Genomic DNA, 143,428 nt, shown 5'->3' with positions numbered 1-143,428 from the left:
TTGTGTAATTTATATATTTCTACTTTTACAGTATTGAATGTTGAATTAACATCAGTTCTCCATCCATTATCTTTACCGCTTCTCCTCAATAGGGTCGCGGGGGTGCTGGAGCCTATTCCAGCTGTCTTCGGGCAGTAGGCGGGGTACACCCTGAACTGGTTGCCAGCCAATCGCAGGGCAAACAAAGACAAACAACCATCCGCACTCACAATCATACCTAGGGGCATTTAGAGTGTTCAATCAACCTGCCATGCATGTTTTTGGAATGTGGGTGGAAACCGGAGTACCCGGACAAAACCCACGCAGGCATGGGGAGAACATGCAAACTCCACACTGGAAGGCCGGTGCCGGAATCGAACCCATAATCTTTGTGTATACATATTCTACCATGAAAAAAAAGCATCATTTTCAGGCATGTGTAGTTAAAAATCATTGTTGAAATTTAAATCACATAAAAACAATTAATCCAGTCGGCAAACAAAATGAGTATTATATTTTTTTAATTCAAACATTTTTTTTTAAAAATTGGAACATATTTAGGAGGATTTATCAAAAAGTTATAATCTCATCATTCCCATTGAAAACAGTAGAAAAAAAATCATGTACCTCAGTGGTATCGCCAATTCATATATAAAAAAAACAACATCTGCATAGTCGAAGAGAAGACCAACAGAACCCCACAGGAACTGTCCTTGGCTTGTTGACAAATTGCAATATGGCCCTTGTGCATGTATATGTCAACTTTTTTGCTTATAAAAAGCACAATTGAGGCAATGCTAAATAAATTCACAAAATAAGTTCACAGGGCTAAGATGCTGCTTCTCCAGTTCAATCTTTTTGTTGCTACAACAATCGCGCGTACCTCTGACCGACGATCCACCTGCTCATGCATCACCAGAATGATTGCGAAAATAATCGACATGTAAACATGTACGGCTGGTGGAGGGTCAATATAACCGTTTTCTCCCATAACAACCAATAAAGTTTTGACAGATACTGAATACATGCATAAATAATCATACCTGCAAAAAAGTTTTTTTTCATAATAAGCACATCATTAGATGTCATATAATTCAGAAAAGCACAGCAATGATTAAAGTTGAATATGTAGAAAGGAGTATTGGGTGGCCACAGTGAAAAGAAAAACAGAAAAAAAGTACACAGGAGACGCTATAAGAATAGTTGTAATATTACAAGAATAAAATTGTAAATTGAGGAAAAAAGTTGCAATATAACAAGAAAATATAGATCATGTTATGACCGTATCACCATAAAATTCCTTTTCCTCATAACATTTTGATTCCATCGCATATTAAAATGTATTTTGGTAAAAATACATCATTCTTGCAACTACATAATTGTGAATTTGTTCTTTTTACAAAATGACTTTCCTTTCCCGTGAGGCCCAGATTTGCCGCAATTAGGTGATGCTACTGGCAAAAGGTTATTTTTAAATGAAATAAATTATAAAGATTATATATGTATATACAAATTATAAACATTCAGTTCTATTTACATGAGCACATTTTTAAGATACCAAATCATTTGCCATGCATAAAGTGTTTGGGAGGGTTTCCAACAAGACATTCTGAGGCATAAACGTGATGAATGGTGATCTTGGAAATTTCCACTCTTGGAGTGTTAATTAATTCCAGTGTATGGTTGGGCTCGAAATGCACACAAAATGGAAGGGGCCCAAATAATTAGGGAAACATTAATGAAGATACACCTGTTTTTAATTCAAATGCATGAAATTGGTACAGTTTAACCACGTGAAAAGAGTCACTTTAGTACCTTCGCACACAGTTGACGTGGGTAGAAAAATGTCATTGGCACAAACGTTTTTGCGGCAAAATTCTGCTCCTTTCCATCCTGAGATGAACGTTAATTATCAGTAGCCATTTGTTTTGTCACAATTGATTTGAGACAGACCTTGCCTCCAATTGTAGGGTGTCAGCCACACCCAAAAATAAAACATACAGGAAAGCAAAAGGTTTGCAACTGAACTCATCCCGCAGATGGCGATGATCAGGTTAAAAAAAGAAAAAAAAAAAAAGGAAGACGACAAGCCAACTTTCAACATATAATGGAGTAACATATTTTAAAGTGCCACTTTGCAGCAATGTTTATTTTGTGTCAAGGTGGCCAACTTTAAAAAAGAGGGCAAACATCCGGGGTGACACAAAAGAAACTGAAGCGTATGAGATCCCTCTTTGGGAACACTGTGGTCTCCGTGGCAGTCGCTTTGGACAAGACTGGAAGTTGCTGCAGACTGGACCGAAATGTTGCCGCCATTGAGGCCGGTTTTACATTTTTCATGTGCAAATCACCTCACAAGTTTTCCCCGGGCTGGTATTGAGGCTCGGTGGATGTGAAGTAATCCTCCAGGAAACCCTGCAGGTACTCAAAGGTGGGCCTTTCCTCTGGCTCTTTCCTCCAACAGGTCAGCATCAGCTCGTGCATAGATTCCGGGCACTCTGCCGGGCATGGCATCCTGTAACCGCGCTCCACCTGGTCCAGAACCTCCCGATTCACCATACCTGGAAGAGGACAAGAACACTCATGACACATACACGCCATCACCACAGTTTGAAAGACTTGACTGTCCCACTTAAAGGGGGCACATATTTTTTCATATTAGCAGTTCTCTGAGTTCTCCTTTCTCAACAGCACTTTGAAATAGTAATTCATGCCTTTGTCACATTTTGGCTAGACTACTATAATGGACTTCATTTTGGAGTCTGCCAATCCTCCATCAAGCGTCTCCAGTTGGTCCAAAATGCTGCTGCACGCCTCTTGACGGGTACTCGTAAGAGGGAACACATAATTCATAACGTCCCTTCAATGGCTCCCTGTACATTTTAGAGTTCTTTTTAAGGTTCTTAAAAATCTATTATTATTTTATGAACAATATTATTGCAAATAACGTAAAAATTGAATTGATTGACATTTCAATAAATTTCAAAGTAAAGAATATTTCATACAAGGTCAAGTAAATTTTTTTACTCTTTAAGATTAAAAAAAAACACAAAGGTCTTTTTTTAATGTGTTATGAAAGCATCGATTATTAAATTATCTAGATGCCAATCCGTGTAAAAAATCTCGAAAAAAACTGCATAAATTATGATGAATTTATTGGCGCCAAACACAGTTACCTCAATACAAGTGAACGAAAGAGATTGCCGCGGACCTCCTGTTCAAGTTGGCGGTTAAGTCTGCACACCGTCAACCAGCTGAGGCTTCCTCGAGTGGTTATGTTTGTCTATTAGCTTCTTCTAAACCTCCACCGCCACCGTGCACTTTCAGTCAGACTTCTGGCAGCTCAGAACGTCTAAATATGTCACACACCTTCTTGTAATATAGAAGACGGTCTGTTGAATGTCAGCATGTAATAACACATTTATTGGCAATGGAAAGACAAACAGCAATGGCTCTTGAGTGAGTGCTCGCACCAAATGTCTGAGTCTGCAATTAATGTGGGCATGGTCATTAGAGGCATGCACATTGAGCATTCAGTGCCTGCAGCATTTCTTTACTTCTTTCGCAGAAATGTGACCAGGGAATTATTTTAATGATTAAATCATTGATAATTGGATTGGAAAGAAAATCAATGTAAGACATGGACTATGGAACTAAAATAAAACATTTTAAAATAATTATTATATTCTTCGTTTTTCCTTTTTTTTTAGCTCTTCACTTGCAGATAATTACCAGCAGGGGGCGATACTGCCCCAGCAGAAAAACATGACCTAAATAAACATGGCTTGCCTGGATATGGCACTCTTCCCTTGGTGGCCAGTTCGGTCAGCAAGATCCCGAATGACCAGACGTCAGATTTAATGGTGAAGCGTCCGTAGTGAGCCGCCTCGGGAGCTGTCCACTTGATGGGGAACTTGGCTCCTGAACAACAAGTTAGCACACACGGCAAAGCCACACATGAATGAATGCCAGCCTTCCAAATGACGAGATCCAAGCTAGAGGTTGACTCATCGCTGACCTTGTCTGGCTGTGTATTCGTTATCCTCGATGAGGCGAGCCAAGCCAAAATCTGCCACTTTACAAACCAGGTTATCTCCCACTAGGATGTTGGCGGCTCTCAGGTCTCTGTGGACGTAGTTCATCCTCTCCACATAAGCCATCCCTGATGCAATCTGACCAAGAAGCAGAACCATAAACTAAATCAGAACACCCCTTTTCCCCACTAAATTACAAATGTATGGTTGTAGATGACCACAGTGTTTCCTGCCCTGTATGATTTGTTATCCTGCTATTGGCACATTGCCAGTACATTGTCTATCCTTTGAATGATGCAAAAAATGACATGAAAAGGCAAGTCAATGTCTTTTGAGTGAGGAAAAAAAAATGACATAATAGCCAAGTGACAACCATTCTTGGCGCACACACAGTGCCAATTAAATCCGACGAAGGATTAAAAAAAAGGCTATTACTAAATTATTTATGCTGACCTGGGACGCCATGTCAACCAGCTGAGGGAGTCGGAGCATCTTGCCCATTTCACCTTTGAGGAAGTCCAGTAAGCTACCTGTAGACAGGCACACAGAGAGTGGGGTAGCATGAGAACAGTGGTTAAGGTTTCTATGGTGTTAAAGGGGAAGTGAGGTCATAAATTTTAGTTCACAATCATATGTGCTTTGCGGCCCCCCTTCAGTAGTCAAACCACGGTATTCCAATTAATATTGTGTTTGTGGAGGAAAAGATTGTGAACCTAGGATATGCTTTGCTCAGCAAGCTATCTTGCTAGAAGTTATGTTAGCATAATAGCATTTTAGCAACAGTCATTCCAAATTCCAAGACTTTCCATTTAGTTAAATCCAAAGATTAAAATGTTTCGACAAGGCATGTCGAAATTGCATTAAATCCTTCATAAATGTTTGTTATCGGGTTTGAGGCCCATTGAATTTGCAGGAATTGCTTGACAGTTCACCAAGTGTCCAAGTCCATGCGAACCTTTTCCCATGTATTCAGTGACGATGTAGATGGGCTCCTCTGACACCACAGCATAAAGCTGGACTAGTTTCTCGTGCCTCAGCTTCTTCATGACCTGGGCCTCCTGCAGGAAGGCTTCCGGGGACATGGTGCCCGGTTTCAGAGTCTTGATTGCCACTCGGGTTGTACCGTTCCACGTTCCTGATAAAAGACAAGTTGTATCAAATACAACCAGCCAAGTAGTAAAAACCCACGACACACAAACCAAGTGACCTCCTTGTCAAGCCCCTAATTTCCCCAAAACACCTCGCTTGTTTCATAGTCTCTGGTTCTATGGCTACACCAGGCTAGATGAAAGCCATGCTTACCCATCCAAACCTCTCCAAAGCAGCCCTGTCCAAGCTTGAGGTCTAGACGAAGAGACTCTCTGGGGATCTCCCAGGCATCCTTGGCTAAGCCCTGAGTCTGAGGCTTCAGCACTGGACAGATGTCTGTCAGGCTGTGGCAAAGTCCATCGGCGTGTTCTGGAGACGCAAGACAACAAACAGTGTTGCTTTCAGCAGGTCAGTGATGACAAAATCAGTATTGAGCTTGATTTATCGTAATAATTTTTACAAGTTAAGACTGGTAGAACATTTAGACTCTTCAAGACTACCTCCTCGACTACTTCTCCAATTCATGTTGTAAATTACCCAAATTGAGAGAAGGTCGAACTGCTGGAGGACTTGTTTAAAATTGCTACCTGCCTTGATCATTCAAAAGCAAAAGTTTGGTGTTTGGTCAAAAGCTGGCATACTGCTAGTGAGCTTCTGATTATACAAGCACGTCTTTTCTACATCAGTGCTTTCTATCCCTTCCGTCGCTCACTTTTTTGTAATTTTGTAAAAAAAGAGTGTTTCTCCTCAACAAACTATTCACGAAAACATATTGTCTTTTTGTTGTTGCATTATTTCACAGGATGAACTCTTAAACGTTTGGTATTGAACAATATTCAATATGTAATTAACTAATACTTATCTAACACTTATGCTGTGTCCAAATTTGTAGGATGCATCCTTAAAGGCTGAATTTGAAGGCCACATGACATAACTTCGAGTGTGCTTCTACCGCATGCTAATCCCCAAATTTTTGCGGCCTTCAAATCTAGCCTTCATTTCTGGACTCGCCTTGAGTGAAGACTCCTATGGAGCACATTTTCGTAGCCGACATTGCTCTGCTCTACTTCTATGTCGCTCTTCTCCACTTCAACATCTCTTTTACCAGCAGAACACATTGTCGCCATCTTGTGGCAGTACAAAAGACAGCCAATTAAAATTCTCAATAGTCACTGTCCAAATTCTGAACACAGACGATACAAGACTAAGTCATGATGACTCAATGAAGCTAATGAACTCACTGCGATAGTGATTGACAAGCTGCTGGAGAGTGCTAAACTGCGTGCGGGATGTGATGTAAAAGCCGCCGCTGTCCAACTTCCTGATCTTGTAGTGTTTCACATTCAGCCCCTTGGTGTTGTCATAGTCCAGCACAGACAAACAATAGGCACCTGCACAGAGACACATGACACGACAGACATGTAACATAACATTGGTAGTCATCTTAAAAGACACAATATTATAATAATAATATTCGCACACATCTCAATTGTTTGATTGGAAAGCAACCGTAGAACACACCAAAACAAAGTGACACAATACTGTTGGGCCAAGTTAATGTATACAACAGGCAGTCAAAAAGTAGTAGTAATGAATTGGGTTATCTGTTATCTGTTTTTGGTTTTCGCTGAGTGGTGTTGTTTCCGATTTTCCTGAATGCATCACGCGACTCACTGGACCAGAGGTGTGTGCAGGGAAAAAGAGAGCGAGCTAGTGATCTGTTGCGCTGATGTCGGAACAAGTTGCCCGGAGTTGTGATCGGTTTCGGCCAACAGAGACGAATTGTAAGAATAAAAACGAGAATTTAGTGGAGGTCTGACAGGTGTATTTTGAAGACGCTACAGTATCAAGACCAATTTAATTTAACCTAACACGGTGACTAGTTCTTCCTCCTGAAATATCCACGTTTTTTATTTCAAATATATGTTTGAATTTGTTTGAGCCTGTCCTCTTCCTGTCAGCCGTTTTGTAAACTACAATATTGTTGGATGCCAGTCAGAAACAAAGAGCCATATGTAATTGAACTGTAGTGGCATTTAATCAGGTGCGTTTTATAATCCGGAAATGATGTTATATGTTAAGTAGTGTATGTAAGAGTGTTTCTGCGAGAAAGAAATAGGGAAAGAAATAGAAGAAATACAATGTCGGCGAGTATCCACTGCAACTATCACAAGCAATGTGGTCTTAACGCCACCAGAGGGCAATCTCAATCAAGTCAAATCTCTGAATCACAGCACCAGTCCCCAGCCCCTGGCAATGCCCCCACCTTCTTCCCATGTATAAAGTGGGCGATAATGGCCCGTGGTTGTACAAGCCTCATCTCCACACTGACCTAATTCTGTCTGGCTTACCAAGCTAGCCAGGAAGGACCTCTACATTGCTCCTTCTCCAATAGTCATTTTCCCCCTCTGACGTCCCTAAACTGTCCCTGTTTCTCATTTTAAGCAGGCTCTAATAACCAGAAATAGGATACACACATGAATACAGCAGCAGCCAAAGGGAGAATGCGGCCTATCCGAAGCATATTCAAACATGTCCTGCAGGCATCTCATCGGACCCTAACCATCTGCTTATGTTAGGCCCGCACAGCTGAGAAAAAAAAGAAGCTTTATGTTGTACCCTTCTTGTTCGAACATGTTTGCAGAGACGTGTCATGGAATTCAAGTGGATCAGCATGAACTAAAAATGAACAAAAATAAAGCGGCTATTAAGGGCTACATCAATTCAATGGTTTGCGTTTTCTTTTTTGTATTTTTTTGCACACTTTGCTAATGTAAGATGCTGGAGTCGTTTAGAGCTCCAAAAGCTGTCACCCTCGTGCCAAAATTTTAAGGGCTTGCTTAAAGACACAATTGGGGAAATAGGCATCGCACCAAATAAATTACTGGTTGTGTAAATTCACACTTAATGGGTGGGCAGGCATTCCGGATAGCAAAGAATAAAAGCAATTAAAAACAACATTTTCTGGACCTGCTGTCGACCAAAAACTGGTTGCGGGAGAGGTGTCAGTTTACTTCACAACCTCTGCTGAGGTGTCTCCGAGAAAGGCATGCAATTCTATCCGCCTCATTCTTGACTGTTGGCCAATATATGTGTGAAGTGTTTTAAATTACCCTGGAGGCATTGCTTTTTGGGTGGTGGGCAAACTATGGCAGGCGTCAAGTCAGACAGAGTCACTAATTACAGTCGAAAAATAAAAGCTCCTGAATGTTGCAATCTGTACCAGCGTTGTCACAACAACAACATGTTGACTTCAATGACATACCCGTAAAAATGTACGTGGCTTTATAACGGATTTGAAATGACAACATGGCAAAACTTAAAACGTCAGTACAAAACAGTGGAATAATAACTCAGACCTAAACAACTTGAAATTCTTTTTATCTGTATTCATTCAAAGAATTACTATAAGGATACTCATTAGAGTACTATTGACAACGTTAAAAAAATAAATAAATAAAAAATTGGATATTTAAATTTTTGGTTCAGGCCAAAGACAAATTATCCAGTACGGGTATTTGGAAATTATGGTATCGTGTGATTTCTGCATTTTTTACTAGTACCAGTACTTGGTGCAACACTAATCTGTAATTTTGTTATTTATTTATTTATATTTTAAATAGAAAATAACAACAAATGAAGAACAACCAAATGCAGTTGGCATTACATTTAAGACATGTAAAATATAACTTCTAGATGCCCAGTTAAATGTTTTATGATTGTGACATTTTATCATTTAACTACTTCTATTTCTTTTGGAAATATTATTTTGCAAATCCAAATGTCGACAAGCACCCCCCCCCAAACAGACTGTGTTAGACCTGTTCTACTAAATTTTAGTTTGTAGGGCGAGTTACTCTGCGATTCCCACCCATTCCAATTTTTTTTAAATTTTATTTCAAGCTTCAGAGGGGGCGTCAAGCTCACCTTTGGTGGTCTCGCTTTCTCGCACCAGGAATGTTCCTCTTCTATTCTCCAAACTGAGCAGCAGTCTCTCTGAGTCACGGCGGGTTATCTTGCCAAAATACCACCTGATATAGTCAAAGAGGGAAAAGACAGAAGGCACAAAAAGCAGCCGGTTGGTGAAGGCCCAACGAGTTGATCTTACAGACAAGAAGAAGCGAACACGCTTGCACACACAATGCCATGACAACAGCTGCTTACCTGGACTCTGCAGTCAGTGTGAGATGACTGCAGAAGAAGGAAGGCAAAAGGTGAGACAAGGAGCTGTTAAAGAAGGTTAGTTTAGCATATCAAGACTGATCATTGCCTCCAGGTGAAAACGAAAAGGAGGAAGGAAACATATAGTGTACGGACAAATGTATGGGGACACATTCTGTCGGCAAGAAGTATAAAGTGAAGAAATGTTAAGGAAACCTCCTTTTCCAGCAGAAACAGCTTCAACTATTTCTACAAGACATTTTTGTCCAGTTGTGTGCTCACAAGGAGATGATGAAATTGAGAGAGGGCGTACTGGCACTGCTTTAATCTCTCTTCTCCCAAACTCGGCCCACAAAGCTGTTAGAAGAGTAGAGTTGCCCAAAATGTCGGACTAAGGCGACGTGGCCGAACCCAACTGAACTGTTGCGCAGTGTGCAGGCTTCGGAAACTACTTTTTAGGAGTGGGAGACCGTCGGCTACTAGTTAGTAGTTTTGTTTTCTAATCTGAATTATAGAGGACGGCTGTCCTAACATCGCTGATGTCATGACCAATCAAAATATATCATAAAATAATGAATGTAATATATAAGAAAATAAATATAAACAGGCCATATTTTACTAACAATCACTTTTACTGCAATAACTAACTGTCACACACTAACGTTCTTGACATTTCTTTCTTTTAGTTATTTACCTACTTAGTTTCTATATGCTCCCAAATGCAAATTAGCATCCAGTCGGGACTGTTGGTCAATAAAGGTTGGGGACCACTGCAGCAGAGTATATGTATGTGGAGCCGGAAAACTTTGCTTTCCAATTTCAACAGTTATTCAACGACTTGGTGCGTACGAGGGTCACTCGCCAGTTGCGAATCAACGACTGATTTGTTTGCGATTGTCCAGTTCAGTCTTGTTCGGCCGCGTCGCTCGGTGAGTAGTCACGATAAGATGACGAATTAGACTTCAGGGACAACAAAGGACTTGAGTCCAACCTCTGATTGATTGATTAATAAATTAAGATGTGTCTCCGTACCTTTGTCCATATCGTGTATCACTGTTGCAAACAGAAATAGTTTGACATGCAGAAAGCAAGAGATAAGTAGTCACTCATAGATTGCACAGTAATTAAGAAACAGTTTCTCAAGTTCACGTTTATAAATGGTCATAATTGACTGAATATATTTTTTTGTACTTCCGATGACAAGTGACTCCGGTCATGTGGTCCAAGTCCAAGGACTCGCATTTATAAGAAGTAAAGCTAACTAGCCCAGGAGTCAGGCATGCCAAAGACTTTCCATTTTCCAAATTATTAACAAGGATGCTTGGGTGTGAATTAAAACGAGTACAAGGGTGACATGCAAGACAGATAAAAGTGAAGATGAAATCCATCGAAAAATATATACTCTTCTGCTTGGATGGAGTCGGACGGAGCCACGTAATTGCTGGGAATATATCCGCTCTCTCCGGTGGTCAGGGAGCGCGCCAGCCACCAGTCGCCCTCTCTGCAACGACAACACACATCACATGAGGTACAAAAAACACATGACATGGAACAGCAACGGGGCAACAATGATGGGGGCAGTCAAATGAAGAAAATTGTGCACCGGCAGAGATGGGCATGATGAATACCGTTGATTTTTGATTATTAAGGATTTTGTCAATGTGGAATTTTATCACTCTACCATTTCTTTTTAATCAACAGGTTTAAGTTGTGGAATTACTACACTCAAAAGTAAATGGTTTTCAATACCATTAATCAATAGAATAGTGCAATTAATTCAGTCGATATTCGTTTGCTTCCGAACCAGGCTGCTGTAGTGATCGGAAGACAAAGTAAAAAAAAAAAAAAAACGCGGTGGGAATGCAATATCTGTTGCAGGACATCGGATGGACTGACTGGTCAAATGACTACTTTCAAATGTTGACATGCTTATATTTCTCTACACTCGACAGGAATTAGCAACCTGGATTTTATTATTATCATTATTAGTAGCAGTTGTATTACACTTGACTTGTGCATTTGAATACAAAGATTGTTAGCGGGGAGACTCATGCTTTATCAGTCTATCCTGGCTCTTTTCTTTTGTTAAAAAAAAAAGATGCAAATAAAATTGTTGTTGGAAGAAAAAAATAACAGTCTTTATTAAATCACATTCACATTAGTGTAAAATACAATGACAATATTTATATAAAAAAATAAAATAAAATAAAAAACCCTTCCAAGACCAGTATTGTGTGCATGACCAAACCATAGCATCTGTAGCGGTAAATTGGGGAACAACGATGAGAAGATTTACCCAAATAATTTGAGCAAATTTAGCACTTGAGAAGTGTGCAATAAAACTGGTAAATCTATACATGAATCAGTACCCAAGAAGCAGCTCTCACTTATAAAAAGGTTGTTGACCCCTGTGCAAAAATATATAATTAACCATGACTTTTTAAATAAATATAAATAAATAAATAGTCAAATAAATTACAATACATTGATGTCCAATTATTCCTATATTACTGCTTTCTGATTTTCTAAAGCCCAGTAAGCCAATTTATGTATAAAAAGGTGAATTTAGTTAGAAATATTTCATTCGCATTGAGATCTTATTTTAAATGGAAAAAGACTTCATTCAACTTTTTCATGTGTCGATGGCCCGCCTCGTTTATATGAGAGATGGCCTAATATATTTGTTAAACACTGAACATAAAAAAAAAAACATAACATTAAAAATTGATGGAAATTTCTTTTTATGCCCATCCCTAATTTGGACACAATGGGACAGGACATGCAAACGTGGGTAATATGACAATGGGATAGGATTGTGTTTATCATTATTAGGGAGCAGCTGCTGAAGCTTTGCAGCACTGCAATGACCATCGACAGTGCTGAAAAGTCTCAGACAAACGTGCCGTGACTACAGAGGGGTGGGGCCAGTGTGGTTTGGATAACATTATACTGCAAACTTGGGGTAACGCAAGCAAATACGTCGGCAGGCAGTGCATCTAGGGTGCTTTCACATAGACAGTTGTCAATTAGTTGAGTCTGTAAATTTGCTCCGTTTACCCAAAGGGTAAATATTCCAAGTGAACCAAAATACATCATAGCAAACACTCTTGGCTTAACGGTTGCATGAATGTAAACAGGAATAAGGTTAGCTATAGGGACTATGGAGTGAAACAGCGCTAATATACACAACATGTTTATCCCTTGTTGACAACTTTCAAAATGAAATGGACACTCTGGCAAGATACAACACACCAGCAAATAGCCAAGTGCAAGATATAATCGCTGAATCAGCATGGTACACTTTGTTTGGTCTGCACTTTGGTTTGATCACTGCGTTTAGACTTCACACAGAGGGGAAAAATGAACAAGAATTGAATTAAAACAGACTAAACGTCACTAGTGTGAAAGCACCCTTGAATGCAACTCCTTTGCAGCTTCACAAACCTGCAGTTCACTTTCCTCCTAGAAAAATATGATGGATGAAGAAGAGAAATGATGAGGGGGGATTGGGTTTGAGGGCAGAAAGAGAAGCGACAGTTATAAGCAATGGCAGAACAGCATAGCAGTAAATATGCTCAAACCATCAATCAGACATAAGTAAATCTTGTCATAATTCAGGCGGCGCTCGATATCAACCTACGAGTCACTGAGTCCGACAACACTCTAGAGAGGAGAACTAAGAGTTTGTCTCTCTTAACTAGACTGTTATTATACGTCACGCGATACAGATCCAGGTCTTTGTCCAAAGGGGCCAGATGTTGATAATCCACCATTGTATTAATCGCCGCCGTCTAGATCAACAGTTAGTTTGTATGTAAGCAGCACATGGCTCATTGAACATTTACTGAGTCATGAAGCGGCCCCCGTTCCTGTTAAAAACAACCATAAGCCCCAAACAACCTTTGACTGTGAACTTGAGAAGCAATGATGGAAAAGAATCTCTGTTTGTCAAGAACATGGATGATTTTACGTACAGTATTTTGCGTCAATTCACAAAAGAAGTTTTGAAAAGTTTGCAACATTTTCCAATGTCTGACGGCAATCTTGGAAATTAACTTTGTGATGATTTTGATCACATTTTATTTTACAGGACGATATAAGATCGTTGGCAAAAGTATATTATCCATATTCCTTACGTGTTGTTGACTATCTGGAGGCGCTCTCCCTTTCTGAACGATAGATCGGAAGCTGTTCGAGACTCGTAGTCATACAATGCTACGAAGGTCGTTACGCCTCCTGTGTGGAGAGGAAACATTCATGAGTGAGTTACAGACATTCCTGAGGATCCACACTTAAGATTGTCAGCATACCTCAGAACAATTCACTTCAGCAAGCATCCATGAATTAACTAGCATGTTTTGCTTTTACTTGGCCTTTCTGATGAGAGTTATTTCAAAAAGTAGTAGCCCATGCGCATCATAATTTCTCAAAGTCAAGGTACAGTTTATCTTTTTTAGAATTAACCAGAGCTGGGCACTTGTTTGCCGGTCAGTCCCCCGTCCCCGATCTCGGTTCCGTTCTGGCCTCGACCCTCCGGCTATATTCATAATAATTGGCGGCCTCCAACCCCGTTACGCCCCCCCCCCAAAAAAAAAAGCGTCCGTGCATGACACCACCGCGGGAGAGATGCTAAAGGCAGAGGTTTATTTAAAGACATTTTTTTTAAGTTCAACTAACGTCCCAGAATGAACAATAATCGATATTAAACACACAAGAGACCACAAAAAAATAAAAAATAAAATAAAACTGCAGTTTTGTGCAAAAGTGTCTCACCAGCTAGTGTGATTCTACTTGAAGAGGAATTGAGGTTACTGTTGTCCACGCCGCCAAACAGGGCCAGTTCGGCCTTATTACCCATGGAATGGTTGCCACCGAGGTTCCCCTCCACAGTGGTGCTACGACTGGGAGTTAAGGACTGCTGCGCGGAGTTCAGGTGGTGGCCGCCGGCCCCTCCACCGGAGCTGAGGTTGGCATCGAGGCTGATGGTGCGTGGACCCGAATCCTTGGGCTTACTTTTGGATCCCCCCATTGTGAGGCCTAGAGGACATTGAAGGAAACGGGAATGAGGTGACGATTGAAGACTACGCAAGCCTCTCTAAAACATGAGGTTTTAAAATGAGTCGTCTCTGTCACAATTTTTCATGACAGTCATTAAGTGGCAATCCACTTTAACAAAAGTCAACTTAGTTTTCAATTGTCTTTGATTCTTAAACTGAGGGGCAACAAAACAAGCTCATGTGTAAAAATTAATTTAAAAAATTGAACATATTACCATATTTTTATCACCCTGGGTCATACTTTCACCTTTTCCATTTTGACTCCAAAAAGTAGAACCGTAATGGTATCAATTCAAAGACAATCTAATTAATAATACAACAACCCACGCAAAGGGTTTGTGCAACCCACTGATGGTTTGCGACCCACCCGTCATAAAGGAAGCCATCAATGCTTAGAAATATACAATGCCCGAATTACATAAGTCTTACTTGATAACAACAAAACCTTGACTGACAGAATGACTCAAAGTCGGTGGTTTTCGTCTAATCCGGAAAGATTAAATAAATCTGGATGACAATTGTGACTGACAGATATACTAGCCAAGTTATGTCATGTAACAGCCAAAACCAATGGGGTTCTTGCTTTGAAATAACTTGAACCTAAAAGGTTGAAGAAACTTCTGAAATTTGGGATATCAACGAACTTTAATAGTCTTTGCTAGTCTGTATTTCACAGAAAGTTGGTTTTACAATAAGAGCCGTTTTAGGGGTTGTTACAAGAAAAAAACAAAAGCAACAAACTTTTGGAGCCAAAAAAAAACAACAAACCTTGATAGACAGGTCTCAAAATCAAAGTATTTGAAAATGACACCATTATCCTTTGTAAGTCTGAAAGGAATAATTTGTGAAAAGAGTCCTGAGGGTCATTCTTTCACTCATTTTCGCAGGTCTTTGTGAACGGTCTATGAAAAACACAAAGAAAAATAACTTTGCTACTTTTTAACTTCGATGTCTAGAGGTGGTGGACCTCTACATCTGGCATATACTGTATAGTCATGGATGTGGGAAAAAAGAGACAACAAAAACAAAAAAATACTTTCCATAAAAGCTTATAGCCTATTTTATATTCCACTTACTGTATATAAAGAAAAAAAACGTAGAGGTACTGAGGACGTAGGACATTGACTGCATACCAAATATCAGCTGCTGCATCTCACATTCAACACATGCGCGCACACACCCCCACACGCACACACACACACACACACACACACACACACACACACACACCCATCTTGACTGATATATGCAGCAACTTAAATGATCCATCCATTTTCTATCCCACTTATCCCAAGTAAACCGTCACACAATAAGTGACTCCAATTCAAATAATTGATTGTACCTTTTAGACTTTAGGTAAAGCAATAATAAAGAATGCCGCTCTTGAACGCAAAGATCTTCACCAAGACCAAATTTACTTTGTCGATTATAAACTGAATTACAGGCATTCCAATATAAACTTTTTTTTTTTTTTTATGTGTACACTGAAATACCAACAGTGAAATATATATTCTGTTAGTTGCTCAGAACGTAAAGTCAGTTTCATATTTTGAGTGAAGGTCGACAGATGCTGGCTAATAAATGCAGAACTTTAAAGGTTAATCACGACTAAGAGACAGCAGTTTAAAGATCAGTGTATCTTTTTTCTTCCCATTATGCTTTATATAGCGCTCATGAAGGAGCTGTAATCGCAGCTTAGTGTGGGAATATGATTACACTAAGCCAAATCAGCGCTATGGTGGACAGATATAACCACAGGGGGGGCTGCTATGAAAAGCAAATTTTCAGAGAAGGCTGATTTGGGAGCTGTAGTGACAAGCTGGCAGGGGGTCAGAGTGCCCACAGGAAGCGCCAAGATGCTCAGCCTGCCGAGCACTCCATGCATCGCTTCCATTTCATCGCCATGTCTGATTCACTCTAGACCAGCTTGAACTTGATGACCAGAGATCTGTGTCACATGCCGTTTAATATGACACAATATTTGTATAATTGAGAATTTGGACATTCAAATAAGCGTCCAAAGAAATATCCTTGCCTTATAAATTCCTGTATGATTGTTCTCAAATCTTTATTAGTTTCAAGGCAGCCTAGTGTTTGCAAGTCTGCCACACAGTTCTGAGGATTAGCTTGGAATCTCAGCTGTGGCCTTCCTGTGTGGAGTTCGCATGTCGTCCCCACACTTGCGTGGGTACTCCTGCTTTCACCCTCGTTCTAAAAAAATCCATCTTAGACTCATTGAAGACTCTCAGTTGCCTACAGGTTTGAATGTGAGTGTGAATAGTTGTTGGTATACATGTGCCCTGCGATTGGCTGGCAACCAGTCCAGGGCGTACCCATTTTTCAGTCAAATGCAACAGGCTCCAGCTCACCCACGACCCTAATTATGGAAAACAGTGAAGAAAATGGATGGATGCATATTTGAACTACAGGAAAGAACAACTAGTTTTATTCCAGCAAGTCCCAAAAAATGTCTTAATGAATTAAAAAAAAAAAAGAGAAAGCAGAATTGTGGAATGGAAAGGCAATACGAAGTTAATCCAGTTAAATTATTCATTTTATTTTGATTCTACCACAGCTTGTGCGTGGAGCCTGAAATCAGTGGACTCTCCCTGATTTTCTTCAACAACTGGACAACAATGTATTAGACCCTGATTTTTTTCATCCATCCACCCGTTTAGTAAAGCGTTTGTCCTCATTAGGGAACGGCTAAGATGACTTTGGGCAGGTTACACGCTTCGACATGGAAAAAAAAAAATTCATCCTCACAGTCATACCTACGGACAATTTAAAGTCCTCAATTATGGAATGTAGCAGAAAGTTGGAGTACATGGAGAACACGTTGGAAGCACAAGGACAACATCTAAACACCACACAAGCCTGTGTCCAACTATCAAAATCTCAACTGACAGCATACTTTTAACTTAAGACCATGCTAACGCCATAATCACGTCAAATTGAAGAACGAAAACAATCAAACACTGAAAATCTGGGAAAATCTGTTTCTAAATCCACAGACTGCATTCGATGTTAGGGTCTCGTGTAAATTTTACAACCGTCTTTTCTTCATGTTGTTTCCATTAAAGTCATTTCAGTTCACTACAGAAGACACAACAATCCTGTCGCTTGAAGGTTTTCCGCTTAAAAAGCAAACAGGAAAAAAGGAAATAAATGAAGTCAAGCGAGACGGCATTTGGATAGAGCGAAAGCACGTGCGTTATCGTTTGTTAGCTAATAAAGTTAGCCTCATTCTGGTCTAATAGGGCTTGAAGAAGACGCGAGAATAGAGAGAGACTGGGCTGCATGAAAATCCCTGTGGCAAGGAGGCGGGGGGGTGTGGTTGCTTGCTTGGGGAGGGGTTTTCTTAATTATGCATAAGATCTGGCAAAGAGCTCCAAATCCTTCGAGTCTTCAGGGCTTTGGTTGAATACCAACAGCAGTCTTTCAGTAATGCTGCGGGGGCTCCTCCTCTACAAATGCCTTACTTGGACACTTAACCTGGAAAAAAAAAATTGTTCCAACCTTATTCTATCATTGGAATAAAAGCAGTGTTAGGATCCTGGCAGGTTGAAAATTCACAGCAATTAATGTTCATCTATATTTGTATGATCTCTGTGATGAAGAAGACGGGGTTCTTGCCCAATTTGCAAAGATTCTTTTCATCTATCGGGACATCAAAATTGGTCAAACTTGCTTCAGATGATTTTTTTTTTTTGTATGCAGACTTGATGAGAAGATATTCCCCGCTGTGAGGATGAAACAAAGTTAAGTCAGACTGACAGATGGGGAAACTCATGAAGAGGCAAGTTGAGGCTTGTATGCTGAGACCAAAACCACAACAGTTTTCTTCACTTCTACCACTTCACTTCTACTTTGGTTTTGGTTGAATATTGGTCGAGTCGTATCTTTTGTTGTGCGGTTTTAAACGCTTACTGATTATTTGTAAAACAATAATAAAAGGAAATTAAATAATGAAAACTCAGGGTACTGTTCTGTCAAAGGTACACATTTCTACCATTTTGAAAAAAATAAAATAAAATAAAAATCTCGTAGCTTTTATGGCTTATCATTTTTGTGCAATTAATGGGACAGAAAAAAATCAAAATCACAACAAGTCAGTCACAGTTGCCGCCCATTTTATAAGAGTAGGGCACATCGCAAAAAACACACATAAAAAAAAAACTGAGGTTCAGTGATAGATCATGGCCCATAACGCAGCCATTGTGGAAGTCCCATTGTCACAAGTTTAACAAGCAAATGAGCTTCCTCAAATGATGAAATGAAGCGGTTGTTAAAGGGAAGATAACACTCTGGTTTCATCGGGTCCATTTACATAAGTGCGCGGCATAGGTGCACTGGCAGAAGCCTAACCAGCAGACCAGTTTGTTGGCGTGTTCTTGCGATCAAAATGCAAACTTGACGATCTTACGTTTGCCTTTGGATCACACACATCTGGTCCTTTTTAGTATTTATCTGTGCAGCGCACTGAAAAGGGCTGGCCAAGTCATGGAGTTCACAGATTAGGAAGTCTGTGTACATGTCTTTATGTCAGCGCACGGCATGCATTCCTTCATCTTAATACGCTCCATGTAATTACAACACTGGTAGTTCATTCCTGGGTCACCATCAACAATTTCCACGTGATCCAAATGCTGTTGTTCACGTCCTGATTATCGCCATCCATTTCCTTCGCCTAGTGGCTAAACCCTGCAACGACATTGCATCGGGGCCGGCACACACACACACTATCTTTGCAATGACAAGACTGGATAGACCAGTCTTACCACGGTGAGAATTTCTCTTTATCCTGTCTCAACAAATAACGAATCCAAGCACGCAATGGTCCAAGTTAAATGTCACAATGTTCCCTTATTCTCCTCGTTGAACCAACACACGGGAACTGAGATGTGTTTGCACAGCTAACATTTACTGTACACCCACACAGCTTTCACGATCAGCTGCACCGTCACAAATGTTTGGTAGCTCACTACAATGCGTTTCAAATATTATTTTTGGTACACAGCCTCTTTGTTTTGCAGTCAGTCGCTTTATCTGCTTTTCTCAAGAAAACTGAATGATTGGGTTAGTCTGACACATAAACAAGTTACTCTGACTGATTTTATATTCAATTAAAATTTTCAGATGCGGCTTCCTCACTGCACACTTGTGCCGGCACATTTGAGAGACTACTCGCTTCGGCATTTACCCCATCAGCTGGGGGAAAATATGAAAATCAAGCGACACAGAACTCATACCGGGTAACTTGAAACTAGACACGCTAACAAACAAAAACGTTGTAGGAGAACAATGGTCATATAATCCTCAGCCAAAATAAGGAGAAGTATTTTAGTGGCGAGGAGACGCAGGAGAGCTAGAAAACAAACTGGTGCGGCAAAGGGTAGACTGTGGATTATAATTCTGAAGCAGCAAAAAATAAGGCACAACAACAAACAGACGAAGATATCGTTAGCATGCGTGTTGTTGGTATGTCCAGCTGTGTAGCATCAAGTGATACAATGACGAGACAGTGATGCAGATGACTCTGCTGGACTAATGAGTGACCAGCAGTCACCCATACTACATCACCCATACTGCCGGGGCAACCCCCCCCCCCAAATAAAAAAAAAATGTAGTTGCCCAGTTTAATATGCATAAACCTAATCCTGGAAAAAGCAACCTTTAGATGGAAACAGGTTCTAAATTACAATTACACATTAATGTTAAAGTAGATGTATAAAATCCATTTGCATGCTAACGGGAAATCTGTATCGACCTCCAGGGGCGATTCAAGTAACAAATATTCACACACAAACGCTGTAGGAACTCATACATAGATTATATAACATTCAAGGCCTTATATTCTGTGAGAAACTGGTTATTTTAATAGAGCTCAGTCGCGACTTTGTTCGACTTTTCTTATCTGACACCACACTGCTGCTAAGAGGCTAATAAATTCTGACTGCGTTTTTTTTATTGGTATTTATTATATTCTCATTTTACTTTCTTACTCATTTATTTTCTCTTCATGCTTTCTAGTTATTTTTAAAGTTTTGTTTTCAAGGATCCAAGACATTTGACACTGAAGTAAAGCTTATAGTAAATATACAGAGCCACATCCCCATCAACCTCACTAATTTATACATTTTGCAACATACGTAACAGTTATTCCTCATATGGTGACTGGAAGGGGCCATAGCGCCACCTAAGGCAGTGGAGGTAGACGCGTTAGAATAGAAATAGAAATCCCTTTATTGTCATTGTACTCAAGTGTTACGGTTAATAAGCCAATTATCAAAGGGACAAGAAGTCCAAATAAAACGTCCACTTAGAGCTAAAGCGCAAACTCTGAAAAGCGGCTCCATATTTGGTGGGTAAATACACATCTCCGATTGCAGGATTTTGCTGAGTCCTGAGCATAAGTCCCAATCACAAAACTAACACTGCCACCCCACCATCATGGACAGTCACAGGGTTGGGCAGGAGGTGAGGTCAATATTTACAGCTCCAAGCACATATGCACAACTCTGCGGTTGCCATGGAGGCAATTCCGAGCATTCCACAAAATCGACACAGTGCACCGATGAATCATGGCAGCTCAAGTAATGAGGAATGAGTTTCTGGAAAGTGGAAGCAGGTGAGCCCACCTGCGCAGATTACATTCAGTCTGATGCTTTTTTCAACAGTCAAAACACAAAACATTCCTGTGTCACATTCCAGCCTCTCGGGAGCCGCCAGTGTTTGGACACTCCACCAAAGGATCCTGGTCATGTGGGAGGATTTTTTTTTTTTGTTTTACCCTCAAGTGACCTATGTTCAAACCACCTTTTGTTTGCCAAACGTCATCACTAAGCTGCCCTTCAAATCATATGACATCATTGGGCTTGTGGAGCAGCAGCTGTCTTAAAGCTTACTGAAGAATTATATGTCCACTTCCAAACAACAAACATTGCTGGCACCAACTGCAAATTCATGGATTTATTTTGACCCCCCCTTCCCACCCTCCTTAATCTGAGTGTGACATACATGAAATTATTTCGAGTTTCAGGCTCTGTTAGTAGATATCCAGGCCATTTTGCATTCGTTTTTTTTTTTTGCTTTCGTGAGGAGAAGACAAAAAAAATTCAAACAATGAAATCCACATTATTAATTTGTAACATTCCATTAATAAATTACTATGCCCAACTTTTACCACCATTCACACGCACACATGTTCACACGTGATTCTTTGTACCATGACTATGGAGCAATTTGTTGCTTTTGTTCACCATATGGCGCTCATTTGCTCTCCTCCCATTTAAGATGGCTTTACAATACATTGCTTAAGTAACAAAATTCAGATTGAATGGTGCTTGTTGCCAGCGCTAGCAGCGCTGAATTTAACAGATCTAAAGGATTCTGCACACTTTGATGTTGACAGCTTGACACAGTTAACGTTCCTTCTGATCACTTTTTAATATACCAGGCATACTCAAATGTGATGTTTTAGCCCAAAAAAACAAAAATCGCTAGTGCGGTTTTGGTCACTTTGTCTCATAGAAAACTAAAGGAGGGAATTAATCCAAATTCTCACTAATGTTTCTAGAGAGGTAACTAGTGTGCAGTTTAAATTTGAGTATAAAATGTTGATTATCGAAAAATTAAAACCAGTTGCCAGGTAAGTGGAAATTTGTTTTTCTGTCTTCTGTATCTTTAACTAAAAAAAATTAATAAAATAAATAAAATAAAAATAAAAAAAAAAATATATATATATATATATATATATATATGAATACCCAATTATTTGTTAGGTTATCCGAATACAAAAATATTCAGCAGCTAACGCCCTAGTTTTAAATTACAATATCTATAAACTGGGAAGTGGCTAGTGTGGATATTTTTTTAAATGACTTAATTCCCCACTGACTACGCACTCGCATGAAAATGATGTCACATGTGCTCAGGGAACAACCACTCACGGCTTAGCTTGCAAACGTCACATGACCAAACCCAGAAAACAGGTTCAACAAATCATTTTACGGCACCAGGTAGCCCCCAAAGGCCGCAAGAATAGCCAGCGAGCATGTTCTAAAAATACATAGACAGTAATGGAACAGGGTGATATTCTATAAGTGGAATAGAAGTGATCATTTGTGGCATGGACATATGGACATAAAGTGCCGCATATTGATATTCAATTATTTTTTTGATTATGGTGAGAAATCATTAGGATGATCAGTGTCTTCAAAGAACTAATATTATTAATAACAGTAAATTTAAGCAATTTTGTCATTTCATAAGTGTGGATCAAACTAGTCTCCTTTCGCATTAACAAGTAACAAAGAAGTAGCTCTCAGTTACAAAACATTGGCCGACCCCCTGCAATAAATATGTCATGGCATGATCAATTTAACTGTTGCTTACACAACATCCTTCATACAATATTTCCGTATTCACATTTGACTTGCAAGCACCACATTACAAGGTATTATTTGGTTTCGGAGAAATGTCATTTGAACTTTCCTGTGTTCTTTCACTCAGCCCAGGTATGTGTCCTCTATACGCGCAGCGGGCGGGGGTCCAAACATGCTGGCTCCCAGAATACAGCCACAGTCAACCCAACCAGCAGACATGTTCAGATATGTGAGCCAGGTGTGCATGTGCTGTGACATTCCCCGGTATGGTGCAGCAGTGACATGAAGCACAGTCATCATTCAGGAATGCCGAGGCGAGTTTAAACTCAACGCCTGCTCGCACGGCCCACGGCAGGAATGCACGGAAAGCAGGTATGGTGTCTGTCAGCCCACCGTGTGTTGAGAGCCACACAGGTGAGCTGCACACGCATGACAGACGTCGACGAACAACCATTCACATTGACAGCCAGGCCGAGGGACAATATATTGTATTCAATTAACCTACCATACATGTTTTTGGAATGCGGAAGGAAACCAGAGTACCTGGAAAAAACCCACGGAGGCACGGGGAGAAGATGCAAACTCCACACAGGAAGGCCGAAGCCAGAATCGAACCCCGCAGCTCTGAACTGTGAGGTGGACGTGCTAACCAGTCGGCTACCACGCTATTCAAACGTGAAATAAATAAATTCATTAAATAAATACATTTGTGTTTGTTTGTCCACGTGTGTTAACAGGCGACATTCAGGTTCATGGAGGATGATAAACGGGGTGAGGTGGGCGGTGGCGTCTTATTCTGAGGAATGAATCCTGAATTCGGCCCATACTCATTTGCGACACAAAGTTCTACTGAAACTGATTTTGTCATTTTTGTGTTGGAGTGTTACAGCAGCAAAGATATAGGTCACACAGAGACGGCGGCGTAATGAACATTCGGAAAAGCAAACCTATGCAAATATATACAGACATACACAAATCTCGATGTATATACACAGGTACACAGAAAAAATTGTGCCAAGATTTGTGAAAAAGTACAAGTTGGGGCCCGTCGTCCTCAGCGAGAGCATAGACCAATAATGACATTCAATTTTTTTTCAGTGTACTCCTCCTTCATTTCCATAAGGGATTTCACCTTATCTGTCTTTAAACTGACCCTTTGTTTTAGCAGGTCTCCATTTTAATATTTAAACCAGCAAAACCGACAGAATCATAAGCTGAGAGTTGTTGATATTGTATCGAGTAAGTTGGCATGCTCGATTTTAGGAGTAACCAATTATTGATGACCTTGCAGTTACAAGCGACAAATGCTTTATTTATGTTTTGTTTGAGCTTTTTTTTAATATTGTGCTTTATATGCACAAAAAGGTTATGTGCAGATTTTTATTTTAACGTTTTATTGCTAAAAATGTGATGTTACATGCCACATATAATTAGGGTAGGACGGAAACCGCCGATGTGACAATTAGTTTTGTCATATTTTTCCACCAATATATACTAGTTAATGCACACATATTGGTATTCAGTTTTTTTTTTATAAATTATTGTCCGGTCGTAAATGTTGAAGTGGCTTTCTCTCTTTGACGATGCAAAATTAATGTTTGAACGAACATGCTGTTTTTGAGATCTCCCTAAAAGTGAGGATTTTGGAGGCATGAGAATTCTGCCGGACACCAGCGAAATGTTCACACGGCAGCATTAAATATCTTAAAATGGTCCAACCTAAGGAATCAAGGTTGAATTGAATCAAGAGAATCTTAACAATGCCCAGCCCTAGTAAATGGGCTGTCACTTGTATAGCGCTTTTCTACCTTTGGTACTTATATCGATGCTCTGTGATTGACTGGCGACTAGTCTGGGCTATAGTCCAACTTTTGTCCAGTCAGCTGAGATAGGCCATAGCTCCATGTGACCCTGAACCACAAACGGTATGTTACAGAAATTGGATATATGCAAGATTATTCAGACCACAGTGTTTATAAGTGGTTATGGAATGCATAAACCTGCTGACTAAATGAAGAGGTGTAAAAGATGAACTGAGATACATTTCTATTGTAATACACATTTTACAAACATCGGCCAGCATTTAATTCTTGATCAGCATGGACCACATAACACTGCACTGGTAAAGGAGGATGCAAAGCCTCATGCATGAACATGTCATCATCCTGACCTAGCTTGTCCAGCTGCGCCGCCACAAAGCGACACAGAGGCATCTTTCTTCGTGCTAAACACGCCATTTCCTGTCACGAAGCCACGCAGAGCGATGGGAACCAAGGTGATAGCTTTTGCCACAGAGGCCGGATTGAGTGGGGATGAGTGGCCTCTGTCACCCATGGCCCAATCCCAACACTGCGGGACAGGAAGTAGATAGGGCTGCTGGCATGGACACAAGTCCTCCACTGTTTGTCTCCATCAAACATCTATCAGATAGTCCATTCAAATAGATGCCAGAGCCGCTGACTTGACTGCTGTGTGGGATCACACGTCTTCTTTGTGCTGTGGCATTCAGGTAGTGAGGGTGAGACACACAGCCTTGGCAATCAAGGAACGCAACCCGAGAGTTAACGGGTTGACTAGATTTACGGAACATGGTTCAAGTGGTTTTGATATACTCCACCCACCCATGTGTTCCACTTTGCTTAATGTCAACCGCCATCGGAATCACACCTCAATCACAATGGATAGAAATGTCACATGATGAGATGCCCTCCATGATGACAGCGGGTTAAGTAAACAGGTTGGATGCACGCCGTCATTGCGATACGGACGTCATCCAAATGAAGCACTGATGCCATACACGCACGTACGTCTACGGAAAATGAGACCAGAACGACAAAGGATGGAAGGCAGAATCTGAAGATCTGTGTTGTTGCTGTAAATGCTGGTGGTAGACATGGGAATGCAAGAAAAACGCCACAGAGAAGCGACTGTATCAACTACAACAAAATTAGGCCACCAACACATCAACAGAACCAAGCTTGAGTGGACTGGAGTGATGTGAGCAGGTGGTGTTGATGTTCTCATGACCACCCGCTAATTAGCACCAAAAACGGTCCAGAGCGTCATATGTTTAGAATAAAAAATAAAAATTAAGAGCACCACCCCCATTGACTGCTGTATATATTACATCTTTTCAGCAAACGAAAAAGTGCTAAGATAGATACAGTAAAGGTTTATTCTTAGTAGTATTAGATGGATAGCTAGATAGATATACATTACATGAATCATGTACCAAAAACAACAAAATGAATATTGTGTACAGAGCCCAAATCTGTTGAGAGTGGTTTACCTGCTCTCCTCAAACAAACTTCCACCAATTTACAACATCAGAAATAATTCCAATATGTCCTTCGAGCTCAGTGCCAATTAATCCTCATTTGACTGAAAGGAAAGTGGGACACCAGCGGGATCAAATGATGATCTCAGCAAGCCGTCGGCTACAGTATGCTCACTTCAGAACTATTAAATCCACAGGGGGAACGATCACAAAGTAGTCCCGCTTTAAACTGACCTTGACTTGAACACATTTTATGTTTCACATCTGCTCCTTTTCATTTGAACATACTTCGCCATTGCACGACCATGCTACTCTTCCAAAGACAAGTTGACAGTATTTGTCATATAGTTCTTATTCATAACATCAGAATTGTCATACCGCCTACGAACAGGAATTCCTTTACTCACACACATACACAGGCATGGAAATGGCCAAGTAATGTTAAATTAAAAAAAATCAACTAACTTTGTTAGTTTAATTGTCTGTGCTTACTGATTTGCTCACATTCGGAAAGTTGTTGTCAGAGAATATTAGTATAAAGCACCAACAAGGCTGTAATATTTTTAGTGTATATTTTCAATAGTGGAACATTTCTGAGATTGCAACCTTATATTAGTGTATCACCACTAGTGATACATAGTGTATGTTTGTATATTTCTTATTTAAAGACACATCTGTAAGACATTATCATAAATTGTTTCAGTGATGTTCAGAAACATTTGATATTGTTCATTTGTTAGTAGGGCATTTTTTTACATGCTTAACAAATCTCCAGGTGCATCATTAACTTAAGAAGGAAAAAAAACAACAACAATTTGAGTGCTCATGTAAAGAACTCCAGTTGCTAATCAAAACAGCAGCCTATGAGTGGTCTTCTCGGATGAATTCCAGTGTGGTTAATGATTTTACGTGACATATGAAGACAGTGTTTGCAATGTCGTGTGACACGACATCGCGCGACATGAGAACAAGTCTCTGCCTGGCTAACCCAAAATGATCCCGTTTCCGCCTCCCTGAGTCGCTGCACAAAGGCAATTTTGAAAGTGGAAGTGACTTGTCCTGTAGCCGCAGGGCCCGGATGGCTGTGGGTACAAGTGGCACATTGATGCTAGCCAGGCCCAGTGCATCACCCTGACAGGCAGGCCGAGCCACTATAAGGAGGAACAAAAGGCTCCAGTCCAAAGCCATGCAGCCAATTAGCAGGAATTTCAGCCTTGAGAGCCCCTTCTCACCGATCCCCATTCAAGGAGTTTCACTGCATTACATTCATCGAATTCCAGGGAGTATTAGGAAAGACCAACATGTGCACAGTGAAGCATCTCTCAGTACATTGAAAAACACTCAACACAACATTTTAGGGCGTGTGTTTGCCTGTTGCCAAAAATCCCTAATTCTGTCAGAAAATACAAAAATAACTACCAACATAATCTGTGGAGGATTAGTCTAATGCACGACTGAAACGCAGATGGGAGCGTGATTTCATGATGATTGAAAATATATTGACGCTCTGATACGTGTCACTGAGAAAAAGGAATACAATAAATAAACATCACATTTCCGAGAGGATTACTTAGGGAAAAACAAGTCCGAGTTTTCAGGGCGGGTCGACTTCAGAAAGCTTCCGAATGCATGTGACATTCCGAAGTCGCTAAACCAGGTTGGCTCATGGAGGAAGCGCACAACCACTGACGCGGCTGCCCTTCCACAAATTACAGAGCGCACAATTACACAAACGTCGTCCGGGCAAACATCGTTGTTTCCATTAGTGCCACATTAAAAGCAATATTTTGCCCTTGGAGTCACGCTCCGTGGAAGAGACTAATCGTGGCTGCATGACAACCGTGTTTGAACAGTTTGAGGAAGGAAAAACGTGCTTGGAATGATTTAAAACAGTCTCTCCCAAACTAAGGGACATGAAACTAACTGAAAAGAAACGTTGTGGCTCTCCTGCAGATTTTAGTTGGAATGAGAAAATATGTTGGAGTGTGCCTGTGGGATTTTTTTGGGACGTCAGAGACCACCAGTGTTGGAGCTGAGAGGGGAGAATGTGTTTGATGTGCTTGTTCCTCCACTTCAAACTCAAGCAAGCATGCGTTTGTGGACTTTGTTTTGCGAACTGAGAACAAAAAAGGGCCTCCCCCAAGCTGTTCCCACAAAGATGCTTCCAATCGTCCAAAATTTCCCAAAATTAAAAGGCTTGTCCATACTCTTGAAGGTCCTAATTGTGTACTTTGAAATCTAATAATTATCTCTTTGGGTTACATCAGTATATTTTACCTTGAGGAAGTAAAATAGACTAAAATATATCTGAAAGTCATGAATTTGATCCCATTGGCACGATCTTTCTATGCGCAAACTGCAAAGTAAAGAAACTGAATAATAACAGTGGGACCTCTAAAGCTGAACACAGATTTTTTTTTTAATGGGATGCTAGTTGTTAATTTTGTTCGGATTTGGAAACCATTTTTCCCCGATAGAAAAACATAAATAAAAATAATTCTATTACAGGATTAAACTACTGCTTTAATGGACAATTCTTGCGTTGCATCTCATCTGAAAGAACGGAGTAAAACACACAATCGCCTGTATTTAAGATTGGCTTTAATAAGTTTGAGTCCGAAACCGTATTCCATTATCAGGAGGACTTTTAAACACTTAAAAACAGCACACACTTCACATATGAGAGAGTCAAGAAGTAAATACAAGTGTCGTGAGAACTGAAAAATCATATCGGAAGCGTTAACTGTACTGTGGAGCCTTTTAAGTCAAATACCGTGACAAGGTTTATTTTTATTTATTTTATTTTTTTTTTTCTAGAAAAATCTTACTCTAAATTTGGCTGGGAGATAGAAAAAGGAACTATGCACAAGTTTTGCTTTGTCTTCAGCTTTAAATAGATTTTTTTGAGTAGTACTTTTTCCCCTGAGGAGGTACTTTATTTATTTTTAGAAAAAAATGCGTCAAAAATTCGCCAAATTTCTGGGGGCTAGAAAACCTTTTTCTTTGGCTTTTTTGTAGGACTTTAACAGAAGAAACTGATTTTAAGATAAGAATAATATACACAGGCATTTAATTTAAGTGACGTAAGCAGTTTCACGTTAAGTAGGGTGGTGCTTGTCTTGTCCAACACTTACCTAAACTTCTAATTACTGTATATATCTGCATTAAGGTCACGTGGAAAACCAGTCGGTCCAGCGGTAACCGAGCGTGCCATCAAGTGATGCGTGATGACGTATTAGTTACGTAAGATTGAAACGTCGTAGCTCAACCGAGTACCCAATGTGTGAGCATCCAGTGTGTGCCATGAGAATGAAAACGCAACACTTTCGGTATATAAAAAAATGTAGATTTGCTGAACAGAAGTAAGAAGGGCACGATCGATTATTTACTTATTTTTTGACGCAGTGACTGTCTGGCGCCAGTAAGAACACAAGAGCAAGTTTACTCACCCAACCCACTCGTGGAGGTATGTGGTGGTCTCTTCTGGCTCCGGTCACGTCTTCAAGTCAAAACATCAATGTACACGAATGAGAACGAGCAAAAGAGAGATCCAAAACGTCCTAGCTCCCCAAATCGGGCTTCTTTTTAATTTTTGGGGACGGGTTGAGTGGATGGGGGGCGAACAACGACAGCCACACTGCGTCCGTGCCACGATTGAAAGTCGACGAGGGGACGCCGGTGAGCCGAGGTCATATCGCGGGGAAGCTCCTACACGGCACAAACATTTTCACGCAGGAAAGAAACTCCCGAAAAACTCAATTATAAAACACGACTTTCTCAAAAAGTGTTTCCTTTATGCATGGAGAAGCGTCCGTGTGAGCCCAGGAAGAGCCAGTTCGGTTCAAAACACCGGGATGTGTCAGAGCAGGCAGGGGGCGGGGCCTTATCAGACTGGCGAACATTGATTGGTGGAACTTCTCATACATACATTAACCCCTGATTGCGTTTATCGACGGCCCTTGACAGCCCGGGGATCCCGTCCTCCTGCAAAGCCAACATTACGACGAATATAAAAACAAAAATTTTAAACATTTTTCGTTGTTGAATGTATTATTCTCATGGGACAACAGGAGTTTATGATAATGTCTATTCCTCATTTAAATAACAGATTAATAATTAGTTGAAATAAAAACAATGGTTAAAAAGGATAACATGTACTCATTAGTCAATGTACGAGTCTTTTGCCTAGTAATCATACAGTTACTGTAATGTACAGTAATAAAACCTTGTAGAACACTGGCATCTGCTGTTCAGTGGCAGTACACCTAACCAAACTCTCACGAAATGTGCCTGAAATTTTCCATGGATTCATAGTCCATCCATCCATTTATTCTCCATAAATGTGATCATGGAGGTACATGTTTTTTTTCAGCCACACCGTTCTGAAATTTAGCATTCAAATCACAGCTTCGAATTTCCCGTGTGAAGTTTTTATTTTCCGATATGCGTGTGGGTTTTGTTTGGGTACTCCTACACTCGGGCTTCCTCCCACATTCCAAAAACATCCGTTATTTTTTATTTTTTGGAAGACTCGAAAGCAGGGCTCACCAACGTGCAAGGACTACGTGAGTAGTCTTTGGGCCGGTTCTAATATAGCTCAGCAGTGATAGGACCACGGTTGTATTATACTAGTTGTTTTTTTTTTTTTTTTTTAAATTTCAACATATACAGTAAAATCCGTACTGCACAAATTTTGTAGGTCAAATTGTGTAAAACTATTTATAGTGATGATGAAATCATAATGAAAACAAGTTTCGATTAAACACATAAATGTAATATTTTCATTGAAAATATTATATTTGAACTATATTGAACATTTTTCAAGAAAAACTCAAAGTTCCTGCAGTCTTGTAATCTAACCATACATAGATGTACCTTTTGTCTTATACCGGCATACAGAGTTGCGAGGAGCTGGAGCCTTACCCCGCTGACAATGGTCCGAGGCGAGATACATCAGTACTGGTTGCCAGTCAATTGCTGGGCACATACAGAAAAACAACCAGCCATGCTTCCATTCGTATCTATTGGCGATTTGGAGTCCTCAACCAACCAAACGTGTATATTGCGGGAGGAAACCGGAGTACCCACTGAAAACGGTTACAAGCTCAGGGAGAACATACAAACTCCACATAGAAAAGCTAAGATTTAAACATCTGGCTGTCAGGCAGAAGTGCGACTCACACGTTTCATCCTGCCAACTATAGTCTTATTAGCAATGGAAAAATAATCCTAAATTGTATCACCTGGCTGTACACCATCCAAGACACACACATCTAGTGCTGAATGTCTCAATATTGTCAATAACATTCCATCCCATATTATCTGTACCGCTTATCTATTCAAATTTCCAAATGGGCAAAAATGGCCCACCCAAAAATCTGCACCTTTATCTAAAGTCCTCTTTCGAGTCTGACAAGGCCGTAGAAATAAAATGACAGTGCAAAAGAAGTTTAAAATCCACTTTAAGATGACAGACGGAAAGAGAGATGTACAACAATGGCAACAATCATGATAACATTAATGTCATGATTCCCGTTAGCTGGGAAAAATTGCATGCAAATCCTCAGGTAGCAGAGGAACCATTGCTTTTATATTGGTGACCTGCTACAATTATACTCCTGTACCTGCAAGTGTTGTCTTAACAAAAAAAAAAATCACATTTAGTCAAACACTGACTTGTACTCCAACCTCACCCGATCAATCAATGGGTTTGTCGTTGTACTGAATCTCCAATAGAGACCCCAAGCTTCAAGAAAAAAAAAAAAAAAGTTGGTTTCACGAGGCAGCTGCGAATAACTTTATGATATCAGATACTGTCATGAATCATGCACACGCACACACACACACACACGCACGCACACACACCCACACACACACTTTGCAGAACAAACAGGGCATCTGTAAAGCTGAACTTCATGGTAAAGCGAAATGAATAAACGCCTTACCATGCAGTAAATAAATACAGAAATAAATGCCGACTTTTGATATTTTTTTATACCGCTCTTATATTTAATCTCATAGATGGTTGTCCTCACTCGTGAGTTTTTACCATTATTTTCCAAATAATGAGAGTTGCATGGTAATGACACTTGTCCTGTGTTAAGCTTAGAGTGCTAGTTGAAGGTAATTGAATTGAATTTTTTTCTTTTCGCGTTTGTCCACAGGTTCAATGCTACATATGAGGGCTGCATCTCTGGGAAGACCGCTTGTCTTTTGTCCATGTGCGCTAAGAGTTTCAGTCATCCAAGTCCCGGGTGTCGGTTGGCCCCATGGGGAAGAGCATATCGCTCTCCAGGGAGAGGTTGCTTCCCAGGCCGGTCATGTGACCGCGCAACATGAAGTGCGTCCTCCTCTGCAGGATCCTCTGCTGCTCCTGCTTGAGCTCCATGTAGGAGCGTGAGAAGGTATGAAAGATGGAGGTGACGGGGAAGGCCATGAGGAGGATGCCACTTAGGATGCTGCTCAGGGCCACCACCTGACCCGGGATGCTGCGTGGCACCATGTCGCCATAGCCCACCGTCGTCATGGTAATGACCGCCCACCAGTAGGTGGCGGGGATGCTGGTAAACTCCTGAGTAGCGGCCACTTCATTCTCGATCAAGTAGAGCAGCGGCGAGTAGAGGGCGATGGCCACACACAGGAAGAGCAGGAGCAGGCCGAACTCGCGTGTGCAGCGACGGGCAGTCAGCCCCAGAGTCTGCAGACCCAGTGAATGGCGAGCAAGCCGCATCACATAAAGGATGCGCAGAGCTCGTAGCACACGCAGCACCAGGCCCACCTTGTCCAGGTAGCTGCTGCCCGAGCCCGGGCGCCGCTCGCCCTTGGAGGTGGTGTCCACTAACAGTGTAATGTAGTAGGGCAGGATAGCGAACACGTCGATCAGGTTGAGGGGTTGTCGCAGGAAGGTCAACTTGGAGCGGTCCTGGATGAAACGCAGGGAGAACTCCAGGGAGAACCAGGCTACGCACACCGTCTCCACGATAAAGACGTTGTAGCACATCTGGGAACATGTGCCCTGTTTAAAATAGAAGCCGCAACAGTTACTTAGTAACCACCAGGGGGCGATATTGCATTGTGAAAGCTACAACTGTGAGGCTTCAACGCCATATTACAAAACAAAGGGAGGAATACTTTTACTGCGTATTTAACATACAAACTAATATAAAGAGGATATAAAAAGTCTACCCACCCCTCAATGAAGATATAAAAAAAAATGAGATCTATATAAATTAAACACTATTTGCACCATTGAGGTAACCTATAACTGGTAAAAAACATTAAATTTGAAAAAGTATTCTTGACAGGCTAATTGAAAAGAACAAAAAAGTCAAGATATTGTGGTTGCATAACTGTGCACACCCTCTTATGACAGTGCATCTGTTCAGAATTAATCCCTCATGTTAAATGCAATTCAATAAACACGTGCCGCCATTTAGCGTGCCTCTGAATCACACCAAATTGAATTCAGATGTTCCAGTCGGCTTCTCCTGACCTTTGCAGCAGGAGCCTCAACGTGTCATCAGAATTCCACCTCAACTCAGATCCCAGCGCGAGTTGAAGAAAAGCAACCCCAATGCATGATGCTGCCACCACCACGCTTCATAGTAGGTATGATGTTGTTGTGACGATGAGCATTTTTGTGTTTGCAGAAAATGAAATTATGGCAATTACACATTTTGCAAAAGTGTTTGGGAGATTTCAAGCATGTTTGTGTAAAAAGTTGTCAGGCTTGGATGTTTTCTTTTATAACATTGCAAAATGTCAAGAAAAGCCTACTGGAACACCAAAACTTTATTTGAGGTTAAATCTGACCGGGTAATTCTGATTCACATCTAATGGTAATTGTTAATGTTATTCATTCAATTTTTTTTTAGCCGTGGTTTGTCTGGTCCTTCACGAGAACCTGGACGGTGCCACAGGCATAAAGCCCCTTACAACTTACGTGTAGTTGATTCTAGGATGATTTGGATACACAACCCCCCCCCCCCCCCCCCCACCACAATCATGGAAGTGGTATAAGCATACCCTTGAAGTGAATTGTTTGGAGGATACTCACAGCCTCCTCCTCCTGCCTCAGGGCAGGCATGGTGCTAATGGAAAGGTTGACAGCAGTGATGGTGACGAACAACACCGATAAACAAGCGAAGATCTTCCCGGGGAGTCCAGAGTGAGGTCGTTCCACCATGTCCCTCAACTTGGTCATGAAGCAACTCAAGCAGGACTCCGCGGGACGCCGTCCGCTGTCTGAATCAGACGAATCCTGCAGGAGATCTTCCTCCTCTGCAGCTTGCTCCATAGACTCAAACTCTTCCAGACGTTGAAGCAGGCGTCGGCGACAGCACCACTCCAGGCTCTCCTCCGGGACCCCCCAGTACAGTAGCTCCTCTCTGAAGGAGAGGGCACACATCTCCCTGAGGGAGCGAAGCTTGCCAGCCCTCAGGAAGGTCAGGATAGTGCGGAAGGCGGATGGATTGCGGTCAAAAAAGAACTCGTTGTGTGTGACGTCGTAGTCGTCGCAGATGCCCATAATCTCATCAAAGCTGCTGCACAGGTGTAGCTGGCCCAGGCGGGACAACGGAAAGTCCTCCAGAGTGGTCCAAGGCAGCTGGTAGCGCATGCCGCCCACATTGATAATGGCGTGGAGTTTGCGGTTGTTCGAAAGTGACGAGGGGTCACGGCTGGGGCCAAGCTCGGGGGCAGGCCGAGCCCTCTTGTAGAAGGCGCCCTTGCGGGCCTCCTGCTCCTGTAAGGGTGGAGGGCTGAAGGATGTATCGGAGGCGCAGCTAAGGGCACTGTAGTCGTAGTCCGAGCCGTCACCTGCCAGCAGGGTCATGTTTACTGGCCTGCTCTCATGCCTGAGCCTCCCCCTGCCACTTGTATGCTGTTGCCTGCAAAAGAACATCATTTATGTTCAAGTAAGACTCAAGATTGTCTTCATTGTTTACAAAAATACATTTTAGGTTGACTAAAAACTCTTTATCTTAACTCATTCGGTTCAGTAAATGCACAACTAAAGCAAAACCCATGTCCAGAGTTATAATGTTGTCGGTGGAACAGACAAAGAAGAATGTTCAGTGCTGCGTCAAGGACGTTCTGCCCAAGCAAATTAAATCAACTCCAGTAATTTAATTGGATTGTCAGCAATTAAAATGTCAGCGCTTGGATCTGCTTATAGAAACAATTGTGCTGTTTCCGGATGGAGCTGTGAGTTTCTAAGAAAGAAATGTGAGCAAGTGAATGCTTATTAGACACATGCCCTGTCACACTCTGATTACAGTCAGAAAGATGTTCCACCCGCAGAGATCATCTGTCTCAGCCAAAGCGATTTTAAAACCTCTTCAAAGCTATTCATCAGAATTAAAAAAAAATGGGAAAAAAAATTTGATTTTCTAAAGGAATAACCAAGGATTTAAAAAAAAAATGTGTTAACGTTGCAATAGTCCGTTAGCAGTGTCACACAGAAAACCAAAACATTAATTTGAAATGAAAATTAACAAAAGCATTCCGACAAAATATCCGTCTTTGACACACCACTGTATGTAGAAAATTAAACATTAACAAGGTTTATTCATTAAATTTTTTCAAGTTCGGCGGCCCGGATTAAAACGTTTAACGGGCCGCATGTGGCCCCCGGGCCGTAGTTTGCCCACGCCTGCATTAACCCATTTTCTAAAGTGTTTATGTTCATCGGAATTGGGTGTGAGCAGGAACCCATCTCAGCTGACTTTGGACGAAAGGCTGAACACTGCTTGAGACATTCAAATTCCCAACAATAGACGTCAATCCTGCTCGCGTGGAGAAAAATAATCCAAGCACAGGGAGAACATGCAAACTCTACGCAGTATGCTCAGAGCGGAAATTGCAACATCTACATTTAGCAGGAAATCTTCCAAAAACATATTGGGTTCTCAATGATTATCATTATTATTATTTTTATCATATTATGTGGATGCTTGTATTCCATGAGGTGTGTCAGAAAAGTGTCCCGAAGGCATATTTCAAACCCATACAACAAACTACGAGTTTCCCCTTCAGTATAATTGCCTGAGAGTACAGTAAGTGTAATCTTAGCTCTCTGCAGCCATTGAACTTTTTTAAAAAACTTTTACTGTATAAAAATATCCTCTGTCAGGTCATCAAGCAATGATCAGAATGAGTGATGATGAGCCCAATGAGAGCAGACTTGCGAGGGAGACTCATCACCGGTTATTAGTCATGGGTCTTCGAGTACGACCCGGTGACCAAACGTCAGAGCCTTCAGTGGAAGAATCCGATGTCTATACGGTCGGCGAAAGCAAGGCGAGCAAAGTCCAAACTCAAAGTCATGTTGATCATTCTTTGATTTGAAGGGCATCGTCGTTGGCGAAGTCACAGGGCCAGAAAATCAAGCAGCACATCTAAAAAGAGACTCTGTGGCATTTGCTTCATTCGGTGAAGAGGGAGAGGTCAGAGTTGTGGCAAGAGAACTTGTGGCTGCTTCACTTCACCACTGCTTGCATCTGATAGTTCCCGGCACAGAGTCCTGGAGCAAGCTCTCGACTCACGTGACCCGGCTTCGTTTGATTTCGTTTCCTCTTTCCCAAGATCAAGGGGCTCATCATATTTGAAGATGTGATTGTCGTCAAGATGAACTGTTTGTCTTAGAAGACGTTTCACCTTTCATTTGCGTAAGCTTAATCACTTCATGCGTCAAGGCTCAGTTAGCGCTGTAACAGCCTCAAGAGACAATCTGAATGAATGAAAATATACATGAGCACGCATCAACATAAATGTGACATATGGACGATCCCAGAAGAATGCGTCCGGGACTACAAGAGGGTTTTCTATAATGATGGACAAATGAAGCTTCACGAAGCACTTGTGATAATTTCTGACTCCTCTAGGTGGCACTCTTGTTTTATAGAAACAGTGGAATTAAGCTAAGAGTGCCATCTAGAGCAGGCGTGAGCAAACTGCGGCCCGGGGGCCAGACGCGGCCCATAAACGTTTTAATCCGGCCTGCCGAACTTGAAAAAAAATTAAATGAATAAACCTTGTTAATGTTTTGTGGTCGAAGCTTCATTTTCCCGTCACTTGTTTTTTTTTTTTTTTTTTTACTCCACACTTGTATTTTGGATATGAAATTTTTTGTCAACCTTGTAAAGTTATTGTTACTTTGCTTATGGCAAACTTGGACCTTAGAACCGTGACAACACAACTGTTACTCCTCAGCATGAAAAGCCTTCACATCAACAAAAAATAATCACAGCATAAGAGTGTCCACCAGTTTTCTAAGTTGTGTTGATGCAGCAGAGGTTATCAAACCGCCTACGGTGCTTCACCAGTATGGATGTGCGCGGGCCTACGCCACTCTCCTGCTGCATTAAATCATACTTAACCCCCCCAGGCTGTTTGATTCCTCATTGTAACCGACTGTGCTTTTGCCTCTCCACACTCACTGGAGCATTTTTTTTCTGTATTTTGAAAGCCTCCTCTTGCCAAAAGAATACTGAATGTGCTAGCACGGGACGAAAGGCAGCAAGGGCGACGAAGGCTGTTCCCTCCACCAGATCGGCGGCGGTCTGGCCTCTCCGTGTGCCAGCGTGATCACAGGGAGGCTGCGGGGTATGTTCTGCAGATTGCCTGGTGACTCACTGGCTTGTGTTGTGCTTCCCATAGTGCCCTCTACATTACAACTATTGAGGAAGAACATTTTATTCAATACAACTGCAAAACCTGAGCCGTTTCAAACCATGCCGTGTTCCTGCATGAACATATGAGATCATGCTCATTTCTAAACAATCACTTCATTAGCTTGCTGCTTGGTAGGTACAATAGGTTGATTGTTAGGAAAGGTCAGAGCTGGGCAGTTGATCCCCGGGGCGCAGTGGTCCGGCCGGACGCCCATTTTTGGGGCGGGGAGGTGACAAATTTAAAAAAAGTGTTGGATTAACTAAGGCCGGTGGTGGATTTTAGTCCGGCCATTAAGCATGCGATGCACCTACTCGCGAAATGGGCGAACGACAAAAAATGCCACAGAACGCGTCAAAAGCGCCACTACCAACTGTTTGTGTATGAGGAGACGTGAGACAGCAGTGTGTGTTCAAGACCACCTGTATCTAATTATTCTTACATCACGTAACCTGCGCCTCCCATGTGCTACTGGGGCATACCATCTTTTAAATTTTTTTTTTTTGCAGGAAGGTCAATTATCTTGACAGGCTAACTTGATTGATAAGGTCACCAGCAAAAATATTTATTGTATTTTGTTATAGTTTCCCAAGTACTGTAAAGGTAGGTTGCTGTACTTGTTGCTCTTGCAGAAATGCCAATGAAAGTCAAGTATTGAACATCGAAGATTATTTCCAATTTGACATGCATTTCGCTCACTTGTGTGTGGCAACAATGACGCTTAAACGTATTTGTCACGACCTTATTCTTGCAATTTCTGTGCTCGGAACAAGGCTTGTTTTGGTATGTCATCTGAAACGGGCGCATGGTCCGTCCCTCAGGTTAAAGGACCATCCCAACCACACCAACCTCTTTAATCCACTTCCTGCTCCCTTAACAGCCCACTGTCCTCTAATGGACTCTAAAAGGATGCTGCTTCCAGAAACGAGCCCAAAGCTGAGAGCTAACTTCCCCATTTCTGTCTTTCTCCCTCTGAATCCGGTTCAATTCGGAGATAGCGCCATAGGCCAAAAGAAGAGCCTCTCCATTGTGGAATATCTGCAGGAACACCTCACTTCAAGACCAACGCTTACTGTATGTCACTATTGTGTTGTGAAGCCGGAAATAAGTTGACATTGTCTTGAAGGAGCTAAGTGACTCCCTAACACTGTCTGTGGTCCGCCACAATGTGCATCAATGTTTGAGCAGGAACTATGCGATGATGATGATGTGTGTTGGCTACAGTGGTTGCGTTCACCGCACATATAAACTAAACGGGCCCCAACAAGACACACACTCGTACAAAAGAGCAGTGCTTTGAAACTTTTATTCAGCCAAGGCTCAAAGATTTAAATGTGAAAAATCGGACAGTATGCCTCCAAACAAAATGTTGGGAATCATGATGAGATTGTCTCAGATTAATTGTAAATTGACGCCCCAAGCTGCAATGACTCGACCTAATGGCTGCCGGTTGTGTAAACTACCACTTCACGGGGGGCTACCTGTCCTCATAAGTTGAGTCTGCGGGCAGGCAGCACCTCATACTAAAGACCAGACGACCCATCATTGCGGACACAACCTCTGGAGGTATGTGAACCAGTTGCTGTCCCAGTGGGAGTGCTTGACAGGTGGTACTCTGACCCATAAGGCAGAAAGACAAGGGAGACAAAAAAAACAAACACCTCTAGAGCTTTCAGTGGCAAAAGTACACGAGTTGATGATATGCTAAATGGACTAATGGAGACCTTTTGTCTGGACTGCCAGATGTGAAATCAGCCTCCATGAGTTCGTCCATCCATCCAAATTCTCCCGCTTATCCAATTAAGAGTAACATTAAAGTTGGCCGACACCAACTGACTGGGATGGCGTATACACCGTGGGATGGATGCCATTCAAACAACCATTCACACTCATGTTCACACCCATGACACTGAGCAGAAATTGATCCCACAGTGTCTGCACTAAAAGTCAGACGTGAATCTCAGTGACCCAGTGAAGGCTAGTCGAGTCATTATTTGAAGCGGTTGTGACGCAACCGATGTATTTAGCTCAAGCTATAACATCTTTGCAATTTCACTCAATGTTGTATAGCACAACATCAGCATCCAACCATTTATTTTCTACAGTACACTATATACCAATGATGTTAGTCAGCCATATTTGTTGGCCAGCCACCAACATGTGACACAAATAAAATGTGAAATATATTCCATGCTGGCTTATTTAAGATCTGAAATCATTTGATGATGGAGTCTTCAAAGTCTTTTACAAACTGTCCAAATTAAATGTGGTTGATACTCAGTGATACAAGATGGTGCACCACTGGTGCGTTGTCAGTCTTGAACTTCCTCTAATGCAATGGTCTCAAACTTGCGGCCCGGGGGCAATTCCAAGAAATTGTTTTTTTTTTTTTTTTTTGTTGCACACAGGGGGCACACTGACATATCTCGAATGCAAAGAGAAAGTTGCAGTGCTCAACAAACCACACGTCATAACTCAACTAGACATGCTGATGAGTATGCACCGTCCCAGCGAGATGATAGAGAGGACTGAGTTACCAATCTTAGTCACGCTCTGAAGAACCATTCATGTTCAGAACTATTAATAAAGATTGGACTCGTTGTACCTTTTGGACTAATTGATGCAGCCCAGACACACCCAGACTCTGCTGAGGCCCACATAAATTGAATTTGAGACCCCTGCTCTAATGGCATTTGGTGATATCTATGGCGGATACCTGGGAATAGTACTTTTTAATTACTGTGTCATTTTTTTTTTTTTTTTTTTAACCGAGGGGAATCAGACAGTCACTATTAGTTGTTAAAACTGGAACAAGTCATTACTTGGTCTCATTATATCCATAATTACCTGCAGCAGGGAGAGCAAATGATCTATTGCGCGTCATCTATCTTGGCTTCAAACTTTGAGAGGCATGTTTGGGGTGAAGGGCACGTCTCATATTTCGCTCTGGTGTGACAATACAAATTAAACTCCAGAGCGCTTCACAGACGCTCAGCATGCTCTCACTGGGTGGACAAATGCGATCCAAAAGAATACCTAAAGGGACTATATGGCGAGGATGCTTCATATTTCACACGTATCCCAAAAATAAACTCCTGGTATTTCTTTATCAGGAAAATGAAGCTATCTTGCATTTTTAATTGGATCAATTTGTTTTGGAGAAATCTGTAAATAACAAACTAATCTTGAAACATTTTCATCGGCAATTAGAAAAGATGATAACCCTCTCCATAGGTGCTCACTATAAGGCTATGACAAAAAATTTCCTAAATGGGGGCGGGGCTTACTTTTTTTCCTCATGCTGATTGTGTTATCAGTACTCAACAAACTGAAACACCGTGTCATGTTTATATTTTTCTGTCTGCTCGTTTGACGATTGATCGACAATGTTGCATTTTAAGGTGTACAAAAATGAATTTTAGGATTAAGGGCCATTTTAAAGATTTAATGAAGTCCCTCATTTTGAAAAATCAAATCAAATCAAAGACTTTTTCTGACCTACAGACTCATTTTCTCATAGAAAAAAAATACACAAAACTCCCATTAGTGATCCACTATTTACACATGACTGTTTGTTCGCAATAAAGCCTTTCTGACACTGTCAAATCACAGCAATACGCAACCATCTTAAACAACTCACGAAAGAGTACAAACATTTAAAACTTGACTTATTCCGAAAAAGGCTGAACATCACAAGTGAGCGTCGTGAGATGAGATGCGGGTTAACGTGTTACCATGGCGTGTGTGCGCCGTGCATCCAGTATGCAAATGTCTGTCATGTGTATAGGGCATGCCAGATGCCACATCAAAAATCATTCGCACTTTTGTGTCCCAGGGTGACCTCGTTGACCCGAAAGGAGCAGGCGTGTGCCAATAAGTCAAATGCTATCAACTTTTGGCTGCGAGAGCAAACCATGTGACACAAGAATATGAGGCTGAGTAAAGACCAATGAAACCCCCCCCCCCCAAAAAAAATAAAAAACATACTCACTGTGACCTTGATCCCAAGCAGCTGTCTAGTGGCTAAAATATGTGGCGAGATGAAGCAAGAAAGATGTTTGGCAGCAGCTTGGCTGATACCGATAAGCAACAGGCTCTTTTCGTCTCCCTCAAGCGACCACCTTCCCTTCAGCTCCGTACTCGCTCTCGCACTCTCTCTCCCTATCTCAAACACTGACATCAGAAGTGGGATGGGCCGTTCAACCGCAAGCTTTTGGAGAGAAATCCATGGCAACCGCCTTCTCGAGAGCAGAGCTGTTTCCGCTCCACCTTTTAAATAAGAATAATCACACGCTTTTGATTGTAGCTTCACACGAACCAGTTCCAACTCAGCAAGGGGTCCAATTCACATCCCAACTTGTGCTCTCTGGGTTCAGTGATCTCTGTATTGATGGGAAGTAAACACATATGACAAGTTAGTCAGTTGAAAAAAAAAGTGGTGCACATAATTGCTCATCGCATGACAATTACAGCATGTCTAGCAAGCCCGTGTGTGGTCACAGGCTTCATCGATACTTGCTATGTTGGCCAAGTGTAAAAATCAATGAGTTCTAGTTGTGTGACACCATCCATCCATTATCTGGACCGCTTCTCCTCACAAGGGTCACGGACGTGCTGGAGCCTATCCCAGCTGTCTTCGGGTAGTAGGCGCCCTTAACTGGTCGCCCACCACACACACTGGCACACAAAGACATACAACCATTGACACTCACACTCACACCTATGGGCAATTTCGAGTGTTCGATCAACCGAACGTGCATGTTTTTGGAATTTGGGAGGAAACGGGCGTACCCAGAGAAAAAGGGTGTTTGAAAAGGGGTGTTTAGACTTTGTATCAGGTGTGGGCAAACTACGGCCCGGGGGCCACATGCGGCCCGTTAAACGTTTTAATCCGGACCGCCGGACTAAAAAAAAAAAAAAAATGGACAAACCTTGTTAATGTTTTATTTTCTAAATATTGTGGTTTTTCAAAGACATAATGTTGTAATGGTTTTGTTCCCTTTCATTAAAATTATTTTTTTTTTTCTCCGATGAGGTGAGGTTACCAAAACACTCCATCCATCTGCTCCTGGTCCGGCCCCTCTGTCAATTTTTAGAACCCATTGTGGCCCGCCAATCAAAAAGTTGCCCACCCCTACTTTACATCCTGTATACTGATATATAGCGCCTTTTAACAACAACATTTAAAAGCAATTATAAACAAAATAATTAAAAGCATTTCCAGTTTTTCTCTGTTGCTTTGGTCATGGAATTTCTCAAAACTACAATTAAATTTTGTCACCACTTTAATTTCTTTCTTTTACTTGTGAAATCTACCTTAAAAGACAAATTTATTGAACTCTTTTCCCAAACAGACAAAAAAAAACTGTTTCTTGTTAATGCATCATAACATTTATTACTTAGGAAATTTGTATCCATTAATATCCATCCTGAGTTGAAACGTCCCTGTTAGTGAGCATGCAATGTATAATGGAAGGAAAACACAGCGTGTGTGTTCTGCAGGGCCATTATGACAAAGTGCGGGCAAAACTACACTATATTAAATGAGTTAAAAGCGAGGACATGAGTGCTGGCTGGCCCGAGTGATAAGTTGGTTCTGTTGAAACGGCAGAGTAGGAGAACAACATCCATCATATACCGTACAAGCATTAACAGACACGCTTGATGAGCAACAAGGCAAAACAAAACCTACAGAAACCCAAATACAAGTATACTAGCGATGGGAGGGGACTGGAGTCACATGGCTTGACTGGAGTCAGACTTGAGTTTCTATTTTTCGGACTTGTGACTTGCAATCTAAGTAACCTATTAAATAAGTGTCAATGTTAAGATCAATCGTGTCCCTTTAAGCATAGATATCAATATATAGAGTCTCACATAGAGCACAAAATCATTGAATTTGTGCTCCATAGTGTAGACAGTGTGGGCTATAATGTGTATGTTAATATTCATAATTTTGATTATACATGCAAACTACTTTTGTATACTTAATTCACGGTGACCTGGAGTATTGTCCTGGCATCCAATGGGTTATTGTACTTTGTAAAATTGAATAGAGAATGCTATAAAAGATTATCTAAACTGTTGTTTTCTGCAACGACACTGAATTAATCTGTTTGAGAAAGAGCTCCTATTGAGAGGATGTGAACGATTATCCATAATGGAGAGAAGTTTTCTCAGTGATCTCTGGTCCCACACTGATTCAAACATCTCAATCTTCTGTCCTTCTTAATGAGTTTATTGATTCTTTTTGCACACTGATGCTGCAGACAACAGCAAAGTAGATGTTACTTGTTACCACGGACCTGTGGAACATCCCCAACATCTTTCCAAGAAAGGGAAACGGGGACCAACAAACGCCCTCTTGATCCAAACACCGCCCACAGCCCAGCGCACCCCATAACCGCGATCCGCAAACCCCCAGGAGAGCAAGGGGATCCCACCGGCCAACAGGGACCAACCATCGGGGTGTTGAAGGGTGGCGGTGGCGAAAGGGGAGGCGAAAATGTTTTTTATGGCAGAGAAACCCAAACATTTAGTGAATTCTACTTTAACTTATGCTTCGGTTCATGACACTGACAAAACAAAAACATTCCACATTGATTGTTTGCCTTGGTTTTTATTTAAAGGGGAAATCAACCCACCCCAAAAAATCTTTGAAATATTACATTCAACGTGTCTTCACTAGTCTAAACATGCCATTCTGATGAACATTGCATTTGTGGAATATGAGTGAAGCAGAAAAAATCCACCTATTTTTTTAGCCATCTCAGGGGGCGGCCATTTTGTCACGTTCTGTCGACTGAAAATGAAATCAAATTTGCTCAGAGCTCAGGTAATGACCAATCACGGCTCACCTGTTTGCTAAAGCTGAACCATGATTGGTCGCTACCTGACCTCTAAGCAACTCTGATGTCATTTTAAGAAGTGACAAAATGGCCACCCCCATAGATGTAAAAATGTTATTTCTTGACTCACCTTCACCAAACATAATGCTGTGTTTCAACTAGTGAAGCTGCATAGAACATACTTGAGAATTTCTTTAGGTTGACTTCCCCTCTAATGAGTATTATTTAAGAGTTCCGTTTTTCCCCATACCATATCTTAGTTGTGTATAAATGTTGCATCCGGATCTGTGGCACCCAACAATCACCATCAGTCCTAATATGGCTTCCTGAGTGTATTAACAGGCTAATTACACACATTGTTTCTCGGAAATACTCCCACGCGCAAGCTAGCTTTACCCAACTGCATTCTTATTTTGCATCATGAGCATGTTACAAGAACACTGTTAAAAAAAAAAAAAAGACGGGCAGAAGGTTATATTGTTAACTTTGTTTGAATGTGCTCATTATCATGCATTAATGTCATTGCTAGCTTGCGATGGTCCGTTGACATTTTTATTTGTACACTTGGTAGACCACGCAGGGCAACAAAGCAGCTGCCCACTTTGCCTCTACCACTTCTAGTGAGCATGAAGAGGCACGATGAGAATAACACGTGGGAGGCGTTTTTGGAAAGTAAACTTAACACGGAGATGGTAAAAACAACAACACATTTACGATTCCATGAGTTGAACATCTGTTGTGGGCTTATATTGTCCTCGCAGCAGAAGTCTCTTAGGAGTACGTTCAGCATTCGCTGCACTTGTTCGACAAAGGATTTGAACTCTGCGGGCTTTGCTTGTGTAGGAGGATGATGAGATCACTGAATGTTCTTGTTTACTATCCTGTTGTGTATGGAATAAAAACATGTTGGCCTGTTGAGAGAAGCTAAATGACAGCTAAGTAGTAGTTTGGGACAAAAGTTTCCAATTTATAATCCATCCATTTTCTGCTAAAGATCAGATCCCACCTGACTTTAGACGATCAGCAAAGTACAACTTAGATTGTCACCATCGGAGGGCACACCGGGTACATTAACAATCCATTTGATTTAGTTTAGTTTGAATAAAAATGGTTGATTTTGCTTAAGCAGGAGAAACATTCAAAAAATGGTCACTCAAACTCCTCATAAGACTCTCATGTGATCTAGACTCCTATGACAAATTAACCATCTATGATAATAATAACAGCTGTCTTTAAAGCTGCTGGAAAAGTCTCTCTTTTTTTTTTAATATTGTGTCAATACACACAGCCTGACACAAAACAAAGAAGGAGGGAGAAAATACAGTTGGCATGGTAATATCACTTCTGGCAGATCCACAGCTTTGCTATCACACGTTCGCATGTCGCAAGTTCACATGACTCGAAAACCAAAAATAGCTTAAAGGTCTGAGCCCCGCGAGCACTTTGTCAAAATAAAGCATCATGATGGCTCTGTATTTAGAATTAGAATTAGAATTAGAAATTAGAAATCCCTTTATTGTCATTGTACTCAAGTGTGCAACGAGATTAGAGGGCTCCCCTCTCCAGTGCAATACAACAATAATACAGACAAATATATAAATTAGATACCACGCTGATTGTCACGTCCCCAGGAACTAAACACACTTTGGAAACACCTGGCACCAAAGCACTCCTATCAGCTTGCTTACTCATAAGAAAGGCAACTTACACACAATTAATAAAACAGTATCTAGCTTGAAACACATTATTTCTATTTGGGTAAGAATATACATTAATTAATAAATAAATACACACATAAATATAGAAATATAAATATATAAATATATAAATATTAATATATAAATATAAATAAATATATAAATATTAATATATAAATATAAATAAATATATAAATATATAAATATAAACAAATATAAATATATAAATATAAACAAATATAAATAAATATATAAATATATAAATATATAAATATATAAATATATAAATATATAAATATATAAATATATAAATATATAAATATAAATCAATAAATATATAAATATATATATATATATATATATATATATATATATATACACATATAAATTTTTTTCTCCTTGCACTGACATGTCTTTTTGATGAACAATAGCATCAGTTAGAGTGCTCGTTATAGTCCCCATGTGTTTTAATACATATTTGCAAAAGTGTGACTACTTTTTTGACAGCGTTCTTATCTTTTTGAAGCACAACAGATTTAGCGTCAACACTTGTCTCACAGCATTCACACGCACGATCGTCCTCACGCACGATCAATAAAGGAAAGGACCTAGTTCAGTGACAATCTGCAGTCTCGCTTAAAAAAAAAAAAAAAGAAAGAAAGAAAGAAAAAAAGGAAGGTATAAATATCCTTGGACTTAAGTTTAATACCATCTCTATGGTTACTGTGTGGTTGCTAGGTCAGGATGATAGAGGATGAATGTAGCCGATTGATGTACAGGTACAGTATGTTTGCATGCGACAACACTCTGGAATGATTTTTTTACATGCGTTGTGCTGACTTTCAAGTCAATGGAGGGATTAAACACTTAACTTGAGGTGATCACTGCTTGACAGAGGACTTAAATGGATTCAATACCCAATCAGTGTTGCTTCATTCATTCGCTCAGTCGGAGACAAGGTGCCGCTGAAACACTGTAATTAGACACGAAAAACAATAACGGGATTACAGTTCATTTTCTTTGTTTCATTTTGTTCTCTTTGTGACTCATGAACAAAGAAGTCAGCTCATAGCTCAGTAGGCCGGCTAATGGCAAAAAGGGCGACTCGCTTCGCTGCAGTGTGCCTCCCTGTGACTCTTTCGTGATGATTGTTATAATTCAAGATCGGTTACAGGAACAATGTTCTCAGCTGCTACTATTAATGAACCAGCTTCTGTATTTCAAATTCCGGCATTCACACCTCTGACTGCACGGGAAGCATGTCCCGCTTGGTTTATTCAGTGTGGAAACGAGCATCCAGTAGCAGATTATTTTAATATATTATCATTCTCATCTCCATTTTTATCACTGACAGGCATGAGAATACACTTGGGAATAAAAATGTTGAAAAGATGAAAAAAAAAAAAAAGTGCCATTTGTTCACCTATAGCTTACCGACACCAGCTGGCTTATTGTTAATGTGCACAGTTGGCACTGAAACAGGAAGCTCTGGTGACAGATGGATCACACTTTCACACTTCTTTCTCAAAGACAATATGGAGCTTTAGTAAACGCTAATGAGGGCAGTTTGACAGGTCCTTAGTCGCGCTCATGCAAATCCTAATCTGAAATATTTGCGAGCGCACCAATCAAAATCAGTTGAGGTGATGCTCGTTTGCATGCAGTGGTTTGAAAAACTATTGTCTGATGTTAATCGGAACCACCGAAGGAGGACTAAATCCACTTCAGGATTCTGGTCAACTGGAAATAGGAAGAGTGAGTTCGAGGGTCAAATTGCCACATTTTAGTCACATTATTACATATTTAAACTTTATAGATTCTATTTTTGTATCCATGGCACGAGGCGCGGTGTAAATCTGCGCAGGGGTGGGCTGGACTAAGTTTCGGTATTTTCGGATGATATTAAATTGTCTTTAGGAACGATCCCGCTGCCATGCTTTCTTTATGACTTTGACATGATTCTGCTTCCTTACGCACTCGATTTGAACCCAAAACCTCTGGACTATAAAGCAGACATGGCCTCATGCGGTTCAGTATAATGAATCTGGAACTGTAGCTTTCTCTTCCTCCTGAGATGGTAAAAGATATCAAAGAAGTGATGTTTCCCTAAAAACGTGACTTGAACCATCATACGCATGAGTTATATAAATTTTATTTTATTTTTTTTTTTAAATCATTTTAGTCCCCAGCTATGCTGCTAATCTGGCTAACAGGCTTCTTGGAAAATTCGAATGACGGCAAAGAAAAAAGGGTCCATCAGATAAGAAGTGTTCTTGATGCGCAGAATGGATGGGAGCAGTGTTGAAATCTAATTCCGGGCCTGAAACCACTGATGCCACTCATTTTGCTCCTCTGAGACGTCTCAGTTGCTGTCAAATGCAGCCATGTAATTTGGTTTCCATGCGCAGTGAGGCAAAACAGCTCCACCTTTGACCTCACTTGCGTCAAGCCCCCTTGTAAAAATCAACTAAATTGACAACCGCAGCATTTGCGCGCCATCTTGAGTGGGATATGAACTCATCAAGGTGATCTTCTTTAAAAGGCTTTTGCAAGCAATTTGTCCTTTCAGACATTTCATGAGGACTTCTTACAGGGAAGTCATTTGTTCACGTTTTTAAACCTTTGTGTAGCCTCATCACTGAGTACCCAATATTGAAAATAACTTTGAACTCGGGCAATATTACCCAGCCCTAGTTTGAACAGCTGTGTCCGCTCATACAGCAGCTTCACACTGAACAAACAAAAGTGCCTGGAAATGAATCTGTGTATTCACTCCAACAATCACTTGTAAACCTATTCGAGCAGGAACAATGACGTAAACTCAAGAACTTTGACACCAGCGTCGATGGTGGTGGACGGCAGTTGTTTTCCCGACTAAATATTCATCTTTTTTCTGTTTATGAGCTGCCATCACCAACTCACAAATCTTTTTAGATGTTAATCATAGAATCATGTAACTGATTCACCAATTTATTTGCAGAAAACTTTAATAAAGCGGCTATTCTGGTAAATAGTGGGAATTGCGGCGGGCGTCGCAGTCTACAGTATGATCATAATAAGCGATTTTGTGATCATTGTGTTGTTTATTAAATTAAACATGATTAACTCTCCACTCCTCTCTTCAGAAAAACAAAATGAACAAAGTGGAGAATCTGAAATGTAGCATGAGTATCGCGATCCAAACGTGATGAACCCCGGTTGGTTCACGAGTAGCATCGGCTGGGGTCGCTATGGCAACAGTGGAGATCCTTTTCTCAATATGTTCAATTGCAAAGACGGTGGAGCATCAACATGGGTTCCAATTTCCAAACACGCTTTTTACAAAGTTGCTGGTTTCAATTAGAATCGGGGTAGTGGTTAAACTGTCACTGCACGGGAAAATGTAATGTCATGAAAGTTTTTTGTTGTCGTTTTTGTGCTTACACAAAAGGATCAACGGTTCACAGAATAAACTCACAGCCGCAGGAACAAATGCTTCATTTTGCCTCCTGTTTTCTTTCCGAACCAAACCATTAGCTTCATTTTCTTAAGCAACAAACAAATCCACTTTTACAAGTACCACATAGGTCACAAAAGATACATAATATTTTATCTAGCAGACATTTTTGTGTTTCACTGACTTCAATTGTGCATTGCCTGAATTTGCATCGCAGTGGGGAAACGTTTTACCGACCCTGTTTCTTTCTGCCCAATTAAGAGGTCCAGTGATTCTTCCAAAGTCCATTGTCACCCCCTACAGTCAGACTTTACAACAAGCGCTGCTCTTTAATAACTATGCTTTGCCATTTTCTTTACCTCATTAAAGCAACTTGAGCCTGGTTTGGTCCACTAGTCTGCACTGATCACGTCAATCGTTCACACTCGCATTCAAATCTGTGAGTAGTTTAGTCTTTGAATAACCTTTGTCATGCTTTTTGCAGTTTGACATCCAGAGACCAAGACCACACCTGTCAAGTTGTCAAGAGTACCTCGTCACGAGCAGGATGTTCTCCGAGCAAAGTGGGCGGCGAGCGTAGAGTCACAGAGGGTCATCAGCAGGTCGAACCAAAGAGACTGGAAGAGTCACAGAAAGGCATCAACGTGGACATCCTCTGAAAAATATTGGTCAATTCGTGGTTTCATTGACACATTTTTAAAGAGCAAGATTTAATAATTACTTGTGATTTGAGTTCACATTCGATGGATGGGCATGGGCGGGCACTTCAGAGGTCCAACAATTTATATGAAAAGTACAAATTCCATGGAATGTCTTCTTTAATAGAAAGATGAGGGTAAAAAAATGACTTTATATTAATATGTTCGTCGTGGCATTCTGATTAATATTGCATTTGTGGAATATTAATTAAGCAGAAAAATCAAGCTCGGGTCTAGTTTGCCTTGCATGGTTTGGTTGTTAGCTGAGTTACAAAAGTAGCAACAAACTGTTATTATTCATTTCATGAAGCAGCATTTGTTCAATAGGATACGAGACTCGTGGTTCAAACGGACTTTTTTAAGTACATGGAAATGCAAAAACAAGTTAACCACTGACCGTGCACACTGACAGTCAGCTTGATTTGGGATTCTGTCTTCTGTCCGAAATCCGGAGGACTGAAATGCCAAGCTCATTATGTCTTTCATTAATGTGTGTCTTTTCTGCCAGTGAGGCATCGAGCGCTGAAAGGGCACATGAGTCATGCTGGTACGTGTGCGTGTGTGCAAGTAGGCTGGAGACATCTCATGAACCCACGTGCCGTCTTTTCGTGGGCGCTGACATCATACAGCAAAAGACTTCCTGAACACAAGATTCATTCACAAAGAAGGCACCAAACAGGCAGTCTCCATGGCAACCGTTGCCCCTAGCCTCCCCAACACTTCCCCACGACACACCCACCCTTGCTGTCATTTGCAGGGATAAAATGTGTGTCTGAGTGTTAACAAGCGTTCAATCTAAAGAGTAATAGAATGTCCAGCCATCCATCCCGTTTCATGAGCGAGAAAAAAGTCGAATGGAAATGTAGAGAAATACATTATGACAATGTATTCAAACAATTTGCAGGGAAAGACTTTAGCAATGAACTAATACGAAAATGTTGTTGGGTCTGAGACAATTCAAGAGAGACGCATTGTCATCCATTTTGGTCAACATGACAAAATCACCCGATAATGATTTGGACCTAATCATTTGCATGGAGGTGCAAACTCAGTGGGCATCTGATGTCAAATAAACAAAATCATTCAATTGATGTCATCTTGATGGGGAATTGACATCAGATGCTCACCGGGAAAGCATTTGCGATTCGTCCAAAGAAATGAGACTCAAGTGACATAATGATGTGAAATTTGAACGAGAAATTCAATTCTGTTCTGAGAAATGTAAAAAAGCAACTGAGGAAAAAGTGTAACAGCCACTGAACGGGAAGGACATCAACATTAGTGATATTCAAATACAACGATTTCCTCTCAGATTCAATCCTGAGTAAAATTCAAGCTGGTGTTTATGATATCAATATTTTTGCAAATACACATAATGTGCTTGGTAAAACATAAAAAAAAAATACTTTAAATAAATAAAAAATGTAGCGTCATTCAAATCATTCTCATACATTTTCCTGATCAACATATTAGCTTGAGACACTAATGGGGGCGAGGAAAACTAATCACTGATGTTGCCAATTTAACTTTGCCAGGCAGGTTGTTCCAGATGTGTGCAGCACAGACGCAAGAAGCTGCCTCCCCTTGCCTGGCTTGATCGGTGAATTTTGGCGCAGTGTAATTGATGTTAGTATTGCCAACTTGGTGACCACTTTAGCGATTATTAAAAAAAAAGATCAACTAGGAATTGAACTAAGATTATAGCAAAAGTTGTGATGGAAATTAAAAGTCGAGAATAAGAAAATTGTCCAAAACCAAATATGATATTATCCCATCATCTGTAGCCATCTGCCTCCAGGTGAATCCCATGAGATTAAATTCAATTTCCTTATGACATGTTCCAAGCACAAAAGCAATTCAATGGCCAGAAATGTGTAGCAGACGAATGCAATACGGACTAATAAAATGAGTCATTCTCCAACTTGTTCTTCATTTAATCATCGTAGTTGCAGAAGGACAATAGCTGTAACTTTGAATATTGTATAAGCATATAGTTTATTGCTACTTTTAAGAAAACAAAAATAGCAAGACTTAAAGTCGAACAGTAAAGAAGACCTCATTAAAACCTCACTGAAATTAAACAAGTGATCAAAAACACAAGATTCCAGATACTAATGAGGCCTCTATCCCTTCATTTTTTCCTTGTAAAAAAGAAACAAAAAAAAACTAAATGAATGATATGGCGCGTGATATAAAAACTAAAGACATGAGACAATATAACAAGCTAGACAGTTCAGCATAAAATCACACTTTCAGGTTTATATTTACAGTACACTCAAAAATGGGGGAGATTACATTCAAGATAAGGCAACTGCAATTGTGCTGTCCTGGCTCAAGAGCAAACATCATTCATATAAATGCAATATTACAAAATAGAATTTTCTGTTTCATTTAAAAAAAAAAAGTCTGTCTTGCTATATATTTCACTTTTCCTGCATTTGCACCTTTTCATACAAAAGCGATCAATTTACCAACACGTGAGGCAAATAATCAGATTAAGTCGGACCACATACGAAAAAAAGATTTTCCAATCACAGTAAACTATTTTAGGATAGCTGACTGTATGGCCTTACAAGTGTGCACATTAACAAAGCAGGTCGAGTACAAATTGCTGCAAGAATCTTGTGCATAGGCAAGACTTTGGCTTTGAATATACTGTCATTATATATATTTTTAAAAAATCTGCTATATACACAGAGAAAAAGTTTCAGACAAGTACAAATACAATAAATGCACTTATTAGTAATTCCAAAAGGCCACTTATATTATGTCAAAGTGCAGATTGTCACTGAAATTAGAATTTAGATTTAGAACACAAACGACAATCATGAATGGATCACAGGCCCTGTGAGGACATTTCACATGAATATTATGCAATATACACAATACATATAAAATGCCAGTCTGTTTGTATGTATATATATATATATATATATTTTTTTTTTTTAATCCGGTTTTCAAAAAGAGTGCACATTATAGCTCATTTGGTGAAGGCATCAGTTTTAATTACAGACTGCACTTTTGAGATGATCGACCGGTTAAACTTTAGATTTTCTTCATTCACTAGTAAACAAGCATAGGTTAACTACCTTTATTACCAAAATAAGGCACAGTTACCTGCTTTTTTTTGGTGCTGCCTGCATAGGGGGTGTGTACAATGGCGTGTGTGGGGTGGCGTTGGTGCACAAAAGCCAGAATGTCCGATGTTGTTGACAACAGAGGGCCTGAGGCAGCGTGTGATGTCATTTTCGGCTTTGAAGATGTCCTCTAGGATTGCCCTCCAGATTGAACACCAGTCAAGTCCTTGCAGATGATCTCATTCACTGCAAAGCAAAGACAGAAACATTTTAGAACATAAAAAAAAAAACAGTGTCAAATGAGTACAAATTGATAGATGGATATACATAATTCCAATTTGATATAATAAAGTAAAACATTTTAGTTTTAAATTAGCATTTGAACAGTGGCGTGTAAACCTTTTAGATCCACTTCATGTGCGCCTTGTGATTGGCTGGAGTCCACGCAATCAGAAATGGATGAATGGAAGAATTAAGGCGATCGTGTTGAATTTGATCAAGCTTCATGGAAACAAGTTTACAATCTGGAGTGCACTACTCAGCAGTAAACAGAAGAGTGTGCTGTTGATTCAGCTTCATTTAGGTCACAGTCAAAAGAGGCAAGTGAGCTTCAGGCAAACAAGGACAAGTTTAAAAAACGAATAAATATATAAAATGCATAGTTAAGAAAGAGATATACAAAATACGCAATACAACAACCAGTCCAAACTTTAACTTTGGTCTTTCTTTAAAAGACATTTAATGTTAAGATAATTATTGAGTGTGTGTGTGTGTGTGTTGGGGTTCTATAATTAAGTAAACAAATAAACAAAATATAAAAATAATAAACAAATATATTAATAAAATGACATTAACTCAAAACAAACTAGAATATATTAGAATATCACTCTCTAGTTCTTCCATTTTTTTAATTATTTTTTTTTGTTTTTAATTATTGGCATTTTTTTTTCCCCTATAAAGAGCGCTCAGTGATATTTTCTTGAAAAAGTTGCACGGCCTTATATTAAACATCCCACCTCCTTTGTGATAACATACGTTGAACACTTTGTAGATATCAAATGCTCTAGTATATGAATGACAGTTCCCATAAAAAACATTAAATAAACAATAAACACATCCCTTATAAATCAAATACAAGTACATTTGGCAACAGGGATTCAAAGTCAGAGGTGTGCCCCTGTCGAGTTGCACAATATAATCACTTCCTGCTGATGACAGAAACCCTCAAGCATGGGCGTAGAAATGGAAACTTTTTTTGCATCAAGGTTCTAAAAATAGAACCGCAATGCACAGCAGGAGCGAGCAGAAGTGTATTGACAGGGAGCTTGTAAAATTAAACGGTTGCAATCAGGACTAAAGAAGTACACACTTGCACGGCCCACGTAGAGTTTGTGTCTTTGCCCTTCGTACTGAAGCAATGAGGAAGTTCAACTAGCGTCAGCTGGCTTGAACAATGATGAGCAGATAATCGAGATAGTCACGATATCGCTGGACACTCAGGGGTGAAGAGTTTGCATAAGCGAGTGACTAATAAGTCCAACATCAAACATGGCAGAATGGAGAAAATCTGCGGTTTAAAGTTGGAATTCCCCTGCGTGGTTCACGTTACACAATTCCGAATTGACCCAATTTTTTTTCCCTCTCAAGTAGCACAAATGAGATATGTGTCATAGTACGTACAGTAGATTTAACTTTACAGTTGAAATGTGGATAGAAATCCAACACATTTTCCATAACTGCCATTGTGAGTACAGTGTAAACGTACAGGTCAGACATACCTCTTCAATGTGAGTTTGACGTCATCGAAATACCCCGATCAGCCGTTTATACACATTTGCGCCCAAAAAACACATTAAAAAGACTCGTGGTAGGTCTAAACCACAGCAAACGCACAGACTCTTAGAAATGGTCAATGTATTGCATTAGAGGCGTGTCCAACATTAACTCATTCAATCCATAAGACATACACATACCTTTTTAAAAACGTAGTCCCCGCCTCCCAAAGACGTATTTATACGTCTTAGCCTTTTCTTTTTGCGTGATAGCTCCGTGTTTTTATAGCAGTAGAACACAATATTCTGTTGGCTTTGCAAAATCAGTCAAAATCCAGAAAAATGGGGATTGTGGGGTTTCCTCTTGTGAAAATGCCTGGGATTCGATGAGTTCATAAAATAATTAATTGCCAACTGCGACCAATGGAGGATTTTTCAGCATTTTTAGTAAACGCCGGGAAAACAGTAAAACACAGAAACTGCTGTTGGCCACAGCTCTCACATAGACGCTCACATGCGGACTCGCTCACGTCACAGATTACTCTACAAGGCCCTGCCTCAACAAAGAACACAGACACTATACGGTATTTTCAATACACTTTATGCTATTTATTTATTTATTTACAAAATGTGAGCAGTGCTGTTACCTACAAAAGCTTCCAAATATTTCATTCTCAGTTATGCCACCATCACCACACCAAGCAGGTGTCTTAATTGTATACCCACCTTAACGTATGGTCCACAAACACCTGATTCAAACATTATCACAAATTTTAGCACAAATTATACTGCGAATGTAACTGCAGTGGAACATCTAGTGTGGTAACCAAAAAGTCATACAATACTTACAATTTCTGGCAAAAGGCAAACCAAACTTTTATTTGTTGGCTCAAAGTTAGCTTAATGCTAAACTACAAAGTACGAGCATATAGTTGTGTTAGGTCTGAAGTACGGGAGCCCGTCAGGCAAACTGGCTGTCAAAATAAACAGTTAACGTAATCACCGGTCAGGCGTGTGTGCGTGCGTGTGTACATTGGCGCTTAGCGACGTTCCGGGCCGCCACTGCTTCCACTGTGTCACTAGCGACTCATTAGGTCCGATGACTAATGCGAGCGTTTCGAAGTGGGCCAAAAAAGCTCTTTGCTTGCTATTCAGGCCATGACGTCGCGTGTTGTGTCTGCGCCTTTTGTAACCATGGTGATGCACAGCCCCACTCATGTTATCGGAAATTGCTGAAATACAGTACGCATTCCTCGAGTCCTCTCGTCATTCCCAACCTTCACTGAGCTTAGAAAGCTAATTTACATTGGAAACATTTTACAGACAAAAATGCTACAAAAAGTACGACTACTGATATCTTGTCTCAATTTATCAAAAATTTACTGATCCGGTCCTCTTTCATTGAACACAAAGGTGGTATTCGCATGACTTCCTCTGGTGTAAGATATGTTTGTAATGAATAAATAATGACTTTTGGAGAAACCAAAAGAAATTAGGTCGTTTCTTATGGCACACTTGATGAGCTGTCATGAAAAAGTTTGAAGATTTCAAAGATGTTCTTCTTAGAAATGAAACCATCATTATGAAATCTATTTTCATTTACATTTCAAAATTAATGGATACCTATAAGCATTTTTCAAATGTGCCAACGACAAGGGACAACGATGTTCCTCATTTTGAAGGGTAGTGGAGAGGGAATATTGACAATGAAATACTTTTACAACCTAACTGGCTTTCTCAACAAAGTGACATCATTCACTGTTGGGCTCCATTTGAAGCCTTCGGCGACACACTGGTGAGTCAAAGGGTGTAACTAAAAATACAAACAAACACCTCCATAACAGCTCGCTATATAAATAGCAATTGTTTCGTAATGCAAATAAGCGAGTTGTGGAAAATTGACTTTTAAATGGATTGCATACAAATAGGAGGGTCTCTTCAGTGCCTGCCCACCCACCAAGTGTGATATTAAACAACCAAGTCAGTTTTTTGTTACATGCCTATTTCTCAAAGAATCCAGAAAATTCAGTGCCACTTTCAAGCAACAGTCCAAGACAAAACAGTGTTTGCACCGATTAGTTTTACTGGTGACGTTGGTGACGCAGTGGTGTTTTGTTGGTGCACGTTTGGCAGTTCAGGCTCCGACCCACCGTCGTCATGGTAACTAAAGCACGCAACAGCCCTATAAACCGATTTTATCATGACAAGAAACATGGTGTGTTTTATAATACTTGGGATTTTTTTGACAAAGCATGTCACAAACATATTATTAAAACATTCTTTTACAGTGCGCAGCAATAAAAAAAAAATAAGCATAATGTCCGCTTTAATTGATACTGAATTGAAGTATATTGTGTAATAAATTTAAAAGGAAAAAATTAAATTAAAAGAAATAAAGTTGTACACAAATCAAAAGTTGGTTCCTTGCCCTTTAAAGGGCAAACTTAGCAAAATCTAAGCATGTTTTTAAGGTGAGCATTACAAGTAGCCAAACTGGATTCTGTGCTGTCATCACCACATCAGCCGTCAGTGGTGGAATTTACTGGGACACTTATTGCCTTCAGGCCGCTTTCATCTCCTCGCTGTAGCCGCTATGCTCCCCAAACACACACACCCGCACACACCCACACACACACTCGCAGCGTGAAACACGTTTAAAAACGCGGCAACACAGAGTCGCGCTTTAACTCAGTCGAATGAAGGCTTGGCACTCCGGCCGCCCTTCTCAATAGGAGAGTGTCTGGCTCCCGAGACCGGCGCCAGTGGGCGGAGACACGGGCGGCCTGCACAGTAGCCGAGTCAGGATGCAGCGCACGCCTGCTGAGAGCTGGAATTGACGTGTTTGTGCATCCGCATGCGTACACGGCGGAGGTGTGAAGCACCTTAGAAGAGGTGGAATGACAGTTGACTGGATCTGTGTCACAACCTCCGTTATTAGCATTAGTGTGAGATTGATAAAAAAAAAAAAAAAAGATTAAATGTGTAATTATTAACTGAACCATGTGAAAAATTTCCTTTACAGTTATAACATTTCATTAAAATCTTGTTCAATGCATCTTTTGTTGCATTTTTACATTTTAACTCTTTCCTTTAACCATTTTATGCGTTAATTGTGTCCAGATTTAATGTCACTCTTAGAAATTGCAGCAAGGAAGAAACGGACGCCGAGTCGGACCACGGATCGTTCCTATTTTACTTGCCTGATTTTGAGTGAGAGTGAAATGCCAAGGGTCGGACATGGCTTTAACTCAGGGGTGGGCAAACTTTTTGATTGGCGGGCCACAATGGGTTCAAAAATTTGACATAAGTGCCGGACCAGGAGCAGATGGATGGAGTGTTTTGGTCACCTCACCTCATCGGAGAAAAGAAAAAAAATCATTTTAAATGAAAAGCATTACAACAAAATATCTGTCTTTGACAAACCATGACCTCTCGTTTCAAGTTCTGTGCATGGCAGAGCTACCGATCCTTTAAAACAAGCCCTACATGTGTAACAAGGCCTCCCAACACTAATGTGTGTCCAAGCTGTCACTGTGTGCTTTATCTTCCTCAACAGACCCGATCTTCATCTGATGGAACCCTTTCACCTGCTCCACTGCCTCTGACCATTTTTTTCCACACCCACTCGCTACAACTACGGAGGCCGCGCCGCCGCCACGCCTCCTCTCCTTCTTGAAGAAGAAGGCAGGCAATGCTTTGACAAGTTTGAACATGAGCATGCAGCATGAGAATGCGTGTGTGGGCTGGAAACAGAAGCGCTATGTAGGGGGGGGGGCATACCAGGTTTGTCTAGGGCACCCAAGAGGAAAAACCTGACTTTCATTTAATACTGACAGTTGAGTTGACAGTTAACACCACGCAAAATACACTTGCAGCGTACAAGGATGTGGCCTCCCACGACTTCAAAAATGACAACACGTGCGTGAGCGTTGTTAGCAATCTCGTAAATGCGGGGAATGCCCCTCAACGTTTCCTCATATTCATCAGGGCCTCTGCTGCCATCACAAGTAACAATTCTTCTTCTCTAGAATGAACTTTGCCAGTATCAAATATCAATTGTCCACTCGTTATAATGCTAACACACAATGGGAAATAGCAATAAGAAAGTAGCGGGGTTAGAAGCAGACCCGTACTCGGACGTGGGCCAGGTCGTGCCCACCCACCATACCATGTTGCTTGTGCTTACAACTTGAGGTACACTTTTTTTTTTTTTTTGATAATGGCAGCGATTTTTGCATCAAGAAATGTGACCGTCACATTTTTTACAACTCAGATATTAAATGTCATTAAATACATTAAAAAAATACTCAAGAAATATAAAGCCAGTCGGCTTCTGAGGTCAGCAGACTCAGGTCTATTTCAAAGCTGATCTCAAAGTTCAAAGCAAACATGGTGGATCAGCAGTTAAGTGTAATGCTGCAAGCAAATGGAAAGAGATGATAGCAGAACTCAAATTAGCTCCAATTGTAAATGCTTTTAAATCCAGGTTAAAAACTATGATTCCAATCAAAATCAGCTCTTCTTTACTCAACGGGATTTTGCAGTGGAGGGAAAAACATGACGTGCTGGAAAAAAAAAATGAATGAAATTTTGTAATCAACACGACTGTTTTAGTTTTGATCTGCATAAAAATGTAATTTGTACTGTGTAGAAAATGCATATCTAAAACTAAATATCTATCAATGTCTTTCTTTTTTTTTTTTGTCCATCTTTGATTGTGATAATACAAATGATGCTAATCTTGGTTATTATAAACGTGACACGGAACGATTTGGTCGTTCCAACTCTAATCCGACTGCCATTGGCATACAACATCTCATTTTGATGACGGCTCTTTCTAAAGGCTGTTACTTGTTACGGTTCTTCAATGCTATCTTTTCAGCGCAACAGTTGTGCCATCACAGTACCACCAGAAAATATGTCAAAAGGCAAAGCTGAACAAACATGGAGAGGCACGCTTGGCTGTCACCTACTTGTGAGGACAGGAGTCAAACACTATCACTGTTCTCCCAAGTGTTCATTTCACAAGTCGCAAGTCTGTTGCTGTTTACTGCGGAGGGAAATCTGGTGAGGTCCATCCAAAAAACACAGATTCCATCGCTGCTTTAATTTGTTTCCATTGAAACCACACAACCCTTTCCTTTTTTTCTGAAAATGACCCTCCTCCACCCTCAGTTCGATCTCACACACATCATGCTGGAATTCTGGAGCAGAGCAGCTGCAAAGAGGAATTTCTGAAGCCAGATTGGCAGAATCCTGTGGTTGGGGGAAAAAAAAGCGAATCCTCTGGTGGGTTACCCCGCAGGATTTGGAGGGGGCGTGAGGGGGGATATGAGGCCAAGGAGAAGCCCCGGCCAACTACAACAAACAAAGAGGCTTTCCCCGGCTCTCCCAGGCAGGCCGTTCCACTCGTTGACAATGGTTGCCATGGAACTTGTTTTCACATCATAACAGTATCAACATGTCGGTGGTCCGAGGCGACGCTTTTATTCCCCTCTCTTTGAAAATAAAGAACGTCTGCTAGATTAACCAACGCTAACATCTCACTTGACAAGAGGCGAATCGCCACCAAAGTTTGGAGAATCTTTTGCTCCAAAATAAGGAAGTTGCACATCACGCCTGCTGCTGGATGTGGCCTGACATTAATTTTGCAGAGTGGTGGTGGGGGGGGGGGTTAATTGGGTGGACAGGCTGAAGCACAAACATATGAATCATAATCCGTGTTATTTCCACCCGAGCGCAGTGTCATTACACCTCATGTTTGAAAAGAATGAGCTGTTTGATCACGACCATATTGTAAATATCCTCCAATTGTTTGAGAGGGGGTGAAGAAGGCCATCTGTGTCTCGGCTGATAAAAGCGACTGCACGCGCTCAGTAGGAAGGAAAAAAAAAAATGAACTTACACTCACCATCATCTAGGTAGGCCTGGTCCAGGTTCTCTTCCTTCACCGTCACCCTCCTCGCCCTGTCGGCTGGCGTGTCCTCGGGAGGTTCTCTGGCTTTCTGCTGACCTTTGTGAGCGTACGTCTGCTGCTGGATCACCGTTGGGTATTGCTGAGTGGGGTTCCCGGCCACCGGAGGGGGCGGGGACGGGTGGGTCTCCTGCGGGGAGTAGTCTTCGCAGTAAATGACGGGCTGGTTGTCAGGCAGTGATTGGTCTCCAGCCCGGAGCAGGTGATGGTTGGTCGGGGAGAACTGGATGATAGAAGGGTGCGGGCCAGCACTCATTGGTGCGTCAGTTGGCGCCTGAGAGCCCGTGTGGACCAGGACGGAGCGGTGGGGGTCGGGGATCATGGGACCATTCTGCTGATAGGTGCCCGGACTGCCGCACAGGCTTTTGCCTGCTCGAGAGAAGACAATGGCCGGGCTCTGGTTGGGGAAGCGGGATTCCTGGCCGGGGAGGTTGGAGCCAAGACGTTGGCATGAGGCCATGCTGGAAACGAGGCCGTGTTCGGGGTGGAGGACGCCGTGTGGGCTCTGATAGTACGAATGAGGGAAGATGCCCATGATTGGGGGTACGGCAAAGCTCATATGGTCTGAGTCGTATTCGTCGAGGGGCTCGGTCTTGATGGATGGAGCTGAACAAAGACATTTGGCTTTTAGAATAAATGTAACGTAGTTTGACAAAAAAAAAGTCATAAAAACACAACATTTCTAGAAGTGATCTGGCTGCATGGTGTGCTTCGTACTAAACATCCTTCATTTGCTAGTCTTTTAAGCATTCATTACCACGCCATAAAACTCTACCAAACAAGTGAGGCGTAAACGTAAGTTAGCAATTCATAAATCAGATTAAGAGGAAGCGTTATTTTAGCCATCATACACAGGGTGATTTCAAAACACAAACAAATGTGTATAAATTAAAAATAAAAAGGCCGAAGCAAAGATTATGAAATTAAGACCTCCCACAAAACTATTGTACTGTATATGTAACACAGAAATAAACATAGTTATATATTTGAATTTTAGAGTGATTTTAGAGAGAATTTTTTACAATTCAGTTTTATTGATTTTTTTCATCAATCAAGTTTGTATGTTAATATAAATAAAAAAAACATATAATGCTAATTATATTACAACAATGTAAATACATTGGTGGCTTCATAAGCACTGGATCGAGACACCATATAAGCAAATAAACAATTTTTTAAAATTAATTTTCGGGGTGTACATTTGGCCATAAAAGACAATTTGATACAATTCTCGTGGCGTGCAATAGCATGAAAGGATGTAACAATTTCAAAGTATAAAGTGGGATTGCGATCCAATTCGATGTGGATCGCAGTAGCGTTTGTCATGTTTGTCAATATGCAACAACATGTAAAATCCCTCCCAAAGTGCAAACCATCCAAGTTAAATTCAATGAAACAACAAATCATCAGCAACGACCCGATTTATCTTTGGTGCATATCCCGATTTGAAATGTATGTGCGATACAATTCGAGAATGCAACGATTTTAAAATGTAACTATTTTGACCTGAATTGTCAATGCTACCTCATAACCGAGTGTGAACACAGAATAAGTGTTATACACGTGTAATACATGTATGCCGAATGTCATGTCGTGAGCTTGCTTACATTGCAGCGGCGTGTAGGTGAAGTGCTGGGGCTGACTACGTTTCCGCTTCCCGTTAACCACGCAGAAAGTGACTTTGACAGGGTGGCAGATGGACGAGTCACGGTAGGACGGCACCTCCGCAAACAGCATGCTCTTCAAGATAACAGCAACAATTAAAAGACGTCACTCGTTTTGTGCATGAAACTTGGAACGGCACGTCATGAGTGTGATGTCATCTGCTTACCGGCTGGCTCTTATCTTTATCCACAGTCGCTTCCATTTCCCAAATTTGCATCCCATCTGAAAGGTGAGGTCAGCCGTCGGTTACGAGTTGATCCAACATAAATGTCACATTTTTGAGGATCTGAAATCTAAGAGTCTTTTTGAGAAAATCTCAATAGAGTGCTGACCTCTACCAAGGCTAACAAAAGTGGAAACCAAAATAAAAGTCGTCATTATACATAATAGACATCACTCTGTGATGGGGAAAACTTCAAAATGACCATGTGCATTGTACATAGTTAAAAAAAACTTAATAACTAACTAATAAAATAAATTGAAAAAAAATAACAGTTATCCGAACTAATTGTCCCCCAACAACTCATCAAATTTTTGGGGAGCAAACTACGTACTTGCTTGCTTTTCTGTGCTATTGTTGCCATTAATGTCAATAATTAATATTTTGAAATTAGAGATAACAATGGTCAAATGAGAAATAGCAGATGTTTTTCTATACTGGTAGTAATATTTGTAATATTTTTTTTTTTACATAGTTTCTGCTCAATCAAGACAAGTATCTTTTATTTATTTATTAAATTGCTAAATATATGTTTAATACATTAGTAAGTTATCTTTAGAACACTGACAGTTTTACAAGTACGCGAGTACTCAAACAGTGACTTTGTTGAATGAAAATACCTGAAAATTACAATCCAAATAATTTTCAGGCATTTATGTTATTATTTATTTTTTATTATACGGATATAGTCTTGAAGTTCAAATGTGCAAGTCACAAAGTGCATAATAAAATGGACTCATTGATTTTTTTTTTTAACGTTTTACAAACAAGATTCAAAAAGTTGTGCGCCTGGTCGCCGCCCTAGCCATTAAATGTGCAATTACCGTAAAGAAGTCAATCTTTGTTTGTGAAACTGTGTCACGGAGCAAGCCGTTCTGCACAGTCATGTGGGGGCGAATTTACATAATAATCGTCCACACACAAAATTTCTCCACCCACCAATGACATGAGCAGCTCAGCTGGGCAAAAATTGCTGGACTACTACCTAGCATAGATGGGACTCCGTCAGCGGCTCACTGGTAATTACGCTCCGCATCAACAACCATTTCAAGTTTCATTTGAGATGACATTTTGACTGCCACGTGAGCGTCAACAGAGGAAAAACGAGAAAGTAAACGTGCAAGCACGTGACCTGACATGGTTCTCCTAAAATGATCCCGAATGTTCCTGTAGCTGGGAAACCCTTTTGTCAGCAAGCTAATTAAAAGCACACGGCGTAAATGAGTAGGATGGGGGGGGGGGGGGTATGCGGCGGGAGGGAGGGGGATTCCACACATGTAGCCAACTTTCGATCCACTCAAACCCCCCCCCCCCCCCCCTCTATGACTTTCTTGGCACTTGTGTTTGTTTGCACTATGTTGCAACTCCACTCTAAGGGAGACCCCGACATTTGCTCGCCCCTCTGGACATGATTATGAGAGGATGTGGAAATCAGAAGAGGGGTTGGGCTCGGCATCGCACAAGCCGGCAGAGCTCCAGACAAACACAGCTGTCTCCCATTCAGAGGGATTCCGCAGTTGTACCCGTCCGCAATTTGATGTCATATCCAAAATCCTCCAAAACGCCGGCAATCCCTTTCCGAAAGATTTCCTTTTCCATGTCTGCCTCATTGTCCGTTATTACCGCAGGTCGTAACACGGCGGCAGGGAAATCCAATAGTCGGGGGGGATGGGGGAGTTTGAGACAGGATTCATGTGTAAAGCTGTCATTTTAGTTGAAGTAACTTGTGCAGTACAAACACTCAACAATGTTGCCTATTTTTTTGTGTAATCCAGCTAAATGTCCTGCTTGCCGTTTTATGATGCCAATAACTTTCATAAAGAGATGTAAAAATAACAAAAAAATGTTTACCAATGTGTCGATAAAATGCCAAGTGATTGCAAAGACAACATGAAAATCCAGCAATAAAGAAAAGGCCAAGAGGAAGTGAGGGGTGGTGTGTCACGCACATATAGTATGTCGTACGGTGAAAATGTCAGCTTGATAGTGACTTTGTGAGTCAGCAGTCACTTTCTTGTGGTGGTTACGGCAGAACTAGCGAGCCGATGCAGGAAATCACTTGAGAATGTGAAATGAGGCCGCTCACCCTGCGTTTTCTCCATGAAAACCACTTTGGAATCGGAACTGAAGTTCTGCCCGCTCAAGATCATCTGCTGGCCTCCCACAACGGAGCAGCTGTCCGAGTCCTGCTTCTCCACGATGGGAAGTTCGTGTGCTGAACGCTGAGCTGAAAGGAAGGAATTAGGGTAGGAGCGTTCAATACCAAATTTTTTTTCCAGACTGATAGCAAAATGAGTATTCAACCTTGAATAATTGCAAATACCAAGTACTTCAATATAAAATTTCAATCAACACAATGACAAAATTGTGAGCAAAGATGATGATGTATAGCACCAACTACTGGCAAGGAATTACTCAAGTGTCAGATTTTTTTTTTTTTGCCACAAGTATCGGTGGCTGGTCTCTGCATCCTTCATGAGACCTCGATTCATTGCTAAAAGACCAATATCGTAACTTGCCCATTCTTAGCGTGGGTATATTCTAAGAAAAAACTTTAGTCGAATATAAATCCTACCAAAACTTTTGTAATGTGACCTTGAACCAGTACAACTCAACTGAATTCAAAAAATATATATATGTATTTGGGAGAAGAAGCAAAAAAAAAAAAAAGACTATTTTTGAACTGTTTCCAATTCCTTCCTCTCTGACCAAGGCTCCAGATTCCAGATGGCGCAAAAGCACGATGCTGCTAACACCAAGCATCAATGTGGACCAGGCATGTGCACAGATAGACCTCGAGCGGTGCTCAAGCAACAGCCCCTTTGCCTGCCCTGGATGGGAAAAGGTGCCCTTTGCATGAAGTCCATTTTTTTCCATCAACATTTAAAAACACTTTTGCCATCAGACTCGTTTTGTTGTTTAATTTATACCTCCCCACTTGAAATAATTTTTTTCAATTGAGTTCGATAAGGTACGGATCACATTAATGTTGGAAAACATTTTGAAATTATTTATTTTAGTCGGATTTTTTTAAATAGCAAAAACCCCGTCATTTGAACAGGGGCGTGTCAACGTTTTCTAACAACTGTAAGTCATGACAGTCAGTAATTAGTGTACAAATTTACGGACTAATTCGGGCAGGCTACGTCGCTACCATATTAAAAAAAAACTACGTCATAAAGCAAGGACCACCGGTACACTAATGAAGGCATCTATGGCAACAATTAATATGCTCTTTTTCTTACAGGGCTCAAGACTGACACCAATTTGGTTGCCCTGGCAACCAAATTTCTCAATGGTACACCTAAAAAAAAATATGGGGAAGTAAGGCAGTAGTGACGCTTTACACCTTTGTATTAAATATTTCCGATTTTCTTCGGGGCATTTTTGTCAGCAGCACCTGAGTCTGTGATACTTCATATTTTTTGAATTTATCTAAGATATTTTTATTGTTCTACATGCAACCACTGCAAAAAGTTAGTCTCGAGCCCGGCCTTATCGGAAGACATCATATCATACAATAAAGTCGCTTTCAATGTAAAAAAAAAAAAAAAAAAAAAAAAAAAGCAACATTGCAGCTTTATCATCACGCAACTGAAACAACAGCAGCAAACTGCGATGACAACAAACAAACCTTTGAACCCTCGCACCTGGGAGAACAACCGTGACTCCCACCCGACAGATGTCTTGCGTGCAGACAGGTAGAGGTGAGACTTTCCCGACCAGAAATCAGACAGGAAATGACGCCTCATAAAGCTGAATTTTTGTTGTCACAATTTGTCCTAACAGGAATGTGGTGTTCCTAGTAAAGCTTGTTTGAATTTTGATTACAGCCGTCGCTTTAATAAGGCTGTGTAAACATACTTGGATGTGGCCAAGCTGCACTCACACCGTCGAGCAAACACGCCGTAAATCGCGCTGCTGCGTGAGCATAAAGAGATCTTTGATTGCTGGACGCCGCTCCAAACTCATTTGAATGCGGCCGTTGGACGATTAGAAATATACGGCAGCGACAGAAAGCAAAGAGTGTTTTCCATTTTGCTTACAACACTCAACGGGATGCGAGGCCACTTGTAGAGAGACGTGCTGTCCGCCGGGCTGAGGTATGTGCACGCGGAACACGAGGCGGACGCGCGTGTTCTTTCGCCCGACGTCCGTCTCGCCCTTCCTCAGCTCGATGTCGGCATTCCGCAGCTTCAGGATACCGGCGCAGTCGATTCTGAAATGAGATGAATACGGTGTTGACGGGATGCTAATGTTAGAATAGCTCAGTGTTTCTCAAATATTCGAAGGAGCGTGATGCTGAGGGGGGCGCGTGTGACTCTGGGGAACATTTTTTCCGCCGTACTACAATAAAGTGTAATTGCACATCCACTCCAGTAGTTGGCAGTGGCGCTCTCCTTGCCCATTGCGGGTGTTTGTTTTGAAACAATAATGCGATTATTTATAGTTGCGGCGGAGCGTGCATGGTGAGGTGGGGGCGCAAATTGTTTTCTTCATGCTGGGGGGGGCGTAACAGCAAATAATTGAGAAGCACTGAAATAGCTGAAGTCGGCCAGAACTGGATGCACGCCATTCGTTTTTTGGCGGGGGATTCTGGATTCTAATACAACCTTTGGATTTAATTCAGACCGCAGTTTGAGAAATTCCCAACTAGAAACTCTCATGAAGTTCTCACATTGCTCTCATGTTGTTCTTTGGTTCCAGGGGCATCTCCAGAACTTTGGTTCCATTGACAATCTTCTCAAAACTGTTTGTCGTCACGGTCTTGCCAGTGATGCGGTGCACTTGGTAGAAGGCGTGCGGCTTGAGAATGCGCTCGTCCGCCGTGCCGATGAAGATCTGCAGGCCGAGCGCCTCTTTGCCTTTGTAGCCGCGCAACTGCAGAAAAGAATAAAGAAGGTGTTGGAGTTATATCGTAATAAGCAACTAAAAGTGTACGCGACTCGTTAAACCGGTTGTGTGGCTGGCATTGTTTGTTTTTCTAAAAGTGAAACTGGCTTGCAAAACAACAAATTTGACGACGGACCAACAAAGAGCTCACTTGATGCAGCGCATGTATATTCTGATCTCCCTGAACCGAATGGTCTGCAAATAGGACGTAGTGTTCTTTCTTCAAACTGTTAATGTGAAATCACAATAGTCCCTCGGATAACGAATGCCCCGAACATGAACAATTCAGTTTTCGAGCAAAAATATTGCCCGCCTCACTAACACTTTTGGAAAGGACTCGGAAGGCCGAGTTGTGATTGGCTCCAAAGAAGGTGAGAATTGCTATTGATAGTGAAGCTAGTCAATATTCAGAGCTGGGCATCTGACCCTTTTTTGTCGGTCAGTCCCCCACTTCCGGCCTCGACCCTCCGGCTTTAATCATGAAAATTGTCGTCAGCCCCCTGACCCCGTTCCGGAGTTTTCCCATTTCGCGAGTAGGTTCATCACACACATGAGAGCCGATTTGTCGGCCGGGCTAAAATCAACCTCCAGGTTCTGTTCATTGAAGACTTTTTTTAAACTTGGCCACACCCCGCCCCAAAAATGGGTGTCCGGCCGGTCCGGGACGGACTGCACAGCTCTGCTAATATTGTATAAATATTATTATCGAGGAACCTCAAGTTCTAAATTTAATTGGTTCTGTGAGCCGGTTTGTCACCTGAAACGCTAATAAATGGTTTGCTTCCCCTTGAAGTGAATGGAAAAGCAATTACTTTCAAACTTTTGTATTAAAAAAGTATCTGCAATGTCTAATTAAAAGACAGAATGTCGTTTTCCTCCAGGGAGTGACATTGCACATCTTTGTAACATCTTTGACGACGGCCAGTAACCACGGCAACCGTAGGGAGTGGACAGAGGAGAAACCGAGCGCAAACATGAGCAGTCGGGCGGTTGTCACGGCGACGTGCAGGAGCAGTGAGTCATGACCGAGCACAGAGTAGGGAAAGCAAAGCACGAGGAGGAGGGGGGGTGTCACATGGAGGAAAAGGTGCGAGGAAGGAAGGAAGGAAGAAGTGACAACGTGGAGGACTGCAGCCGTGTCCAGCCAGGCAGAACCCACCTGATGCCTTTGGGCAGTGTGGAAAAGATGCAACAGCAACATAAACAGTCGCCACTGTGAAATTGAGAATGTGACTCAGTGGAGTCAAAGGCCCAACAGTCCAAATTTGGACTAAAGGTTGTGAAAAAGGCCATTAAAACAACAGCTGGTGGTGGCCAGCAGCTGCTTCCTGGTCATCAGCCAATCACGGGGCACAAAAACTCACACTTCCATTCAAACATCGGTCAATTTCAAGTCGCTGATGAACGTCACATGCACTTTTTGGAATGCAGGAGGAAGCTGGAGCAGTTGGAGAAAAGCCATGAATGCACGGGCAGAGGTTGCAAAATCCACACCACCACCATCACCACTACCATATTACCGGCATGAAGGTCTGCATGGCAATTGCTCAACTCCTCCTTAAAAACACAATAAAACCAATCCCCCACACACATTTTTGCATCGTTGTTTGCGGCCCTGACACAAGGCGTTTTTATTTTAGCAAAAAAGAAAAAAGCTACACCGACAAAACCAACACTGAATCCTTGTTGTGGAACCCAAAACCTTTTTGCCATGACTACCATTCTTCTATTTCTACTTCTGGCGTTAGTTCCTCTTCTTCATCCTCCATTTAGCAGGCGAAGAAGTTCATTAATTTTAATTGTGACCGTGCATAAAAGAGATACCAATGTAATTCCACAAAAACATGAATTTCACCAATTTGTAGCTTTAACTAGAGCTAAGCAGCGTAGTTGACGCCGCAATAGCAACTTTCGAGAATTGTGACCCAAAAACCAGTGGCAGAGGAAGTCTGCTTGTTTGTGTGGTTGAACTACTTAAAAGCCGCATGGCGGATATTTGAAAAAAAGAATATGTGCATTTGTGTTGCTAGTCCAACCTTGAAAATGTTTCTTAGAAAAGACTGATAAAATCGTGAGGGCGGAACTAGTAGCACTGCCTCGAATAAGAGTGAAAATAGGCAGGGAATCCGATTGCGTGGACCTAATTCTAAAGTCAACTGAACCAAGTGATGGACTTCACTTCGTATCCACAAAAACCTCATATTTTTTTTTGAAGAACATATGATACAAGATGGCATTTTTTGATTAGCCATAATTTCTGTCCTTTTAATGAATGAGAAAAGTGAGACACGCGGCTGTGTGAAGAAGCAATTGAGAGCCAAAATAAGTATCGTAAAAAGTAAGTATCGTTTAATTTAACCAAGGTATCAAGCGCAATAAATACAGCCGTCTCCACAGCATGACTGCGGTCCGATCTCGTCTGTGAATTTGCTTTTTGTGATAACCAGTATCTGAGAAAGATACCAGTAGGTTGTGTAATGATGGCTGTGCTCAGCATCATTCGGGGAAAAAAAAAGCATCTACCGGTGTTTATTATATAGATAATAACCCATTTAATAACATGAAAACCCACAGCTATTAGTCCGAAGCGGCTTATGTACAAATGTGCTTTGATGTCTAAATTTAGCTATTGTGGCTTTATCAGGTGTGTTTTATTGTCTGGAAATTATGCTAAGTGGCTGCGAATAGGAAATTAGCCAGCTAACGAGCTTTAAATAATGTTTATGAATTAATTAACCTCTGACGTGGTTTTGGGTGGGGCGGGGGAGGCAGGGTGATTATTTTATGAGGAAGGACGGAGGGACGATGACGGAAGGGTGTCCAGGTCGCGGACGGAGGATCGAGGTCGGACCGTCAAAATCGAGTAAAGTGCCGATCTCTGGCCGTACCTGCACCACGGGGTGTCCTCCTGTGTGGGCCTTGACAGCGCCTCTACTTCCCTCCGTCTCGTAGTGAGCTCTGTGGTGCGGCTTTGGCTGCACCTCGATATGGAGCTCATATTGGTCTGTGCGGCTGGGCATGGGCCATTCCAGTGGTGGGAGAGATGCCAAGGGGATACTATGGGACACAAAGGGCACAGATTAGTAAATTGAAATTAAATATGCCGTGTGACACATTCTTTCAAAATTAACCTGCAGATGCTGGAGACGATCGGTTTAGGCCAGATCGGAGGGATGACAAAGAACGGTTCAGGCGCAGGTTTGCTTTTCAAGTCCTGGTCACAGGATACCAAGTAGTTCCCCTCGCCGTGATGCTCCGGATATAGAGTGTAGACCTGATTGGAAGTCTTGACGAGTTTAGTGGGCAAACTGAAACCGTTCATGGATTCTGGCAAGGCGGAAGGTGGATAGTGGGCCCCCATGTTGTGATCCACATGGCCGCCTAGCGGTGAGGGGCTTCGAGAATGCATACCGGGCACCAAAGCGGGATTCCTGTACATGTCGTAGGTGCGTTTACCCTGCGGGGAGGTGGAGCGGGAGCAGGGACGCGGGGAGGGCGAGCACGTTCCCAGGTAGCCGTCTTCAGTTAGGCCGGCGCTCGGAGATGTGCCCGGGGAGGTGCGCGGGGAGCCAGTGTGGATGTTCTGTAACCGGGGGCACAGGTCTCCAGGGTTGTGGCCGCTACTGGGGGACACGCAAGGGGACGCCCAGGGGGAGTAGCTCTCCGAGTGCCAACTGGTGGACGAGTTGCTGCTGGCAGGGCTCAGGCACTGGGGCTCCCGGTAGGAGAGGTTCTCATGACCGGGTACGGTCAAGGTGGGTCGGGGGCTGTTGACGCTCGGGTGGTGGTTCTGCAGGGAGTCGCGAGATTGGCAGTAGTGCTCCCGGGATGGCGTGATTTCGATGCGTGGACTCAAGGCCAAGCCTGGGGGCCGAGTACTGTCCAGGTAGTTCCGTGCTTCCTGGGCATCATATCCTGTCAGAACCTCTGTGTGGTGTTCGATGTAGGAGCGACTACAGGACTTGATGGCATACGGGGAGACCTCCTCCAGGGGGAAGGCTTGCTCAGACTCGGGACTGAGGACTTTGTGAGAAGCAAGATTTGGGTCATCTGCACAGGAAGGGAAAATAAATATTACAATTTTGATTTCCAGAATTACAATTCCAAGCAATCATTATCGATTCAAAAGTATTTGTATATAAGTTGCTTCCGAACTCTTTCATGGGATGCTCATTCTCTGTCTGGCGATAGTAAAAGTAATTGACTAGCAATAAATCTATTGTATGTCTCAATGTACCCTGTGACTGGAAGGAGACAAATGGATCGTTAGTCTCCATGTACGCTATGAAACAAATCGTCCGTCAGGTGACCACTCTATTGTCTGGCTGCAAGTGCCTTGCAATTGACGATCACCAAATCAATTACTTGATTGACTAGGCTGTAGGTGCCAGGTGGCAGACTGGCAACTGATCTATTGGTGCTCTGTAATTGACTGGTGTCAAATTCATGATCTGTCTAGACGTATCCGGTGATTAACTAGTGACCAAGCCATTGTCTGAATATATGCGCCCTGTAATTGACGATCGACAAATCCATTCCATGTCCAGATCAGGGTTGGGCAACTCAGGTCCTTGAGGGCTGGTATCTTGGATGTTTTATATGTCTCCCTGCACCTGATTTAAATGATTGCGATGGTCAGAGCTTGCTGATGAGCTCTGCAGAAGGTGGATAGCGATCGAGGACCGGAACTGCCCTCCCCTGGTCTAGTTATAAAGTGTGATTGATGACCCGTCCATTCTCTACATGATCGTTGACTGACCGACGTCGGTGTATACTGACTGTACCCCACGATTGACTGACAATCAATCTACTGTCCTGTGACATTTCTATTGCTTATACAATCTATATCTATATTCATCATTCATGCTAGAAGGATATTTCAATGTAATATCAAGAGTGGTGAAATTATTTATTTTTTTGCACATAGTTAAGAATGTTTCCGAATACATGGTCTGTACAGTTACTAAAGGGGGCAGCAGATTCAACAAAGAAGCCCAAACCCCCCTCGCCCCAGCCACTTATTCCAGCTGTTCCAGGGCAATCCCAGGGCATTCCCAGTTCAGCCAGGAGAAATGGTCTCCCCAGCGTGTCCTGGGTCGTCCCTGAGGCCTCATCCTATTGAGATATACTCGTAACACCTCACGAGGGAGGCATCCAAGATGCCCAAGCCACCTCATCTGGCTCCTCTTAATAGGGAGGCTCCACCCCAAGCCTCTCCCGGTTGACTCACTCAGGGAGAGCCTGGACACTGCGGAGGAAACCCATTTCAGCCGCTAGTGTCTGGGACTTTTTCGGTCACAACCCACAGCTCGTGACCATAGGTGGGTATAGCAAGGTAGCTCGAAAGGTATCTTGAGAGCTTTGTCTTTCGGCTGCGCTCTTGCTTCACCACGACAGATCAATACTGAGTCCGCATCACAACAGACGCTGCACCAATCCGCCTGTTGATCTCCCACACTATCCAACCCTCATCCCAAGACCCCAAAATATTTGAACTCCTTCACTTGGGGCCAGAGTCCATCCCCAACCAGTAGAGGGCGCTCCCTCGTTTTCCGTGTGAGGACCATGGTCTCAGATTTGGAGGTGCTGATTTTTATCCCAACCAGTCGGCTGCGAACCACTCCAGTGAGAGTTGGAGAGCACGGTTAGATGATGTCAACAGTACGACAATGTCTGCAAAAAGCAGAGATGCAATACTGAGGCCATCAAACCCGCCCCCCTCAATACTGTGCCCAGAAATTCTGTCAAGAAAGAAACAGAATCAGTGAAAAAGGGCAGCCTTGGCGGCATCCACCTTTCACTGGAAACAAATCCGACTTACTGCGGGAAATATTTAAGCACAATATTTTAAAATTTATGGAGGTACTATATATTTTTAGAAGTGGTATTTGTAAAAAGTTTGCACTGTCCTACTGTATTATTTGTTTGGCAAGAAAATGCACGCTTGACATGAATATATTTTTGGGTCTGAGTGCGCCCTAAATTTTAACAACCTCTTACAAACCCTCAACTCCTGGTATTATTTATTGATCACTCCCACCTCCACCTCGGGGCCAATTAAATTATGGTGGCGCCAAAATCTGTTCACAAACCTTGACGTCCTCCCTCAGCCTCGCTGCTGCAAGGTGCTTCATATTCAAACAAGTACTCAAAGTCCAGATCCTCGTCGGGGCAGTTGACCCGGCTCAGCTCCTCCTCCAAGCGGTTCTGGTCGTACAAGGAGCTCATCTGTCTCACGTTTACTCCGGTTCGGGACGAAAAGGGCGGGGGGATGCGCGAACAAGTAAAGAGCGCGCTCAGGAGTACAAAAATAATAAATTAAAAAAAGAACACTCTCATCTGGGAGCAGGAGTGGGCATGTTTCCTGTCTCGCGTGTTTGCGTGTGACGGCGGAACTAGTGTCACATCATAAGCGCAACGCCCGCCCTCCCCCGCCCATTTAGTATTTTGGAACCTCCGCCAAGGCTTGCATAACGTGCGCTATATAGTGGCGTGTATGTAATATATTTTTGCATGCGCCACATGGTCGTTATTCATACCACCACCAACATTTGATTTCTCCATCCACCCGAACCGCTTATCCTCACGAGGGTCCAAGTTTCTTTTGAACTATTTGTGATCATGCGACAGGCAATTATCGACTAATGGATCGTTTTCATTGTCACCAAAAAACATGGCAGCTAAATAAAGCTAAAACAAGTAGGCTATAGTAAGGTTCATCGTTTCGTAAATATGATAGGAAACATATTTAGATTTTCAATAATACACAGTCGTCCTAATTAATGAATATGTTCATGATTGCACACGAACGATGGCAGTAACGACCATTTTGGACATTTGTTGTATGCTTTGTAATTTTAATAATTATCCATCCATCGATTATTATCAATAATGAGAAAAAAAAACAATGTTTAGTATTCTGGGCAAAATCTTGGTTGACGTATATATAAAAATATATGGCTTGTGAGTTGCATACATGCGCAAATAAAAAAAAAGGCTTCTATAAACCTGACTGGACTGGTAGAGGTTTCGAATACAATATAAGGGAAAAACATTTAAAAACATTTTGCAAGGTGGCAACTGGCTGCTTTTTGATTTTGGCAACAGGCTTTGCATTGTTCTGCTGCACCCTGGTGCCCGACACGCTGCATTGACACAACTTTGCAACATAATGTACAGGACTGCACACTGTAATTTATTCAACTTAAAATATTAAACAGCATTTGGGGAAAAACACCTCAACCCAGTTAAACAGACCATTGGCGCGCTGCCAAATGGATCACGTGATGTTTATCAATGGCGAAATAAATAAATAAAAGACTATAAGATACTTTTGGGTGTTTTGGGTTAAAAAGTGGGATATGAGGAGGTTATAAAAAATAATCACACGAGGGGTGAACATTTACAATGACTAAAAGAAATGTTAAATTTTGACCACGCCAGCATCACAATGTTCCTAAAGCATCAGCTCAGGCCCAATAACATGCGAACATATAGAAAGGAATAGACTGATGATTTCACTAGTCATCTGTTAGTCGAGGCATTACAAACTCAAATTCAGCAAAATGTAATAAATGATCAAAATGTTTTGATTACCATAGAATCACAACACTTGAGCAGTACCTTGATCCATGGACCTCATGGTGTGGTACTGGGCCAGCCTCCAAGTCCCTCTAAACATCAGGAGACAAAAAGGAAAAAAAAAAAAAAAAAAGAAAATTAAAAAATGTTGAAAAAATAATGTCAAACTAAGTCACTCAGGTCTACCAAACATGGCAGAGTTTTAGTTTCTCAGTTTAAAAAAAAAAACGCTGAAAGGGATGGCAAAGAGGCAAAGAAGAATCCAAGTTGTAAAAAAGTCTGGTCCGAGTTGGGTGAAAGTGGCAGCGGTGGAGGCTTGGCCGGCCAGTGGTTGTTTGGAGCAGCGAGAGCGGCTTCCCTGCCCTGCTCTGAGTGTTTATAATGGTGCAATGCTGTAAAATAACGGGATTCCCTCAGTGTTTCCTCCTGTTTGGGCGCCCTCGCCATGGAAACCTGGAGCCGCTCCATGTTGGGAGACTCAGGGCTTTTCCTGCAAAGACCCACACTCAGGAATCTATGACGTCTCCCCTTCCCGAGCCAAAGCATTTCTGTGGCTTTCTCTCAGACAGTAGCGCACAAGAACTTCATTGTGGCACTCCAGAACTCTCTGCGGGAGCGCGAACGGCGAGTGACAAAAGTGGGATGCTCCGGTTCTGCTCTTCATGATACGTATCATGGTCTAGTCTTGGCTGAGACTTACTTGAGCCGCTTCCTTTGAAATAGAAACATACACGACAAAGTATTTCAGCTGATTATAGTTTTGCATTAAAGACCAGTGAACTCCTTGAACTCCGCAGTGTCGTCCAAATATACTATTCGCATTTGAATTTATATTACTCACAGTTTGGTCTCATTAGTCTTATTCAGGTATTCACAGTCAGATCTAGTCAGTACTAACTAGTCCTAGTTTGTACTTGGTCCTTCATAATGAGTCTCACAGAGACCTATTCAGATTTAGCCAAAGCAAGGCAATTTTTTTTTACACTTTTAATGATCTGTTATGACGCGTTTTATAGACAAAAACAAATCAAAGCTAACTAAAAAAAAAATTAAAGATTTTAAATCTCCCTCAAATGACCTTACCTTCAGAAATGAACTGACTTCTTGACCAAATGAACTTGCACAGTTATACAACACATACTATGAATGACTAAACGATTATGGCACATGCTTACGAGAGGAAAACTGCTGGTGTCCAGACGGCCGCGCTAGCATTTCCGCTTTTTTTTTTTTTTTTTCATTTTCTTAAACCCAATTTTTCCAAACTCATGTGGCACTTTCCATCACCGTAAAACTCACTCAAACTAAGCTCGACTTGTCTGGGTTACAGCATTGCCCTCTTTGACTTTTCCTAGTGTAACATGTGGAACTCGGATCTTAAATCCAATCATTGAAAATCGAATATGGAAATCATGTCTTATGGAATTATTTGGGAGGAAATAAAAGTGGAAAAAGGAAGCCTTGCCGCTTTTTGGGTCATTTGGTCTACAGTTTTATATGCTATGCACATGAAACGTGGCATGGGCCATTTGTCCCAGTTCACCTCCTGATAGTACGCACTGGTGGGCATCTCAACTAATTATAATTCCTGGCCGGTCAAGAAAAAAATGTTTTTCTTTTCTAAAAAAACAAACAAACAAAAAAAAAACATTTTGCCAGTAGAGATTTGGCATTGGAACATGAGACAGGCAATCTACAGGTTTCAATATGTCTTTGGTATTGTGTCGTATTGTGCATCTAAAAAGACCGACAGAAGATTTCGTTTCTATTTCATAAGTTTGGTGTTATCTAGTGTAGACAAAATAACAACAGTGGATCACAAAGCCATCATAATAGCGAACACTTCTCCAACCTAAATTAATGGTAAGCAGTCGATAAAATTTATTAGCCATTTTATCTACAATTTAAAATGGGTTTTAATAACACGTGTGTGACATATTCCCCGCAAAGACGAAAAAATATAGAACAGCTTTTTTGTTGTCTTGCGAAGACAGCTTGTTCTAGCGGTGGTGGCTAATGAGTCTCTTGCATTTTTCTCATGTCGCATCTTTAGCATCTGTACTTTTACTGCGTTTATGGTCACAACACGTTAAAAAACTCCAAGCTTGTAGCGCTGGCATGTCCTGGTACAAGAAGGAATCTAATTTCCTTCCTACCACAACTTGAGATCCTCTGAGAACATTTTCCTCGTTTTTTTTTTCCGAAGTGTGTGAGGTCAGATGTTCCATCAACATGGAAACTCCATACATCCTGATGGAACCCGCCTGCTTATGTAACAGGATTCTGATCGATCCTCACATGTCGCCAAAAGGAATTCAAGCGTCCGCGCTTTCAGTGGAAAAGTGGCAGGCTTGCTTGTGGATTTTCCTTCTTTGGAGCACAATATCCATTCGCTAACGCCCCCCCCCCCCCCCTCTACTTTCCATCTCCATCCGCGACTATTTCATAACTTTGACACGTTATCTTGGTAAGGAAGCAAAAAGGTATTTGGTCGTCAAAACAACGTGGAACAACCTCATTAAGGCTTACACTCAATGAATCACACGCACACAAAGGTAAAGGTCTTTTGTTCACTTGGACTCCGTTGGGAACGGGGAACCAAACACATCTGTGGGTCGTCTCCAATGAGTGCGGGCGTTAAAGAGCTCAGTTAGAAATGGAAACTGGAGGGTGTGTTCTGACGCTCGATCCTGCCGTTTGCAAGCACGCAGTTGCCACTTGTTGCGTCATCATAAACGATGTGTGCCGAAGTGTCGCTCCAAAGCATCCATGGATTGCTTCCAAAAACAAGAACGACAATGAGGTGTTTGTTTGCTTATTCAGTGAATACCTGCTGGGTGTGGTAAAGGGCAGTAAAAGACCGGTGTAAATGAAATTTAGACATGACTGCCATCTAGTGGTGGATGGTGATATTACAATTTAAAACTTCAGTCGATGTATATTTGCAGTTCTGCACCATTGAATTAGCTAATTTTCTTTTCTCTGGGTATGTCCACCCTTTGCCGCATGGTTTTTGTCGAAAATCATTCGTTTTTTTTTTTTTTTGCGAGGGGGGGATTATTTGGGTTTGTAAAAAATAAATAAATAAACGTAAACTTTTTTTGGTTTGTTTTGTTTCGAGGTAATTAAGAGGTCAGTCGCAGTGTGGTGGCGAGACCACCGGGTGCTCACCACACAAAGCCAGAGCTAAGATTCAAACCCCGGACTTCAGGATTGTGAGGCAGACACAACCCAGCCATGCAGCCGTGGTATTTACTAGTGTCGTCTTAAAATGAATTACACTGAATAACTAGAGAAGCCAAATATTTTCTACTGCAACACTATCATGATTAACGGCAAAAAAAAGCCTTCTCGGCTAAGGGACGCCAATTGGCACCATAGCAGGGATTAAATGCAATTTGAATGTAAACAGTTCTGGCATTTTGTGCAATTCCAACATAGTTCCATGCTATCATCCGTAGGAACACCAGTCACAAGCACGGGACACTTTGCGGTACGTCGGCTTGTTCTCTTCCACTGGGAATGCAAAGATGTTTCCGAGCCGGATGGAAAACTCACTCTCGTCTTGACTTGAGGCCCCGGAGATGAAACGCATCAACCTGCTTCGTTTGCCTGGATGTTATGTAACAAGCGCCTAGTGCAAGTCCACACTTTGTCCACAACATCTTGGACAAAGTGTCCCACGAATGTGCTGCTAAAAAGTTTCCAGACTTTCCAAGCGATTTTGGAGTGCGTTCTATGGGAATTTCAGACCATTTGTGAGCTCAGAAGCAACAAGACGATGATGACTGAGGGAGCACCTGCTGGCTCTGCTCCAAGATCTCTTCTAGTTCACCCCAGAAGTGGTTGATGGGCTTGTGCTTCAACACTAAACACACCTAAATGCACCTTCCTGGACTTGAGGCAGGAAACCGCAGTACCCGAAGGAAACCCACGCAGGCACGGGGAGAACATGCAAACTCCACACAGAAAACCCACAACATCTGTAATGTGAGGCCATCGTGCTAACCAGTCGGCCACCGTGCCACCCAATGAAATAAGATATTTGCTTAATTAACTTTAATGATATCTTATTAATAATGATATTCACTACGGGAAAACACTGATCATGTTTTAGATTTTCCACAACAATAACCGCCAATGAATTAGGGGTTACTTGGTGCCCATTTGCAGCATGTTGGTGGCCTCTACAGAGTAACCGCTTAAGGTTGATCAGGCACACTGCTCACAATTTTGCCATGAATAGAAAATAATGAAAACAAAACCATCTCCATGCGTCAACTTTTAGAAACTGCACAAGCATTCTTAAATGGACTTTTAATAGTCATATGTCAAAATGACTATCACTGTTGATATTTGAACAGAAATACAACTACTCACCCTTTATTGTCAGAGGCAAATTCAGTGGTGAGAGGGAGGATTGCTGAAGGTCTGGGAAGTGACAAAAGCATAAGAAAAAGTCTTAATGGCAAGACGTTAAAACAATTCCACACTCACCATAAACTTTGAGAGAGACGACGGCTTGTGCTTGGTGTTGGAGGCTCTTCTTGTGAAACACTAGTTAGTATGGGAGGCAAAAATCGGGCTAGGATAACAAAGCAAGACATTTATTAACCATCAGCACAATAACGACACATTTTTGTTTGGCTTGTCCCCTTCCAACTACAGGGTTGGCATTAAAAAAAAAAAAGAAAGCAAAAAAAATTAACATGAAAAAAAAATATTTACAAGCACCCAAATCATGCTTTCCACCTTCATGGCAATATAATAAATATTTTTAAATAATAATTCCATAAAACAAAGTAGGTCAGAGACACAAGAAGATCCACTGCATCACTGGGAGAAAGTAAGCCAATAAATATCTTGACAATATTAACAACACATTTGATGTGGTTATCCCTTCTTGTTAAAGCCAGTCAAATGGCTACAGGTTTTTCTTTTCTTTTTTTAATGGCTTTAGGTCACGACCACATGAAAAGTGGTGAGGGGCCCGAAATAACCAACGCTGCTGAGGGTGCGGGGGCAGTATAGAAAGACGCGAGGACCAATTTATCCCCCAGACGCTGCGGGCTGGCTGACATCGGCCGCCTCCACTGCCTGACACATAAACAAACGTGACTTTTATGGCCGCACAATTGGTTTCAAAGTGTATAATTCTGGAACTCCTTTTAGAAATCGCAGATTGCGAAGTATGAATCAAGTCTCGAGTCCCACAATAAAACTGGTAATGCTACTAACGATGGAGAATGTTAGCTTTGAAAGGCCATCGACCTCACTGGGTTATTTTTAGAAACATCATGTGCATAAATAAATCAGCAAGATGTATCCTATTTATTCCATACAGTCAAAACAACCACAATTGTCTAGAATTTAGGGTTTGACGTTTGTGTTAAATGCGTCCATGTCAGATGTAGATCTGCACTGGTGTGGATGATGGCGGACACCCGTCAGGCGGCGGCCACTAAGAGGTGAGCTTGGAGTAGCTGGGCGGGGAGAAGCGCCTACGCAGGTACTTGAGGATGTAGAGGGGCAAGCAGCTGACCAGTGTGATGGACGTCACCTTCCACAGGAACGACGGCGTGGTGATGAAGTACACGTCTGAAAAACAGTGAAGAATGAGGAGCATTGCATTAAAAAAAAATTTTAAAAAAAAGAATCAGGGTGTAAAGCTTGACTTGTGGAGATGAAATGGTATGGACTGAGATTTATTATTTCACTTTATCCAGACATTCATGTTTAACTCATTTAATCCCAGAGATTTTCACTCGAGGAAACCCCTCAATTCCAGCATTTTTCTGGATTTTGACTGATTTTTTTTCAAGGCCAACGGAGTATTGTGTTCTAATGCTATAAAAATACGGAGCTATGTTGTAAAAAAAATAAAAAATAAAAAAGAGGCTAAGACATATGAATACGTCTTTGGGAGGTGGGGACTACGTTTTTGAAAACGTATACGTATGTCTTATGGATTGAATGAGTTTTAAGACTGAATGACTGAACTGTGAACAACAGTGATACTTGCACGACAGGGCTAATTCCACAAGTTCCCTCAGCATACGGAATGCACGAGTCTCAGACTCTGCTCATGGATTTACTTTATTATTCACATGCAGCATGACACAAACACACGGTTCGCAGTTAGCCTAATGTCGATGGCTCCCTCCTTCATACTTTTGCTTGCTCGACCTTAAAGGTACCGTGTATATAGAGAAATGCGCTAAATCTGGGATTAATGATAATAATTACAAATACTGGAAAATATTATCAGTAAATCAATTCTAAACTTTTGTGCAGTTTTAAAGGGCTGTGAGATGATAAACTTTCCATTCAGAAACACATTTCTGTGTTTTACTCTCAATAGAATCAGAATTGCACACCCCCTTTCCTCAAAATGTCTCGAATTACTTGTATTTTAGCCAAAACCATCCATCCAACAATGAACAAAAAAAAAAAGACAAACCTTCGCCGTGAGCACAATGTCTCATTGAAACAGCGCGTAAAGGCTAACCTTTAAAATCTATTCCTGTTACGCCTCGACGAAGAAAAGCGTCCCAAAAATGGGTACACTTGACCACATGCCAGCCATGACTTGCAGTGGTCGAGATCTCCACGGCCCACATAAAGCCTAAAATAAAAGCCAGTAACGTTTTGGGTGTTGTTGGTCAACACGACTCAGCGTGTCAACTCATCAGGAACTATCTATTGTGGTCGTTTGTTAAAAACTCCTTGGTGACATAGTATGGACAGCACAAACTCTTGCATATGAACAAAAAAAGACATTTCACTGTTCAATTTGTTGGTTTAGAAATAAAATAATGGCCATGGATAATGTTTTGTTTAGGAAGCATACCGTCAGCCTATTAATTTCTCAATTATCACTGAAATTATTGGCCAAGTAGTTTTTAACTTGATACATGATCCCAATGTGCTATCTTAAAAAAAAAAAAAATGTAATGTCCGGGTAGATTCAAGTCAAATAAATTATTGAAGTCAACTGACAAGTTGCTATTTCAGGTTACCAGTACAGACAAAACGGTGTCACTTGTGTAAAAAAAAATGTCAGGCATGTAAAGGCAAAGCAGGTTGAAAGTTCCATTGCAAAGACACGAAATACACCTCTGAGGGCTTCTCACCAATAAAGTCGTGCAGAAAGACGAGCGAGGCCACATAGCAGGCCAAGCTGAGGAGTTCGGCAACCATCATGAGCCAGTGCCACGTCTGGATGGTCAGCGCCACCATGAGCAGCTCGGTGAGGATGAGCGACGTGAAGGAGATGGCCACGATGTGGACGAACTCCGACTCGAAGAGCAGCAGCGCCCCGTACATGATGATGCTGCCTGCAAGCCAGCAAGTAGAGCGTTAAAAGTCAAGTTGACACAATTGGGGGTGCTTGGTTTGAATTCAATGTACAAAAAGGCTAATGTCAGCAAAGCAATGTATTGTTTTTAATAATCTCCTGGTTTTGCAATGACGATATTAAGAATGAAGATACAAATATTCACCAAAATATTTAGTGTGCAGTTTTTCAATGTTTTAAATGGCAAAAGTAAATCAGTTGGAAATGGAAACTAATTAAATTTCCAATTGTTCATGCCGAAAAATGTATCCAAACCCGAACGAAACACAAGTCGAAGAAACCTCGTCGAAACGAGTTCAAAGAGTCCACGGCATTTCATTTTGTTCTCGCAAGAACTTGGACTATTTATTAATGGGACACAGAAACAGACTGAAATACAAACGGATATGACGACATTCTCTCAGTGAGTTCTTACCTTGATAAATACTTATTAAAACCCATATTAGGAAAGTCTTAAAGGACAATGGTCTACCCTGTAGGAAGAAACCATGGAAAAATATTTACATTTTGGTTTGGTATTACTTTAAATATCACAAATGTATAAAAAAAAATCATTAAATACCTTTAATAGGTCTTTATATAACTCCGGATATAACATGGCCACCTCGGATTTGACGTCTTTATCCAACACCAGCGAGAAGACAGGGAACATTGTGTAGATGGAGGAGTATCTAGGAGGATATAAGCTCATTGGTACGGGTTGCCACTTTGGCAGAAGAAACACAGCGGTCACATGTGTTCTCACCCAATAATGAGGAATCCTTGGTAGAGTGGCACTGAAGCAAAGTAGAAGACAGAGGAGAAGACGGCCTGTGCAACAGAAGAGAGAAGTTGTTGTAACTCAATGTGCTTCACGTCATTAAAAATACAATTAAAAGCAATTACAAGATATATTGAAGTAAAAAAAAAAAATACAAACAAACGAATTTGTGCCTTGTGATTGGCTGGTGCCGAGTCCAGGTTGTAGAGTACCTTGGATGCAATTTGATTGGCTTTGGAAAACACCCTTAAAATCAACCCGCAAGGCGAGTTATGACAAGACACAAATCTAGAAAGAGAACAAGAAGCCGACTCTTCCATGTGAACATTCTTGGCTGACATGCGGCACTTTGACCGCCAAGTCCCTGCAACTAATTTCGGCGCGCGGGGTTGGCATGGCTGATGCAGCATTGAGCTGTCAAGCTGCTCCCAGCTGTGGTTGTGGTCTTCCAGACATGTGGAGGAGCCCCCCACCACCGCTTCAATCCGCCTTGAGGCGGTGAGTCATGGGCTCGCCCTCGGCGGCGGCCCCAAGGTTGGACTGGGATACGGTAGCGGTGGCGTGGGGGCGCTCTGACTCATGGCCACGCCTTCCTGCCTCACATCGGATGCTTACGCTTGTGTCGACAAACCGATTCATCAAACACATTTGAGCAGTGGTTCCTAATCTGGCTACAGCTGAGTCTTTTTATTCTAGTATGTGAATCTTAATCGATTATGAAGCTATTATAGATTTCAGTAATTTGAAACGCCACCTGTTCTTAGCCATCTCACGGGGCAGCCATTTTGTTACTTCTGCCAACTGAAAATGACATCATAGTTGTTCAGGGCTCAGCTAATGAGCAATCATGGCTCAGCTTCAGCAAACAGGTCAGCCATGATTGGCTGTTCCCTGAACATTGAGCCGCACTGATGTCATTTTCAGTCGACAGAAAGTGACAAAATGGCCGCCCCTTGAGATGGCTAAAAGCGGGTGGATTTTGCTGCTAAACTCATATTCGACAAACGCAATATTAATCAAAATGCCACATTAGACCAGTGAAGGCACATAGAACAAATTATTGAAAATACTTTTTTTGAGTTGACTTCCCCTTGAAAAAATAAAATAATTCTTTGTGCTAGAAACAAAGTAACCCTTTTTGAAATCGGCATGAAAAAATACATCTAGGGAAAAATTTGCTGCTGACCGGTGTCATTGTTTAAATATTCACATTTAAGAGCACTTTTTTACAATAACACGTTACAAAAAGTGACTTTTCCAAAATTTATAAGATAAAAATGAACACATTCAGGTGGCTCACGTAGTTGTATTTTAACGGCAGAAAGTATGCCGCATTAGTTGTTAACATTTCTGCATCAGTCCCGAGTTTCGGGGTCAACTGCCACTCCAGCCTCTCAGTGAGAAGCTGGCAAGTTCTCCCTGTGCTTTGTGGGTTTTCTCCAAGTAGTCGTAGCTTCCTCCCACATTCCAGAACGCATTTTAGGTTCACTGAAGGCTCGAAATCGTTTATGGGTGGAAACGTGAATCTGAATGCTTTTTATGTAAGTGGCGCGGGACTGGTTGGTGACCAGTTCAACATGAACCCTGTGTCTCATCCAAACTCAGACAGTATACACTCCAGTTTATCGGCGATCCAAATGAGGAAAAGTGCTATCGGAAATTTATGGATGGATACATTCAAAGGTGTCATTCGAACAGGATGGATTTTGTCTATCAGAGAGGGTTGCTACCTGCATGGTGCTGATGCAAAGGCTCCTGTGGATGACAAACTGGCTGAGGGCGGCCGACCGCTTGTAGCTGTTCCGTCCGTGGACCATCAGGAGGCGACCCAAATGTTTGAACTGAGTCACAGAGAAGTCTGCGGCCAGCGAGGCCTGTTTGCCTTCCTGTCAAACACAGGGAACACAGGCGGGCCAGTGAGGACTCTGTCCACCTGAGGCGCCGCCAAGTGGATCATACTCGAAAACAATGAGCCTTTTTGTGCTCGTAAAGCAGTCATCGAAAAAACACGCACACATACAAAAGTCAGCTAGGAAACATCACATGAAAGAGTCTAACCTTTGCAATGACACCTACGAATTCTGTGTACAAAAATCACATGTGCAATTCACACTAGCGTTATAAGTGATTTTAACAGGAAAAATAAATAAATCACAGACAATCGGAGTACTGTAGTGTTCCTGTTATGTAGTCTGCCACTTTCTTCCATGTCAAATCGCCCTTGCACACAGACCATGAAAATGGGCTCATGCGTGTGCACATGATTCCCGACTACGTGAACGCGCAGAGGGGCTTTGACAGGAAAGGCGATCTGTGAGCAAGGTTTGGTCGGTAAGAATCTCACTTTTCCCTCCACTCCCACGCCACAGTCGGCTTCCTGGATCATGCTGACATCGTTTCCTCCGTCCCCTAAGAGAAAACAAAAGCCATAGAGGTGTCAGGATTCACATCGACAATGTTCCGATACAGCGGCTGCTTTTCAAGACACGCCCTTAATTTGAGATCAGAAGCCCGGCCATAGAGAGTAACGTGGACTGTGTGAAGAAGGCCGGCTCACTGATTGTAAAAAATGAGCAGCCCAGTTCACTTCACCCCAGTTTCAGGCGGTGAAGGGTAAATCGTGATGTGTCCCGAGTGTGTCAGTAAGAAAGTGTCCAGAAATTGGTGTCCAACGTTGCTTTGATATGAGACAAAATGTGTTAGAATAAAATAAAACTGCAGCACTGTAAAATTCAGCTTTACAGGCCAACAATGCACGTGGTGTAAGATGAATACATTTCTTTTCTTGATGGGGAAAAAACACGTGACAATTTCACCATTGAATGTGTGTTGGTTTTGTAGCAAACATTCCACTGACGACTGCTTCAATTATTTGGGACAACACAAATAATTTCTTTTAGTGATATATTGTGGCATTGTTGGAGAGGTTAGCTTCGCAGCTAACAGATCGGTTGATGGAATGACAAAGCTAAAAAACCAAAACATTTGTAATTTAGTGTTATCAATGTCTCTTTTCCATCCTCTAAAAGAAAGAAATGAGATGCTTCTTTGCAAACGCATTTCATGATCTCATACCGTTATTATCATTGGTGTTGTGCTCATTCATAGCACTTTCATTTGTGCACAAGGACGGAAGTGAAAGACACAGTGTGTAAACAAGCACGTGCAAGAGCCGACCGAGCCTTGGCCAGACCAACTCATTTTGCAAACAGAAGCATGTGAAATCAGGCGAGTCTTGGCCACGCCCACCAAAATGAGCTTGTTTAATGCTAGATGATGTTTTGATACAGTATCAGAGTGCCTTTAATAAACGGATTACACAATTAAGCATTGAAACTAGCACAGGCATCTTCATATTCTCAATTTTTTTTTAACCATCACGAGACATTGAAGTGATATGCAAGTGGCGGGTATCAAAAGTGCGAGAGACACTTGTGTGCATATATAGGGAGGTAAATAAATGAATCTAATCCATTTTGGAATAATGAAAAGTGAACCTGTGTGAACAATATGAAATGCAAAATTTGGTATCATGAGTCTTAGTTAAAAGCTTTTCAAGAGCCAGCGAGAGATATCAGCTTGTCCAGCTCTGTTTGTTATTCAGTACGCACCTACAGCACAAGTGAGCTTGCCCGTCCGCTCCTGCAGCAGCCGGACGATCTGGGCCTTCTGGGTGGGGGCGCAGCGGCAGCACACCACAGCAGGACACTGACACGCCAGCTCCATGAACTCGTATTCGTAATATTTGAGGCAAACCTGCAGCATAGGTCAGACACCATCACAGATCGGGTTGTTTTGCTCACCTGCCAACCCGGAGCATTTTTTTTTCAGTGCAACAATGCACAAATGTGTGCTAATGCTAACTTTAGAGGTAAAGTTTGCCTATTTTTGGTTAGCAAAAGTTCAAATGGCTCAGTAGTGAATTATTCAATACGCGTGAACAACAGTGTGAAATGTTCAACTTTTCTTTTAAAGACCTGACATAAAATATATCTTAGATATGCTATAAAACAAAGCTGATGTGGTAAACAGCAATTCATTGTGCATGTGGAATGTCCTGTAAATTCAAGGGGGAAATCGACCCCGCTAAAAATGTCAGATGTGACTTCACTACACCAAACATGGCATTCTGATTAATATTGTGTTTATGGAATATGAGTTTTAAGCCATCTATAATTTACTTACTCCACTCTTTAATTATCCATTTACACACTGCAATGAATCATTTTCTAATCGCATTATCCACTCACGTCAGTCTGATTACAAGAAATGAGATTACCTCGAGCGAGTCCCCCGATATCACCAGGGCACAGTCGTGTTTCCTCCTGAAGGCGTTAAGTTCCAGATGGGCCTCCCCTCGTGTGGTCACCTGTCGTCGCGGCAACCACATGAACAATGATACATGAGCGCACGCGTACACTAAAGTTATCAGTGCCTGCTGTCGTGCCCAACATGCGTTCTCATAAAGTGTTATATGGTTTAGCAGATTACTTGGACACTTTTTAATTCTGTAATTTTTGGTGAGTATTTTGACTTTTTACATCTTTATGGTAAAATTAGGAATGGTGTGTGTAGCATTTATGATAATCTATCTGCCTCTGCTTCCTCAGCCTTCTCATGTCAAGTCATATAAAATCAATAGGGTATTTGGTTTTCTCCAAAAGTAAGGTCCCTTGATGTGTGGTTTAAGCTTGTACGAGCTAGAGTACTGATCGGACGGATCAATGATCTCAGCTTCCTCGCTAATCTAAAGTCACTATAAATCATTACAGTAGGTGCTTTGATTTAAAACATGGTCCCTCAATGTTTCAAGAATTTTGGGAAAGCGTGAATAATTTGCATAGGCCAACAACCACAAAAAAAAATTAATTAAGAAATATTAGTTTTCAAATTGAATACAAGAAGGAGTCAAATCAAACTATTTTTACGTTTAAACCATTTAACAAAACAAGTTGATAAAAAAAAAGCAAAAAGAGGATATCCATCCATTCATTTTCTTCGCTTGTCCCCAGTTACTTGATCTTATCCCAGCTGACTTTTATTCGATATTTTTGACTGTTATCTTGCAGAAACCAACTAAAAAGAGGGCATCCTGCATGAGTCCTGTACACAAACAAATTGTCTGGACTCCATTCCACTTCAAAATCGACAGCTTCACAACCTGGACTTTGGCCAGTTTGACTGAGGAAACTGTGTCAGCTTCCAATTGAGACAGAAAAAGAGCAAAAATTCATCCCTGACAGCGCGTGGAGTTAATCTGTCATGAAGAGTTACGCTCGGACCAGAACATCCGCCAGCCGCTGACTCCTCAGACGTCAGCACGCATCAGGACTTTGGTGGTGACCAGGAAACTAATCCAGATGTGCGTGTCGCAGACCCAGTCAGCACTCCCCCACTGTCCACTGGGACTCAGGTTTTCAAGGCATGCCAACCATTGTTATTCTCTTCCAGTAAGCACAGTTGTACGCAAACGCTAACCTTAAGTGGCCGGCCCGCTCTCTGAGGTGGCTCGGCGCCAGGCATAGCGCCGCAAGAGGGCCATCAAAGCCCGAAAGCTGAAAAACAAATTAGGAAACGAGGCCTCAGCATGTTCCCAGCGGGAGTGCTTTGCTCAATTTCTCCTTCAATTTGCTCTCCCTGACAGTGGCTTGGATGCGTTCGCCAGTGGGAAGTGATTGATGCTTTGTGGATGCTGGCTGGGCCTGCGCACGCAGCCGAGCGCTCGCTAACGGGCCTAGGAGGGGGCCGAGGGTTGACGTCTGACCCAATATTAACCCACACACCCCCATTCCTAATTCCCGCTCGCAGAATCTGCACACTTACTGGTCTGAAGATGTGAATGTCCTGGTTGCGGGTGATCAGGTGGGCATTCTTGGCGGTACATGTAGCCGTTTCCAGCTTGTCTCCTGTCAGCATCCAAACCTTTACAGGAAGCAAATAATATTATTATGTCATTTATTGACTCACAAAAAAAAAAAGTCATGCACTCTCAAATTTAAAGCCAGCACTTCATAAATTCATCCTTTCCGCAACACATGTTGCATGAAGGCATCTTGTACAGCTGACGTATGATATGGAGTTTAAGATAAGATAAGATAAGATAAGATGTCCTTTATTAGTCCCACAATGGGGAAATTTGAGGTGTTACAGCAGCAAAGATATAGATCACAAAGGGTCTGTACAGCTATACGCAAAAAAGAAAAAAAATCATATCCTTTCTGGTACGTGTTAAAGAACATTAACGATGACTTGGACAACATATTGGTATTTATTCTAAATATTATTTGACACTTTTCACATTTTCATTGAAATATTAAAAACTATATTAATGATAAATGTATGATTTTATTTCATTATTATTATTATTTTTTTTTTACATTTGCACGAGTAAAGACCTCACTCCTGAGAAACACCGACCACTCTTGATGTGATGTGTACTTTACAAGGAAAGGTGGTCCACCTTGATGCCGGCATTGCGAAGGATCTCCAAAGTGGGCCTGACGTCAGCCTGCAGCTGGTCCTCCACGCCAGTCAAACACAAAAGCTCCATCTCCATTTCCAGACTTTCAATCACCGTGGCAACCTTAAGGGAGCGGTCGTGCACGCTGAGCTTGGCCTGGACGTAGCGTGCCTGAAGGGAGTGAAGAGGAAGACAGATCGAGTTGGTTAGAGTCTTTTTTTTTTGGGTAGCTGCAGTAGAAGAGAGAATGTCAGAAATATGAGAAGCATACAAAATGCATTAAAAAAACACATGCAGACAGTTGGCTGAACTACAAATTCATCCAAAATATTTCAGTTATAATTAAATAAACTACAAGCTTGTTCTTTCAGGCAGCCACCAAAGCCACTTCAATGAGTGTGTTGATGGCCGTCTTTCTGCCGGGGTCACTCGCCAATGAGATAACGCAAAAACAATTCGCCGGTGACTCATGCAGGAAACACAAAGTGTGTGTGCGTGTGTGTTTGTGACTCACTGCTGCCCACCAGCTCAAACACACAATTATACAGTTCAGTAACTGAAGCCTGCGGGGGAGCGACCCCGCCCTTCTTGAACAATGAGCGGGTGTGGGGGTGACAAGGGGGGTTCAAAGGTTAATCTAATCACCCAGCAACAATCGTATTTATTAGAACTGAACATGTACATAGTACTTATATTTTGAACTGCAGTTCCCATGGCAACCGTTTCCAACAAAAACGATTCATCTTTTTCGTTTGTATGCAACGCTTTGAACATCATTCGGGGCGACAAGCACACAACATTCCAGCTTCGACTAGTTGCCTAATATTCACACTATAGCCTCATTGGTTAAGAATCATCTTTACTACATTGATGCAATGGGAGAAATTGAGTTGTGCACATGGGTATGGTCTTTTTTAAAAGTCTGTTATCAAGGACCGAAAAAGCAGGCCAAAGCACACCATTGTTTATGTGGAAATGGATTCCGCTTTTTTTGACAACTAAATGACAATCATTAAAAAAAATAATAAGAATAATTACATTTCACACCCTCCCATTGCAATCTAAATAAATGGTGTCTGTCTAATTTTGAGAACCGGGTTTGAGGAGTGGAAGAATGAAACTTTGAGGCAAACTTTGGACCAAAAACACAAAAATGGTTAACTGCAGGCAGTCAGTGATTCACACTCACAAATCTACCTCAAAATCCTGATACTGTTCCTCAGTCAGGGACTTCTTGGAGACAACCAGGACTCGCAGACCTTCTCTCGCCATGTTCCCGCACTACAAAACAGTCAGCAGGGTTCAAACATTATTTTCCAAAGCCAATTCAACAACAAAGAAAAGTTTTTTTTAAATAAGATACTAGCACAACAATCTTAAATTTAAAAAAGTCACCAATGTGTACAATGTTTAAATTACTATTTTAAAACCGTAGATTAATTGTTACTGCAATCTATATAGATTTTTTTAATTACTGTTATAAATAAATATATATAAAAATTACAACATATATTATTGATTAAGACATCAATATTAGTAATTTAATGGCACTGCTGGCCAGTTTAATTAAGCTTTGGTGATTGCTCGAATGGTTCATTTCTGACAAGAAGGCAAGACAGATGTGTCAGATTTAGGTACAAAAAAGAGAATTCAGTTTGAAATTCCTCATCCCTATTCAAAATGGTAAAATATCAAGAGCGCCATGAAATTGACGTTGCGATAATAGTGTTTGACAGAGTTTTCAAATCATACTTTCATTTCAAAATACGTTTCTCATTTTTATGACAGGTCGTCGAGTGCTAAACATGATGATTCTTGTACAAGATAATGACAGTAGTAATAAAAATAATAAATAGAACGTTTAAAACATATTCACAAAGGATCTTGCAAAAAAAAAAAAAAAATCATGCATGAAACAATGTAAACTAGGTTATTTGTTGTGGAAAAAATGAATGCCAAAAATGATTTAAAAAATTGAGTACCTCTTCTTCGAGCCAATCATTATACTGGACAATACCCGCCATCACCACATCAGCACCTTTCATATAGAACGTGATCTCGCCAGTCGCTTCATCCTGAAATGGAATTAATGTTTAATTTAACAAAAGTGCCCAATAAAAATGTTTTACAGTCACGGAGAGTTCAAAACTACAGTACAAACACAGTAAGGGGGGCCAAATACATGCGAGTTTAAGCCATCAAAAACTATATTAGTCATCTGACCTACATTCAAAGTCCCCCCACTGTCTGAACACGTATTAATCTGTCATGTATTTTCTCAAAAGCCAGCCCCAATGAATCACCTAGCAACAAACTCGGCTCAAGCTGACAGTAAAACCTTCGTCTGTTTCTGAACTTGCATTCAGGAAACATTCATGGAACAACAACAAGTATATTGGCACTCACTCGCACGATGATGCCCATCCTCTTGCTCTCATAGGTGAAGGGGAAAATTTGCAGGATGCTGAAGTTCATTATTTGTCCAGTAGGGGTCCTAAGTTGCATGGAGGACTGGTCTCTCCCCACCAGGGTAAGGCCAACGCTCTCTGTCCACTGCACCAGCGACACCTGCAGACAGTGAGCGGAAGAGACTCTAAAAGAGGTTGGACTGACGGAAGATTATTGATCTGAATGCTATTGAGTCACATCAATGCTCCATTACTTGAATTATGAAGGGAACGGGAGCGTGAATAGGCTCCCTGAGACTGCAGTCACTTCAGCTTTAATCAATGTCTCGAGCATTTGGAGCACTCAACATTATTGATTGCTAAACTTCAAGGAAGTCTGAGATTAAAAAATATTGTTTGGTCGCATCTCAAGTGGCCAACCATTTCTCATTAACTGAAGAGCATTTTGTGGAGAAAAATAGGGGGGGGGATGAATTAAAAAACAACCTGCAGACCAGAGGTTGAAACGAACAACGAAACCATCAGCCAGCATCACAGATGACAATATAAATTATTAAAACACATGGTTTGACATTTTAAAGATCTAATAATGAAAACCCCCGATAGCAAACCGTGCGAATTAAACATCTATTGAACGTTCGAACCCAAATTTACTACACGATATACAGTAAATGTATACATGATAAGTCAAATTATTATCAGCTGAAAGACCGGCGGATAGGGATAGTTTTTGCTCAGAGGACAATATTAGGCAGATAGTGACACACTTGATTAAGTTAATGTTCTCATCATCCAAATTATTAGTAGCAGTGTTATTTGTATCAGTTGGAATTGGTTGTGCTAATAAATAAAAATCATCTTAACTTCTTGTATCATGAGTTGACCTCAATATTGAAACCACATGGCCAAAATGTGAAGTCATCAACATTTACCCATAGGATGAGCAAGACCAAACTGCCAGACTTAAAATTTACATTCAACAGTCAGTGACGTGAATCGGCACTATAATAAGATTTCCTTTTAGCAGGAGGAGGAAAAGCAAAGCCAAACTAACTGGCCGAGTTGTGGAATGTGCACCGTGCTACAAATTTCTCATTAGCGTCACATACAAAGAATCACGAGCGGTCATTTCCTCCAAACAACAAAAGCAAGTGGCTTTTTCAATGACAAAAGCAGTGACCCGTAAAACATGTACTCAAAGGAAACCCAAAAAGGGGATAAGTGCAAGAGGCTGGGGAGCACATAAAGGAAATCCGTATTTACACTGCAGGATGTGCATCACATTGAATTCAGCAGGCCTCTTCCTGGTGTTCAAAGAATGCGACCCACCGAGGACATCAATGTGGGTGACATTTGGCTTGTGACACTTCAAGGTGCAAAGCAGTCGAGTGGAAGACCCCAAGTGGAAAACACAGAATGCACCATGTTGGGATCGTCTGATGGTGTTAGAAAAATAATGAGGGGAAACATACAAGCCAATCACTCATCAAAGCTGGATGTGTGAAAACTTTCAACTCCAGGAGGTAGACATCGTCACAGGATATAAAAGAAAAATCACCAGAACAGACGGAACAGTCAAGAGTATGACGGCTTGTATCTCGGGTTCGTACCTCATCGGGGCTGGCGGCCTGGTACACCCTGCAGGTGTCTTCGTAGTGCTGCTCTGCCTCGGCCTGGTCCGTCACGCCGTTGGACTCGTACGTCGGTGTCACGTTGTGCACTAACGCGATGGCTTTCACCGCCTCGTGAACTCTACTGCTGATGGTCTTACGAACCTTGGTGGCCGCCGGGGTCCTGGAGGCCGGAAGGTCATGAGTGGGCTGAGGAGCACACACAGGCCGCAGAGGAGGGGAGATTATCATCATATAATCCACAGATGAGTTTTGACCGATTGATCGTGAAGTTCATATCTAGTATGCTGTGATGAATCGTAAGATGTGACAGTTGTAAAAAAACAGCTGGGTGATGACAACGTATATTTCCGGCAATTTTGGCTCCACTAAACTGTAAATAATAGAAATTGCAAAAAATAAAGTTGTCTTAATAAACTCACACAATTTAGCGACTTTGGAAGCGTTTGTTTTAGACTGCCTGACTCACTGTCATCGGACTGCTTCCACATCATGTTGATGTGCTCATATTGTTCCACATGGCTTGGGCATTTCATTGAATATGTAGATTTTTACCCCTGAGCTTCAAACACAACTGGCTATAGCCCATTTAAGATAAACAATCAATCGTTTGACTCACTCTCGCACTTTTCAAAAACTCCAACTGTAATAATTGGAGACCGAGCGTTGCAAAAGAAGAAACCATCTGTTTTCAACTGAATATGAATGATTTGCTGTTCCACAGAGGCCTTTCTATTATTAGCCATCTGAATGTTGCAGAGGTTAATGGCAAACGTCATTAAACATGTTGGGGCAGCGGATGGCTTTTGGGTTAATCCCGTTTCCTGCTTCGCTAACCTCTGGTGTCAAGGGGGACAAAGTCTATGATCAGAGGTCAGGAAGAATTGAGGGATACAAACAATTCTATATCAAAGTTGTTTTCTTATTTTTTAAACATGACACATGCCTTTTCTATTAAGTTTTTAGGATTATGTTTGTTCCTGAAATGTCAATGATATCATGTTTTGTACCTGAGTATAGGCACTGAACACATGGCTCTGTACTTCGTCCATCGAGTCCATTCCATATGCAACAGTCCCAAGGTGGAGGCGCCGGAACACCATCTCATTATGGGTGAGAGTTCCTGGCATTCAAATAGCCAAAGAGCATAATTCCAGTACAATTCTACCAAATGTGGAACTGAATAAAGCATAAAGAAGGGGTGGGCAAATTTTTGATTGGCGGGCCACAATGGGTTCAAAAATTTGACAAAGGGGCCGGACTAGGAGCAGATGGATGGAGTGTTTTGGTATCCTCACCTCATCGGAGAAAAAAAAAAACATTTAATTTTAAATGAAAGTGAACAAAAGCACGACAACAATATATATGTGTTTGACATGCCACAGTATTTAGAAAATAAAACATGAACAAGGTTTATTCATTTAATTTTTTTCAAGTTCAGCGGGCCGGATCAAAACGTTTAACGGGCCACATGTGGCCCCCGGGCCGTAGTTTGCCCACGCCTGGCATAAAGCATGTCAATACAGGATGTACTCAGATGCTGTGCAGGAGGATTGCATATGGAAATCTGTTAGAATTTTGCTTTGGTACTTTTATGATGCTGATCTAATTTAAATGTTTGTTTTATCGTCTTCAATCAAACCTGTTTTGTCAGTCAGCAGGTAGGAGATGCGGCCCAGCTGTTCGGGTATGGTGCTGGCTCTCACCACCGTGCCAGGAATCTTGGAGTCCTTCTTGATCATCCAACTGAAAACCATCTTTCCCATATCCAGATTGACACGCAGGCTAAATCAAATGAATAAAAACGAGAGATAAATCATCCCATGCGGATGGCGTGATTGCGTTGCCACAACGTGGAGGGTTTGGTGTCCCACCTGATTGGCACAATGTTGGAGAAGAGCAGTAGGAAGCGCAGGATCTGCAGGTACCAGCGCCCCGCAAAGTGCTGCAGGGCCACCATGACCAGAGACACGACCACTAACGCCCCAAACAGGATCTTAGTCAAGCAGTTCACCTCCAGGTCAAATAAGCCCACCTGACACGGACGGACACAAATAGCCAAATTAATCTTGGTATTCAAAATGGCAATGTATGCTTGTATTGCATTTGGCCACTATGATCGCACTGGATAGTTTGGAAGTATTTCAATATGCAACAATGAAAAACGCACAGAACAACGATGCTCGTGAGGTCCTGAAAACATGAATACGCATGCTTGGTTTCAGCCACTGTACCTTGTGTCTTGGGTTGGACGTGTTCATGACGCTGCGTAGCTCCTTGCCAGTATAAATCACTAGTCCCACGACTGTGCCTAAGACAAGGGGGACACAATTAGACCAAACTCAACAGATCAGTACTTACAGAACACCCATGTGTTACTTTTACATCGTTAGGTACCAACCTGAGGCCACCACTGTGCTGGCCCACAGGGTATTCTCAATACTGAGGCTTTCGTTGATGGGAGGGTCGCCATCCTCCTGTGAAAGACAACATGCTGAGGAGGGTTTCGACATTCCTAAAGTCATGCTGACAAATTTGGTTTGGAAGGGGGGGGGGGGGGTATTGGAACACGGCTAAAACAAATGGATCTGCTCCACCAGCACCAAAATGCAGTGCTTAGTATAAATATTTACACTCGAATTTCATAATTTTCCTCAAATTATGTATGTCTTGGGATGCCATCAAGCTTAACAGTCCATTTTAAAACCTTCCGGAAATTCAAAAGATACTTGAACATTACAGTCATCTTACAAGCTAAGTGGATGTCATCCATGGATCATTTCATAAACACACAAACAGAACATTTCTGTGATGATCCACAAATCCAATAGAAAACCGACAGCTGAAAATGATGTACACACACTCACCCTGGTAAACGTCCCGATAAAATTATGGATGTCGATGTTTGGCTCTTCTGCGTAAACGTAGGACCGAATCTGCAGAAGGTCCTACGAGACATCAACAACATTCATGTCAATTCACTCTATAGTTCACATGACTTTCTACAAGATTTTGGAGTCAGGGAATTTCTGTCAATATCCAATCAAGCTCATCCCAAATGTTTGATGGGCTTATTCTTTCATCCAAAACTGCCTTTATGGACCTTGCTGGAATTTTTGGCTCGAGCTCAGTCTTTAATTGACTAATTGATTGAAGATGTGTAGTGTACAATAAACCACATCACCATCTACTCACTGCAGCAGTCGGCAGCCTCTGTGTGCATGCTACAGGGAGGCGCAGCTTCCAGTCTGTCTCTCCGTCCAGTTGATCAGTGCGAAGGAAACAGGAGCCTGGAAGAGAGATGACAAAAGCTTACGCGACATTGACACACTTTCACCACCAGGGGGTGACAACAGACAAGTCGCTGGTGTCAGTGAGTGACGTCTCAATTCAAGAGCTGTGGCTAAAGCGTGTGACACTTGGGCACATGCGTGCACGATGTTTATTCAAGCAGCCATCACTAAAAAAATTTTTTGTTTTGAAAAAAAATACTAATAAATAAAAACCTTGTGAGTTTTGGTGATTTCATTTGGCCACATTAACTAGTGGGACAAAACTTGAGCCCCACCTCCCACCAAATTCAAATTTAGCCTACATGAGTCATGTGGCCCAAAAAAAAAAAAAAAAAAGTCATGGCTCAGGCTCTTTATAATTGACCTAATGGCCTCCACATGGGAGTGAGATAACCATACACTATTTCCAGTAAAATAAAGCTGCTGTGTTTCTTCCCTTGGGCACGAAGTCACAACATGCATACATGAACACAATTAAAGACATTTATGTGGTACTTCGTACGTGATAATAAAACAATGCAGCTGGAGAATTCATGAAACTTAATCCACATGTGATCAGTCAAATGAGGCGCATATGTATAGATGAACCTCTAACGTTTATGCATGTAGACAGAAAGATCAAGGTCGTCTTTCTTGCTTTATTTTTTTTTTTAAGCGAACCCTCAACAATGGCACACCAATTAAAAAAGCTCGAGAGCAACATTTAGAAGTGTTTGCTTTTTCTATGGCGTTCTTGAAACAACAATTCTAAAAAGTCTAGCATTAATAATGGATGTTCAGAGATAAAGGTTCGATAAGCATCAGCATTAGAACAATTGTTTTAGTATTTTTACATTTAAACACCCACTAATGCTAAAATCGTCTTTATTAGTTAGTGAGTGTGTGTCAGTGTGAGTATGATCCTGACAAGTTTCATCATGGAACAGCTAATTTGACATGACATTAATGGGAAACGCTGCTAAATCCGAAAAATTACCATCAACTGGGGGTCCTTGAATGCTTTGTGTTTCATCACGTTGCACAATTTCTTCCGAAAAACTAGCGTGAGGAAGCGAGGTCAATGTTTGGTCTACAATGCGTGCATGTATAACTGGAATTAGAAATTCCCCTCCCGCCTCCAACCACAGCGGCTTTGACTGATAGTATAGTACTGGACCCAATTACAATTTCGACATTATAGGACTTCCTGTCCAGGCACATGGCTAATCCCTGCACCTCAGCGCCTTTTTTAAACAAGTCATTTCCCCAGCCAGATCAGGATGAATGACCAGCAGATGTTTACCATTTCTCTCGGAGGTCCTTAAAAAGATCATGTCAGCAGGAACACGCTGGTTCTACAAAGAAAGGCAGAAAGAAAAACATCACTTCAGCATCACTTCCTGCTTCTACACCCCACTCGCCTCCTGCTCTTAAAATCTTTGACTTATCACGTTGCATGTGGAACATTAGTAACACTCATTTTAAAAATAAATAAATTTAAAAAAAACAGTAGGCCCTCCTATTGATCGCAGCTTGACCCCATTTGACTCTGTGGAGCCCCAAAAATCCCAACACAACTCTTCTGGTAAACTCTAAGCAACCTAATATTTCCAGACTTCCAATCAGTGAAACATAAAGACGAAATGCGGCGGCCGACATGTGTGACCTTTCCTTCGGCCGCTCTGCGACCAGTGATTCAGAAAAACGCCCTCCATTGGAAACTGAAGACAGGAGTGTGCTTCTCATATTTCATGTGCCAAGAACTCAAGCTGCTGCACTACACATGTAATTCTACTGAAAACCAACTAAGATGAACGGACCTCTCCCCCAATAAAAAAAAAAAAAAAAAAAGGAAGTCGAAATGTACATCAAGTTGCTTAGAATATTCGATGAGAAGCATTATATGAGAACTTTTTCCATTATTGCCACATGGAAGCATTTTTAACAAACCTTTTCCACAATTATAAGATCTCCCACTTGAATGTTGCTGCTTTTGATCTTTGATGTGCCTAACGGGAAAGAGAAAAATACAGAACACGTTAAAGGTAAAATGGTTACATAATTAAAAATGGTTTAGCGTAAACATTTTAACCACAAGCATGATATCTCGGAAATCAAATAGTAGTAGTGCCAGCTGCTTTCCCGTATGCTTCACCGGTCACTCCACTGAAGTTTTGGGAGGGGGGGGGTAATTTTCCATGCTGATCTGAAGGAATGCTGGGGGAGTTGAGCCTTTCTCTCTCATTCCATTTGGAATTAACAGGCAAATTTGTTTGGAGGAGATCACTGACCCCTGACCTCTGCCATGACCTCTGGCCAATGCATATGCAAGACATTAAGGCACATATAATATCACTATGCGTCGAGGTTCATGGGAATTCACATTTCTTCTTTGTCCCATTGTGGCAACTGCGTTATGCCAAGAGATGCAAACAATTGCATTCAATCAGAAATTCAAATAGTTTAGATTATCGGTATAAAGAAGGGTTTTGATGGCAATGTGTCATGCACATTTTGGAGAGCCGCTATCATGGAGGCGGGCGCTCAATTTTGTTTAAGGCTAAAACAAGCTGCCACATCAAAGTGGCAGAGTGATGGAAACCACGAGAGACTTCTGCTTTTTTTTTTTTAATTGTTGCTCACACTTCATACCGTGGCCTTGTATGCTCACTTTTATGTCTCTGCTTTGAATTACACACCGTTCCCCTCAACCCCAATAAGCTTTTAACAGGGCCACTCCTCTACAGTTAATAGATGCTGAAAAGTATGAAAGGTGGCTCAGGTGGCAGCATGGGTGCAAACACAGCAATATTATTGGCTCTTATCTGTTGGAAGGCGATTTTCCGTTGCAACCATTTTCTAGAGAGCACACTTGAAAGTCTTCATTTTGACAAAGCTTCCATGGACAGACAGTCTGAATAGCCTTATTTTCTGTTTTACGCTTTTTGTTTCAGTTTCAGTTCCATTGTGTTTATTATGTTAAGGGTTCCAAAATATATGACCCACACTGTCCAAAGCTTAAGTGCAATTTAGTTGGGGCGCTGGTCTCTGTGGTATGCTGTGCATTAGTAAGCTTATGGGGGGGTGAAGCTTGACAATCTGCTATCCTGTGATTGGTCAACAGAGAATTATCCGCATCCGACTGTGTTACAATGGAAGGTATTGAATGTCAAGAGAAGGACTGGTTAATAAAATAAAAAATTTAAATTATGCTTGTCTCTCAAAAATGTGCTCTTGCTTGAGATAATTAAAAAAGTTTGCCAAGACTTCTCCAGGAAAAATTACAACACCGCGACTTAAGCCATCAGACGCTTTAGGGTTTGGGGTAAGATAGCAAATTTTCACCAATTTGTTGTCATGTACTCTTGATAGGTCTGACTCAGACCTGTCGTGGACGATCCCTGACTTTAAGTTTGTTGTGACCTTAAAAATAATCGGTAGACTGTAGAAAACGAAACAGTCAGTGCAAATTTGATGCACATTTTCTGAAGATTTTGCAACGTCAGACTGGTGTCAGAAGCAGCGGACTGGCCCATTCACCACATAGTATTACGCAGAGGTGGGCATTCCATCAGACTGACGGACGATGACTGACGGACGCACATTTTACTGACGTTTGACGATAGATGTGAAACTTATACGGGAATAGTCAATAGGAATAGATGGCAGTTGGTAACAACTTTGGAATGTGTGTCACCGCCACCTACAGGACTGGAGTGGAACAGCAGTATGATAACTTCAGTGGGAAATTTGCTCTACTAAATAAAAACCTCTAACTGTTTTTTCACAACCATGTTTTTTTTCGTAGCCATGTTGTTAGTGGAAGCACATCAACAGGGACATGCTTTAAACTACTGCTTTAACAAAAAGCAGCTTAAAAAAAATAAAAATAAAAAATCAGGGCATGTCATTAATGTCAGTCAACTGTGGGCTTTTAAAGCCCTTTGAGACTCTTCTGTGATTACACAACATAAATTTGACTTGAATTTAACGAAATCCCATGCCTACCTCTTGTTGACAGCTTGCTGTATATCTGAGAGTTCACCTCTTTGTCTCGAATGTAGCATCTTATTTCATCAACGGCCTCTCTAATGATGGTGATGGTCAAGACTAAACCCTGAAATGAAAATCACACTTCAAAGATGACTCATGAACGTCAACTGTTGTTTAATGAAATAGGGAGAAAAAAAATCACATTGCTGGAAAAGTGACTTATTGACCAACGGAGGTTGTGAAAGGCCGCATACCAAAGGGACCCAGTAAGTGTAGAGGTCACCCAAGCGTAGCTCCTCCACAAACTGAGAGCAGGCAAGCAGCAAGAAGTACAGGTTGAAGAAGTACTTGAACTGATTGAAGAGCACCTGTTGGGAAGAAGAAACGTGCATGATTATCTTTGCTGAATCCTAATTAATTCAAACAGAATCAGACAATGAAGTACAGTATGCATGGCGGCTTTCGCTCTCCTATTCCGACAGAAGGAAATCATGGGAATACTGAACTGGAATTGCCAGCATGGTTGTTTTCTGCGCAGGTTATCACAGCAACTTGTTCACATATACACTACTGTACAGTGGTGAGAGAGCTGCAGCTACAATAATAGCCACTAGAGGGCAGAAGGTTAACAAGAGCAGCATAAACGCTTCTCATTTGGTGCACTACAATTTTATAGATTCTATTTTGAAGTTGTCCACAGTCAATATAATTAATTGACGCTTTTATAACACCAAATATAAAGAGCGTAACTTTTTGTGAGGGAAAATACACTTTACGCTCCATATAAACTACAGTGGAATGTGTTAATTCAGAAATGTTGTTTTTATGTTTTATTACGGGCAGCACAGTGTTCTTAGGTTAGTGCACTTCAATCTTCGCGGTACCCTTCCGGTGTGGCATTGGCCTTTTCTTCCCCAGGTTGAATGGGATTTCCCCGGGTAACCTGGCTTCCTCTCACATTAAAAAAATATGCCTGTTAGGTTCTTTTAAGGCCGCATCAGGGATGGGCATGGGATGGGATATATAAGAACAACAATATAACAAATTTGCTCAAATAGCATTGAATATTATTCTCGATTAATGATATTCAATTATTTTATGACACTGATCATGTTAATGTTTCTAACATAATAATAATTAGGGAACAGATCAAATTAATATATTTAATATGGCTTAACTGAATGTTTGTAATCTTTTGTGACCATTAGGAATATTAAAATGTTACCTTAAAATTGCCCGGGGCCATCAAAAATGGCATTTAGGTGGTGATAATACCATTAGTTCAATACCCAACAAAAGCTAACTAAAATAAAATGGGTTCAGGGATTCATCAGTATGCAAGTCGCAAAAATGACCAGAGCAGACAACTAAAATGTGTCACTTCCTGTCTAGCAACTAGAGCAACAGCTTCCAGCAGTATCATATTCACATTTAACACTCAAGTTACAACCTCGCGCAGCTCCATTGCCACCAAAGTGAGAGATTACACACATGACAAAGTCAGTATGTTCAATAGAGCTGAGTGCAGGCAAAGAGACCAAATGTTAAAGACAGACAAAAACAACAAACTAAAGAAAGAAAAATAAAAGATGCTATTTTGCATTGCAAAAACCATTTGCTCGTCTTTTGTTTGGCAAACGAACAATGGTGACTTTCACCAACCTACTGAAGATCCTAAGACAACTAAATATATCTAGAAAGCAAATGTTCATGCAAAACACACAAAGAATCATAAGGGGGAAAAAAACAACACGGCAACCCCCATCCTTAGTTTCATGTACAAGAAATGTGCAGGCAAATGGGAATTAACATGCTGGCTAAAATAGAAACAATGAGACAACATAAGAATCCAAAATTCATGTTATAGTATATACTTTTGGATTTTCAGAGTAAAAGGCTGGAATTGTATTTTATCCCCAACTGATGCATTAATGCAAGTTAATGATAATGCTTTTAAAACGCTATGGCACGTATTCAACGTCTAAATTTACAACAATACAATTAAATAGTCATTGAGAATCAAACACAGTCTCGGAGAACGTGAAATACATTTCAAAATTTTAAAATCACGTTCAAGGTTATTGGACTTCAGTTGCAACCTAATAAATTCTTATTATACAATTCAGATTCAATTTTTCAATGCAATGATTGAAAGTAAATAAGACCCATTCTATTTATGTATTTGAGCCCATACACATTTGTGTTCCAACCATTTTGCAAAGACAATACTTCACCTTAATTTATTAACGACGCAGCCAGAATTGTTTACATTTAAAACACTGTCCTACTTGACTGTCAAGCATGTTTATTTTAGCTGGGGGGACCATTATTGCAATAATACAGTCGCGACACTTCAACGGCTTATTTAATTATTTTGGATATGACACTTTTGTTTTCCACTCTGTACCTGATTTGTTTATATATATAAAAAAAACACACACACACACACACACCTCTAGTTTCACTTTTTCACTTCATTCTTATCGGTATTTGAATATGACTCATAATAGGACACATGGTGCTCTGCTGAGCTGGTTTGTTGTTGTCCGAGAGAAATATCTGTTCGACCCATGCGTCATACTGAAGGAAATATGGGTGGTTGTTGGGAGGAGAAATACAGTCGTGACCTTTTAGTGAAACTAACCCCAGGCAGGAAGGTGAAGAAGTTGTACTTCTGGTTGTTAATGACATTCCGGGGGTACCTCTGCTCCCGCTTTTCTGGATGGCCGAGCCACACCGTGCGAGGACGGAAGTCGCACATGCCACAACATTTGGACCACGGGCAGCACCTGCGACAACGAGGCAAATTAACAAAAATTTGGTGTCGACAATACAACTGCCACAAGACAACACAAATTCCAATTTTAAGAAGGAAGAATGTGATAGACAACTGCAGGGGTGCCTCGCTAAACAGGTGTAATTAATTTTGGGACCATTTACCATCCTTCCATAACAGTTGCATCTCAAATCATTCCTCCCCACTGAAATGAATAGAAATTCCAGTAATAACTTAATAAAACAGAATGTCAATAAATAAACAATATTTTCTCATGTTTTGCTTCAGTTTAATAGAAATGGTTCTTCTGGCCTGTGTGATTTGGCCAATATAGACATAGAAACACACGAAGAACACGTTCACAACTGACTTAGTAAGCTGCAGTAACTTTTAACTTTTCAAAATGAACAAAGACAATAAACCAGTTGAGTAGTGTAATATTGTCTGTCTACATGTGTTGCTCCACTATTTGAGTTCAAATTTCCATTCCTTGAATGATTTTACAGTGTGACACTAATGCTATTAGTTAGCCCATCTATGGCCTTTTGCATTGTTTGTTAGCATGAGGCTAAACCGACTAATACGATACGAGGTTGCATTAAATCCACATGTAATTTTCTCTGTTCTGTAGAGCTTTAACTTCAGCTGAGAGTTTGGTTGGGTATCAAGGACCGGGTCAAACCAGAACTACCATTTCAGTTCTCCCGGAATCATTCAGATTTAAAATGTCAGTTCTACCGCTGGCAGTTCCTTTTCCCGGTCGGCCCCGACTCAGGACGGGCAATTCAGTTTCGGCACTTGGCAGTGACAGCGGTCGCCCTTCGCAGGGTCGGCCGTCCCGCCTCAGTCGGCTCCTGGCAGCTGACTTATCAAATTTTAGTAGTGAACTGTTTTATTTCAAAATACTTTTAGAAATATTCTAGAAAAATTCATACTTGTATAAGATGTGTATGTGTGTCAATTTAAGACTCGCTAGTAATTAATTCACCGTCACATCTTGGGTTAATGTGTTGCCACAAACATAAACCACACAGACGGTTCAACTACATGTCCATAAAGAGAAAAAAATCTGTCATTTCATCAGGAAATAGGTGACCATTCCTAAAGTTCAAGCCAGGCCAACATTCCACACGAATGAACTCTGTGAACTCATGATTAATTAATAACTGCACTGTGAGTTATAAACCTGGGACAAAAAAAAAAGGAATACAGTGAAACCCAATTTGAATTTTGAACTAAATATCTTGGAAAGACAGGCCGGTAAAATAGCTTAAAAATTATCTGATATATGATTACATTGAGTTGCGAGCTTGTGGTAGTGGAACAAATTAAACTCATAAGTCAAAGAGCCACATTAAAACTTTTACATTTTGGGGTGTCGCCACGTTGGGGCTCGAGGGTGCTTTTGCCCGTCAAAATTAAATGTAGGCCCAGGGAAAACCATCCAGCATTTTATTTGGTATTCAAAAATATATTTACAATTTATTTTTTCAGACCTCCTATAGATCGATCACACCTCTTTTGAGCCACGGGAGAGAAACATTCCTGGCGGCAGACTTTCTTACATTTATTTTTAATCAAAGATAAGCTAATGCACAGGTGTCAAACTCAAAGCGAGGGGGCCAGATTTGGTTAGTTTATGTGGCAAGCAAAAGCAAATTATGTGAATAGACTTCTTTTTTTGCTAAAATATCAAAATTGCACGCATGCAAACTGAGCTGATGATGTCAGTTTTAAAAATGTCCACAATATTAGAGAAATTAACACCAAGATCCCCCAAAGCACCTCTAACAGTAGCACAGAGCGATGACGGAATCCCTTGTTTTGGAATGGAAACCAAAACAATTTCCAATTATACAAGTATTTGAACTAAACACTTTTGAAATTTCTGGGGGGTGGAATCTTAAATATGAGTTGGTTAAATTGAACAAGGCTCATAAATTTTTAACCGCCCCTCGTATTTTAGGGTGAGAGTCATCACTGTTTTGGAAGTAGAAGATATTAAAAAATATAGATAGAAAAACATCTATAATTGCAAATCAAGTCGCATTTTAGCCCTCTGTATGTTTCGAATATTTATTGGTTGTCATTACAATGTCAATGTGATGATCTGTCAGTGATGGGCTGCTGCGTTGGATACAGCGCTTCAAGGTACATCTCAAAAGCCTCTCCATCAATCTGCACGAGGCCTGTTCCCCTTTTTCACATCGCGTCAAAATCATATTCACAGACAGATTTTTTTTTCTAGTGAAAGAAACATTGCTCGGGGCCTGCAAGTATTGCGTTTGCACTCCGACGTGAGGACGAACAGGCAAATATTGACGTCGTCTTTTAGTGCACTTGCTGCACGCTCTCCCCGGAACTAGGATGTAACGCTAAGGCTAAAGCTAGCTGCTACACAGCCGCATTGCAATAATAGCACAACCTTCCTTACATATATATAAATTTGAAAAAAACATACACATTGTGTATATGACCAATCGATTAGCCAATCGGAGTTTGACGTTTCAACCAAAGCAGCCGTCAATGTTTAACGAAGATGGCTGGAAGAGCGAAGAGCGACAGGGCTGCTAAGAAAAAAAATAATAACAACACGAATAAGCGTGTCATTTCAACGAGCCTTACCCATGTCTGTGTTTGCTGCTGTTTCTCTTCGGCCGACGGACGGGCTGTAAGGGAATATTGTCGGCCATTCCGGCGAAAAGCCGCCGCGGGGTCGCAGCCTGGCTGGTGCGGTTCTGAGGTTCTGGGCGGAGGCTCCCACTTCGCACCGTACCGTTGACAGAGAGCCGGGTGGGACACACTAAAGAGAAAACGGGGGAGTATAAAAAAATAAAAGACTTGACTCGCGGAGATAAACATGTAAACACATAAAGGTATGGAAGAAACAAAAAAGAAAGAAAAGATTATCAACAATTCCGCGCAGTTTACATGCTTAAAATGAGTAGGAAAAAGTAGAAAGAAGCTCTACCTCGTGGTCTTTATTACCAAATTAAAACATTAACAAACATCGCCCCTCTTTAAACAAGGTTCAGATAATTTTATACACGAGCGTGACTTGTAGATGCATTATTCAATATATATACGCTACAAAACAAAGAACAGGCAAAATACAACACGTGCGCCTTTATACACGTGTGCAGATCGTCTTCCCACGTCGTACATATTTTTGGGATGAATATGTCTTTGAACGGTTACATGGCAAAATAATTACTATTGTCCAAACTGCTTATCCTCACGAGGGTCGCGGGATGTTGGTGCGTTTGTGCCCTGCGACTGACCTGCGACCAGTTCAGAGGGTAGTCCGACTTTCACTCAAAAAGTCAGCTGGTTTGGCTCCAGCATTCTCCCCACTGCCTGTGCAGGATAAGCGGTTTTGAAGATGATACATTATTATTAATCATGTTAATTTAACAATAAACATGATTTCAAACTGTATCAATCAGGAAATTATAAAATTAAATAATCAAATTTTCTCATGTAAAATATTTGCCTTGGCTCAACAAAGAATGGCATACCCTATCAAGTCACTAAACTTGACTGGCAAATGACTAATGCATCATATTTATTTTATTTATTTATTTTAACATCAACTTCCACCTCGGTGTGTATCCTTATCCCAATTGGTGAGGTTTTGAAATCTGTGTGCTCACAATTAGGGCTGGACTGGCCATTTGGGCTACTGAGCAGATGCCCGGTGGGCCGCTGTCTTTTGGTGTCTTTAATTATTATTTTTCTTCCCTATTTTGCGCCAAGAAAAGGGCCCATAATTTAGAACTGTCAATCCACATCAGTGGCAGAGCCCCATTCTAGCCAGGGTTGGTCAGGTGTCATGTCTGAATATACATTTTATATGACTGTCTTTAGAATTGAACAATTGATTCTCTCAGTCAGTGTTATTTATAAGTTATATCCATTATTTTCACACATTAGCAACCAAACAACATAGCTGAAAAGTCATTTTTTATTTTACCATCTACAGGTATGGTTTCATAAAATGAAACATACACATGCCCAGAACCGTACTCCACTCTTTTTTGCACCATGGACAACTTTCCTTGATAATCGAAGCCACGGTACAGCAACAAAGGGATAACCGCACGGCTGGCAGCTCCCCTGCAACGAGCAGCCACCGTCTCGCAGCGAATAAACCCGAGAATCATTCTAGTCAAGCCAGCCGCAACTTCAACTTTAAGCATTCAGGTTATACTGCACATCAGGGGTGGGCAACTTCGGTCCTCAAGGGCCACTATCCTGCATATTTTAGATGTTTCCCTCTTCCATCACACTTGATTTAAATGATCAGATCAGCAGCAAGCTCTGTAGAAACCCAATAATGATCCTGTTCATATAAATCGGGTGAGCTGGCGGAGGGAAACATCGAAAACATCCATTATGAGCGAGTTGAGCAAGGTTCTGGATATGCGTGCATTGTATTTCATGAAACCACGACAAACAATGACTTCTTAGTTCCAGAGGGGGTTGCCAGCACGCGTAGGTGTGCGCACGCGCATGTATGCGTCGAACTGCCAGGGCTGACTTTTTGTGCCATTGCAACCCTGCTTTGCAATCTGAATTGATGACAAAGCATGTCTGAAAAAAGTGAGGACTTTATTTTTCAAAACCAGCAAACAGTTGAAGGAAACATTTGGAGGAAAAGAACAAAACAAAACAATGTACACTGTAAACAAGCCACACTGGCTCAACATTGAATTGTAGAGACAACTTTGAAAAGCAGTTTTGACAAGGTTCGCTAACAAAAAAGGCACAACTTGGCAAATGCATATTTACTAAGGAATGTACAGCAGGGGCCTTCAAATGAACTCTGAGCATTCTGACTTGTGTAAAGTGTCCTGTGATACATTCATTGGAGTTCAACACAGCAGATTTAGAGTAGAAAATATAATATATGTACTCAAGAATGTATTGGGGGAGAAATGTACAGTTAACATTGAGAAAGGGAGGTGTGGAGAACTAAAATCTAAATGAGGTAGAACTTATCCCCAAAATTCAAGCCTTGTGTATTATAAATAAATTAAAATGCTACAATTTGAAGACCATTCAATCCGAGCACTGACAAACCTCTGAGACAAAATTGTAATTTTGCCCTTTGTCCCACTAAGACAGCATCACGCCACGAGACTGAGATGCAACAATAAATGTGACCGTATAAACCTCAAATAAAGTGCAGGCTGGACAATATTCTGCATTTGGAGCTCAGCCAACTAAATATGACACTGCTTTATAAGAAAACACAAAGGCAGCAGAGAGAGTTCTGGATGTAAATCGGATACACAAGCAATGCTACATGGTACAAATCAGAATTCCACCAAAGCCTTTAAATTAACCCTCCGGTGCATTGAAAGACAACAGCAACACACACAATTCAAGTTAGGCACTTGGCAAGTAGAACCATTAGTCCTTTTCATTACTTATGCACATTATTCGAAACTAACATGTATGCAACAGGAAGGACATTTGAGTAACCTGTCCAACAACTACACTACAAAAACGTAACTGTCATAAAAACGATGGCACACGATAGGAGGGAAAGTAGTCATTTCGGACCAATACGGTGGTTGATTATGCCGAAGTTATGAGCGCTGAGACACTGACCTTAAAAGTCAAGCCCTTAAAGTCCAAATCCTTCAAAAAGCATCTAAAAAAAAAAAGACAGGTGGAATTAAAGCAGAGTTTCAAGTAAAGTTCTACATTCAAACTTTTGGATAGACGGCAAAAAAAAAAAAAAAAAACAGGAAAGAAAATACCCGTATATATTCATATAAAACACAACTACAGTAGTTACATTGAGTCAACTAAAATGCAATGCTATAGAATCAATTGAATGAGTGATGTGACAAGATGTCTGGGAAAATACCGAGGCTGAATTCCACGATTGTACCTCATTTGCGCGAAGACATTCAGGGTGAGAGTTCAAGTGATTAATTGACTGCTATTTTGCCCTCCTCCATGAAATGAGGAAACTGGGATTTGGGTACACTGTCAGAGCTGTTTTTCTCAATTTCAGCCATGGAGGCAGGCAAACCAGAATGGGATCCATCCATCTTCATGAGGCCTCCGGTGGATCCAATCAGCGGGGCACTGCCAGCAGGGCTCCCGGGGAGGGGGATGCCTCCCCCCTGGATAACAGAGATCTCGTTGGCCTTCATGGTCAGCCCGCCACTGAAGGCCGTGTACTGGTTCCACATAGATGGGTCAAAGTTCATGGGAGGAGCAGCAAGTTCTTTTGGTGCTTGCAACATTTCTGGTAACATCTTCGGCTCGGAGCTCATTGCCATAAGAGCCATGGGATTATCCAGGGACAAACGCTGACCACGTCTCGAGGAGTTGCTCCACATGTGAGTACCAATATGTACCTGAAGGGAGAGAAAAAAAAAAGAAAAAGAAAAAACTCATTAACTACCAAACCCATCCATGTAGTGTCCGAACATCGAATAACAGCCTTGAACCCTCGTCAAACAACCAATGAAAACATGAATTAAAATGGCCGCCAGAGCTGTCTTCATTGTTCTTTAAAACACATATCTTAAGAGCAAAGACATTTTTCAGAGTTATGAAAAACACAATGTTAGGTTTATTGACTAGAAACACAAAATTGTTATCCGAGATCGACGTTAAGCATTTAGAAGACGGCAGTATTAACACTCAAGGCAAATATGGTGTACCTTTAGATTTCCTTTGGTGGTGAATGCCCGTCCGCAGATGTTGCAGGCGAACGGCTTCTCCCCGGTGTGAGTGCGCTCATGAATCTGTAAGGCGCTGGCAGAAGAGAAGTTCTTTCCGCAGACGTTACAAACATGCTGCTTGGAGGACCGACGCGGTGCCGAGGGGACTGGCGACGATATGGCTGTGCCCGGGGGCATTTGAGATGTGAACAAACCATGGCTGCCCAATGGGTTCTCTTGAGGAATCTTCATCTCCAGACTTGAAGGGATCCTCATGAAAGACATATTACTCGCAGCTGTTGATGCAAAAAAATAATTAGGTCCATTCAAAGTCAAAGCAACTACAGTGCTTCCTAGATTGATCAGCTCACCGTATTCTCCAGTTGTGAACGCCAAACTCGGTTCTTCTTTGATCGCTTTTGAGCTAAAGCTGCCCGAAGCCGTGAGGTCAAGGGCTCCACTTGATTCAGTTCCATCTTGAGTTACCCCTTCAAGTTCCGGTTTGTACCCGTTACGAGCAAACTCTTCTGCAGCAGATTCCGGGGACTTGAGGCTACTCGTGTTGTTGAGAGGAGAGGCAGAATGAAATGACATGGCAGAGTCAGAAACACCCGGGCTGCGGCCGTTCTGATATTCCTGCTCTCTGGAAGCAGACGGGGATTCTTTGGGTGCCGCCTCGCTCTCAGACGGAGTGCTACCCTGTCGTTTTAGTGCAAGAGCAGAGGTGAGGTTCTTCAAGACGTCAAGGCTGGAAAACATGGCGGGGGCAACATGCTTCTGGTCGTCTGTGGCAGGCGGGACAGAGTCAGAGTTCTCGCTTGGCTTCTGAGCGCTCACCTCAGGTTGTTGACCCTCCATGTTTGCTTCAAAACCGTTGAGCTCCACAGACTTTTCTTCCGGGGGAGAGGACTCAATTGCGTCGTTCGACTCAAAGTGGTTTTCCGCCACTGGGGTGTTGGGGATTTGACCGCCCATGTGCATGCGAATGTGCTGCTGCAGAACCACAGCGTTGGTAAACTTCTTCTGGCAGATGGGACACGAGTGCTGCATTTTAAGAGGAGTGTTGGCCCTGTGCACCCCGTAGTGGGCCTTCAGGTTGCCTTTGGTGGAGAAAGCACGGCCACAGATCTTACATTTGTATGGCCTCTCCCCGGTGTGTGTGCGGTAATGCATCTTTAGCGAGCTCTGGCAGCTGAGAATTCGGTGACAGATGACACACTCGTTGGGGTCGTTTGTCTTCTTTTCCAATCCGTCCACCATCTGCTGAAGCTTTGCAGTGCCAGAGCTTTGCTCTCCAGACATGGCATTACCATTGATGTGATGCAGCGGTCCCAGGAGCTCCTTAGCATCCTTCTGCGTGTGATCCATACCGGTCTCTTGACCATAGACATTTGCGGAAACAGATGGGGAGCCATCACTTGTGGATGGCGAGGGTCTCTGGGAAAATGGGTCTCCACCAGCAAAGCCATCAAATGTCTTGAATCCAGAGAGTGATGAAGAATGGAACCCTGCAGGAGGATGACTAAGTACTGGCTTAATTTCATTTGATTCTTCCATGGGCAGCGACATGCCAAATGGGATACCGCTGCTAGTGGGAATGTTGTCGAGGTGTTCGGGCACAGGATGTGGGTTCATGGTTATGTTTGGATATTTGTCTTTGTGCCTCTGGAAATGCACTTTGAGGTTCCCTTTGGTTGTGAAGCGGTTTCCGCAGATGTTGCATTTGAAGGGCCTTTCTCCGGTGTGCGAACGCAGGTGAATCTGGAGAGCGCTGTCATTGCCAAAGGTTTTTCCACAGTACTTGCACTTGTGCTTGTATAACGAGTCTCCGTTCTTTGACTCTACTGGAAGATTCAACAGCTTTCCCTTTGCTTTTTTCGAATCAATCCCTGCTTGGATTCCACTGAAGGTGCCTGGGAATCCTACAACTCCTGGTGTCTCTGGAAGTAGGGCTGGTAAACGGCCAGCGAGATCCGGAATGCCCTTCAAAATGTCAATTTTAGAGGTCATTGCAGTCAGTCCTGCAGGCCCTGTTGTTGGGATGCCACTGGATAGAGACAGTTTACCTTGCTTCACGGCCTCCATTGACAGGTTCTGACTGCCAGTTCTTTTTCCTATCAAAGCTGCTGCAGCAGATAGCTGCTGGGAGAGATGTGCACCAAGGGCTTTCAGCGGGTCCATGGCTGCCCCCACCGATGACCGGAGACCCTGTGGAGTCATCATGGCCACTTGGATTCTGATCTGTTCTGTGATCTGGATTTGCTGTAGCTGCTGCTGCTGGAGGCACACCAACTGTTCCAAGATCATGGGGATGACCTGTAGGGCATCCTGCGACGAGAGAGCTGTTGTATTTGAAGAAGTCTGGGAGATGGAAATTTGAGTATCAGCAGTGATGGCTTCAAAAGTGTTTGGATCCTGCATCTCAGGGGATGGTTGGAAGTTAGTCTCGGGACTGGCAGACAGATCTTCTTGGTCCTCCATGTGCATGTTAGACTCATCCTCAGTTCTTTCCATTTGGTCAGCATTGGCAGCAGCGAGGGAATGGCTGCTGGACCGGCTATCGTCATGGTCACTAGTCGGGCCTTCAGGAGAACCTTGCGAATATTCCTCCGGCACCTCCCCGCAGTCACCATCTCTCATAATGACCACTTGTTGGTTTTTGGTACAGTTCTTTTCATGCTCCAAAAACTCAGCTTTGTCAAAGAATTCTGCACAGCACTTTTTGCAGATGCGGGTCTGGTCCATTCTGAACCTTTTCACTTCTCCGTCGGTCTCCTGCACTGGATCATCTTGTAGAATGCCTGGTAAGGGTTGGAAGATATAAAACTTTGAAAACAGTTTCTTCGAAACATACGACAATGTATCAGTCAAAGGTTTTCAAACATTGGGGCATGTGCCAATGTTTGGAACATCAAATCAGATATTTTACTGTATATATAATAATTAACAAAAACTACAAAAATAACAGATTACACCCAATAACACTGATACAACACTGTAAAACAGAAGTCCATCTGGGCCATTTTCCTCTGTTAAGTGCCCTTCCCAAGTTTGAATTGACCTTTTGTCCACAAGGCCAGCAGGGGGCAACCAACTACTTTTAACATGAATTTGAACAATGTGCAAGCCCATAAGGAAGCGTTGGAATTTAAAATGAATTATGCGGGTATAGAACGAACAAATGACAATACCGAGCAGTTTCCAGGAGTGTAGTGGAACCATTGTTAGGGGAAAAAAAGTGCCCATATCTACTTTCAGGGAACTAAACTTAAGCAAAAAGAAACAAGACCAGTGTCAATTGCGCAAGCACCCACAAATGTGCTTTTTAATTTGTCTCCATTTCACAACAACTGGGTGTATTGTTAAATGTTAATGCCTTGTGAGTGGGGGACAGAGGGCAGACCACCTGTTTGCATATGCCCAAAGAAACTGTTGGACTTGATAATTGCTCAGCAGGAGGTACAGGAACGGTGTCACAACACACACACGTTGCATTACAATACTCATCCGAGGGGGAAACTGTGAACATTTGCGCACAATACGATATAAGAGCTCTTATCACAAATACATCATAGCACCATCTCCCACCCCCCATGGCTGCAGTATCTAAACTGAGACGTCAGATCATCAGTTATACATATATTCGTGTCCTTTTTGCACGTTATGACTGACAAAAAAATCGCGTTACGACCGACTTCAATACAGCTTTTTCAAGTTTTTCATTCACGGAAAAGGGTGAGCGCTCTTCTGTTGGGAGGTGGGGGTAGGAGGGAGCGAGCCCCCCACCCCCTTCCCACCCAACAGGCTCCACTAAAAGGGCCACTGCTCAATCCCCCACCCCCCACATACGTACCAAAGGAAACAGTCATGCATTAAACTGGGGGATTTATTGCCTTTGGGTCAGCTTTCTCGGAGTTCCATTTCATACATTTTTTTGTTATTGTTAAGGGTGTAGTTAGATTTGTTTCAAAGATGAGAAATAAATGTGAAATTCGAGTTTAGAAAAAAAAAAACAGCAATTTAATTTGGAATGGGCAAGATAAAAAAAAAAATCAAATTAAAATGCGATACGCGATTTAACCTCCAGGAGCGCAGATTCGTCACGACAAAAAAAATACAACCACACACACATTTACTGATAAAATTGCGACACGGATTAACCGGCTTTTGGGTGTTAAAAGTTTCTCTTCACGTCCGGGTGATTTCATTCAACACCACCCACTCCAAGAAGGAAAAAAAGAGTAAATAAAATCAACAGGTAATTTGAATGAAATAAGTTGGAGTGGCTTCAAGACATGTTCGATTTATAGTTAGACCCACACCTGAGTAACCTTTGTCGAGTTTCGATCTGCGTCCCAAATCCCCGATCAGCACCGTCATGTGGGTCAAAGTGCGCGAGCGGAACCATTAAAACAATTAATTCGAAGTAAAACTCACCATTTTGTGCGGACGCGGGCTCGTCCGAGTTGATGTGCTGCGGTTTGGCTTGCTTGCGCCTCGACATGCTGCAACCATCTGGGCCAAAAAGAGTTCCGCACAATTATCCTCCTCTTCTTCTACAAATTCTTTTGGCCTTTAAAAAAATGCTCCACCACCGCGCTCCTACCTCCTCAAATGCGCATGTCAACGTAATTATTATTATCAATAATGCATTGCGAGTTATCGTGGTGCTGCGACAGCTGATTGGCTCCGGTCCAAGTAGTCGCACATTATTCAAATGAGCAAGCCCTCTACCTCATCGATGAAGGGGGCGGGAGGAGCCCTGCCAGTGGCCGGGCCCGCAGCACGGAGGCCGGCTTAATGACGCCCAGCTCATTGGTCAGCTCAAATCCAAATACAGTAGGCCACAAAATTCAAAAAAGAAATCTGCAAATAATTTTCTCACATAATGAAACCCCTCATCACATTAATAGTATGTTTTAATGCTTTGTAATGGCAATGGGAAGTTAGTGATCCTTTAAAACTCATAATCCCTGGTTCAATTTTTAACAGATTATCTTGATCTTCACACATCATTTTACACTCTCAAAAGTGACCTAGTTGGCAAAGAATGATTTCAATTCAGATCTTTGTAAAAAAAAAAAAAAAAAAAAGCATTTTGTTAGAAAAAACATTATATAGTATATATGCTATATTATTATATTTTTGCTTGCAGCTTTGTAATACATGTGAATGAAAAAGTAATTCATTTTCTAGATAGCTGATTATACTTTGAAGACAGTCAGGCAAAGAATGGCCCATAAAATCAGTAGTTCTCAACTGTTGTCGCCTTGGGTCCCGCATTCTCCAATTGTTGCAATGACGCGACCCAGTTGTATACAATATTAGAACAAAGAACATATTTTGTTTAAAAATAGACTCTGAAAACACATGCAGTGTATAAAATTAAATTCTCTAGATTCATTTTCAAATAAGTATGATGTAATGCAAAAAGCATATCGCTCACCACAGCTGCATTGTATTTGTCTCTTGAGTAAACGAGTGGCTTAAGCACAAGGCATCTTTGCTGTCACTTATTTATTATGTCCCATGTAGGAACTTGGTACTCATCTGTACTGTGCTGGAAAAATCCAACTAAAATGATTTTTTAAAAATTTTTTTTTTATAGTAGGTCATTTTTTTAAATTGCTGTCTGCGACCCACCCTAAGAGGGTCTGCAAAAAAGCAATTGATAACCACTTTAAACCGGCCCACCTAAAATTGGTTAATAGCTGGTTTATTAATTATAATTAAATAACTTTTGAACAATAAAAATGCATTATTCTCAGATGACTGGATACTTGACCGTTTTGCTCGTTTTTGATTGATTTTAAGGAATGAATGAATTCATAACATAAGGCGCCCTTTGAGAGATTTTGTAGCTTTGTTGGAATATACCACAGAAGAAAGTGAAACTATAATCAGTTTTCTTGCCAAGGATGTGTGCAAACACAAAGCCAGAACTTAACGTGCTTTGAGACTTACAGAAGAGATGCTGAGAGTCTATTTTTCTCATGAATCCCACAGCTTCATTGTTGTTTTTTTTCCCAGAGAGGATAGTTTACCAAATATAATGACAAATACGCAGACATGCAGCAGAAACCTAGTCTAATTTGTTCATGTGATGTTACCATTTCATGAAATGTAACTTTTGAACATAGCAATGTGCAAAACAGCAATGTGGGAAAAAAAACATTTTATCAACTTTTTCACAACAGGAATGTTGACGAAGTAAAATTGTTTCTTCAAACACAATTCTGAAACCACATTAATTTTCTGTTTCACGCTACTGAGTGTCATTTTAGTTTCATGTAATTATTAGAGCACTGTAAGCACAATAAACAGATTGAATTCCCACCCTTGAACACCATATAAATTAGTCAACACTCAACTGAATATTAAACAATGGAATTCATTTGACAAATAATCTCCAAATGATTAAAAAAAAATTCACGCTGCTCATCTGACAAATCAGTGCCGTAACAAATGACTTCTTTACAATTGTGTCCAACATAATCTCTTCCCTTTACGTTCTCCCAGTCTGCCCATGCGCACAATAGGAATTTATTTTTGGCATACCAGTGACATTCCAAGCCGGGTCCAAACTCTGCTGCGCAGACACTCGAGGGGTCAGCTGAGATCAAACGTGTTGCGTGGGAACTTTTGGGCCATTGTTTTAAGACGCGCTGCAGGAGAGGATTCCTCAGGGTCTACAGTATGGTGTTGTGTTTATTTTATAACACAAGACAATGTTTAAATGGGGATTAAATTATTCCTGTGGTTTGTGTCACTGTGGTCAACAATGAACAGTTTTGAACAAAATTTCTTTCATTTTTTTTGCATGTGTTTGCTGTTCTGATGTCTTTTCTTTAAAAAAAAAAAATTGGATGCTAAACTTACTTTTAACACAAAATGACTGTAACGACTGTCTTATAACTTGTATTACATAATGACCCTGCAGACAAAGAGTGGGCCAAACACTCGGACGACCAAATGCTCTTTGAGGCTCTTGGCTGAAGGTGAAAAAGAAGGGAGTGCTGTCTAGACGCTTTATGGCCCCAATAAGAAAGTATGCTTGAATACGCTGTTTTGTTTCTTCTTCTGCGACTGTGCGCACTCATACAAGCATGCCCCCCTGCCACCCATAGGGAATACTTAACGTCAATGGCCACAAAATGTTCTAGTGAAATATTGAGCATACTAAAATGCTAATCTTTTTCATCCAGATAACTCTAAATTACAGAATTATTTACATATACGTCATTTGTCCAAATACTTTTAAATCTCAGAAAATGGAGGTCATATTCCTTCATGATTGAAAAAAACAAACACTTTTTTTTTTTTTTTTATGAAACCTATTCAAAAGGTCAAATAAAGTTCGTCTGTAAAGGATATAGTGCAGTTTATGTTCATCCTAAACTTTTACCCGAATGTCCCTACCTTTTTGTGAGTGGTGTATTGTAGTTGTGTATAAACTAAAGCTAAACACTAGAAACTCTGCCGTTTCCCAAATACTTCTGGACGGAAATGTATAAACAGTGGAACCTCTAAAGTGGACTGCATCAGCTCAGTGATTGACACCTGATTAACTTCCTGCATGTTTTACTTTCAACACTTACAGATTTCCAAAAGAAGGAATAGCCACACAAGGCTATGAATATACACAATAAATTACGTGAAGTAAGACTGCAGTGTTATCACTTATCAAACTATCGTTTGCGTGCAAACCGCCACCAAGTTCTATCTGTGCACAAAAGATAACAGCATTTCTGGTCGCGTTCAAATGCAAGAACCTTTGACCGTACAGTGTCATGGATAACCCGGATTAGCTTTAAGAAGACATTTGAATCACGCACAATAAAATCGGTGGATGGTTGGACTTTCAGAGTGGCTGACCTCTACGTAACTAGAACTTCTCATTTCATTGAGAGTAAAAAAATATATCATTTGCACTTCATCGAATTGCATCATGAAGAATCAAAATGGAAACAAATCACAACCTAAATAATCAAAATCGCATCGAATTGTTAAGTTGTTAACAACGCCATCCCATAGTTTGCGCCGTTGTGAGCATGAACACTTTTTTGTTGTCTTTAATAATAAGAATGATGCAGTGTTATCCAGCGGTGCAGTTATAATACTATTTATATTCACGGTGGCGAGTTTCGGTGCGAAATATCTTTGTCTTCCTAGAGGGGCGTAACAGACAAACATTGCGAAGCAGTGTTCTAGAGTTAAAATAACAGTACAGCGACAAAGTAGGCACACACGTCCACATAGCGTAAATGAAAATAATACAATACAAAACAATATATATATTTTTAAATACAGCGCATTTCACAACAATTGCAGGTGTAACAAATACGTTTACATAAAGTATAACATAAGATCGCAATAACGCAAAAACAAAGACAGTGAAAGCACTAAATTAATAAACAAATGAATTACATGAACATATTTCAAGTAAACACCAGAAAACCGCGGAAAAGTGCCAGTGTCACATGCTGGGTCGAAAGCCAAAGAATAAAAATGTGTCTTAAAACGAGTTTTAAAGGTGCACAGAGAGGGGTCTGCCTAACATTTAATAGAAGGTCATTCCAGAGGGAAGGACCAGCAACAGTAAAGGCTCGATCCCCTCTGAGGCTCCGCTTAGTCCTCGGCACCTCCAGTAGCGTCTGGTTCGCAGACCTGAGGCACTGGGCAGGTGCGTAGGGGTGGAGGAGCTCAGAGAGGTACGCTGGGGCGAAGCCATTTAAAGATTTGATCAGAAAATAGAAACATCTTAAAATGAACACTAAAATGTGGTGAGAGCCAGTGAAGAGAGGCCAGAATTGGGGTTATGTGCGCCCTCTTCCAAGCTCAAGTTAGAAGGCGAGCAGCAGCATTTTGCAACAACTGGAGACGCCAGGAGGTCCAGGTCAACGGGGGTGGAATGTAGAAGGGCCAATGGGACCGAACACCATAACTTCTGTTTTGTTTTTTTTCATTGAAATATAAGAAACTCAGTGACATCCGAGCTTTAATTTCCTTTATGGGACAAAAGTAGTTTTATGGAGAAAGCGTCTTTTTTGCTCTGAGTGTCATCCGCGTAGCAATGGAAGGCTATATCATGTTTTTGTAGGATGGTACTTAGGGAGAGCAAAGACAGTGAAAAAAGCAAGGGCCTCAAAATAGATCCTTGTGGAACACCAATCAGTAGCGTCAGCAAGGATGAGGCCCTTATAAGTTCAAACATATCGTCAGAATCCTAAATGATATGTATACAATATTTTTTAAGAAAACACGAAAAACTGAACCAAATACTGAAATTTTATGAATAATTTCATTTCAGGCGTAAAATTGAATGATCTGATTAACTCAGGATGGATCTAATTTTAACACAGGTAGCCACAAATATGAAAATATGACAGACGTCGTTAATTTAAAGGGTAACATTATGTAATATGTCCTTCCATCCATTATCTGTACCGCTTCCCCTCATAAGGGTCGGAGGCGTGCTGGAGCCTATCCCAGCTATCTCCGGGTAGTAGGCGGGGGTACACCCTGAACTGGTTGCCAGCCAATCGCATGGCACAAATAGACAAACAACCATCCACACACACTCATACCTGGGGACAATTTAGAGTTTCCAATCAACCTGTCACGCATATTTTTGGAATGTGGGAGGAAACTGGAGTACCCGGAGGAAACCCACACAGGAAGGCCGGAGTGGGAATCGAACCCACAACCTTTGCACCGTGAGGCAAACGTGCTAACCAGTCCATCAACGTGCCGCCCCATTTAACAAGTTTTTATCAAATATTATGGGTACGATTAATAAGAACTGAATTAAAATAACGTGTTCATTAAAAAGTAATAATACATCATTTTAAAAATGCAATAACACGCAAAAGCATAAACATGCATCGAAGAACTTTTTCTTCATACAATCTCGCCAGTCTAATTACCAATGTGGCCCTCGAGCACAAAAGTTTTTGCACCCACCCCCACCATCTCCGCCTTCAGGCAAAATTTAGAAACCGCCATAAGAATCGCTATTTTAGCAATGTTGTAATAGAATGTCACTCAGTCATGCAGCCCTCCGCCCAGGCAGGACTGTTAACAAGTGTTCGTTTGTCCATCTGGTTGCTTAAAGTAAATTCCTGTATATCCAGTTCCTCAAAATATAACAAATTCTTCCTTAAGGCATGCTCCATGCCCCCTCAAAATCATTTCAACCAAATCTTGCTAACAAAACAACCAAGATAGCAACGCTGATGAAAACTCGGCAGAGGTATCAAACAACGACCATGAAGATCCTTGGCTCTTCACCTGCCTTTTATCACCAATAGTAGCGAGTTTGGAACAACATATGGGAGGAAAAAGCAAAAACAACAATTAAAGTTGCTCCAAAGGTGAGAAACAAGCCTCCTGCAGAGACCATGACAAGGTCACACATCCTACAATGGTCAATTCACACTGATGGTGATGAAAAGACTGGAGAACAACCTTGGCTGATAAAAAACAAAACAACAGCCATCCAGTTGTAGAGCAAACATTTTTTTTTTTATGAGTGTAAAAGATGAAAGGATGAACACCTTTACGTTGATGTGAAAAGTCATGAAAGTAAGACGAAAATTTCGGTAAAAAGTCCTGCATGAACATTCATTGTTTATTATCATTTATTTATTTATTTTTTGCAACAACTCTTGAAAGAATCCACAACTTTAAATTATTTTTGGTTGAGAAAGGAAGATTTCATGATTTTTTTTCTCCAAATAGTTCAGAATGAATCTGAATAACAAAATGCTGACATGTACACAAAGCATGGTAGCTATTAAAAGGTGTACAATTTGATCATAATCCACATCAGCATTTTTTTTTTTTACCTTGCTGGATTGCTGCCGACATTTCTTTTTTTTTTTTTTTTTTTTGTTCACATAAAACAGCCGAGATTTTCAGTCCTGGTGCCCAGAAATAGTTTGGACAAATTTGGATCAGACAGTGCGGCGATTGTCCATGCAAATGTTGGCTTGCTGTTTTCTTTCTTTTGAGGGGTGATTGAGCATCAAAATCTATTTTCCAGCAAACAACATATTGTCAGATTGTTACAGCGATCGATCGGTGAGCTGCCTTTTTTTTTTTCAAATGTTCTGCTTTTCACAAGCTTTTGTTCGCTCACGAGAATGCAGCGGGGATGTGGGGGAAGCTGTTGGATGTTTGTGCACATGTCCCCTTTGTAAACACTCTTTTATGTTTCACATGACTGCCACATGCAATCTGTCAATATAATGCATACAGCTTGACAAATACATAAAATGTGCCCGGTATTTGAGTCAAAAAAGCCACCACTAGTTTTGTTACCGATTTTTCACATAGTTAAAGGGAAGCTAAAAAAAAAAATTCAATAATATGTTCCATGCACCCCCACTAGTCTGAACATGGTTATACGCGTGATATTGCGTTTGTGGAATATGAATGAAGCAGCAACATCCTCCTGTTTTTATCCATCTTATGAGGCGGCCATTTTGCCACTTGCTGTTGACTTAAAATGACATCACAGTGCCGAAGGGCTCAGGTAACAACCAATCGCAGCTCACCTGTTTACTGAAACTGACCAATGATGGGTCGTTAGCTGAGCCCTAAGCAACTGTGATGTAATTTTTAGTTAACACCGAGTGGCATGGGTTTTCTCCGGGTATTCGGGTTTCCTCCCATATTACAAAAACGTGTGCGTGTAGGTTAATTGGGCGCGCTAAATTGTCCTTAGGTGTGATTGTGAATGGTTGTTCGTATATGTGTGCCCTGCGATTGCGAGGCAACCAGTTCCAGGTGGGATAGGCTCCGGCATGCTCGCGACCCCCATGAGGAGAAGCAATTGATATTATGGATGGATGGATGATTTCACTACATCAGTTGTGTCCAAACTACGGCTTAGGGGCCATTTGCAGCCTGCCGTCCATTTTGCAGTGACCCTCCGCTTATATAAAAAATAACTTTTGACACAGCCTGCAATCTTATTGAGTGCGGCTGTAGAAAAAGTGTGTGCGTGTGCGAGAGTGTGATTTGCGACACTTACATGCCCCATGGGTGTGTGCAAACCAACGAGTTACAACTAAATTAGTAACATTCTCTTTAAAATGCTGCATGAGTTAAGATGTTTCAGAAGGAAAATAAACTTTTCTTCCACTTTCTGCTGTCTGTGTCCAGGTCTGATTTGCAAACATCTCACATTCACAAAAAAACAGCTAAAATAAATCCAATACATAATTGCTTGATTGGTCGGATTTGGCACATTTAAAAAAAGTGGAACAATATCAAAGTGGCCCTTGCATCATTTGATTTGTCTGTATGTGGCCCTCGAAGGAAAAAGTTTGGACACCCGAGCACGGCATAAAAGAAAAAGCACACAACACATAAGATGGAGCAGAGAAAAGAATAAATAAACAATAAAGACTAATTTCTGACCAATTTAACAGGAAATATTTATCGTTCAAAAATAAACAATTTGGAAATTCTTCCAATACATTATGATTTTTACATTTGTACACTCACCCTTACTGTGAAGGGTTCAATTCATTCCAAATCCTCAGTCATTGCTTGAAGCAGTTAAGTTGGGAAATATTTACATATAATTTATGTATAAAGAACAAACATTTTTGGTTAAAAAAATGCAATTGTTTTTTGTTCAGCCCGAAATCACAGGGCAGTCTGCACAAAGTTTTTGTCATTAAAATCAACCGTGGTTAATGTGTGCACTCTAATGTGTCATTATAATATTAAGAAAACATAATACGTTGGACGCAGTATTGTATTTGTTTAAGTGTATGCAGCTGAAGAATTGCTGAAATGCTCCTCACACCTGGCTTGAAACAGGAAGGATACACATATGTGTCTTTAAACCAGATCTGAGTCCTTTGAGATAACAAGATGACTGCTTATTTGTCTCACACCGTTAATTGAAACCTTAGAGGGAGGACATAGGGGGGGTTGGGATGTCCAAGGGAATTCCACAACAACGTTTAATCCGCTCCGTATATGGATACACGGCTCCAAACTCAGGTATAACGATTACGCAGAAAGTCCTGAAGCTTTATGGCAGCCAAAATAAGTGTCGGGGCTCAAATTGGTCTGTGGTGAGTAGAAATTCAGTTGGACGTTTCATCAATTATGAAACAGATCTTTCTTCACTTTAGAATTCATGTTTGTCGTTAATAAAAGTTTGAAATCTTTTCAGTGAAAACATTTTATTTGCTCTCCTCCCTTATCAAAATAATACCTCACTTATCCATACGTACGAACTTTTGACTCTTTTGTGCGCATGCCAACTCCAATCTCATTCATTAAATGTGGGTCGGGGGGAGGAACGGCATTTCTAATTTGGGACTTCAGCTGAAAAAGTTTGTCGCTGATGGAGGTTTTGTGCGGGCGGGTGAGGGGCGGGTGAGACATCAGTGGGCCACACATGGCTGTAATTTAATGGAGAATTGCCGAGTGGTTCCTGTGCAGAGGTAAACACACCAATAGTCAGGCTTTTGTTATTGCAGGACTATGACAACTGCCTCCATCAATAAACAATAGAGTGTTGTGTTGTGTTGTGGGGCAGGGCCACAAAGAGTCACTGTATGAAGAGAAGTCACCTGTGTCCCCCTCTCGCTTTCACTTATGGTCACACTCACATTCTACATTGTTTCAAAATTCAACAACCGCCTCCAATCTGCTTCTTTTAATGAACGCTATTCCAGCAGTTTATGTGGCGGTTGAGCGCAGCATTATCATTCCTAAAATACCATGCAAAAAAAAAAAAAGATGGCCCTGATTGGTGGTGAGCAGTGTAGAGGTTGGGAGGGCATTGAACGCATGTTAAATTGAACAAATGTTTGTGTTGACATTTTTTGGTCACATAATACTTAGTGTAACTCTTGATTCCATTGTTTTGTTTGTGACTTTTACCACCATGAGCTCATCTTTGAGTCCAATTAGCAAAATATATATTTTTAATCAGATATTCAAATTTGTTTCATTGGAGTACATCGGATTTTCATAATAATAATAATACAATAATATAATTTGTATTAAAGGAATATATTTAGGAATATTTATGAATTAAAGGGGAAGTCAACCCCAAAATAATTCTTGACAAGAATGTGTTCTATGCAGCCCCATTAGTCGAAACACGGCATTCGGATTAATATTGCATTTATGGAATATGAGTTACGTAGAAAAATCCACTGCTTTTTGTCTCGGCCATTTTGTCACTTGCTGTCGACTGAAAATGACATGACAGTTGCTCAGGGCTCCGATTACGACCAATCATGGCTCAGCTGTTGAGCACACACATTCACACACACGCTGTTCTATCTTTTGTGGCAGAATAAAATGAGACGTCTTTCTCATCATCTCCTTCACCCTGCAAATATATCAGGTTTGTGTTCAATAAACAAGCCCAGATTTCACACTCAGTGAACACATTTGGGACGGCAGTGAGAGTAGACAAGCTCATTATTTCAGTCAGGTATTCATCGTTTTTTTAAAAATATTTTTGTTTGCTGTTTACATGTGAGATTTTTGTAATGAAATGTTACAAAATTAACGTGACTCAACAAAGTATTTTTAACGAGCTGACCTAATGAATACCGTGTATATATAATGCAATGCAACGTTCCCTTGCCACTTTGTGCTTTACGGCTTCAGTGCTTTGCGGGTTTTTCCAAAATATCAAAAAAATATTCAATGAAAAGAAAAAAAAACGAAAAAAAAAAACATCCATATCGGCAGCCATATTGCGGAAAGACACTTTTCAAAGTGAGGAATGGACTCTGAGGCTTTATACCTACCCAATGACATCGTTTCCATTTATTCTAGTTTCTTGATAATTATCATGTCATGTCATTATCCAGACCGCTTATCCTGTCCAGGGTCGCGGGAGGGTGCTGGAGCACACCCTGAACAGGTCGCCAGCCAGTCACAGGGCAGACATAGACACCGTCACCGAGTGGGAACCGATCCCACGCTGTCCGCACACAAATCAGGCGGATGTACCATCATCAGTGACTCCTTGATAATCATCATGACAGACCTAACCACATGTTATCAAAACTGTAACCGAACAACTGAAGTAATATTCTATCACACCCTCGTTTACTTCTCTTTGCTTGATGAAGTAAAGTTTGTCCGTTCTGCAGCGCATAATTTGCAGTAAGCTAACAAAGGGTTTTCATCCATGTTTAACTTAAAGTATCCGTGTCGTAGTATCGGAGTATTTTTAGGAGTCAGAATATTACGACATATGTACAGTATCAGCATCGGTTCTGGTGCATTTCCACTTCGCATGTTTCCGACTGAATACTCGTCATTCGGTCATGCTCCAAATTTAATAGTACAACATTAGAAAAAGGCGGCACGGTGGACAACTGTTTAGCACGTCTGCCTCGCAAGGTTCGATTCCGGCTCCAGCCTTCCTGTGTGGAGTTTGCATGTTCTCCCCATGACTATGTAGCTTTCTTCCGGGAACTAGGGTTTAGTCCCACATTCCAATGACATGCTTGGTAGGTTGATCCGACAATCCAAATTGTCTTGGTACGATTGTGAGCGCGGATGGCTGTTTGTTTTCGTGTGCCCTGCGATTGGCTGGTAACCAGTCCAGGGGTTACCCACCCCACTACCCAAAGACAGCTGCAATAGGCTCCAGCACGCCTGCGACCTTCGTGAGGAGAAGCGGTTCAGATCATGGATGCTAACCATTACAGCAGCGTGTTGACCAATAAAAGCAATGATAATATCAATAACACAGATTTTAGATATACAACACGCTTGAGTCATATGGATAATTTCAAAGGTTGTGTCTTAGAATCCAGGAAAAAAAAAAACAAGTGGCGGTTTTAGAGCGCAGCAGAAGCGGAGTGGAGGTGAAACTGGCAGAATTGGAGGCCCAATAAAACAAAGAGATAGAAAGAAGTGGGTAGTCCCCATCAAGCTGTGAGTCAACAGGGGGGCAATCCCTCCATCCAGAGATGCAATCTGCTGCTGGGTCATAAACATTTACAAGGTGGGAAATGCTGGGGAGACAACACAGCTCTCTCCTTCTAATTAGCTCAGCAGAATGCACAATGGATGCTATTCGATGACTTCTTTCAATGCTTTCATTTCAACTCAAGCCTCCAAAAAGGCCAACTGGACAATGACTGCATTATGAAATAGATACAGTGGGCCCCCACACACTCGTGATTCGACATCCGCGGATTCACCCATTCAGAAATTAAATGTTTTTTGGGTGGTGGTGGTGGTGGGGTTCCGGGGGGACCTATTCAAGAGTTATTTTTGTTTTAAATGGAGGTGTGGGTTAAAAACATAACAATAAAACCAATCAAATAAAAAAAAAATGTTTTCAATGTATTCCTCTTGTCAATTATGCGCACATTTTTGCGATTTGCGGGACGGTTCCTTTCCTGCCAGAATAGTCGGGGGTGCACTGTCCATACCAATTTCAATACAGTCCACTGAAAGATACTGTCCAAAAAATAAAGTTCCAACACAAGCACAGACATCAAATCTGATACAACTGTAGAATCACAAAACATGCACTAAACATAACATAGTGAATGACTTATCCCAAGTTTAGGGAAGAAATTATGATGCAATAAAGTGGCACAAGATATTGCATGAAGAGGTTAATTTAACAATATACCAATGATTAGTATAATAAAGTTATGATAAATGAAACAAATACAGAAAATTACATTAAAAATGGAGTGACAATTTGGGGATATAATTATAGAGTTGACCAAAATAATTAAATTAAATATTTTAAAAAATCCAATCAAATCTAAAAAAAAAAACCACAATATCTGTTAGTTAAACATTACCATAGCAATAGTCATGTATACAAATATAAAAAATATATTGCAATAATTAGTTAGCGACAGTTGGGAGTGGGATCATTTTAGTAGTGAGCATGAACAAAATGCTCAGCTCCAATGTCAGCTGGAGTGTGTCGGGGGTGAACCTGCCTGCCATACAAAAGCAACACAAAGCAACATAAAGCACTTGGCCCACAATGTGCTGAAAAAAAAAGACACCTGGTGGGTTTTCAGCCCCTTCAGTGCTTTACAGCAGCCACCATTGAGAACCGCCTGAAAGCAAGTCTTAATCCCTGCCACTGTAGCCCACACCATTCATGACCTGCTCCACTTGCCCTTAAAATGAAAACAACATCACCAAAATGTTATGTAGCTCCATGTTGGGTCAACAGAAGTGACCAGAACCTTTTTTTGGCGGTCTTTTTAGCTCTGAAGTTCAATGAGTCAATGTGAGCGGGAGTGGTTCTGCCACATGGATGAAGCGAGCGTATTGTGGTTGTCATGGCAACCGCAGATATGGCTTTAAAGTGGAACAATAGTTAGAGGTGGAAAAAAAAAAAGGAGAAAAACACCCACCCACCAAATACCCACATCTGCTGTGCACCCAGAACCTCCCCACCTGGACTTATAGCGATGTTCTGGCATTTACTTTTCTTATCTCACAGTAAGAGCTGACCTATTGGTAGAAAGGCAAAGAAATGAACATTTCTTCCAACCTCAGTTTGGAAACTGAACTGCAATAAATATATATATATATAATATATATATATATATATATATATATATATATATAATATATATATATATATATATATTGTTGGGCTAGGATAGTGGATGATTGATGCATGTCTTAAATAATCAAATGCATGATTAAGAATGAAATAGCTTAACTCCACATATTTTGCACATATGCGCATAATTTGTCCATATTTAAAATAGCGCCAGGTTAAGAAGTGAGTGTGGCCCCCGAGTAGCCCCGCTGAAAAATTTTGGCCCCCATTTAAATCAGCCATTCCTGGTCAAAACTATTATGGTGTAAACACAATGTGTTTTCAAAGCCTTGCAAATGCTTTGAAGTGAGTAACAATAATTTGCTAATAAGTGAAAAAAAATACACCTACTTATAACTGTTCTTTGAACGCCTGAAGCTTTTGGTTTTTAGGCAAGACACAAAGCATACGACTCATTCTTGGAGCTGACAACATCAAACATTTCTCTTCCAGCAAATAACGGCATGGGAAATTATCTTCTATGTACAAAACAAGGGATTAAATGCAAATATTTTCCAGAAAAACAATACTCAAGTAAAGGACAGACACCGGAAAAATGTACTTGAGTACAGAAAGGAAGTATTTTTTACTTGGTTAGTTTGCAAAACTCTCATAAAAATAAAAGCACAATATAACTCCTTTTAGGCAGAGTGTAGCTATTTCAGGAGCAGCAGCATAGTGAGGCCCTCCTCCTGAACTGAGTGCGTCATAAAGAACAAATCTTTGTCCTTCCCTTTGTGTCCGAACCTGTGTGACTTGTTTGAATGGCTGATCAATAACCTTCTTTGCTGTCAGCTATGAGGACCAAACACTTGAGCATTCACACGTAAGCGGGCCACTGACTTGACAGAGGACGGGGCATCCTCACCCCACACTTCTATATTGATTAAACAAATTTGCCACAAATCATTTTACAAATGCCCGGCGGGGGGCTATAGAGGCCGGGGGAAACAGTCCATTCACGGTTGAACCCCACCCACCCCACCACCGCAGGCCGGAGCTCTGACTTAAGCGTGCTGACAGCCTCTGATCCCAGCACCCCTCTCCATGGTGGCCTTTGTGCATGCAGCTTTAGCTGATTTTTCAGTGGAGGTTGGCACACACACACACACACACACACACACAAAAACACGCACACGCACTAATAAAGTGAAGGGTCCTTAACATCATCATCATCTGTGAAGGCTTACCAAGTACTTCAGAGCATACACAATTGCACAAATAAATACAGGTCTCATTAAGTTTATAGTTGAAACATTTATATTTTTGTTTTGATAGGTATGTCTAATTAATTTAAATTAAATGCACATTAGGATTAATAGTTAATAGTTGTGATCTTCAGTGTAAATGCTTTATTGTCTGTATGAATATCTAATTAAAAGGGATACACATCATCATATATAAAGTAAAAGACAAATGACTCAAACAAGACTAAAAACCCAACACACTAAACAAAGTAATCAATAATCAATCATCAAAGCTTTTTCTATCGCACGTGTCCTCACTAAGGTCATGAGTTGGAGCCGATCCCTATCCCAGCTGACTTTGCGCAGAAGGTGCCCTGGCTTTACCCCGGCATTTTTGGAATGTGGGGGGTGGTGAGACCAGACCCTGGCAAGAACATACAAACATCACGCAGAAAAAAGTACATAGATCATAAACTACATGGTACATTAGAGATACATAGACCAAGGATAGGCAAATTAAGTGACAGAGTGCGTCACAATTTTTCATCAGCGCTACTGGCAGGCCACATAGGACCACAGGCTTCATAAACAGATGCATGACAAAAAAAATTTAAATGCGTGCAAATGTCTGTTTTTCATTTCAACAGATGTGCATTACAGTATGTTAATGTAACCTTCAACAACATACCCACATGCTGAGATTTTTTATTTCTCAATGCAAAGGGCTTTCGTGCATAAAAATTACCATTCAAGGATGGCACAAAACCGCCAAACAGCAAACCAACAATAAAGGGGTTCAACCCTCATGAAAACTTTTTTTTTTTGCTGATAAACTGTGTAAATGGGTGTCTACTAACGCTACCTACATGTTCTGATCATTATTTTGTATTTCAGAGCATTTTTGTAGAAATCTTGAATCTTGAAAAATGATCTGTGTGGCGCCATCTTCAGGTTAAACACTGCACTGCGTGTGAATATGGCTTTCGGTCCACTGGATTGGACTCGTCCTGACTGGAATCTAGACATAGTCAATCTGCCAAAGTGGGGGTATGCAAGCAGCTCAGACTTGTACATTCCTCGGTAACATGTTGGAATTGGAATAGCAGCGTTTGCAAACATCTTTATATTATTTTTCCGGTTTGTAATTTATTATCATAGAATTTGGTTAATTTGTTTGGCATAGCTTGTTTGTAATACAGATATATGGTAAATATGGTACATTAAAGGTGCAAAGACTTTTAAACATTGATGTAAATATTTTACATGGACTCTTATTGCTGTCCATTGTTGTTCATTAAGGTGTGTATTGTTTGAGGTGTTCACAGAATGGGTAAGACATGAATGTTTGAGCTACAGAATAGAAAAGCGGGGCGACCAATCTGATTGACCAGCATGTTGGGTTAGAAAATACCCTCTAGCTCCAACACCACACTAACAATTTTTATTGCTCCCCCAGCAGGCTTGGAGAAAGGCACGATGGACGGGCTCAATGGGAACTGATGAAAAGAATAAATGGGTAATGGCTGCAGCAGCTGTGCGACTGTTAGTGTGTGCGCGCGTGTGTGTGTAAGGTTGCCTAAAAAAAACAACAACACAGCACCAGGTTCCAGGACGAAGTTTATCACCCTCGGCAAGTTTACTAAGTGATGCTACGCTCGTGGTGGGACCCCGAACAGGTCACCAGAAACTCAATCCAAGCGAGCAGGCCATTGCTCATAAAGACGCCAGCGCGGCGAGTTACGGCGACCCCGCGACACACAGCTCTTCTCCCTACTTCCCCAAATGCTTCATCACCATCACTTGCACTAATTAGTGAGGCCTTATCAAGTTAGAAAATGTATAAGTTGGTCTTTTTTTTAGGGGGGGATTAAGGCGGCGCTCTCCCATCGTTGATTGCTTGTTTACTGCTGCTCTGCTTCACTTCATTTTCTACCCCAAGAAAAGCACAAAAAAGCCGATAAAAAGGATTCTTTTTCTTTTTTTTGTTTGTCTACAGAACATGTGCCCTGTGATAGGCTGGCAAGTTGCGACCAGCCAGGGTGCAACTCGCCACCCCTAATGAGGGCAAGTGCTATAGATGAATCCTTTTAGCATTTTGGAATTTATGGACTGAACGTGACAACAATTTTGAAGGTCATTCTTTTAAATCAGAGATTACGTACATTTTTCTCAATGATTTCTGTATATGCTGTTTTTTTCCCCTCTAGAAACATCAGATTGTTATAATAATACATGTAAGATAGTGACATATTATAATATTAATTTATGAATTAAGGGTTAGGTTCTGCAACAGGTGCATTTTTTTTCTGAAACGTCACAACTAAAATTTACAACGCATGGAAAAATCTATATTGCACAAGCTTTTATAGGTCAAACTTAAAAATATCTTAAAATCCTACACATAAGGACACAAAGCTATCTGTGATTAAAATTTGCTGTTGACCGGTGTAATTAAAATATACATGTGACCTGACCATCCAATTTTAGCCGTTTCACTGAATAACTCACAGGACGGGTGTATCGTGATTTTTCTTTTGAGTCCAATGGACCACCAGATTAATCAGGTTGCTTCTGAAAGCCACCTTATGTTAACGTCATTCCAGTAAGTTGTTTTTTTTTTAATAAATTATTATTTTTTTTAATTTAATTTAAAAAATTCTACAATGATTATTGTTTCATATATCTAAATCTAGAAATATTAGTGGAGTGGATGGGTTGGTGGGGACTGACTCACTTTCTCTGCCCATTTGGTTGGAAGTATCAGAGACCCCCACAAGCCACTGCACACAATGAGATAAATATACTCCTCACTCTTGCCTGCAGATTTTTCTCATAAAAAAAAAAAAACACCCTTTGATAGTTTAGCCATCTGGCCCCACCGCAAAAAAAGGATCCTCATAAAAGAGACCCAAATAAGGTCAGGGGTCACTCCCGCCCTAGGTCAGGGTCCTTGGAAGGTTGTTCTAGTGGACTTTACTAAAGTTGTCAACTCAGATTCTTTTTGACAAATAAAAGCACATTCTTGTCTTTTAACAAGTGCTTCATTACAGTGAGGAAATTGCTTTTCGAGGAGGTCAGAATATATATCCACGAGTACGTTTCAACCCATTAACTTAAAGTTGCACATCACTTCTTTCAACATATACCAATACATATCGTACAGCTCTTAGCAAATTCATTAGCTCGCCTGTGATAAAGAGAACATTCAGAATGATGAAGTGCTGTCGTCAATACGGACTCGTTCAGTTGACGTAAGCTCTTGATTTTTGCGTTTTGAAAAGAAACCCAAATGGGAGATTGCTTTGTGGTCTTGAAAGAAAGAAATGAAGCAACATTAAACAATAAACAAATAAAACCACCCCTGAATTTCCTTTTTTTTTTTTTTTTTTAAACAATGTTAAAAATCTTTTTCAAATATCTGAAATGAAACTAAATTGTTTTATTACTTAACAACTTATTATTCTTATTATTACTATAATAATTATAATAATAATTATTATTAATGTTATTATTATTATTATTATTATTATTATTATTATTATTATTACAGTTTTCATGAGGAGGAGACTGGACAAGAATGTCATTGATGGCGGAGTTCCAAAGGCAAAAACCAGCGCTGCCCAAAAAGAACATAAAGGCTCGTCTTTTGCAAAACAGCTCTAAATGATGCCCAAAGATTTTGGAAGAATAATATATGAACGAATGAAGCAAAAGCTGAACATTTTGGAAGATGTGCTATATCTGGCATACATGTAAATGCATCTCAGCAAAAGAACATCATACCAACAATCAAACAAGATGGCGGTTTGTAGTAGCAGCCAGAAAGCAAACTTAAAAGGATCTTGTTTTTGATGTGTTGCCGTCTGGTCATGATGATTTTTCTGTATATCTAGTTTGGGAAGTGTGTTAATTATTGTTGAACACACTCTGATGATAGATATATTTATTTGCATTTTGCAAATTGATTTATAAGGTTTAGAATTGTTCTTCATAATCTTTTGGTTCTCCTGCCTCATAGTGACTTGAAGGTCTATCAAGGTCCACATAAGTTACCAAACATTTTGCCTTACACTTAAGTGCCCCATGTTAGTTTGACTTCATTTTTTTTTCTCAAGACAAAAGTATGAGCCACACGTGGTCGAACAGAGAGCCTTTAGTTAACACGTAGTACATTAAAGGTGCAATGACAGCCTGCCATTAACCCTGACCCGTCTTTGTCTCCGACGCAATGTCCACAGGATGAAAGGCTACTGCCCAATTTATCTCATAGATCCATTTAGTGGGCTGCGGGTTGTGTCAGCCCACAAAACCGACATGCTAACGCAATACATACGTTCGCTCTCTGCTAGAGAGGCTTCAGAATGGAATCAAAAACGTAAAAAGATCGACGTTATACACTTTTCAATTTGACAAAAGAAAGACATCCATTTAAAGTCACGCAGAACAGCAACAAATTTGGTAAATCATGGACGCCCACACTAATTATTGGATAAAAATCTAAATGTATGCCAAACTATGACCCCAAAACACTGATTTAAATTCAAACTCAACTTCAGCTGAGCATATACAATAGACGGTAATCTGAGCATTCAGGTTGTTTTCCTCTGAAAAGCGAAGTTAAGCATTACACTTGCAGCGTACGGTTTTGCTATATCCTGTGTTGCAGTGTCTGCAGCACCCTCTGCTCGTCTTCACTGGGACATGCGCCTGTTTCACATTATCTGCTCAAATCTGAACCAAAATTTTGCAATTTTTCTGCACTTTTAATGATGCACATTTATTACTTTAATTTTTTTTTAAAGTAAACTGAACAATACTTCAACTCAAAATATTATATAGGTAATAATATGATGGTACGTATATATGGTTTCACTGTCATAATGAAGTGAACCACTTTATGGCCCGCAGCAAAAATGAATTTGATGCTTAAATTTTAATGCCACCTATAGAGGACGCATGCAAACAAGCAGTCAAATGAATCGCTCCTGTCAAGCCTTCGTGCAAAAACAGTGCATAAACATAATAGCAGATCCCTCCATCAAAGGTCGACTTTCCACCATCCATGAATCTCCTCAGTTCCGCCACGCTCACATTCAAAGAAGCATTTAAATGCTGGCGGGTATATGACAGCTTCTACGAGACAAAGCCGAGTGTTTGGATGCAAATCAGTCTCGCAGCCATTGTGTGCCCTTCGAAAAGACACATTACATCCTTCACTCGCTTCCCAGAAAAGTGTCTGCCGGATGACGCACGGACATAAGTGTCCAGTTTCAGGGAAAATCACTGAAACAAAAGTTGGGGAGGCGACGAGCTCCATTAAACACGGCTGAACAGGTCGGCCCAGTGATAGGCCATCGATAGTGCATGTGCCACAGGTGGGAAAGACGATCACAAGTTTGATGAGAGATGCAAAGATGGAATTGATTCCACTTGTTTATATTGTATAAGTACATAAGAAACTAAATCCATGATGGGGAGCAATCAAAATAGAATATATTGATGGATAATATGAAACATTAATAGAAGGCAAATTTGGGACCATGGACTTTTCTCAGAGCTACTAAACTCTGAAGATATGATCAAGACACAAAAATAGTCGCAAGTCTTTACCGTCAAGTCTCAAGCTGTCTACAATCATTTTTCATGCTCAAGACAAGCCATAGGTTATCTAAAGTCGAGTTATATGATAAGACAAGTCCCTTTATTAATGCAGTCTTTCTTGCTGAGAGTGACCAATTTTCCCAGATTGAGTAATCCTCCCATGCGACATGAAGTCACTTATTTTATACTCTATCAAGAAATATAACACATAAAATCAACAACAATCGATTCTTTCGAGTGATCATATGTCAAGTCAGATCAAGCCCTGAGTCCTTAACCTTAAAATCAAGCCTCAATCTTTGATGCACTGTCAAGTAATGTCAGTCAAAGAGGAAGACAAACCGAAAGTTTTCTTAAAAATATGTTCTATGCAGGCCCACAAGTCCAAACGTGGCATTGTGATTAATATTCTGTTTGCGGGATATAATTGAAGCAGTAAAATCCACCCGTTTTTAGCCATCTCTGGAGGTGGCCATTTTGTCACTTCTGTTGTCACTTATCCTGTTGATTTCAACTTTGCTTTTTTGTCTTTGCACTGTGGGATTAAAATGTGCACTTCAAGATGTGCATACAGTTTGTTTAGAGTTGGTAAGGCAGAGGAGATTGGGCTATTTAGAGGAGGACATAATCCAAGATGGCCCATTTTTCACTAACAAACTCAGTTTATTTTTTGATCAGGAAACTGAAATTAGTTGTGCCCGCCTGCTGTCCGCCGTCAGCCGTCGTCTGCCTCCTGAGCGTTGACACGACTTTACCGTAGCAAAATATCCGAAATATAACTAGCCGGGGTTGGTGTGCGCGTTCTTGCTTTTGTCCGCTTCAGCCCGTGAAAGTGGGCAAATCGATTGGCACGGTATTTTTGATTTTGTGAAGGTGATCACCTGAGCTCATGTTGGATGTCAGTAAATCCAAACTATAGTGCAGAACGCTTTTCTACTTTCACAGATTGAAGTGGACAAGAGTATTAATATGCATTTACATTTTGTTGGCGCTCCGTCGCCGTTTTAGACGACAGAACTGAACGCTTGCCTCCTTACAGTGAGGGAGATGCCAAAAAATAAGACAAGCCCCATAATGGGGGCGAGCCAATTTGTCGGAAATCTCATCCCAAAAAAAAAAAAAAAAATAAAAATTTGAGTCTTTTAGTGGGGGTAGCATTTGAGTACTGATGTGATTTTTACATGCAAACCTATTACATAAGTGGCAATGTTAACGTCAATCACTCGTCCCTTTAATTTGCACAAGCCGCCAATGTTCCCATAAAAAGTCAAGATTTGGTCAATCGGATGCGAAAAAGAATGCAAGGTCTCCAATGAGTTATAATCAGCATGACTATGAAGGGCGAAAACAAACAGAGTTGTGCCTGGGGGGGATGCATGGGGGAGGAGCTTCATCTTAGCACACTGTTATTAATCTCAGCTAATTGCGGCCTCTTCTATTCAGACGTCCTGCAGCTGTACTTATGCTTGCTAAGCCTGCGTTTATGCTCCCAGGAACTTCACCCCAATCATCACAAAAGCCTTTTGGTTCCCACCGAGAAGGAACGTGATACTGTATTTTTATCTGGAATAACCTCTGTGAATTTTTCTTTGGTTAGCACCTGCTCTGCCTGGCAGGAAGTGACGAGAAGGTCGACGTTTGCAATCCGGCGAACGGAGTTGGTCAGTGATGGTATCCTCTTTGGAAGAAGGAATGCATCATGGTCGAATAATTGCTCTCTCACTGCTCTCGGACCACTTAGTTAAAAGGGATTCAGATGCTTTGGGATCACTCTGTGCAAGCACCCCTCCTCCCATGGGGCAGGAGAACATGAGAATTGGGGGATGGGGGTTTGTTTGACTTGGGAGGGCTGAATTTGGAAGTTGCTGGAAGCATTTACATACAGAGGTCAGACTGCACGTGCTTATCTATTTCATTCAAATCCATTATTTCACTTATCTAGAACCAAAAAAAAACAAAAAAAAAAAACTACCGGAAACTCCCTCTAAATTACTTTTGATTCTTTTCATTGTTTTTAGAATATCACACGAAGTACTGGACAACAAATGTACAATAAACAATCTAAACCACACTATTTAAATAGAAATCAAATAGTTCAAATGTACAAATAACGTGAAAAAGTCAGAATGCAATTTATTCTAAAAATTAGTGTAATAAATTGGAAAATATTATTAATAAAACCATCATCGTACTATCATCTTTGAGATCGGTAATCTCAATTTCTATGTGATTTTGACTCACATTTTTTTTTCATGCAGTGTCCCTTGTTATGTAATACACAAAATGAAGATTGGGGTCCTGATCCATCAAATTTCTTATATATATATATATATATATATTTATTTTTTTTAGCAGAGTGGCAGACAAGGCCTGAGAAACGGTGCTTGCCGGCCGGACAGCCCGTTGCTGCAACTTGTGGCCGCTGGGGCCAGAGGCGTACCCCTGTGGTTGAGTGCGGAAGGGCCACCAATGAGTTGGCGGGCTCCGTGAATAAAGCGGAATAATTACGCTATTATTTTTCTGGACAAAATGTAGCAGCCATCATCAAAAAGACAAATCTAAACCATCGATGGACAGTTAGATAAAAATGTGTTCTGTCATGCTGTTGTGATAATGATCTATCCTTTTGAATGTTTGCTGCCACGCCCATGCCAGCGGGGTAATTTAAACAATCTCCAGCACAGCAGAGGAGAATGAAGAGAGGACGATGGGACGGGGGTGGGGGTGGCGTGCAGGCTGACGTGGCTTTGGGAGGGGTGGGGGGTTGGTTATTATATCAAAACAAGCAGCAGTCCAACAGCTCTGCACACTAGTGGGGGATTAGTGCCCCTTCAGGAGACGCGCTAGAATGAGTCAGCATTCTCACATGCTAGTGTGAGCAGGACAAAAGCTAATAAATATAAAGGATGTGAGATTGTGAAAAGGAAAAAAGTAACTTTTTTTCAGTCAATTTCAAGTCTTTTTTTGGGGGGTGGTATTTCCTTGCTTTTTTTTTTCTTTTAGATAAATGCACCTAGGATTATTGGAGGATATTTTTAGCAGTATGCCAAGATTCACACCTAGGACCACAAGTCCAATGTGCTGCCCAACTCAGTTTGGTGTGCGTCCAATAATTAACTTAAGCAGATTTTTTTTTTCTGTGACACAGCAAAATATTCCACCACAGCCACGGCAAGTGTTAAAAGGAAAAGAAGCCACCAGGGGTCATATTTGCATGGTCGGGGGGATTGCTCTGCGTTACCAGCGTTATAATTCTCCATTATTTCCCATCTGCATTTCTACTTGGCTCCAACCAGCATGGAATCTTTGGTATAAAAATAACCAATATATCCCTGCGTTAAGTTCTGCTGCAAAATAAGAAAGACCCACCCCTTTACCTAAAAGTGGGAAATCGACGGGAAATGACCCTAAAAGCAACTTCCTGTCTTTTAAAGCCAAGTCACAGACAGTGAAATGAGGTGACTCACATCCTCCAAGATACCCATGTTGCGTCACACCTCCTTATGTCCAGAATGTGGTCAGCTGCTACGGACCAACTTGAATTATCCCGAGCACATGTGTCGAAAGGGAACGTCTCATCCCGCCTCTTAGGGTCGTGTTCTTATCTACGAGGCCAGACCAGATTTATCTTCCCGGGAGGAACTGTATGTGAGCAGAAACAATCGGCCTGATTGAGGACATTCCCTGAAAGGAGTCAGGTTACTCGGGGCGCAATTAATAGAAGAAATCAGTCAGCGATGTGATCATTGGCACTTGAGGAATCGCGCATCATACGCATGAACTAATGAATTATGTGGAGTGGAGATGTGACTACAGGAAGTAGCCCCAGGCTTTGTGTTGTGGGTCAAATCCTGACAAAAGACTGCAGGTCAGATGATCTATTTTTTTTCCCTCCAGGAATAATCAGATTTAACCCCCAGATTCCCCCATCGAAAAAGAAAATCTCTGATTTCCATCTGAAGCCTCCGACTAATAAATGCTGTACGGCCATACACAGAACACCTCCCCCGCAAAGATGCAATTAGCCTAACAAAGACAATGCTAATCCAGCGGCCGGTATGAGTGCACGGGTGGGATGCATGTATAATGAAGGCCTCTCACATTCTTACAGCTCAAATAGAACATTCACAAACGTCACACCTATGAAAGACGGCTTCCTGCTCCTATAGGCCTCGCCTGCCACCCCCACCATGCGACCACTGGCCTGTGTGAAATATGATTAGAAGCCATTCATCAAGTTTGCAAACTGATGCAATCTCAGGGCTGTTATCAGACCACCAGCAGATTCATAGCTGGGGGTGGAATCACAAATGCTAATAAAAGAGACGTCTGCAACACATTCCAGGCAGCCTTGAAAAACAAGGAGGATCACCCCCCCTCACTCCTGGTCGAGATCCGCCAGCTCCGGTCTGGACTTAAAAAGTATACTGTGAATGGCATCATAGAATCGCGAGAATAGGTTTACTGCGTCAAATATATTAATTTAGAAAAAATGATGCGGTCAGCATAAGTTGTATTGTCCTACATTCATTTAACAGTCAAAGCAGGCCAATTAGATTTTTTAAAAGGAATTCAACAATCAAACAGGTTGCAATAAGGTCGCCACAATAATTCAAATAGCTTTGCATTTTTATACCGGAAAAATAAATATCATAAATCATTTGTTTTCACATTTTTAGCCAATAGTGAATTTCTTAATCACAAGTAATCTAAAAATAATAATAGAGCAAGGCATTTAATCCATATCTCTTTTGATAAAGGATTTCCTGCTTCAACAATGGATCTTTTTTCAAGAAAATATGCAAACGATCAAAGGAGATTTAGTCGAGTATCAATACTTAAAAAAATAATAAAAATAAAATAAAATAATTGCTGAGAGAGAATGCTAGAATAGTAAGTAAAAACGTACAAATAATTTAATTATGCTTTGCACCAATTTATCCATTTTTTTTCGTGAGTCTAGGTGAGCCATAGCCTGTCCCAAATGACTTTGGGCGAGAGGCGGGGTACACCCAAGGACTGGTGGCCTGACAATCGCATGCCACATTTAGACAAACTGGCATTGCACACTCATATTCAAAAATATGGACAATTTAGTCATCGAATTTAGCCTAACATGCATGTTTTGGGAACGTTCGAGGAAGCTAGAGTAAATATCAAGTACATATTTAAAAGGTCATTAACAACATTACGTAATTATTTGTTTTTAATCTTTTTGCTCACTAAAACGGTTTCCAATCTTCAAACCATCCTGTATCGTCACACTGGAAAAAGATATTGTGTAAAAAAAAAAACAGCACTTGGATCTCCTCTGACCAGAATGTGGCCCTCATTTTAGGAAGTGTGTTTGACCAAGGTGTGGATCCATGTGAGAAACTTTCCACTGAAATGGAAGTTTCAAGTATCGCTGTCCGTCTGTCTGACCGATCGACGGACTAACTGTGCCGGAGTCTCACAGAATTCATCAGCCATTGTTTTCCAAGCGCAGGCATTTTATGATGTCACTGCAAACATAAGCTTTGTCCTCCGATGAAGGATCAGCCTGCGTTTGTGCCCTGCCGGGGTCAAACAAACAGCAAATATGACTCGGCTCAACGGCGGGGGTGGGGTGGACGTGGCCCAGATTGCAGACATTTGTGGAATAAAAGTTTGCCGCTTCAGGAATATGGATGTCGGAGTTTTTGCTTTGCCTCGATATCATGCATGTTGGTCAGCAATAGAGACAAGACAGAAGAGTATTACATTTTGCCATTTCTGGTGTTTATAAATACTCTTACATTGAGAGCTGGAAAAGACAAAAAAAAAAATGCATCTCCACCTCCCAACCAGCACCCTATCACTAGCTCATTCCTGAAAATGAGCCTATCACAATAAAAACAAGGATGTTTCCTGGGTTTAACACTCAAGGATCACTCATAACCAAGCATGACAACAGACTGAAACCGCATGGAGTTATCCATAGTACCAGAAAGTTCAGATTATAAAACGCAACATTTCCCCCCGAGGTTTATCCCTTGAAGCTTAAACAAAATCAGGTGATGACTTTTCGGAACTCAGGAGTGTCAGATTCTCATTTTCAATCAGCTTTTCTAAAACTCATCAGACAGCCACTTTTGCATGACAAACATAGTGGATATTAAAAGTCTACACACCCCACTTCAAATGGCATGTTTTTGTGCCATAACAAAGGAAAGCATGATGAATCATTACAAAATATTGTATTGTTTTAACCTTTATTTAACCAGGAAAGTCCCATTGAGATTAAAAACCTCTTCTACAAGGGAGTCCTGTCCAAGAGGCAGCAATTAATTACAGACATAGACAACGAATAAGATAACATACAATTATAAAAAAAAATGTTATTATCAAAAGTGTTGACCTCAAGTGCTCTCAGTCTGGTTTTGAAATCATTTAAAAAAATTAGTTCAACTGTACAACTCATCTGAAAAAAACTGTTTGCGGCAAACAGACCTTTTGTGATTACAGCCAAAATGTTTAACCTTATTTTGATCGGCCCATAACAAATTCTCCCACGTATTTGAGAGACCCTGTAATGGTCCAATGAAACCAAGGCCAACATGTTCATTCAGCTTTGATGTCCTCCCTATCCTGCTCACAGTCACAAAAGGGCCAATTCGCATGGTGGGGGTTGTTATGATAACGTCTCATATATTAACATTCATGTCTTAAATTCACCATTTTGTTCTATTGCATGATTTCTCAACATCCACGTAGAATTTCTCAGGGAATTGCCATTTCTAGTCGGTATTATCAAACGGCAAAAAGACTGCTAATAGCAAAAGAATGGACACCGCAGCTGCTGTGTTACTGAAGAACTTTGAAAACAGGCAAGGTAAATATCAGTTAGAGCGCATACTCATGCATCTCTCTCTCTCTCATACACGCACACGCAGACCCCCACGCACACACACACACACACACACACAATGGCTTGCATGTGTAAAGATCAGATTTCCATCGTGTTTGTTTTCTTAGGATAAGGCATGTGTGAACAAAGACAATATTTTTACTTGCTAATAGCCATCTGTTGAAACCAGAGGAATTCCTAGCATTGTTTTAAAAGAACGTTTTTTTTTGTTGTTCATGAAACGGGTTTAACTAACACTGACATACAGTTTATTAATTTACACGCTACATCCACGACACAATGTTCAGCGAGAACCTTTGTAAGTTATGTTAGTTAAGTAACCCTTTTGTCTTGGCTTTTTGGGACTCTTATTTAAAGAAGCAGCAGAAGAACGTGAGAACAATAAATCACATGCCACAGTCATACTGCACTGTGTTCCTGTTTGTATATTTTAATTGGAACATAATTTTTACATTTACGAAAAAACATCTATCTATCTATCTGCATCTATCACTTGCTACCTACCTAGCTAGGCTATCATCTGTCCAGCTAGCTAGCTAGCTATCATCCATCCATCCATCCATGTTAATGCAAAAAAGATATTTTTCAAAGAGGAGAGCTCAAAGAAAGGAGGGGGGTTGTTGGAGGGGATGATGGTGGTGGGGGGTACAATTGTCCTGCAAATTTAGTCACAGGAAACACAAAGCAACATGCTGACAAGCGACAATGACACAACGAGGTAACACCTGATGCCACACCACCACACTTGTGTCCCACCCATAAATATGAAATAAAAGTTGTCTGTTAGTGAAGCGCTAAAAACCTAATACATTTGTCCTGAACGTTACAAAATGGTGGGAGTCTGTGTGTGTCATTATGGAGTGCACTGGTCTGCGCACACACCAGATACTGTAGCATTCCTCCGTCCATTTAAAGGACTTTTATGGGCTTTTGTGCTCTCACCACACCACTGCCTATTGGCTCAACATTACACTTATTTTTCGGCCCACCCCCGCAGGACTTTTCCAACTGCTGTTTTTAGTCTTAAAGCAGCAACAATAACAAGACAGCGTGTCAGGATAATGCTTCCTGACAAGCTGAGTGAGATTAAAAAAAAAAAAAAAAGACAACACCTTGAAAAAAGGATTTACCAAAGTTTTTCGGATTAAGACCCAAATTAGAAATGTGGTGCCTTACGGGAATTAAAATACATCATGTGTGACCATCATTGGCCAAAAATCTCAGATGAGATTGTAGTCAAGCAACAGACAATTTTTGCTCAAATTTTAATGAGATTTTAAAAAAACAATTATATGTTGAGACTAAG

At 41.1% G+C, this 143,428-nt stretch overlaps 5 protein-coding genes across 14 annotated transcripts; all 5 read right to left on the bottom strand.

The window, feature by feature from the left end:
* Positions 1-483: 483 nt before the first annotated feature.
* On the bottom strand, positions 484-29,862 carry src (SRC proto-oncogene, non-receptor tyrosine kinase). Of its 6 annotated transcripts, none has more exons than XM_088289411.1 (14): positions 29,434-29,862; positions 14,037-14,300; positions 13,400-13,499; positions 12,708-12,725; positions 10,666-10,764; positions 9,267-9,329; positions 9,030-9,133; positions 6,344-6,493; positions 5,316-5,471; positions 4,969-5,148; positions 4,467-4,543; positions 3,998-4,151; positions 3,769-3,900; positions 484-2,540 (listed from the first exon to the last, which is right to left on the bottom strand). In XM_088289411.1, the coding sequence occupies exons 2-14, from the start codon at positions 14,290-14,292 to the stop codon at positions 2,332-2,334; spliced, it is 1,698 nt and encodes a 565-aa protein (XP_088145537.1). In that variant the 5' UTR covers positions 14,293-14,300; positions 29,434-29,862; the 3' UTR covers positions 484-2,331. The 6 variants fall into 6 exon arrangements, with proteins under 6 accessions (XP_088145537.1, XP_088145539.1, XP_088145541.1 ...); XM_088289413.1 differs by having other exon boundaries at positions 9,267-9,293; XM_088289415.1 differs by lacking the exon at positions 9,267-9,329.
* Positions 29,863-31,429: 1,567 nt separating this feature from the next.
* kcng1 (potassium voltage-gated channel, subfamily G, member 1) lies at positions 31,430-41,807 on the bottom strand. Its single transcript, XM_088290770.1, has 3 exons — positions 41,646-41,807; positions 34,041-34,872; positions 31,430-32,999 (listed from the first exon to the last, which is right to left on the bottom strand). Exons 2-3 carry the CDS (start codon positions 34,815-34,817, stop codon positions 32,220-32,222), a joined length of 1,557 nt encoding a protein of 518 aa, XP_088146896.1. The 5' UTR covers positions 34,818-34,872; positions 41,646-41,807; the 3' UTR covers positions 31,430-32,219.
* An 11,461-nt stretch (positions 41,808-53,268) lies between these two features.
* nfatc2a (nuclear factor of activated T cells 2a) lies at positions 53,269-80,004 on the bottom strand. Of its 4 annotated transcripts, XM_088290112.1 has the most exons (11): positions 79,896-80,004; positions 75,558-75,607; positions 71,066-71,984; positions 70,823-70,991; positions 67,720-67,922; positions 67,088-67,260; positions 65,128-65,268; positions 62,988-63,043; positions 62,764-62,896; positions 61,088-61,762; positions 53,269-53,656 (listed from the first exon to the last, which is right to left on the bottom strand). In XM_088290112.1, the coding sequence occupies exons 1-11, from the start codon at positions 79,964-79,966 to the stop codon at positions 53,601-53,603; spliced, it is 2,646 nt and encodes an 881-aa protein (XP_088146238.1). In that variant the 5' UTR covers positions 79,967-80,004; the 3' UTR covers positions 53,269-53,600. The 4 variants fall into 4 exon arrangements, with proteins under 4 accessions (XP_088146238.1, XP_088146239.1, XP_088146236.1 ...); XM_088290113.1 differs by lacking the exon at positions 79,896-80,004 and having other exon boundaries at positions 75,558-75,872; XM_088290110.1 differs by lacking the exons at positions 75,558-75,607; positions 79,896-80,004 and adding an exon at positions 74,027-74,311.
* A 442-nt stretch (positions 80,005-80,446) lies between these two features.
* On the bottom strand, positions 80,447-106,975 carry atp9a (ATPase phospholipid transporting 9A). Its single transcript, XM_088290109.1, has 28 exons — positions 106,798-106,975; positions 104,041-104,185; positions 101,651-101,764; positions 101,412-101,520; positions 99,354-99,412; positions 98,707-98,758; positions 97,327-97,421; positions 96,999-97,079; positions 96,533-96,608; positions 96,366-96,442; positions 96,006-96,166; positions 95,774-95,916; positions 95,142-95,254; positions 94,111-94,320; positions 92,499-92,660; positions 92,075-92,167; positions 91,290-91,373; positions 90,093-90,263; positions 89,456-89,554; positions 87,912-88,001; positions 87,244-87,388; positions 85,977-86,041; positions 85,363-85,518; positions 83,618-83,682; positions 83,435-83,543; positions 83,288-83,345; positions 82,649-82,852; positions 80,447-81,113 (listed from the first exon to the last, which is right to left on the bottom strand). The coding sequence occupies exons 1-28, from the start codon at positions 106,863-106,865 to the stop codon at positions 80,977-80,979; spliced, it is 3,141 nt and encodes a 1,046-aa protein (XP_088146235.1). The 5' UTR covers positions 106,866-106,975; the 3' UTR covers positions 80,447-80,976.
* A 1,789-nt stretch (positions 106,976-108,764) lies between these two features.
* sall4 (spalt-like transcription factor 4) lies at positions 108,765-115,512 on the bottom strand. Of its 2 annotated transcripts, XM_088292033.1 has the most exons (5): positions 115,296-115,512; positions 111,230-113,659; positions 111,074-111,154; positions 110,859-110,952; positions 110,402-110,549 (listed from the first exon to the last, which is right to left on the bottom strand). In XM_088292033.1, the coding sequence occupies exons 1-4, from the start codon at positions 115,360-115,362 to the stop codon at positions 110,861-110,863; spliced, it is 2,670 nt and encodes an 889-aa protein (XP_088148159.1). In that variant the 5' UTR covers positions 115,363-115,512; the 3' UTR covers positions 110,402-110,549; positions 110,859-110,860. The 2 variants fall into 2 exon arrangements, with proteins under 2 accessions (XP_088148158.1, XP_088148159.1); XM_088292032.1 differs by having other exon boundaries at positions 108,765-110,549; positions 110,859-111,154; positions 115,296-115,508.
* Between the last annotated feature and the right edge of the window lie 27,916 nt (positions 115,513-143,428).

This window comes from Idiotropiscis lumnitzeri, chromosome 3, assembly GCF_059441095.1.
Source record: "Idiotropiscis lumnitzeri isolate Australia: NSW breed Sydney's pygmy pipehorse chromosome 3, RoL_Ilum_1.0, whole genome shotgun sequence".
Taxonomy (NCBI): domain Eukaryota; kingdom Metazoa; phylum Chordata; class Actinopteri; order Syngnathiformes; family Syngnathidae; genus Idiotropiscis; species Idiotropiscis lumnitzeri.
Note: the sequence above shows the minus strand (reverse complement) of the source record. Positions and strands in the feature narration are given on the sequence as shown.

Bases quoted from the DNA above. Each gene is read 5' to 3' on its own strand.
- src (XM_088289411.1), bottom strand. From the start codon at position 14,292: ATGGGGGGATCCAAAAGTAAGCCCAAGGATTCGGGTCCACGCACCATC. The intron at 9,330-10,665 runs GTATATATTTTT...CTTCTTTAACAG, and splicing joins GACTCCATCCAAGCAGAAGA to CTCCTTGTCTCACCTTTTGC. The intron at 6,494-9,029 runs GTGAGCTTGACG...GTCTCTGTGCAG, and splicing joins AGAAAGCGAGACCACCAAAG to GTGCCTATTGTTTGTCTGTG.
- kcng1 (XM_088290770.1), bottom strand. From the start codon at position 34,817: ATGACCCTGCTGGCAGGTGACGGCTCGGACTACGACTACAGTGCCCTT. The intron at 33,000-34,040 runs GTGAGTATCCTC...TATTTTAAACAG, and splicing joins TGAGGCAGGAGGAGGAGGCT to GGCACATGTTCCCAGATGTG.
- nfatc2a (XM_088290110.1), bottom strand. From the start codon at position 74,162: ATGAGCTCCTTGTACGACCAGAACCGCTTGGAGGAGGAGCTGAGCCGG. The intron at 71,985-74,026 runs GTTTGTGAACAG...CTTCCTGTGCAG, and splicing joins GGCTGAGGGAGGACGTCAAG to ATGACCCAAATCTTGCTTCT. The intron at 62,897-62,987 runs GTAAGCAGATGA...GTTATCTTGAAG, and splicing joins ATAAAGATAAGAGCCAGCCG to AGCATGCTGTTTGCGGAGGT.
- atp9a (XM_088290109.1), bottom strand. From the start codon at position 106,865: ATGGCCGACAATATTCCCTTACAGCCCGTCCGTCGGCCGAAGAGAAAC. The intron at 96,443-96,532 runs GTTGGTACCTAA...CCCTTGTCTTAG, and splicing joins CAGCACAGTGGTGGCCTCAG to GCACAGTCGTGGGACTAGTG. The intron at 91,374-92,074 runs GTACTCAATTTT...ACTGTTTTGTAG, and splicing joins ATGATTGGCTCGAAGAAGAG to TGCGGGAACATGGCGAGAGA.
- sall4 (XM_088292032.1), bottom strand. From the start codon at position 115,362: ATGTCGAGGCGCAAGCAAGCCAAACCGCAGCACATCAACTCGGACGAG. The intron at 111,155-111,229 runs GTGAGCTGATCA...TTGCATCAACAG, and splicing joins GTTCACAACTGGAGAATACG to CTGCGAGTAATATGTCTTTC. The intron at 110,550-110,858 runs GTACACCATATT...CTCTCCCTTCAG, and splicing joins CCACCAAAGGAAATCTAAAG to GTACATATTGGTACTCACAT.